Source organism: Styela clava, chromosome 1 (assembly GCF_964204865.1).
Source record: "Styela clava chromosome 1, kaStyClav1.hap1.2, whole genome shotgun sequence".
In the NCBI taxonomy this organism is placed as follows: domain Eukaryota; kingdom Metazoa; phylum Chordata; class Ascidiacea; order Stolidobranchia; family Styelidae; genus Styela; species Styela clava.
The window spans coordinates 30501321-30622275 of NC_135250.1; the positions used below are offsets into that span (position 1 = coordinate 30501321).

Below are 120955 nucleotides of genomic sequence, written 5' to 3' on the forward strand. Positions count from 1 at the left end.
GCTAAGAATAGGAACAAGTATCATCTAAAATTCACAGTAAATCCTCCATTAGTGCTATCTAATAACTTAAGGTCGTCGTTTTTCATCTGCTTGTTTTCTTGTCAATACGGTTAGTAAATCAAGCTTTTGTATCCAGCTTGCTGAGGGGCTTATCTGGCTTTGTTCAGTGCAAAATGTACGAACGATCATCGTTTTACGTCTTTATACCAAAAAAAAAATTGCACTCATTTTGGGGATGGCTACGCTTTTGTGGCCGTTATCAAAGTTTCGCCAGCTCAATAACTTTTCTCCTTACATTTCCCACATGTATTATTCCAGTAATTATTACCACAGCGTTTAGCGCATGAAAATCGATAGCATTTCATTATTTATTCATTGATATTGACCAAGACTTAAATGTATCAATCTCCTGTCGTGTTCATTATCCGTAGTCGCTGTTCTGTTGAATTTTTGGGGATTTCCTATTTACTTCATTACTCAAAGGTGTATTTTCTGTATGCCCGCAAGAGGGCGCTCCATGAGTATAAGCACCAAGATGGTGCACAACCTGATCACCCTAACCTGGTACACATACTATATTCAGGTTGTGCGCCATCTTGGTGCACATACTTCGGGAGCACCCGCAAAGAATATATAAAATGCAAAGCTTCGGTTGTTCCTACGATTTATTACAAGGCGTACAATTGGCAAGTAGGGGAATATATTACATCACCGGTCTTAACCTGTGGGCCATGGCCCACTACTGGGCCATATAAACATTTTCAGGCGGCCCACAAACCACAAAATTGCCAAATTTATTGAAAAATTTAGTTTCATTTGTGTCACTATGATTAAATTTTAATTGTGAATGATGATTTTGCCGTTTTTTGCCAATGAGTTAAAATTTTCATTTTATTTATTAAAGTGAAAATGTTTATTTTTGCGAAACGAATATTTTGTTTTTCCTGTAGTTTTGCTCTTGCATGAGAAATTAATGGGCTGCAGAATTTTTGTGCCACAAAAGAAAAAAAGCTGAGAAACATTGTTTAGATATAAGAGCAATTCTGGCTACATCTCTCTGACTTTGTTGTCGTGATATTCAAAAGCGAATATAAAGCCGAACGTAATGCATTATTTATTCATTGATATTGAATATGTCAATCGTTTGCAGTGTCTCTTAATCTGCAGTCGCTGTTCATCAATAACCGACAGAAGGTTGACCTTTAGAATATCATAGGTGTAGCTATCAGACACGGTGTACGATTAAAGGACCATTAGCTTGAAAGTAAGGCATGCAGATATTTGAAAGTGTCTGAAGTATGGCATGTAATGGTGCTGTACTGGTGTTATAAGGACGATTCTTGTTGTAGGAACAATTGTTTGTCACTTTGTGTATTCAAACGCTATGTGCAGGAACTCGACTGGAAATTTTAAAAAGATGTTCTGAAATTTCTAATTGCCAAGTTAGACAGTAACATATAACAGGTCCGGTCGGGGGAGAAAAAACATAGAGTTTTAAGTCTTGAGGCTCTAAAAAGCATTTTGGGCTACCAAAAATTGTTATGTCTGATACAGAAAGTTCAAGGCATGCATGCGTAGATATCATCGCAATTTAGATTTATGGTTCAGTATAATTTTGACTTAAAGACTCGTTTGGATTGAAATTGGAATACGCCACATTCTTCTTTTGGGCTGAGCAGGGTTTGGGAAATGCAGCCCACGCCCAAAAATTGGTGCTTCCGAAGTATTCGTATCAAGATGACACACAACCTGAACATAGTACGTGTCCCCGGTTGAGTGGTTCAGGTTGTGCGTCATCGTGGGACGAATACTTCCGGAGCGTTCAAAAATCTCTCTTGAACAGGCCAGTGTTTAAAGTATGACATGTAATAGATTTGCAGTAGGAATATTTTATGTATTTGATTCTTATTGCAGGACTAGCTGTTTGTGACTGTGTATTCAAACAGGCGCCGAGTTATCACGACGCCATAGGTTGGTATACGTAGCTTTCGTTGTAAGTACTTGTTCGGAATGAAGGCGAGAAGACGTCCAATTGCGATTTTTTTATTGAACGATGATTGGCCGCACAGGGGCCCCGAAAATACTGTAAGCGACTAAAAATCTTCCAAAAGAAGCCACTGTTTGGAGCAGTGACGTAGCCATAACTTTTCGAAAGGGGGATTCTGAAATTGCCAAGCAGTGCGTATCTGGGGTGTGGCAGCCATGACTCGTGCCATGGGCGCCGTTTGAACAGGGTTGCAAAAACGGCGAAATATTTCAATTGTACAATGTTTCAATAAAATAATTTAAAATTGGAATTAATTGAAACTTGTGTTTTTACGTAAATAGTAACGTACAAGTATCTCAATTCAATAACAATCGTTAAAAATTGTTAGTCAATGATCAAAGGGGCGCATTTTTAAACTTTGCCATGGGCGCCATTTTTCCTAGATACGCCACTGTTGCCAAGTTAGACCGCAACAGCTCGCGGATCCGACCGGAAACCGGAAGACGTGGGGTTATAGGAGTCCTGAGGGCTTCCTTGTGTAGAACAGATCAAAATTTGCTTGACCTGCATTTTCTTTGTTACTGAAATAACAACTATGAAAACTCTCGCTTGTCAGCAGTGTTATGTTTATTGGTGTCTTAAATTACATAAATTTTCTAGTTGACGAAAATTTGGATTTTTCTACGTGTTCACATGATACTGCTTTGCTTAGCGTTATGTAGACGGCGTATGTAGAAAATTCCACTGTAAATGAGTCTTTGAGTAAAACTTTATGTGCATATTGTTAGTGTTTGTGTTGAATAGTCGGAAGCTTGTGTCTGACGTCATATCTTCGATGACGTAATATGACTCAAAATAACATGTTGGTGAAACACGCGCTCGCATAGCCCTCGCATTCAGCAAGTATCACATTTTAGTGGCAACCGATAACTTTGCTCAGTGATGAGTCTTTCTAATTCCTGAGTGGGTGTAGCGTAGCTTCGATAAAATTATCTTAGAAATGAAAAAAAAAACTTTTTTGCGTATCAGCAATATTTTACAGTAATAGAGCTCACTATAGACCAGACAAGAGCGAACTGAAATCAAGTTTCGATGTTTTAGCTAAATTAGCTCAAGGAATCTGTTGAGATGGCTATTATGTTTAGTTTTGGCACGAAGCACATTGTTTTCCACCTTTGCTTTTGTAACACTGTAAATACTGTTCATAAAATGTAACGTTTTACGTCACACTTACATGGCCCGCCAGTATGGGTGGGCAAAATTTTTGGCCCTTTGTCCAAAATTCTTGCCCACTCCTGCTATAGACGGAAAGAGCAAAATATGAAATAGTGAAACGCAATGCTTTTTGTAACACAGCCAGGGTGTAACAATTTGGTTATAGGCGATGCCGAACTGTAAAGATTTCGATCTCTAAAAAATTTGGTAGCCCATTGCATAGGAGGTACTGGTTACATACAGCCTTGTTTTAAACGAAAGACGTGTATGAACAGGGTATCCAGAACAAACCGAATATACAAATTCATTTTAAATTTGGTTATATTTAATATAATACCTTTTTGAGTTTAGTAATAATTTACAATATATTCTTTTTAAAAATTATCATTTCGAAATTTAAATCTTACAGCCAGACAAAAAATACTCAATGGCGTCATCGTCGACGAAAAAAATGGGCCAATACGGTAAAGGAAAGCCCCAGTTCGATTTACATTCAAAATAAAACAGATTAAGATATTTTGTTTCGACGTTTTAACCGGTACTTATAAAATATAACGAATTTTGAATTTGAAAATAATGAAAAAAATTTCAATTCGAAAGAATGTCATTCCGCACAATTTTAATTTTCACAGGCAAACGAAAAATGTTCAAATGGCGTCATCGTCGGCGAAAAATAGGCCAGAACGATAAAGGAAAGTCCCCAGTTCGATTTATGTTCAAAAGAAATTAGATTAAAATGTATTTTGCGTTTTAAACGCTCATTGACTTTTTAGATCACGCCATATAAGGAACATGACGGTACGCTGTGAATTAAATGTGTAGAATAATATAAGGTGTTCATAAAGTCCAAAAATTTTTATAATTGCAAAGGGAATTTATTTATACTATATATTGTTTTGGCCCTCACACATTAAATGAAGTAAAAATACTCAAATATTTCCTGATTAAAAAACAACAAACCTAGTTAAGATATATTGAGAACTGACTTCATAACAAAATTGACCTTGTGAAGGGACTTTATAGACACCCTGTATTGTTGACTAATATGGCTTGTACCTAGTCACTTTGCCTTTCTCTCTTTGTGTTTGTGAAAGTGTTATGCAAGACCTCCCAATAAATGTAGTTTTGTTTGCGTTTGGATCATACGTACTTCAATATTTTGAGTCGCGCCATGTTCTTAACATAAAAAGGTAAAGTTACAATGTTTAAAATGTATCATGCGCTTCAGAAGAATGTGTACCAATATGGAGGTAACTAATTTTGTTCGCCTACTTTACATCAAGTTGTGTTAATGGACTGAAACCTATGGGCAGGGAATAGATTCACTAGAATAAGGAAAATCGGAACAAATTTATGGCCTTACCCTAACCTGGTACACACACTACGGGAGTACCAGTTGCAATTCAGAAACCTCTTTCATGCTGATAATACGTCAATTGGAGATTAAGTATGGAAAAAGTAGCACCATACGTCATTTGCCTTATACGGTGTGACCCAAATATTGAAGTGCCCCAAACAAAACAGCAAAATACGAAACAATAACAAAATGTATATATGTTCCAACGATGTTACCGAGTTTTCGATGTATTGTGTTTTTTTTTCATACTGATGACGTAATCTGAGCGCGAAACAAATTTAAAAAATCTGCTATAAAAGCTAAAAAGGTTCTAAAATAATAAACTATTTTCGTTTGATTTAAGCCGAAGCAGAATCGTCTAGAAGTGGGCGTTTAACTGTGTTTAATGTTATGTTTCAAATCCCGTTCACGCAGGTTGTAATAACGAGTAGTATCTGTTCTTGGTGAGCTATATAACCAACGTCAGAAATCTAGCCAGACCACAAAAAAAATTTAGCGGGAATAGCAAGAGAATCAAGGGGGCTATCGCTTAACCTTACAGTAATAAAGACACCGAGCAAAACGGTGAAAACTTTAATGCAGCAAGAGCAAAAATCAAATCAAGTATTTTTATTCATGTGAGCGACTTTTCAAACATAAAATGTCGGATTAGGATTTTACGATTGATGGGGAAAAATCTGAGTGTTAACAAGGGGCACACGAAATGGCTTGACGCGCTGGGTTGTGGCCCGCGGTCCGCCGATTGCGCACCCCTGTTTTAGTTACTGTCGGACCAAAGTGAATCCCGTCCCTCCAAGAACAGTAGCTATATTATTAGATATTAGATATAACTGGAAGCTTGTACAGGCCCTTGTTTAGAGCGAAAGATGTGGATGAATGGGGTATAAAAAGAGGCGCTCTAGAAATGTATGTACCAATATGGAAGTAACTAATTTTGTTCGCCTACTTTACATCAAGTTGTGTGAAGGGACTGAAGCCGATGGTCGGGGGTATTTGATTGGCTAACACAGACAGTCCCAGAACTCGCAATAGAACTAAAATATAGAAAATCGGAATAAAATTGTGGCCTAACCCTACCCTGGTACATACACTACGGGAGTACCTAAAATTTCTATATGTTCGTACTATGCCACCGACTTTTTGAAAAAATTAATCTTCACATTCCATCGCTGTTTCTTTTTTTCGAATCCATTCCCTAGAGATGGATAAATCTGTCGACCGCAGTATTTCGTGTCAGGATTAAATGTCGTCGCTTCGAGATCTGTTTAGATTTGGACATTCCTAGTATGTTGCAATATTTTGTATAGTGGAAGATTTACAGGCGATGTAGGGGACGTTTCCCCGACCCTTGACCCCAGAAAAATTCAACTTTTTACTTTACTTTAAGATTTACCAATAAGATAATTTTTGTAAATATAAGCCAGTTTAGCAGAGAACACGAAGAAATCGTCGGACGGCTATTACTTTTATTTTTCTAAGGGTGTTCTGCGGTCCACGGTCATAAAAAGTTGTTATTTTCTTTTCATTCGTGGAAACACTTTTTTGGCATTTGGCTGACGTGTGTATATTTGTGATCATTGCACTTTTGTGTTTTAGGATTCATTGTAATTGGTTTTCAAATTTTTACGAGGCTCTGAACTCTGAACAATGCTCACTGACACAAAAAGTCATAGATGCTCAAAAATGTTGGGATCTATGCCAATTTATCACACAATGAATAAAATGAAAGGGGTGGGTCCAGGGGCGTATCCAAGAATTTTCAAAGGGGGGGGGGGGGGGGGGAGGGGGGTCTGAGATTTCTAATTGCAAGTTAGACGGTAACATCTCACGGTTCCGGGTTTGTAAGATTCTAAGAAGCGTTTCAGGCTAAGAAAAATTGCTATGTATGGTACAGATGAATGTTTTTTCTACAATTTAAACGACTCGCATTCCACCTCTGTTGGCTATGACACTGTTGGGGTCCTATTCAATTGCATCTTTCAAGTATTTACCAAAACCCATAGTTGGGTGATATTTGTCGTTGTCGTCTGCAGTCGGTGGGAACTCATATGCCTTATGGACACCTTGTACATAGTCCACAAAAATGTATTTAGGGCGCTTAAGAAGTATGTGTACAAATATAGAGGTAACTAATTTTGTTCACCTATTTTACATCAAGTTGTGTAAAGGGACGGAAGTTTATGGGCATATAGTCTATGGGCACTTGTCTAACACAGACAGTTCCCGAACTTGTAATAAAACGAAAATAAAGAAAATCGGAATAATATTATGCCCTAACCCTAACCTGGTACACACACTACGGGAGTACCGTATTTTGGCGGAATGTTAGTTGTTTTGCTAAAGATCCAAATTTAACATGTTGCCCAAATGTATTTTCAGGTTTGAGTAAGCATACTATACTAATTAGAAAGAAAATGATTCGTTTGCTAAAGAGATTTATTCTACTGACAGCTTTGATCTGTTTATTGATTTCACAAGGATGTGAAGCCAAAGGACATCGAATCTGTAAGTAAATGTCATATATATGAATTTTAAATGGGAAAATTTTTCTTGTTAATTCCTTTGGGAAAGGAAAGCCTCTACGGCAAACTATTTATATATGACGGATCCTGTCGTTTAAATGTCAATCAGGGGCTGGTAAATTATAACACAGTAGTGCCAATCTTTGATTACCCCCCCCCCCCCCTTTTTTTTTTGCCTATTTTGGAACCCCTTTTTTCCTCGCCTAATATGCAAGGAAACTGTGCTTCGTTGTTTAATTAAAGTTTGATGCGGCCTGATCTGCGGGATTTATGTGTTATAAAACGTTATTTAATGTTAAATATTCAAATATGACAGCCAAGACTTTTAATCTTTAAAAAAGGATTGAAACACGTATTTTTACTTTAAATAGTAACGCACAAGTGTCTCAATTCAACAGCAGCCGCTAATAATTTTCAACCAACGATCAAGAGATCCATTGCCGCCGTTTTACGTAGATACACCGATGGTGTTCATATTATTCTACTGACGGCTTTCTCATAACAGGACTACATTTCTAACTATATTAGGACGAGTTTTTCGCTTAGCAATCTATAACCAATATTGTAAAGTCATCTGAACATGTGAAGCCTAGTTATTATATAAGAATGGTTTGCGGCCTTTATGTTATAGTGGTTCGCGTCTTAAATTAATACGGTCTACTCTGCGGGATTTATATATTATAAAACGTTCTTTAATATTAAATATTGGCATATGGCAGCCATTGCTTGTACAATGGTCGCCGTTTAGATCTGGGCGAGACAAGCGCGCAAATTTCTCATTTAAAAATGTTTCAATAACATAATTTTAAACTGAAAACGTTTAGAACTCGCCTCTTTACTTAAATAATAACGTACAAGTATTTCAATTCAACAACTGTCAATCATTTCGCAACAACGATCACATTTTTAATTTATTACGGGTGCTGTTTTACGTACGTACGCATTGGTGTTCAAATTCTTTATGCGTCTCAGCTGATCAATTTCAGTTATGAAGATTGTTATTGTTAATTAGTTTTATATTCATTCATAAAATGCCATAGTTCTGTCAAGTTGCCAAGAGATAGCGAGTTCGTCTCTGGGTGACGTCAATGTAAACAATAAAATGATAATAATATTAAACTGAGGTCTCGAACTCAATAAATCCAAATCACAAATTCGAGAAAAAGTTATTAATTAGGAATGTTTGTACAACGTTTTCCAATCGAAACCTGGCCCGAAAGAAACGCCAAAAACCGTCAGAAAAACACCAAAAACCGTATGAAAAAACACCAAAAACCCATCAAAAACCTTGCAAAAACATGAAAAATCTTGCAAATCCGCAAAAAACTATCAAAAACTTAAAGAGTATTTACTCTCCAGTGGGGAGTTCTTCTGTTCTGAAGGACGAAATATTATTTTAATACTCAAGTATGTAGTATTGCTGATATTGACTCATTTATAAGTATTGCAATACGTATTTTACCAAATATTATAAACTGCTCTAAAACTTAGTTGAAAGTTGCAAATATCACTAGCTAATTATCCACTAATGATTGAACAACATGCGAAAACGGAGTTATTACGCGTATTTCAAAATAACGGAGACAAAGTTAGGAACCCACTGTGGTAGTAGCTGTTTACTTTGGCTGCTTGTGTAGATCCGTATTCAGAGAAGTAATAGAAAATAAAAGGTGCTCCCGAAGTAAGCGAACCAAGATGGCGGACATCGGAACGTAACATGGGAACAGGTTAGGGTTAGGCGATAATTTTTTTTCCAATTTTCCCTATTTTAGTCCTATTATCAGTTCGAAGACTAGCCAAGAGCCTCCCGTAGTATTTATACCTAAAATTATGGCCTAACCCTAACCTAGTACACATATTACATTCCGGTGTCCGCCATCTTGGTTCGCATACTTCGGGAGCCCCAAATAAAAACTTGCAAATTGGAAAGATTACGGGCACTTAAAACCTTAGGAGCTTTCTACTAAAAATAATAAAAGATAAAGCGCAACAACAAACAGACAGAGCTCATTTTATCACCAATGACAGAATAATACGGCTGAATGATCAGTATTTACAGTTGTGACAAGTCGAGCATATAATGGCAGAAATGATTAAAATAAACAAATCCGAACTATCTCGTCCATTTCTAGAGAAGATATTGAGAACAATTATCAGTGTGATTATGGGTATTTCATGATTATGCAATAAAATGTGAATACATTGATATCACATAAACTGTCCAAGGCTATACGGTGAAAGAAATATACAATATGTGGCGTGTCCATATAGTCCCTTCACAATTTCAATTTTGTTATGAAGTCAGTTCTCAATATATCGTAACCAGGTTTGTTGTTTTTTAATCAGTAACTGTTCAAGTATTTTTACTTCATTTAATACATCTCTGAGAACCAAAACAGTATGTGGCATCGATTAATTTCCTTTGCAATTTGAAAAAATTTTGACTTTACGGACACCCCTGTACAGTACGGTTGTTGATAAATGAACCGGAAGAATTACGAGTATTTAGCAACCGACCTTCCGCAGAGCCTTTCTCAGAAATCATCTCGTCGCCAGTTGTTTCTACTTAGTCACGCCAATGTCTCACATCCTTCTATTATTCATGTGTGTTCTGTTGGCGCCGTTCTATCATGACATCAGCCCCCTGGGGCCTGTTATTGTTCTGGAAATATGTATCGGAATTTCTGATGTTAATAACCCTGTAGTGATAATCGCATTACTGAAGCATGGGTGCGCGCAACAACGAACGATTTGGTGATAGATGTACATACATGAATCCAATTTATATTAAAAACGAACTAATCCCATACCCGACATGAAATGGTAACCGGACGAGAGGCCGTGGTTTACCATATGGTTAAGCCGTTTTATCGGCATTCCTCTCCCCCGGGATAAATATGTAAATCATAATCCTAAAAAAATTAATTCAGGGAAATGAGCCTCTTTGACTCATGAATGAGTGCTCATAGCTATTGGCTTTCTAGTGGTTGCAAGTAACTTTACTCAGTGATGAGTCTCTTTTACTTCTGGCTGAGTGTCGTAACTTTTCTCAGAGATGAGTGATTTTCACGTCTGAGTGAGTGCTTTAATTTTACTTAGAGATGATATTTTTATTGAGTGTCCGTGGTTTTATTTGGGAAATGATAAAAAAAGCCCGAACCAAAATTAACCACTCATCTGAGTAAGTCCCAAGTATCGAAAACTAGAAATATGTATCCGAATTTCTGATGTTATTAAAATTATTTTTATTCATAAGTTGCAACAACTGATGCAATTTGCCCCAGAAATGCCTAAATGTAAATTCATCTTTTTTGACATCCGCATCAAACTATGTGGCATGGATAATTTTTGACCGAAATATTGTTTGTTGATGTCCGCGGAAAATTTCGTATTTTTTAATTTGCGTTTTTTGGAAATTCGGTCAACGTTTCATTACGTGTATTAGATGAAAATTAACCATTCATAAAGTTAAAATACCAATATTTCAAACTATGATTTATCTTTGCTGGCATCCGTGTCAAACTTTGTAGCATTCCACACGGCCTCAAATCCATGGTCGCAGGCGCCATTAAGTCTCAAAGGACAATGATATCATTGTATTTTATTCTCAAGGGTAAAACTATTGTTATCTGGTCGGCGCTGAAGCTTTTAAAAATATCTGCGAACGCCAAATGAACAATTAGACGAAACAGTATATTACACGTACTGTGTTATAATTGGCCACCCTTCTCAGAAATTCGTTAACTATCTCCTTCTAAATGGACAATTAGACCAATCATATTGTTACACGTATTGTGTCATGATTGGCCACCCTTCCCAAGGATTCGTTTTTGCTGTCTTCCAAATGGACAATTAGACGAATCATATTGTTACGCGTACTGTGTCATGACTGGAAACTCTTCTCAAAGATTCGTTTAATGTCGTCTTCCAAATGGACAATTAGACGAATCACATTAATACACGTGATGTATCATGATTGGTCATCCATTCTGGAAAGTCATTGGCTATCTGAACGATTAGATAGACGTATCACGTTGTGACACGTAATGCATCGTGATTGGCCGTCTCAAAAAGTCATTGACTATTGTCTTCCAAATGAGAATTAAACGAATCACGATGTGACACGTCATGATTCATGATTGATCAGCTATCACATGGCTATTACACGTAGCGCATTATGATTGGACAGTTAGCCACTATTGACCAGAGAGCTATTTGGCATTGAGGTACAAAGGAATAAACATAATCCAATTTGCTACTGACAGCTGCGTAAAAAATGGCGTAATGGCCAAGTCACCGGATATTGGGTTCTGATGCCTTATCCGGTGATTGTTGACTCGTATCAACACCTCTCCGCGCCTATCAGTGGTGTATCTTCATTGTGAAGATAGGAGCGAATCATCCCTAAATATTTCGGCTATGTGTACAATTTTTTTTGTCATAATATGTATTCTTTAAATTGATGAATAGCCACATTCTTGAAATATAAATCGTTTAAGACAATCAGCAACGTCATGATTAGGTATGTGTTTAAAAATAAGCTCATCCAATCGTATAGATTGATGCAGTTTGAAAACCCTGGATCAAATGTCCTTGTATTATGAAAGGTTTTATTGTAATTTGTTGATAAGTTTGAATTTTTTCAATACTTCGTGAGTTTGAAAGTACAAAATGTTCATGAAGACCTAAGAAATTTTTAAAATTGCAAAGAGAATTTATCGATACCATATATTGTTTTACTTCTCACAAATGTATTAAATGATGTAAAAATACTTGAACAATTACTGATTAAAAAACAACAAACCTGGAAACTGACTTCATAACAAAATTGAAATTGTAAAGGGACTTTATCGACTCTCTGCAGCTCTGTAGCAAAGGCCCATGCTCTCCCGAATATGTCACTAAATTACTAAATTCTCCCTTTTTAGTTTTATTCACTGAAGTAATTTGAAGATAATTTCAATCATATAATCAATAAGGTCGGAACACAATTGCACCATATCGTATAACCTGTTGAAAATTTAATGAGGTCTGCCCGTTCACGACCCGGAATATGCGTTTTTCGTTTCCTCTGTGTTTTTTTATGAACATGAATTTGTCCTATTGATCGTTTTTTTAAATCGTTGTTGCTGGTAACCGTGCTGTTTTTGTGGGGTTTTCCTTTTTGCCGTGTTGAAAAATCGCGTTTCTTCTCTACTGATGACTAATAAATGGAAGAAGTTGCTTGAACATCTACCTCTTTCATTTTTTTCATCCCAACGGGACAAAATATTTCCAGCCGAAGTTTTTTTTATACACTGTTATACCTTCATGTGACATTCAGTACATACATTCAAAACAATTCTTTTGACATTTGACGGCAATTTGTCTTTGTATCGATATATTTGTGCATTCCTCTCTAGAATTTAATAGTTTGCTTCAAGCATTGTCGTTTTACTGTCAGATAGAGCGCAAACAGCGCTGCCTATCCGATCTAAATAGAATAGTACAATTGATGATATAACGTAGGTTCTCCTGTATTAGATGTACCGAGTTCGGATTATGCCACAATTTTATTCCGATTTTCCCTATTTTAGTTCTATTACGAGTTTGGGGACTGTCTGTGTTAGCCAAGGGAATATGCCCCCTGCCCATAGGTTTCAGTCCTTTCACACAACTTGATGTAAAGTAGGCGAACAAAATTAGTTACCTCCACATTGGTGCACATACTTTTGGGACGCCATAACGTATATTTATTCAATTCTGATTTCCTAATTTAGCTGTAAGCGATTAAAAGTTTCGAATCTTAATATTTAAAAAATTCTTCATTGTTCAATAAGAAAATAACAAATTTGACGACATTCATTTTGATGGTGCCGTCGACATTTATTTTTCAGTACGTCAGTATGACGCAAGAATCATGGACCGACCAGATGACGTAGCAGGAGTGAAATGTGGTGAAGATATCAAATTAACATGCGTTGCCGAGGTAACGATGACGTCAATGGGTCATATGGGACCCGATATTTTATCATCAATTTTTCCTAGTTTTATAATCCTGGGCACACCTCGATATGATATTCGGTATCTCCATGATATGACATTCGTTACACATCATTTAACATGTGGCTGAAAATTCGCTGACTTTCTATTTTATTCTATCCCGTGCTATCACTTCTTGATTGTCTCAAATATTGTGGGCTGGTTTAAATCGATGCTTAAGTGGCAGAGCTTGGCATTTCCGAATATCTGGTTCCAGGATAGAATGGAATATTTTTTTCGAATCGAATCTCGAAAGATGTCTGAGTGAATATGTGATTTTTTGGACCTCCTGAAGTATACGCACCAATATGGCGCACAACCTGAAGTCAGGTTGTGTACCAGGTTAGGGTTCAGGTTATGCGACATCTTGGTGCGCATACTTCAGGAGTACCGATTTTTTTTTATTGTAACGGGTCCTCCAGATACATAATTTACATGAAAACATTGATCTTATCACTCAGACAGTTCTATGGGTTGTCACACACAATAAAAGACAAGTTTCATCAATAACTAACTAGGATGATAAAAGTCATATGTCATAATTGACATATGACCTCACAAAAAGATTGAGGGATTTACCTCGATGCAAGATGGTGACGATTCAAAATTATCATCTGAACCGATTCGAATAATTTACTACTCGATTTGAAATACCTATCCCTACTCAGTGTTCATGTCAGTGAAATTAATTAGGAAGGCGTGAAACGCGGCTTGAAAAGCTTAGATATAGATAAATAATATACACAATGCTGAAATACATTTATTTTCCAGCATGCAAATAAAATGGTGCTCCAGAAGTATGCAACCAAGATGTCGCACAGCCTGAATCCTAACCGGTACACACATATTATGTTCAGGTTGTGCGCCATCTTGGTGCGCATACTTTTGGAGGTCCGATAAAATTATTCATAGTTTATATGTTTTCATCCCAGGGGTCACCGTCACCGGAAATCCAGTGGCGTTACTACAATCAAGAAACAAACGTGGACGAAGAAGCCAGCAGAGTGGTTGTAAGACATTCTGGCAGGGATGGGAGAATAAAGATTAAAACTGAGGTAATTTTAGACTTTTAAATGAAGAGAATTGATCTCAAAATATTCGATTCAATTGGAAAATGCATGCAAATACCAAAGTTTTTGCCAAAAAAGATTCATCGACAATGAGTTGGATTCAGTGAACGATTCAAGTTAGGACTGTGCAACATTTTTGTCGGTGGGCCATATAACCAACTTCAGCCATCCAGCCGGCCCACAAACAAATTTAGTTTATCCATGCCTGAGAGTCAAGAGAATGAGGCTATTGTTTAGCCTTGTAGGAATAAAGACACATAGCAAAAGGACGAAAGATTTAACGCAGCGACAAAGGCAATAAACATTATGTATTTGATTATATGCTAGACCAGGAGTGTGCAAAGTGCGGCCCGCGGGCCGAATGCGGCCGGCGAGGGAAAATTGTGCGGCCCGCGGAGGCAACTGGAGAGCAGTTAAAAAAATTAGTATTAAAAGATTTAAAAGCTAAATTTTGGTTTCAGCTTATTAGTTGATTTTGTATAAATCTAACCTAGAATAAGATTTGACAGCAAATTATTTAAACGAATCTTGGCGTATTTTACTGAAAACATCTTAACCAAAATAACTATCCACATTTGAAAAAAGTCATGGCTCCAAATATGGCATATTCCGGTAACATATTTTTTTCTAAAATGAGCGTCATATCGATTTGCTAGCACTTCCATTTAAGCAAATTTGGATAAAAGTAGTCGGTGACAATATATTCGAATTACAGACCCCTAATGATGACATGAGATCAATAACAAAAAGAGACCATTTTGTGCCTGCAACTAATAGAAAGCCTGCGTTAAATGTAGGTGCGGCCCGCGGTTTCACCCGGGTAATGATATTTGGCCCGCCTGCGAAAAAGGTTGCACACCCCTATGCTAGACGAAGAAAAATCTGAGTGTTGACAAGGATCACACTAAATGGCTTGGCTTCCGGGTTGTCTTCCGCAGACCGCCTGTTACACACCCTGGTCTGAGTTAATTTTATTCGACTCTAGAGCTGTTTCTCTTGACATTTACTCTAACATTTGCCCCACGTAAACTATTTTCTATTTCAGGAGCTCTACGTGGTCCGTAGCACTCTTATAATTCGCAACGCAGACTCAGGTGACGAAGGGATGTATCAATGCAGAGCAAGTAATTACGTGAACCGGAACAACCATGGAATCAATGTCAACCAACATTGGAGAATCGAGGAAGTTCCGGTGGGAAAGGTCATGTGTAAAGGGAAGACAGGTAAGGAATTTTCAAAAGGGGGATTTGAAATTTCTAATCGCCAAGTTAGTTAGTTTCTCAAATTGTGTGCCGCAAGAGATTCTCATGTGTGTCGCGGAGCTTTTTGGAATTTTAGAAAATAAGCCATTCGTGTTACACATAGGCATATATGTAACGGGCAAACTTGTAGGACTTGAGTATCTAATATTAGACTAGTAATTTTATTGCATTTGCCTTATCATTGTAATAAGGGTGATTGTCACGTCATAATTCCACTATTATGTCACAATGTATTTGTAAACAAGCCGTGCACCTTCCACCATGTTGACTTGCGCGCTTAGTTAGGCTAATAGAAAACGAGGCGAGTTTGGCTATCTGCTTCTCCTTATGTCTCTGGTTACTCAGATATTCTTCTATAACTGTAATTAAAAGCAAAAAATCGCATTGACATTTGCAGAATGATTTGCTTAAAGCTAACTTTATTTTTTCCAAGTGTGCCGCAAATTGTTTTTTATTGCTTAGTGTGCCGCGAGCAAAAAGTTCGAGCGCCCCGGCGGGTACCAGCTAGCGGGTTCCAGAAGTATTGAGTGTTTATAAAGCGTTTAAAGCCACGAAAGATTGCCATGAATGAGACAGAAAAGTGATTTTTTTTTACATTTGGAAAGGCGGTTCCGACCCGAAAACCGCAAGATTGAAGCTCAGCCTCGAATCTATTTCTAGTTACCCGTGTCACAAAATCCTATTGTAGAATGTAAAAGCATGTTTGCGACGACGGCCAATTCGGGGACTTTAAAATTTAAAAAACCGCTCAGATTGTGGAATATTAACCTAGACAATTTACTTTCTAGAAACTGTCATAACACACACCGAGGTGTACCCTGCTTCTACGTACAACCGTAGCGTGTTCGATAAGGCAGTAGAGCGTGTTGTTACGTCAACAAGTTCTACGTCATCAACAACAGATTTGAAAAAGTTGACGTCACTAATGACATCATCGAGCACTGGTAAACCTCCCTCGTCACATAAACCCAAGAAAAATCACCACAAAATGAAGAGCGAAAATTCGAAGAAAAGCATCAGAAATATGGTCGAAAAAGGAACACAGAGTAAGGAGAAATACTTACTAATACTAATACTTTATTGTCTTGCACAGGGCTGATTTCAGACTGAAAAAAAAATTGTCACCGCCTTCCAACTCCGGGTTCAGTAAAATTTTAACAACGATTCTGGATCGTGAAAATTTTGACCCCGTTCCGTTTGTGAAAATTTTGTACTCTGACTCCTGACCCTCCATTGTAAAAAAATTTGAATTCAAAATCTGGATCGTGAAAAATTTCGACTCGGCCTCCCAACTCCGGTTGTGAAAAGTTTTGAATCAGACTCCCAACTCCGTCCGGATAATAAAAAATTTCGACTCCGACTCCCAGCTCCGAATTGTGAAAATTTCGACTCGATTTCTCAAATTCGGATCGTGAAAAATTTCGACTCTGACTACCAACTCCGGAATGAGAAAAATTCGACCCCTGGTCGTAAAAAATTTCGACTCCGACTCCCAACGCCGGATAGTGATTCCGAGTTAAGAAAAATCCGATTCCGAGTGGTAAAAAATTTCGTCTCCGATTCCCAACTCCGGGTCGTAAACAAATTCGACTCCGTTTTTCAAAGCCGGATAGTTAAATACCCCGACTCTTATTCCCGGTTAAAAAAAAATACAATGAAAAGTCTAAAACCCAACTTTGGTTCCTCAAAATCAAAATTTCGGATCCGACTCTCGTCCCCTGGCAGTTCGACTCAGCAGCCTCGCCTTAACTCCTTGTCCCCTGCTATACATGGCAGCTTCATACTTAGGAGATCATTTAATAGATGATGAGTTCTCAAAGTGCTCCATACAGAGCCCCAGGGCTCCATGACAGAAACCTAGGGGCTCATCGAGCTATTCGTTTACTTTTTAAAATACTGACTTTAGTGACTTGGCTAATTTGTAACTGTGCAAAGGAGCAATACCGGCATTAATGAAACTTGACGTCAGTAGCGTCGAAATGTAGTAGCAATTGAGGCGGTGAATAAAATATGACATTATCTTAAGTTGCAATAGATAATTTTTATAAAGTTATTGTGGGAATCCGTAAATAATAGTCAATCCCTATACGGGCTCCATTTCACCTAAAGTTTGAGAACTCCTGCAATAGATGATGGGGACCAAATCTATCTTTTTTATTTGTTGCAGAAACTGTGACAGCGATACTGATAGGAAAAGACAAATCATTCAACGAGAGAATAGAGTCACCAATACAAGGATCTGCATTGGATCAAAATGATGGAGATGGAAACTCAGGTATCAATTTTGAAATAATTTAAATTAAATGATCCAAAATCAAATCTTTGTGAACTGTATTGTGTTACGTTTCGTCTGCCAATATTTTTTGAGCTTCAAGTATAGCCGTTTTGATTATTGCCATTGCTCTGGTAGTCAGTGTATATAAAATGGACAGTTATTCATGTATGCTCGGTTACCTATTTTACAGTATTCTGACCTATTCAATTTTAACCGATAGCCGCTAAGAAAACTTTACGACTGAAAATGAGTGTGTCGAGTCCAATGTTTTCACTCAAATCTATGCAAATTAAGCGATCCGCACTCTGAGACAGGGGTGTAGCCATGGACCTCGGAGGTCGGACACCCCGTTTTGAAATGAAAAAAACAACAACATTTTTCTGTATCATTATGTTATGCTGTTTATCTTGGTTACTTTAATTTTTTTTATACGATCTTGCTCTTCTGACCTTTTTCTGCATTTCTGTTCGCCACTGAGAGGTTTTGCTTTCGACATCATTCTGACATCTTCGCAATTTTGTCGGTGCGATCAAACCACAAGACGCCGAAAATCGACGACTCCCTGGCATTGTTACGTAACAAAACGATTTGAGCAGAACTAACATCAACGTTTTAAGATGTGCATTATTTAGTTCGCACTGTAGCTTTTGGTTTGCGACTTAAATTTCTAAATCCTAACCGCTTGGGCCCCTTTGCGCTGTGGGCCCTCCCGCGACCGCGGGGGTTTGCGGGGGTGGATGCTACGCCCCTGGTATCATACAAAGCAATTTTTGTAGCTTGAAACCCTTTTTAGACCCTCAAGACTCTTGAAAATCTATGTTTTCCGGCTTGCTGTTTCGATCTAACTTGGCAAATAGAAATTTCCGAAATCCATTCCTCTCGAAAATTCCTGACAAAGCATATCACATAAAATTTTGCTACTTTGTTATATTTCTCGTGAACACATGATAATGCAATCTTTCCAACTTTTTCAGGACTTGGCATATACAAGCGGCCATGGATTCTTGCAATTCTTCACTTTCTCCTTTCCATATACTTGTTCATGCTATCGTCGTGGTAAGGTGACGTAATCTATTGCGTCATAATATCCGTCAAATCTACTGTACAATACTGTGTACATGAGTATGATATTTTATTTTTTCCCATTGTTCGTAATATGTTTTATGGTGACGTCATAACATAACGTCATAAGGCAGGTCTAAATATCTTTTATTACATCATAGTTATTTCGTCAAATCTTTCTGTAACTATGGCAGTTGTTTTTCGGATATACATTAAGTTTTATCTTTATGAATATCAGAGTCCTCTTTTACGAAGGTAATAGCGAAACTAAAAAGTTGGTTTCCAATAACTGATCTGAAAATGATTGTTCCACAAGCAGTAATACGAAACAAGGCTTCCAAGCTGAGGTTCGCCGTTACTGTTCTCACTACAGTTTTATTTTACTTATAACTATGGTAGCTCAGTGCGCCAAGACCACTAAGATCACTCTTATAAGTCAAGGGATTCGCATGCCACAAGGGAATGACTATGTAATGCCTATCCTTAAAATGCTTCACACTCCGACTTCGTAGTTGATGAGTTTTATTTTCTATTTATTTTGAAATCCAAGGAACGCCTTGTTGCTTTGAATCACGTGACAAGACTATTGTTTTCATATTTTTTTTTTCAATTTTTACTTTCCTAAATGCGCAATTCCAAAATAAGTTTCTTGCCCGCCAAAGTACAGCTACAGTTTCATAAAGTCTCGACCAGTTGGCTAAGGTGTTTGCATTTGTGAACAAGGTAAGCTCAATTTAACATTGATTCGAATTGGTTTTCGAATGGAATATGGAATACTAATGAACCTATGCTAAAATACACCTTGTAGTACGTTTTTTTAGCTATGTTTAAATATTTGAGCTCAAAAAATGTTTTTTGTCGAAGCCCATTTCCTTTTTATGGTACATTCAACATTGCATTACTAAGTTGAATTACATTTGTTGAATCAAATATAAAATACTAATTGACACATCATAAAATTCCATCAAAGCTTTTAATTTGCAGTGTTACCAACAGTAAACTAGTTTCCTCGATCCAAATCCATCTTACTTAATCTTTACACTCTGAACATTTAAAGAGTCAAAGGTTCAATTTTTCAAAGTAGTGTTCCTCAGCGAATCTCTGTTATTCAAACCTCCCAACGCACCAGCCGTATTTCTGATTTTCCTAAAACTTTATATGCTGTTTAATCAAATTTTCAAACACAATTCATTCTAAATATCTCGTAATAAAAACTCAAATCAAGGCAGCAACTTTTCGCAACGAAATAGTTCCGAAACCGAATTGATGTTTCAAATTATTTACTTCTCTAATTGTCGTTCATTTTCAATGTTGTATAAATTTGTATAAGTGTGTTAGCTTAGTTTGAAGTGAACATAAAACTAAAATAGAAAAAAAGACTGATGCTCAAATATATGATCACGTAGCGCCACCTGATGGCAATAATTTTGATGACGTAATAGCAAAAAAAAAAAAGTAATAGCCTTCTGGAGAAAATTTTTATCTTTAATAACCACTGAAAATTTTAAAGCAATTGGTCCAGTAATCTAAAAGAAAAGCGATTTCTTAAAAACGTGTTAAAGACAACAAGAACAAGAATAAGAACGACAAAACGATCGCTATGTCCGCTACGTGACCAATAAGCGCTAGTATCGCGTAACTCAGAGGTGTGCAACATTTTTTTTGTCAGTGGGCCCTATCACCAACGTCAAACACCCAGGTGGGGCACCCTAATGCGGCTATCGCTAAGCCTTGTAGAATTAAATGCATCAGGCAAAACGCGAAATATTTAACGCAGCGACAAGAGTAAACAACAAAACATTATGTATTTTTATCCATGTTATCCTTTCCAAATATAAACTGTCAGATTAGGATTTTATGCTTGATAGCGAAAAATGGCCACACTGAATAGTTCGGCGGGACGGGTTGTGGCCCGCGGGACGCCTGTTGCATACCCCTGGCGTAAATAGTGCAAACAACAGGAAAAGGATTTTCCTATGAATTGCTAACCGGACGGGAAACCGTGGTTTGCTATGTCATTAAAGTGTTTCATCTTTCCCTCCCCGAGATATGAAATTCCAATCCTGAATAATAAATATTGCCTCGTTGTCGACCTTTTACCATATGAAACCAAAGTAACCAATGTGATCATTGTATTTTTGCGCGTGTATTTTCGTCCACTGATATTTTTCTTTTTCAAATGAGATGATGATTGTATTTTTGTATTTTCTTTACAAGGTATTGTTTACTTTCTTGGTTTTAAGTACATGTGCATTATACCAGTCACAAATAAAAAGAAATGTAAAGCAAAAAGAGTCATAATTGAAACAAGAGAGGAACGCTCAAATATATGGACACGTGAACTAGAGCGAAGCAGGGTTTACCTTTGACGTTACCGGTACCGTACCCTCAAAAAGTTCCGGGTTTTCAGTCGCAAGAATTTTCACAGTCAGCCGTCACGCTTGGCGGATTAAAAACCGTGTTCCCATAATTAAAAATTAATACAGCGCAATTTTGGATGAAATATTAGATCTCATAAGATTCATAGAAAATTCAGGAATAAATGAAAATAAAAGCCTTCTGGCAAAAAAATCAATCTTGGACCACTGAAAATTCCAAAGCAATTGGTCCAGTATTCGAAGAGAAAAGCGATTTTTTAATGATAATGACGAAAGAAAATAACAATAACAACATAATTTTGAAACGATCGTTATGGCCACTAAACGTGTCCAAAAAGGAATTTAGGGCGGACAGTTATTATTGTTACGTCACCGTCAAGTTGTTGCTGATTGATCATTGTTCTAGATCAGCGATCGGCAACCTCCGGCTCCGGAGCCGCGTGCGGCCTTTTGTTCTCGAAGCTCTGGTTCCCGTGAATCAAAGTGGTTACAGCAGTTGTTAAAAAAAGCAGTGGGGATTCAATGATAGCGGAGGCTTGAAGCCGAATACTCCCCACTAATTACACATCACCGTGGGCACCTAAGTGTAAGTCACGAGCGGTACTTTGGTACTCCCGAAGCCTGTGAACCAAGTTGGCGAACACCGGAACGTAGCATGTGTACCAGATTAGGGTTAGGCCATAATTTCGGGTATAAATACTACGGGAGTCAAGTGGCTAATTCCCGAACTCGTGATAGAACTTAAACAGGGAAAAATGGAATAAAATTATGGCCTAACCTGATATACTCACTACGTTCCGGTGTCCGTCATGTTGGTTCACATACTTCAGGAATTTCAAAACTTCTTCATTTACACGTTTTTCTCATTTCGTCATAGAGAAATAGACTGAATTATTGCATCATTCGTATTTCATTTAGCCTCTTCTTAGTAAGAACTAACTTATTGCATCATGAGTGGTTTACGTTACGCTTGCCATCGCCTCTTTGGTTACTCCGCGCTCGCAGGTTTGAATCTTGCTTATTACTGTACTGTATTAGTACTCGTCTCCATTTCTGGTTTAATTTGTGCTGAACGATCAGAGTATATCATTAATCAAGAAGCATTTGATTTGAATTTAGTGTGGGTAAACAAATAGCTAACTAATTTTAACAACACTGGACGTCGATCAGGCAGGCTACCGGTACTTTGTAGTCTGTGTTCTCGAACTTCTGGCAGGTGATTTCTTTGAAGTGACGGCGCATTTGGACCTATCGATGTCAATTTAAAGTTTCCGTGAGTACTATATTTTAAAGTGTTGAATGGATTATTAGGCTAGTAAGGTAATGGCTTATGCCGGAACTAAATTAGGACTATGTGCTGTGTGGTTCATCATCCATCAGTCCAGTGTTTCCCTTTTCTGAATTTGTCGTTCTGAAATGTTCTGAGCGCCTAATTTTTTGTCTATTCATGAGGCTTGTAAAATAGTACTACACCCGAATTTATTTGAATCATAAACTAGCAAGTCTTTAACAATATCTTCATATTTGGGTTGGTGCATTTAGAATTCGTCTAAATACAAATGTGAAATTCTCTTCGCCTTCGCCTCAAAACCCTTTTGTAAACAAAATAACACAAAAACGCATTCCCCATACTTTTTATTTTCAAAATAAGTGCAGATCAACCGATACTCTATTTAAAAACAACAATTACGACAAGGTTGCATTGTAATGCAAAACAATAGTTTATTTCCAAAATTTTTAATCACAAAATGAACAATGACTCCAAACCAAAAATTTTGATGGGTTTCTTGGTTAAAGTGGGATGAACATGGCTCGTAATATGTAGATTGGAAATCGCAGATGCATTTTATGGCGGTAGCAAACACTTACTGTATATTGGAATGTTGTTTTTATGAATCGTATAATTGTGATAAAAATAATTTCGTAATATGTGGTATTATAGAACATGGGCGTAGTCAAGAATTTTCAAAGGGGGGAGGGGATTCTGAAATTTCTAATTGTCAAGTTACACCGCGATAGCTAGCAGGTCCGACTGGAGGTCGGAAAACCTGGATTTTCAAGAGTAATGGGGGGCTAAAAAGCGTTCTAAGCTTTGAAAATTACAATGTATGATACAGAAAAATGCTTTACATTTCAAAAGGGGGGTCTGACGCTCACCCATGTCTACGCCTCTGTTAGGAAACAAATTGGTGTACATTTTTAAGCCTGTTTTCACCCTATACAATTTTGGGTAAACTCGACATTTTGTTGTTTGGATATTACGGTTGAAATAAAACCTAAAAAATGAAAAATTGCTAGGTAAAATATAACATAAAAACATTCCGGACGATCATGAAGTCTTCGATATGTAAACATTGCTAAGAAATGTTATTTATGATAACATTGCAACTATTTCAAATTTGGGTTGGTTAGGAAGGTTGAAAAAGATGTAACAGAATTAGTGAATTAGCCACACAAAATATTAATTCAACAGCTTTTTTTTTGTAATTTCAGAATTCGATATCATATTCACATTTTAATGATGGGTAGATCAGGGATTCTTAATCTGGGGGTCGCAACCCCACATGGGGACGGACAACGAACTTTAGGGGCCGTGAAGAATACACCAATCCCACACAAAGTATTATATCTATTGTACTTTTTTAGACTTTCGATTCGAATTACAATATTAGATTAGTGCAGATCGTAAATCTTACAATTTTGAGATCAGAGCAGAGACGCGGCGCTCTTGCGTCACCTATGCCGACTTAACAAGGGTTGCGGAAAATTTTAATATATTGAAAGTGTCGGAAGTGTGGGAAGCACTGGTGGAGATAACCAATTCAGAACGCATCAAATAGCATTTCATTGTTTATTACAGATGACATGAACTTGGCAACGCCATGGCAACAGAAAAATATGCTGTACCGTTATTACTCGACCACTAACTCTCGATTAGTTTATTTAAATCTAGTTATCTTGGCAATATCCCAAGTCTAACTTAGCCGTGCCTAAAATAAACGGAATAAACAAAATAGATGAAAAAATCAATGATGAGTCAATAACGCTATAATATCCCAAAAAGACGAGAGATAGCAGATGGAAAATATGTTGTTTTTTGGAATGAAAGAAAGAACAATGAAAATTATGCAGGCGATTTTGACATTCTCACATAACAATATCAAATTAATGACGACGCCATTGTCACAAAACGAAACTGTGACGTCGGAATACTATTGTTGTATCATAAAGCATAGAAATAAACAGACATTATTTTAGGAATTACAAACTCTAAACTTTGGAAAGGATGAAAAACAGTATGAAAATAAATAATAAAATATTACAACACAAAAACTAAAGCACTGGTCATTTTTCGAATGCAACTATAACCATTCTATTGACGTACATGATTTTTATTTGAGAAAAAACTAGACAAGCATTCAAATTCTTGTAGAAGAATATCATCTATGTATTTTATCTATTAATATTTCAACAACTACTCGTGTTTGTTTGAAAACTATCTATGATATATCTCCGAGAACCGTGTTTAGGTGAAGTTTGTAGCCGTATTTGTTTGCTGGGCAAAATATTCAAACAACGTATTCGAATGGCGTTTTACTATTCGAATATAAGGTAACACGCTTTACTTTAACACGAAACTGAATGTCGCTAAACCAAACGACTGATGAATCCCGGGAGTTTATTGACTGTGGCTCTCGCAAACAAGACACGAGAGTGGGAAATATAAATTTGCTACACCAAATTTTACTTAACAAGCAAGCAAGTTTTGAAAGCATTTTTTAGTTCCACCAACAATGTTTATTTTGTATCAAGGCAGGGTGAAGACTTTTTTAAATGTTCTAAACTTATATAGTTTATATATTGATTTTTATGACTTTTTACATTTTGATGTGATCCACCGGAAATTTTTTTTTGGTCCTACACAATTATGTTCCTTTCCGTATAACAATTTCCAAGCCACATGTTCTGTTACTTTTCAATGTTGAATTACAGACTAATTCTTGCGTCATAATACACCCGCGTGTTTTAAATATTGGCGGGAGAGAGCGGGACGCCGTTGCATCTGCTTATACAGCCGTTTTTCGTCTAATGGCTGTATAGTTTATCTTTATTTTCAGTTTTTAGGGCACGGGCCTGATGCCCCTTTCCGAACCCTTCCATTGCAACACTTTGCTTTCGTTGGATCATAAATAAGTAGATTGTTACAGCATGCCTGTATAATGTAAAAATTTTATATCAGAGTACATAAGATAGGCATTGTTATCTATACGGCTGGGCATTTTCGAATACCTGATGATTTAAGAATCGAATCAAAATATTTTTTTTCGAATCGAATCTCGAGTACTTATAATAAGTTATATAATATATAATTCTATGCATCTATAATTTGTTTATCCCCCAAATTATTTTTGAAGTTGAAGGGGCACGGTTATTTGAATAGTTCAGAACCAGTCCATAAAACTAAACTAGTCGGTTATTAAACGACGGCGACACGTTTTTAATAAAGTTTTCTTTTTTTAATTCGAAAAATGAATTATGTGAGTTTGTATTACAATTTTGAAATTATAAATAGACTTTATCGACACTCTTTGTTCTATGCGAACAAAATTAGTTACCCCCATATTGGTACACATAATGTCGATTTTAGGGCTGTATATAATCAGATTTACAACTAGAACGAGTTATGTAATACTTAAAATTTTCCACACTATTTTATTGTAAATACCTTGATAGTAGATGAATATGGTTTTCCGTTGCATCCTCCACAACAACTGTCTGGTTTTATTTGGGGAATTTTACCGCGTGGACATACTTTTGGTTCTGGTTTGAATCTGCATATACATCCTTGCAAACACGGGTCTGTTTCTTCTAAAATAGAAAATAAGTACGCTTAGCGATTGTGATTAAACAATGTTGATTTAGCAATAAAATTAGACTATCATCCATCGACTGAAATTTTCTGATAAGAATTGCAAGCGCCAAATGTACAATTATATCTCTAAATCAGGGGTGGGCAGGATCTAACAATAATCTAATCTAACAATAATAAAAAATTCACATACCTGTTACTAAAACTGTTGGCACAAAAGTGATACCGCCAATTTCTCCTTTAAGTTCTATATTAGTCAAAATAATATTAGTTATTTCATCTGGTGTGATTTTCTTATGAATGTAAGGTGGGATGTGTACCCGAACATCGACCGATAATGTAACGTCTGTCTGAGTCCTGTGAAACAAAAATGTTGTTACTACTAACTAATAGGATTAGCTTAGAGCAAGGTCACGCACACTTAGAATGGAAGTAGAGACTGCCAAAGCTACTGAAACAGTTTATAAAAGCGCTAACATGGATAAAAATACGTAATTTTTTTCATTGCTTTTGTCGCTGCGTTAAATTCTTTGTCGATTGCCCGCCCGGTGCCTTTATTACTGTAAGGCCAAGCGATAGCCGCGTTGTGTTGCCCATCCCAAGCTCTGTATTTCGGTGCTGATGCCTTTCATGGCGTTTGTTTACAACATTATATTGTTATGTAATAATCCTTCATTGTGGTTGCTGGTCACTTCCCAGCCTCCAATTTGAAGTAGATAAGTGGCCTATTTTGCTACTCTGCAAAATTTAGTTTTTTTGTGTGGCCTAGCTTGATGTCTGAGAATGGTTTAGGGCCCATTCACAAAAAAATGTTGCACGCCACTTGTTCAGATCGAGTGAAAACGAATATTTATTGAGCCATTAGTCAACAGAAGTATTTTGAAATGTCGACTATTTTTACATACCTGGCTCCTGGTATTCCGGTATCACTTGTAATGTTTGTAACCGTGATTATGACGTCAGTTAAATTTAATATCCGTTTGATCTGAAAAATTAAGTTTAATTGTGTTGATGAAATAATTTCAATGTTAATAATTCAAATATTTTCAATTATTTATTTGCATATACTTCTTGAAACATTTATTTAATGACTACTTACTTTAATCATTTGATATCATCCGACGTTGTATTTGAGGCCGCGAGGATACATATTGGAATAATTTTTAAACGATGATTTTATTTGTTTTCTACTGAATGCAAACAGCACTGACAAGTCTGGTGGTACTTCCAGACATGATTTTTTCTAGTATTGAAATTGGGGTGGAATTTTATTTTCGAATTCAATTGGAGTAAATCTGGGATCAAAAATAAACTAAAACTAATAAGAAACTTTTGCAGGTATTTTTATCTATAGCTAATTTTGCTATTCCGGAGAAAATTAAAAAGAAAGCTGCATAGTCAGTTTTTTTTATCCCGTAGTCGAGGTGGAATTTATCAACGTGAAGTCGGGGTCATCATTTTAGGGTAATGAAGTCCGGTTTTAACTTTTTCCGACTCCTCACACCACCAGTCTACACACCTATAAAGTGATATACTCACAGCGTTTTCAATTGGCGTCTTCAGTTCATTGTATTCGTCGGGTGTCCAAGTTTGTGGTTCTCCGATCGTTTTTATCGAATCGTTTCCTATCTTGGATACCTTGACGGTGATATCAAATGTCTTCGTGGCATTTAGGTCTGTGAAAATAGTATTGATAAAAAAAGTTTAGGCGAATATTCTGTTATTCTAAAATTCTATAAGGCTCTTTTTGTTTCATTTTTTCATTATTTTTCACTGATCGCAAATTTCACCAGGGCATCACTTATGCGCAAGCAATTTCAATACATAAATTTGGAAGATTGCAAACTCGTTTTGCCTTTCAAATCCCGTGCTTCCACCACCTAAAATGTGATAAATTAGTAGTAATAAATTGAGTGGACGATGCTAAACCAGAAAGATATCGTCAAATATCAGTGACCGTTTTATAGGGCAATGTTCAAAGTCTTAAATAGGCGTTGTTCAAATAAAACTTACCAAGGCATTTTTCAGGCGCTTTATCCCAATCACTGGTATAATAATCAGATTGATAAACGCAATCAATGCGTTCTGAGTTTACTCCGGGTCTGATATGAAATCCTTGGTTGCATGTATGTAATCCATAAACGTCCCACGAAGTTCCGGCTATTGAAAAGTAAGGCTCTGTCGATCCCCAATCGCTTGCTTGTAAATTATTAGGACATGCTGATTCTGAATATATAAAAAGTTCAGTAGAAAGGCGTAAGGTCGAGATTAACTTTCATGTATGTTCCAGAGAAAGGTTGTATGTGGCTCAATCCTCACTATATTTAATAGTCAACGTGATCGTTCCAAATATGTGTATGTGACTGTATAGTTGTCTAAATCTAGCATGTTTAATTGGTGAAATTGCATTCAAATTTGATGTTTTCACATTTTTCCATACCAAAGTAAAATACTGTTGAATTTTGTGTCTCATTCTCATGTGTGAGGATTCATAGTTTTGCTGTCAACTTTTAACTTCACTAATGTTATATTTTATTTTATGTGAATATTGCTTACAAAATACAGGTATTCCCATGTATGAGAGGGAAAGATAAATTCAGCCGTTTGAATTACATAATAAATACTTACGAAATGTAGATGCATCGCAACGCAAAGGTTCGGAAATTAAAAATACATATTTTCCCAGTCCTGCAGAGTAATCCAAAACCTGAAATCAATCGAATAAAACATTTTAATACGAAGGACAAAATTTTATGGCAAATTTCAAAATTCTGGTCCACCAGACTTGATACATAGCTTGCTGATGAGAAACGACATTTGTATGTAGACGGCCGGAACAATCGCGAAACATACTTACGTCTATATGATATACTGAAAATTACAAGGTCTGGGTTAAAAAACTCATTTAGATGGCGGGCCACAGTGAATAAAGATGTAAATAAAGGCCCGACATTTGTGGATTACCATTTTGAATTATAAGTTATTCATTGTCTTCTTATATGCTTGTATGAATGGTAATTTAACTATCATGAGCAGCATTTAGAACAGTGGTTCCCAAAGTGGATTGACCAGGGGCCAAAATTAGAAGCGGAAGGATATTCGCGGGCCGGGAGAGAGGAGCGCCCGCAAGGGACCGGCACGTATAATTAAGATACCGATATAATTGAATTGTTACGAATATACACGTGCTTAAACTGTGATAATGACATAACAATTGGCGGTATCTAGAACGCAACAAAGTGTAAAGTTCGCCATATTCAATCATTGCGCGGGTCCTAATTGGCCCGCAGTTTGGAAACCACTAATTTAGAATGAACGATGCTTTCCAGTGTGTCTACAATGTGGTCAAACGACTTTGTATTCAACAAAAATATGTTGACAGAGCTTTGGGCGGTTTCAACTGTTTTCCCAATATTCCACCAATATTTGTCTACGGAAGAGGCCATTTGAAGAACCCTCCACAAACTTACTGACTTGCGTTAAATTCTTTGGAAAACTTTTTCAAGTATCGTGATAATTATACAAAATTCCATTCATATTTTCTTTACTACATATGGAGTTCTCATTAAAACTTTAGTCGTAAACTATCCACATTGTATTATAAGATTCGAATATCAATTTATCGACGCTAATGATTTGGTTTCTGCGAGACTAACTACTTATCCTTCTTCTATTCATTTTTGATGATGGATCCTTATGCATATAATGCAAGGATGCTGTAGCAAGAGTAAAAATAACTATCCTAAGTGATTCAAGAGTCTTGCTGCACACTAACACAAATATAAGTAATGTGTCGTCTGACGAAAGTCAGCCTTCTTTAGACATACATAGTTCAACTATAACAAGAAAAGCAGTTGCATGTATATATAAACAATCAGTGTAAAATTATGGGAGTTACGAATGTTAAAAAATCAATAAAATCGGTGAATGTGTTAGTGTGTAGCAAGACCTTTGCATCAATCTATTGATAGCCTCAGTATTCTATTCGTACCTCTTCAGTCTGAGAGCTGGGAAGTTCATAAGAACAAAAACTTTCTGCATCTTTGGCAACGTATATTCCTGCGCCAGCAAATTTGCCTCCTGCAGAACTCCAAGTCAAAGGGTCTTCATAGTTAAATATAGCGTAAGATTGGATTCCGTCGGTTGTGAGAATAATTTGAAACGAATTGAGCTGAAATTAAGAACAAGAATGAGTTAGTTTTGATATTGTTCGGTGGACCGGAACGGGCAGAATAATTTGAGAAATGACTCTTTGACGTCATGGAGCTTAATAGGCAGAATAACTTGAGGAATAGCACTTTTGGGGGTCGAGGGGTAAACCCCACATTCCCAATACCTCAAGAAATAAGCTAAGTACTCATTCCGACACACAGTACTACGGCATATGAAAATTTCATATTGGCCTTTATTCTGTAAGAAATATTGCAAAAAAGACGAATGAAAGAAAAACTGTCTTCAGATTTAATTTCCATACTAAACTGAATACTTGAGCCGATCAGAAAAGATTTCACACAGTAGCTCAATTAAATTGCGAATTAAATGGTTACTTGATGCTAGATGTGTTCTGGGAGAAATATAGTACAACAAAAAACAATTCTATATTATTGAATGTACAAAATCCTATGACCGTAATCATAACCACAAACAGAAGCATGTTGGGGAAATGGAGTAAAATTGAGGTTGCATTTATTCACTGCCGAGTAAAATTGTCCCATTGGGGCTACATTTATTCACTGCCGAGTAAAAATGTCGCATTGAGGCAACATTTATTCACTGCCAAGTAAAATTGTCGCATTGAGGTTACATTTATTTGCTGCCAAGTAAAGTTGTCGCATTGAGGTTACATTTATTTACTGCCAGGTAAAATTGTCGCATTGAGGTTACATTTATTTACTGCCAGGTAAAATTGCCGCATTGAGGTTACATTTATTTACTGCCGAATAAAAAGTCATCAGACTCTACTTCAATCGAGGCTCTAAGTAATTGCTTAGAATTACCTACAAAAATTCTGTTCTATTGTTGCGAAATATCAGACAAGCAAATATTTTAGCTTATCAATGAATTAATAACGTAGTTTTGGTATATAGATGGAATTTTAGTTTCAATCATTCAATCAAATCGTTTTTTATTAGCCATCGCTGGAAAGCACAAAATAAAGCAAGAGTGATCACAAAATATTTGTATAAATTCATGTCTTTGAACGGAATTAACAGTATAACCACGAAATACTTGTCAGTTTTTGTGGAATCTGTATTCAAATATTTATCCTTGTTCTTTGACAAATAGAAACATTGTTTTATTCTTCAGAAAATCTGGTCTAACTATTGACGTGGCTAATTTTTTCGATTAACCCGTTAACTGCATTTTTTTTAAGATATTTCGCGCAGGTATTTCGTTGAGAAGTAGAAATAAAACAGGGCTAACATTCGAATATTCTATTCAAATATTCGTTATGTCCTTAGGCAAATAGAAACATTGTTTTAATTTTTGGAAAATCTGGTTGAACTGTTAACGTGGCTATATTGTTTACGATTAACCCTTTTCGCACGATTAACTGCATTCATTCTTTTATTTTAGCGCAGGTATTTCTTTAAATGGCACAGTATGGTTAACACAAGGTTAACAGTCGAATACTCAATTCTTATGAATGGAATTTATATTCTGTTATTCATTTATTCTATATTTATTATATTATGGCCTTTGGCGCTCAGAAGTATGTGTTAATCTTTAGACAATCTGGTTAACTTAATTAAAGCGGCTTTTCTCACGAGATAAACGTTTACTGCATGGCTTCTTTATTATTTTAAAATAGCGCACGTATTCCGTCAATGAAAACGAAGGGTTAACATTAAAACATGTGAGGTCGCCATTGGTATTTTTCATAAATAAGCTCATGACGTCGAGTGGCAAGTGACGTCCATATTGTTAAAAATAGATTTGAATAATTACATAATTGTTGAGTCCTTCAAGTGCATGTCCACTTCAAAATAGCCTATTCGTAGAAACAGTCAAAATGTTTCTTCGAATTAAAATGGGAAAGGTAGGTAGCTGCACCTGTTTTTATTTATCCCAACATTTGAGCCTAGTAGGATTTGCCAACTTTTCCCATTTTTTCCCCATAAAATTGAAACCATATTTTGTTACAACGTTGTCATATGATTTCTCGTTTCATGTAAGAAACACACACCAACGTAAAAAGTTTCCGATCCAGGTGGCAAGCTTTTCAAATAGGTAGAGCATACGAAATGTCTTACATCTTGAAATAAACTTGGCGAGCAATACATTGAAATTATCAAGCTTCGAGCCCGCGATTGCGACATAATTAGACAGGAGCGCAAAGTTGATCTTATCCATCGCCCGAACCTGGGCAAGAGTGCAATTATCGTCTAGCTATCCGGACAATGATCAAATAATGTGAAACTTAAAATTGAGATAATAAACCTGCGATCAAGTTAGTGCTGGTCCATTATCAACCGTGCTAAGTTGGGGAAAAGTACTCGTTATATTCCGCTATTCGGGATACACCAATTTAGTTGACGCTGACTCCACATGCGCCGCCATGTGTTTGACATAGTTTCAGTAGCATCTTTGCGGCCGCTTTTAACTTTGCTCGGACGCGAGTTTTTCCTTTGAGAGTCATTGCGCGTAACTTGCTTCTAATATATTCGCTTGGGGAAAACAATTTTTTTGTTCTATAGATGGCATCTTATAAAAAGTGACGGCTTGTACAGTGTCTTGTTCATTTATGCAAATAGAATTCGCCACAATAAATCAAGATAATACAATCCCTAAATGTTTTTTTGTTCATAACTTTGCTCAGAAGTCTTTGCTACTTCTCAATGAGGGCGTGTTACCTTGCTTACGCAAATTCTCTCGATGAAAAATTTCTCTGTTTCGTACATATTAGTTGCTTACATAACAGTGACAGAGCGATGTTCGGAGCGAAAACGTTACAATTTTGTGGACGAAAAAAAATTAGAATTCCTTTATGCAAACAGAATTCACCAAATTAAATCAAGTCAAGGTATTAAAATCCATAAATTATTTTGCGATCACTAATTTGAATCTAGGATTTAATCGCTTTATCTCAAAAACAGGCGAAATTGCGAAATATTTAATTTAAACACTACAGACTTGTTAAACGACTTCGAAATCATCGTGTCGCATTTTTGCGGTACCGGCAAACGACGTTGTCGCATATACATCTCGCCGCAGACGAGATTTTATCGGAATGTCGACGATTAACTTGACGTTATGAAACAAACAAGACTTGTGTTGAAGTAATTATAGAATCTTTCTGTATAAGTGAAATTAAAATGGCGCACCACTGCAAACGAAGGTTTAACGAAGTGCATTTGTGTTGGTGTATTTGTATTATTGGAAAGATATTTGTATTAGTGCGCAGCAAGGCTTTTGAATCGCTTAGTCATTACTTATCGATTTTAATCGGTAAGTATGTTGTCTGTCTGTCTGGCTGTCTGTTTGTCTGTTAGATGCACGCGATATCTCACGAAAGCGAGGTTGAATCTGCTCCAGATTTTGCATGTGCATTCATCATATGTCGTACCAGAAGCCTATTGATTTTGAATGAATTATGTAGTATAATTAGCGAGTTATTAATTAATTTGTGATGGAACACAAAGTGTCACTATGGAGTAAGAGCGCTGTTTTGGGGGATCCCCTAACTTTCGATCGATAAGTCTTCGGTCTCTGACCGATATTCTCGTCTTTACTTTTGCTACAACAAGGGTGGGCAAATTACAGCCTCTGCTCGGATCCGGCCCATCGAAGTGTTATCACCCGACCCACTTTTGCCTGCTGAAATTAAGACTATAGTTTTCATGGATATAAATTTACGTTATCGATGAAAATAACGTCAAAATGACCTCGATTATTACATTGTGCATCTTATTATTATATAAACGTTAGCCTAACTGTTGTGAATAAACTGTCTTTTATTTATAGTTTTTTATATTGAGTTTTAAGTCTCCGACCCAGTAACCAAGTCTATTAACAGGTTCACTCAGAAAAGTAATTGCGTCCCCTTGTGCTACCACATCCTTGCATTATATACATACGTATCCACCACGGAAGCATAAAAGGTTAAGTAGTTGGTGCCGCGTAAATACAATCGATAGAACTTATACCAGTGGTTCCCAACCTTTTATGGCTCGTTGCCCCTTCAGGAGGCTTTTAGCTCTCATGGCTTACCCCTGTTTATCACTCCAGTTGTATTTATAGTGTTATTTTGATCGTTCGAATCCAAATCCCATTAGGTTCAAATAATTCATGCTCAACATAGTGAAAACATTCTGTGAAAAACCCTGTTAGGCAATGAAACTAGGAAGAAAAAGAAGTTTGCTTGTGAAGGCTGAAGTGAAATCAGTTTTGCGCCCAGCATTGCGGCCCCCTTCCAACCGATCTGTGCCTTCCTTGGTGGGCCATGGCCCCCGATTGACTTATACAGTAGTTTTAAATTTTTGTTTGTTCCAGCATTTAGTCAAAAAGGTGGAAGATCCTTGAATGTGGTGGAACAAATTTAAACATTTTTAATTACGAATTTTTTGTGTTTATATAGCGTGCTCGGACGCGATATGCTCCTACATGCAGTCTGAGGTCTACCACGTTATTTTTTCTTTATTTTGCATGTAATATTTGACACAAAACATACAAAAACATGGTGAAAAATATAGACGATTGAATCGAAAATTTGATAAAAATCCGACATAAAAAGAAGTCTGCCGCGTTAGCTATTAAGCGGGAGGTCATATTTCGTCTACCCAAGTGCAGTCTGAAGACTATCGTTTTAGGTTTAGGGCAGGAATGTGCAACCTGTGGCCCGCAGACCAAATGCGGCCCACAAGGAAAATGTGTGTGGCCCGCTGAGAAGTTTCAATTTGAAATGGAGTGCAGCCCGCGAAACGAGTTTTTAATTTAGTTTAATCTGGTACGTGCTGGAAATTCCAATCTTTTTGCGTTGTATATGACGTTACAATGCCCTGACAGCTAGCTTGTGCGAAGCGAACAACTCATGTCATAACATCAATAACCAAAATTTGTGTGCGTGCAACTACTAGAAATCCTATGGTAAATAAATGTGCGGCCCGCGGTTTCACCGAGCTATTTCTATCTGGCTCTCTTGTAATAAAGGTTACATACCTCTGGTTTAGGATCAGATCCAGGTTAAATTGATAAATTAAAAATAAAAAATAGGAGAATCCATTAGAGATAAAATGCAGCGATATCACTCACGCTATGGTACTAACTTGAGGTGAATCTCGCCCTAAATCACTACCTTGAGGTAGATCTGACGTTATAGTGTGGTAAACCTCACCAAACAGCACTATCTTAATGCATATTTCATGCTATAGTAAAACTGTTCTTGGTACAAGATATACATACCGTGTTTCCCCGAAAAAAAGACCTAGTTTGAATTTTAAAAATGATTTTAATATGAGCCCTCCTGTTAGAATAAGAACTAGTCGATAGCGCAAAATCTCTCATACACGTTTTAAATGATTGGTCATTTTTGAATAATCTTTGTTTAGACGTTCCATTAAATGAAACGTGTAATTTATAGATAAATGAATATCGGTTTTCCTATTTTTTATGTTTTGGAATCTCGTAATTCTCTACTTTGTAATTTAGTTTTTGATAAATGAAAATAAAATATATCCCCCCTAAAAAAGCCCTATTTTTTGAAAGAAAATTGAAATACATAAATCGGTAAAAATTATGGGATAACGATTATAATCTAATAAATTATGACAAATTAGATTTGCTACTAATTTCTTCAAAATTGATTTCTTACAAAGGTAAGCAACCATTCATGAAACTGACTTGGTTGATCTATGAATTGAGATTGTGCGGGGGGACGAATTACTTTTTCTTCTTTTATGCTTTTGTGCTGGAGGATGCTGTAGCAAGAGAGGAAATAACTATCCTAAGTGATTCAAGAGTCTTACTGCACGCTAACAAAAATATATTTCTGTAATATTTCGTTTGATTAGGTCAGACTTTCTCAGACATAGGTGATGCATCCCTAACTTTGGCCAAACAAACGTTACAGAAATATACTTCTGTTAGTGTGCTCAGTTTCACTCGGAAAAGTTGTGAATTAATCATCTAATATGAGTCACTAAATTGGCATTATCAAATTGAAATTTGCCGGAAATATTTATCGCTGTTACGCAGAAAATAAATGATTGAAAAAATATTGAACAATTTTGTATCAGTTTTGATAGCGATCTTTCGTTACCACCCAAAAATAAACAATATAATTTATCGGAGTAAACTATCCATTATGAAAAATTTCAACATCTCTCATCATTTAAGTTTTATAGTTCAAAAATTTTAAGTCAGAAATCATCTCGATAATAATTGAGAAATTAAGTCAGTTGTATTTATCATCTTGGGCAAGCATTTCCCAAAAGCTACAGACTTCAAAAAAATATGATAGTGGGCAGCGAACTCTGGCGTTTTAGTAAGCCTTACTACATTTTACTAAGTGATATGAGCAGATATCTAAAGCAGACAAAAATTACATATTTTAAGATTCATTGTAACATATGCCACTTACTTGAAACTTAATATGTTATTGGTTTTATCGACTTTTATACCATAGGCGTAGCTTTGCAATTCTTTTATGTGGTATATAAAGATACGTATATAAATAGCATAATTTTGAGACATTTTCTGAAATTTGCATCCTTAGATGAATGTAATATTTTCTAATCATCAGTTTATTACGGCATCGTGTTGAGTATTCAATTTTTTTTTAAATTTCTGTGACGATCCGAGATGATGCCGAATCTAGCGTTTACAATATAGCATATTCGCCTTATTGTATGCCGGCTTAATTACAATCATTATGCGATATTGAACTTGTCATATTTCGGGCTGGGCATTTTGAATCGAATAGTAAATTATTCGAATCGGTTTAGACGAAAATTTCGAATCGCCGCCATCTTGTTATTTTAGTCCGCCAGAGGTCGAATAGGATAGCTCATTTTTCATTTTTTCCATTGAAGCCATGCTTTTGACATGCAATTCTGAAATGCGACTATTTCTCCCTATTGAAAAAACATGTTTCCCATTGCATGTGACAACCCCGCGAACTGACTTGAGTGATGGATTCTATTGTTTCATTATTTTATGTGTTTGGAGAACCCATTACAATAAATAAAGTTACATATAATCACGTCGTTGAATTGAATATGAATATCTTTCAAGTATTCGAGATTCGATTCGAAAAAATATTTGATTCGATTCTGAAATCATCAGGTATTCGAAAATGCCAAGCTATAGTGATATTTGGCATATGGTGATTACATATTTTTATTTACATATATTAAACACATTACACTTTCATGGTTTTTACTTGTATGGGAATTGATCCACATTTTTGAATGGGGATTTAATTATATTAATTTCAAAATTCTTTGAAAAATTAAGTGGCGCCGGTTTTCTGGTTGATTGGGTAAAGATAAGGTTTTATGCTGACGTTTTTGTGCTAAAAAAACAAACATAAAGCAAGAACGGTGAGCAATTAAAAGCCATCTATCAAACCGCGTTAGCATGAATGTTAAAGCAATGCAATATTGAACAGAAAATAGAATTATGGATAATTTTTTCTCAATCTATCCCATTTCCGGTAATTAAATATGCAGGTATCTCCTAGAAAATTAATTTTTTCTGTTTTGAAACGTTTTCAGGACTGATTTAACAAACCTTTGGATCAGCTTTCGCAGCGTACGTTATCAGAACTACAAAATTGTATGCTTGAGGCTCGGAAAGTGATGAAACGGGCGGATAGGCTTGATAAGTTTTATTACATTCGGTAAAGTGCGTGCTCTCCTCTACAGAATTGGTGAATTAGATCTTGAGATCATTCTATGAACAACTTTTCTTTTTTTATTCCAAATTTAGGTTCCAATTCGAAGTGGATAACTTTAAAATGCTTTAAGATTTTTTTCTTGCCATCGTCTTGATTATATCGCAGGTCAAGAAAAATTGAACAGTCTGCCGTTATCGTTTTTTGCTTAATTTCGTCAAAAATGCAAAGTTTGATAATCGAAATAAAATGAACTCAACGTGAATTCAACTAATATACATATATATGTCTCTTCACGGTTAATATTTTGTTTATTTGTTTTGACCTTATGAACATTCTTTATCAGTTCTTTGTCTAGGTGGTTTCGATAAAAAGGACTTAATCCATGTAATTTATAAATTTATTTAGGTTTTACTTACTAAAGTCTGGTCTTCAACGGAGGCAACATTACTCCACGTCACAATAAGTGCGAAAGTGGGTATAAATTCTGACGTCACAAAATCGTTTTGTTGTGAGGAAGGTAAAATAATAGAAGATGAAATGTCGTCTGCGATTTGTTGAAATAAAATAGAGTCTTTAGTTGTTTGGCGGTAATATACAGCACCGATGGCGCCCTCTCGAGATCGGATAAAATACGGTGCAAGTGCGATATTGTCCAACAGTTTTTCAATCCGTGGATCGATGAGTTGGCGAAATGTGAGAGACCCAAATGAATTGACCTGAAATGGAAAATTTTAAAAAGTTAGAAGATTGAATTATTGAAATGTGGAATAAAATAAATGTTATTTAAACCCTTAGTACTATCAGCATGTTAAATTCAATGAAATATAAGCCATTTTAGCGATCTCCCTGCTGGTGATTTATCGTAGCAAAGGCTTTACTTTTTTTGCATAGCTTTTTATATCGAGCAAATTGTCATGTGTTTCCGGTTTTCATTCGGGAGTTGAGAATATAGGGTTTTTCATGTTTTGTGTTGGTTACTGTTTTGGATTGTAACCGTTCAACTTGTATTAAGGCTTAAGTGTATACTTCAATATATCTGTTTGGAATGCATTCAATCTTGCAACTTTACAATATACAAACATTTGGCATTATGATACATTGTGTGTTTATTGACCTCTTCAATAATGCAGATCGGAGTTTCACCCTGTTAACGTGTGTTTAATAACACGGGGGTGCGAACGCCCAGAGTGGGGTCAATTACCCCTATAGAAGTATTTACGATAGGGTCGTTACAGTTCTCTAAGACATGAGTGATTCATGAGAATTGCTGCACATTAGCACAGCTGATTTCCTGTAACGTTTCGACTGATCATAATATATTTCTTCGGACAAACATAAGTCAATTAATATTAGGTTTTGTACTACTTCCATGCTTTTGCACTGTTGTATCCATGTGCATATAATGCAATTGGACGCTGTAGCAAAAATAAAGATGACTGTTCTGGGCGATTGAAGATTCGTGCTCAAAGCTCGAAGATAAAGAGAAAGTGTAGATTCAGATATTTACTCCGATCGCGCAAGAATCAATGTAAAGCAACAAACACACATAAAAATAAACTAACAAAAATGGAAAATATTGACTCAAAACAAGTGTTGAGGAGTTGAAAAGACTTAGTGAGTCATCTAGTCAGCGACACCTGGATGCTGAATTTAAACAGCAAGTATAGCAGAGAAACTATTATTTAAAAAATTAACGTAAAAAAAGCAATCATGAAGAAAACAACAGATTAATGAAGGAATGGGGAGAACTATTGTTATGAGGTAATTGGTCTCACCTAGCCCCATCAAATGGCTAGCTGTAACAATAGTGAGCATTGTGTGTCAGATGTCTAACAATATGCCAGAAGTTTCTATGTTTTTGCATTCGGATCCGCCAGCATCGAGAAAAGAAGTGTTAGTGGTCAACAAGACGTTTAAATACCATAGTCATCTTTATTATTGCTACAGCGTCATTGTCTCAAACGCATACCGATCCGCCAGTTCGAAGAAATAGAGAAGGAAATTAGTCTTCTATAACCATATCAAATGGCCAGTTATTAGTATTACAATAATTGCATTGTAGGTGAGATCTGGATATCTAACGATGTGCAAGAAGGCTACTATTTTTAGAGGGATCGCAATCCTTCCTGTTCTTCATTGCATACCCAATTTATTACACCCTGAGTGTGGTAGTGGGAATGGCATTTGAATCTGAGATGTTTAAGCTACGATGCCATTGCACTTAAGTCCAACGCTTTTGCCGCGATTCATCGTAAACAGTATCTAAAATATTGGGCGCTCGAGAAGTATATGTATCAAAATGGCGGTAACTAATTTTGTTCGCCTACTCTACATCAAGTTGTGTAAAGGGACTGAAACCTATTGGCAGGAGGTATATTCAAACACAATTTGGCTTCAATTGGCTAACACAGACAGTCCCCGAACTCGTAAGAGAATTAAAATAGGGAAAATCGCAATAAAATCATGGTCTAACCCTAACGTGGTACACACACTACGGGAGTACAAAATATTGTATATGTGTTTATATCTATCTACGTATCGCAAAATGTTTCTCACATAACGAGAACAAATATCGGAATCCAGATCAGCGAGTTTAAATTATGTCTATTCTATAAATACATTCGTTTTATGTCACATTTTAGGCGTTTTTTTTGTTTATTTATCATACGTGGTTCCCAAACAATGAGCACCAATATCTTGATCGAAATCAGCCAGCACAAATACACAACATACGTATGTGTATTTACATTTTCAGTCGAATTTTCCGTGTAATGATAAATTGTTTCCGTCAAAACTATTTTTGATAACTCCATTGATAGTCTACACACGTAAGTCATTCTTTATGAACTTGTATTTTGAATGCCTAGTCGACATGTTGAAGGCTTTTTTGACACGGGAAAACATCGATAAAATCTGAAACCACGAACTAAAGGTTTATCTTACAGTTCATCTTTTAATCATTAAACCATGAATTTGCATTTCATAACCAAGACAACCACGTGGACATTGCTTTATCTATCTGCGGATAATCAGACTGACGTCTTTGTTTAATTACTGAACACCGAAACTATACATCGCTAAAGGAAATACAATTGGAATTTATTAGTGATTGAACGAGCGATGCCACCGTGGCGGATACTTTCTCTTGAATCGGACAATTTGGTATTCTGTAACGCCCTTGAATGAATGTATTTCCACATATTCCAACTTTAATCCAATATGGGATCGAGGTTATTACCGAGATGATATTACTATTGGAATTCGTTAGGCAGTGGTACTCGAACGGTGGGACGCGCACCACAAAAAGGGGGGGGGGTTGTTCGCAGACAATTTTTTGAGGGGGCGTGAAGTTAATTAAAATGAGAAGGTGTTTCATTTAATCTTGCCTGCCATATTTTGGATATTTACTTTTCTTCATTCTGTATATGTACACGCATTTTCAACGTGCTTTGAATAAAACATACTTTAGCGATGTTTGTAGCTTATTGTTTACTATAGCTATTTATAAGGTGGGGCTCGAGACTTGACGAAATCTTTAAAGGGTGGGGGGAGGGGGGCTTGAAAAACTTTGAGAACCACTGCAGTAGAGAATGAAAATTAGTCCATATTAACAGCCATAGATAGAGCTTCCACTATTCCTATCTAGCAAGCTTTGAATAGTAAATAAATAATAAAGTTTGTAATTTACATAAGCTTGTTGATCATATTATGTTTTTTTCATAAAACTACCAAAACTGCCGCACTGCTATTTTTAAATTTGGTGTGTTCTAGACTTTGGGATGTATGTAGGTAGCTCATTTAAAACTAGTTCAACAAGTCTGTCAAAGTCCAAAGATAAGTTTTGTTATCGTAATTCATTCATAAGTATAATTGGTGTTTGTTAGAGAATGAGGAGGTTGTTAGACGGTACACCCGAAGTATGTGAACCAAGATGGCGGACAGCGGAACGTAGTATGTGTACCAGGTTAGGCCATAATTTCATCCTAATTTTCCTTATTTTAGTTCTATTACGAGTTTAGGGACTAGCCAAGTGAGTCCCGTAGTATTTGTACCTGAAATTATAGCCTAACCCTAACCTGGTTTACATACTACGTTCCGGTGTCCGCCATCCTGTTTCACATACTTCGGGAGTACCCTTTAGACAACGCAACCAATTGGTGTGCTTTGACCACACTTATTGCGCCGGCAGATATGAACTTCATTTGTATCATTTTTTAACCAACTCAATATTATATAATCAAAGCTGCGAACTCAGCGTGATCATATCGTGTTAGAGGCATTCGCTTCCACACTACTTTGTTTTGGCATTCGTGGTGATATATCTGAGCATCGTTTTTTTTTCATTCATAAGAGTATTTCGTTATGGCTGGGAGAACATCTGCATACTTTTTAGCAAACCAGTTCGCGTGGTCCGAACACCTACATATTTCACAAAACTATATGCATTACGCTGTTATTTTTATCATTTTTGTAATCAACGAAACTCAGTATTATATAAATATCCAAAGTTACGAAGTCAGTTTCTGAAATACCATGACGTCCGCGTGTTCGCATCGTGTTAGAGTGGATTGTGAAACCTCAACCGTTTCGAAGCTAATTTAGACGGTTTTGTCAACAAATATGACTTTTGCGAAATATGTCTCAAGACCACGACAAAACCTATTGTATATGCGAAATATAATCAGTAAAGATTATTACGACCAATGCTTACACCCTCCAGTTTTTGTACGTTGTACTTGTGAACTATTCTTGCAACTGCTGTCTTTTTGTCGGACATCAGGTAGATTTGGTTGAAACAAAAGGAGTTTAACGTGTTTCACTACCTTATGGATGTTTCCACGAGCATTGATTCCCTTTATTTCCGTAACAATTGCCAATCAGCAAAAGTCAACGATGACGTAACAATTCTAAATTTTTCATCCACTCAGACACTTTGGTCGCTCAGACACTCGCCAAATAAGCATCCAAAGTATGGGATGCTATTGAAAAGTATAGGAAGAATTTCTTTGGGGTCCAGGGTCGGAAAAACATCCATTGAAAATAGGGGGAGTGATTACTCTTACTTCAAAAACAGATTAGCTCCCTGCGTGTAAAGCCAGAGTGACTATGGCCCAAACCCTTACCCAGAGCGAACTTCGAAACAAATCAGAATTGATTCCAAATCGATCCGATTATTTATAATGAGATGATGAAAAATGTCTTCGTTTCATTGAATTTTTACTTATTGCAATTTTACTCGGTGAGCTATGGAAGGTGCTTTGGCAAAAATAACTTTGAAATTGAGTAGAAAGGTTTGGAATTATATTTTGGGTTAATATATCCTGTAGAAATATTTTATTGAGTTTTATTAAAACTGTTCTGTAGTTTAAAATTAATCGCGTTTTCTGTTTCATTTTGTTCAATTAAATTATGGCGAGTTGCAGAAAATATCTTTTGGAGCAAAACAATTGGACATCCAGAAGTATGCGCACCAAGCTGGCGCACAACCTGAACATAATAAGTGTGTACCGGTTAGGATTCAGGCTGTGCGACATCTTGGTGCGCATACTTCTGGAGCACCAAACAATTTTGAATCAAAACACAAATTTTCTATTGTGTATAAAATATATTGTAGTGTATATTGTGCTTCTGGACTCTAGAGAACTTCAACAGCCGTTACATCATTTGCGCTGTAAAAAAAACGAGTGGAACGTTTTTTATTCTATTCTTTAAGTATGTTGTGACCGTATTAACGTGGATTCGTATTTAATTCTACTAAGTGTGACTAGATTTTTCCTTTCGTTGAGAAACGAACGAGATTTTAATTATTGTTGTTTAGTTGAGTGGGTTGCAGTAAATATCTCTTGGAGCGAAACATTCTTGGAATCCTTTTAAAGCTAAAATGTAAATTCCTCATTTTAAATAAGATATATTGTATTGTATATTGTGATCCGAGAAAAATTTAACGGCCGTTACATCACTTGAGTTGTTAGAAAAAAAAAACGAGTTGAACTTTTGCTCTTCTCTTGATTAATTATTTTGTGACCGTATCAACGTGGATTCGTATTCAATTTAATTGATTTTGTATTTAAAACGATAAAAGATTTTATTTCACGCGGTTTGCATTGCTGAAGTAAACAGTGGTGAACATTAAAAATTATGGCGTGCCCTCAAGCCTATATGTGTGGCAATATCATTAAGATTCTATAAATTGTGGCTTTCGATCGTGCTTAGAGCTAAAACAGGATTAACTTGTTTTAATTTCCTCATTAGAAGTGACTTTGCATTTATTCAGTATCGATTTGCTTGCAATTTTTGCTTATTGAGGTAATAACGTGAAAAATGACGTTAAAATACTACGCAACACGTGAAAGCGCGGGAATGAGGCATGGTGCGATTGCAAAACACGCCCCACCATTCGAATACGATGGTAAAACATCTTGTTCTACTGGGTATTTGGCGTTCAATCTGATATACTCACAAAACATCAAAAAATCATTTCAAATGGTTAAACGTTTTCACAAACACCGAGTACAGCCATTGAGAAGTTCAAATAACCCCACTGATCTCACACAAGTTTGTCCTGAGCCGGAAATGTCTTGCACAGGGCCATAATACTGATATAAACATAGTACTTATAAACAAATGCCTAATAACTAGATTTTTTTTCATGAAATGACAGGGGTGACAAAGTGTTGGAGGACTTTGGAAGGGGTCATGTATCATGAAAGCCTGAGAACCACTGCTCTAGTGACCGTCATATAATGTTCATTTATCATGCAAATGCTGTTACATTCTGAAGTAAAAAGCGTACAGGGAAGTTACAGTCTGATCCCAGATTGCGTCAGAATTCGAGTTCACGGGCACTAAGCACATATATTGCACGTTTACAGACCTTTATCACGTTTAGTATCTAATTGTTATAAAGTTTAACGTAAATAGTTTTCTAAATGTACATGCTAATTTCAAACACTGAAAGTAATCTTGGGTTAATTTCAGTTCAACAATTGTTGGTTTGGTTAAAAAGCTTTCTCGTTTTGTGCGTTTGAAACAATGATGAAATCAACTTAAAGATAAAAATTTCGTCGAAAACTGACTGAACATGTCTCATAGCGACAATTGTTTAATTTTATCCTGGTTTCGTTGGTAGCAAAATATTTGCATTGTGCGAAATAGAGTCACAACTTTATTACATTTCAAACTCTGTAACTTCTACGCATTTTAGTGGTAAACGATTTTGAAATGCCAACTTCAAGAGATTCTAACTCGTAAAATATTTCAAAACATAGTTTCATTTTTAAGCGAGTACTCGGGATCTTGTTTCGAAAATAAAATTTACTTAAAAAAAAGTTTGTGTAGGTGGCCAACATAATAGGTTGTTATTTCAAAATTTAAATATTTGCAAATGTCAAGCCTAAAGGTCATCACGGCATTAGAAATCTTTATTTATATGTGTTTGTCACTTCAATCATAATTACGTGAGAGAATTGGAACATACCAAGATATTTTTTAACAAACTGACATTTAGCTTTTTAGCTACTGTATACTGCGTCAAATCACTGTTAATCGGAAGCTAATCTGCCGTATGAGATTAATAGTGGGGTGGGATTTTTTAAAAATTGGAACGATGTCCTAAAAATGTCGCTTGGGATGTCTCTCAAAATGGCCTCTTTCTTCCAATAAGTTGGGTAAGAAGTGAGTTTTCCATTCAGGATTTTGCCGTTTTTCATAGCTAACACCTTCATAGGATATTTGGTACAATCCTTTTAACATTTGGCTTATATTTTTGCTGACATCACAGTAGCCGTATTAGTAGTCATTTGGCTTTCGTAAATATTTGAGAATTGCTTTTTTTACAGATGATATTCGTGCGTCATACAATATAAGGTGTCCACAAATTCTTAAAATTGAAATGGCAATTTGTAGATTCTATATATTGTTTTGGCCCTCATAGATGTACTAAATCATGAAAGAACACTTGAACAATTACGGATTAAAAAAAAAAACTGGTTAAGATATATTGAGAACTCACTTCCTAAAGAAATTGAAATTAAAAAGTAACTTTATGGACACTCTGTATATCCAATCAGTTTTCATCGTTGTTACGGATGACATGATATGTTTGAGATTGTGCATCTGTACAATTTCTGAGGCGTAGTTTTTTATGAGAAAATTTGCATGCCTCGTACGATTCGTACGATTTTACGTTCCATAAAAGTGTCAGGAAATAAGATAATAATATTGGTAAAATGATATTGCTGAGAGTTGACTCGTCAAGTTGTGAATCACTTCTGTGAGTGAACTCGATGAAAAAATTTTGCTTGATTTGCTTTGAAATACGATTTCGTTTATTTTTATCAGTCGCAAACAACAGTATAGTTAAATACTTATCTGGAATGTTCTTGATACTAAATTCGTCCTACGCGCAAATATCATGCGTAAGATATCAACTTGACATTTTAATTAAATGATTTGATATGAAATACGATTTCGTTTATCATTATCAGTCGCAATCAACAACAGTTGATACATTTCTGGAATGTTCTAGATACGTCCCACGCGCAAATATCATGCTTAAGATTTAAACTTGACATTTTAATCCCTGAATCAGATTATTATCGTCATCATTACGCATCGTCTTGGAATTGTGTCAACGTAAACGTATGTAATTGCGGTTTGGAAAGTAGGATTTATAGATGTGTGTTTTGTGAAGTTGTGGCAACCTCGTAACGGACGAACCGAATTTGTTTTTAATCTGGCTGTTCTAAATGTGGCGACGCAGAATCGTCATCTTAGAATTGCGTCAAGTAAACGTGTGTAATTGCGGTTTGGAAGGTATGATTATAGATGTGTTTTTTGTAAAGTTGTGGCAACCGTGGCTCGTAACAGGTAAACTAATTTTCTAACATTACAAAATTGTTTTTATCATTTTCCCCACGTCAGATTTAATACGACATGATAATGCTTCGCCCGAAAAGTTCAAAAATCTCGCATCACATTTTTGCAAATTTTATTCTGTAGCGTCTGGTCAGACCAACTCAAACTTTTATTAACAATTTACTTCTGTTATTAGGATTCGTAAGGTATGATTTGAATGTTGTACCGATGTCTTTGCTCATTTTAATCAAGAAAGCATTGGCGTGCGCCAAATAACTCAACTTTCATGTTGTTTACAAATTCGATGGTTTCGGATCTTGTTTATTATTATTTTTGGGATTCCCCCTGAGTTTTTGATGAAGAGTCAAGAACAGGAAAGCTCGGGATTCGGTCAAGAATAATACTCACACAAGAGTATAAGCGCATAATATCTGGCGGTAAAAAAGTCAAAAAAAGTCTCGAGCCTTCGTTTCGAAAAGATAAAAATACTGGTAAAACACTCAACCTTTGGCACGCTCAAAGTTACATAGAAAATTGGGTACTTACGTAGTGTGTGCACCAAGTTAGGGTTAGACCATAATTTTATTCCGATTTTCCTTATACTAGTTCTATTACGAGTTCGGGAACTATTCGTGTTAGCCAAGTAAATATACCCCCTGTCCATAGGGTTCCGTTCCAATACACAACTTGATGTAAAGTAGGCGAACAAAATTAGTTACCTCCGTATTAGTACACACACTTCTGGAGCGCCCTTGAAATAGTTCGAATTTACACGATCACAGAACAAATTAAATAAATACACTTACCCAGACAGATGATAGTTTCCCATCACCGAGTAGAGGAATTGAGGTGTCAAGTTCTATTTGCTCCGATCCAAGATCCCACTTCGGCCAATTAATTTTGTTGTCTGCAAATCCGAAACCATGGGAGTAGAGGGCGCCTTCGGTAACCCGAGTGACAAATAATATAAAAAGTAGGGGAATCAGTCTCTGAATGTGATTGGTGGAATATCGGAAGTCATTGTTAATCATCGTAGCTCATACGTAGACTGCGTCTGAAATATAAGAAGAAGGATGTAAGAAAATAATGGTTGATGGTTTAGTCTAAGTTGTTAAAACGTTGGACTTAACTATGTTAACGCCGCAGTTTGAAGGTTTTAGTATCAAACTTCGTCCAGTGTTTAATAATCTAGATATGAGCAATGACGGAACGGATGAACTTCAGTCTTTCCGAAAAATAGTATCTTTTCACTATTTAATGGTTGCCTTCCTAGAGCTTTGTTTGGAGTGGAATGTGGGTGAATATTTCTGCAGAATATTTTGATATTAAAATAGATGAATGGAATAAAAATTTGGCGCTCTTCGCTGGTCTGTGATATGAAATGCGATGAAATACAAAATATGCTTCATAAACCAAGGATATAGGAAGCCAGTGAGTGAAACGTGATAATATACTATTTTTGGCAGCTCGAAATCTCGGCCGAAAACGCCGAAAAGTCGAAAATAAAAATAGAATGTGCACGAACGCCAATATTACGGTGTCAAATTTTTGTTTTCCGATTCGGTAGTCAATATTTTAGTCGCCCTGGAGTTGCATTTTTAAATTGGGTTCAGGTCGGACAGAAGTTTCTCCGACCTAGATATTATCCTTTGCAGTATACAAAAGAATAAGATCCGTTCACTAATGCAATAATGAACCACCGTTTGTTTGAGTTTAGTTCATCTTATTCTAGATCGAATTAGCATTCAACTCTATAACATACCACATCCGTCCCCCAATTTAACTTGAAGCAGCGCATTGACGATACATGATACCTGATATTTGTTAAATATCGGGGCGATAAGTTTGCTTGATTGAACATTGTTCGCGCAAAATGGCATGTTCTCAAGAACGCCGAAAATGTCCCGGAGGCAGAGTTGTCGCCCACAAACAGGTTTGTGATGTTAAAACAACATTAGTCACGGTAAGAAAAAATTTGGCGAATGAAGTTACAAATTACTGTTAATTATATTATAAACTGTTGTACGGGATTAAATTGTGAACTTATGCACAACCCATTAAGATCCTTGCCCAGTAGTTGGTTGAGATAGACCATGTTACGTTAGAATACAACAGTGGTTCCCAACTATTTTTCAAGCGACCCAATTTTCAAACAATACATTTTGTAAAAACACGCGACCAAAGAATATTCTCAAATACTGAACAACATCTAATGGTTTTTAGAATCAAATTAAATTACCATACACAAAATGATGATTTTTTCATGTGTACTATTTTATTCTACGAGAAATTGTGAGAACACATATAACTTACAATTACTATTGCGCAACACAAAAATAAACAATAATATTTACTGGGAAATAAAATCAATAACTTCCAAGTTTTTCGTTGACAAAACAAGCGATCCCAAGACTATTTTCAGGCTCTTACTGCTGTAAGTAACAAATAGTCAATGGGTACAAGTTGTACGCAATGAATCGTGGCTCACTAGCTCCGTCAAACTAGACTCTATTACGTAAGATTACATACAAGTCACGATTAGAAATAAATTGGTGGTTAAACCTCGTATCGTTGTTAAGTATAACCTTCCAGCCAAATAATTGTGAATTTATAAAAAATGAACCCCGTTGATTACTGGCTCCTTCAAGATGGACCCCATTAGGCAAGGATAGCCCTCATGGCTCGAAAACCTCTGTTAATTAGACGTCAATCTGTTGTATGCGATTAATAGTGAATTCGTACAAATTGGAACGATGTCTAAAAAATATCCCTTACTAGCCCTTTTAAAATGGTGTCTCTCTTCCATTAGGTTGAAAGTCGGAAGCGGAAAAAGATTGATGGTTAAATATTACATCACTTATAATTATATCCAATACGTTGTACGGGGAGTATAGTGTATTTATACACGACTAATCTTAATAAAACGTTAGAAGTCATGGCACAGAAAAGTTTGATGAATTTGTACAAAATGGAAAAGTGTCTCAAAAATGTCATGTCCCATATTTATATTTTTCTATCCAAGGAGATACAACATTATTAGATACCCCAAAACGGACGCAAATCGCTTCCTCGCTGAAAATTGTCTTATACCTATTTAACATTTGTTCTACTTGTTTTTCTTTCGTCTCATTAATGGGATAGAACATTTATTAGATACCCCAAAACGGACGCCAATCGCTCCCTCGCTGAAAATGTCCCACTTGTTCTACTTTTCCCAATTGTGGAAGATGACAATTTTGAGATACCCAAAATGGACGCCATTATGGTTGTGATTCACTAGCTCCCTCTATCAACAAATCAGCATGAAATTTGACGTGTTGCATTATCAACGTGTTGCAACCACTATGGGATGCCTTTTAGTGTATATTTTGTATATGAAGTTTGTCAAGACAAATAAACAAATTGCTACGGAATTTGATTGTTATCACTGATTGGCGCATGATTTATTTTAGGCTAATGCGAACAAAGTACAACATTTTTGAGTTCATTTACATGGATTTGAGTTTACGTCAATTCACGATTTATTCGACGATCAAAAACACGTTTGGGCTTGTCAATGTTGAGAGATCCAAGAAATTATATATAAGGTGTTCCAAATTAAATGAAACTTATTAATTCGATTACCAATTTTGTGTGTTTCATTTATTTTGGGGCACCCTATATAAGGTATATCAAGTTTGCAAATTAAAAAAAAAAACATCTCCAAACAAACTTAGTTTAGAGTTTGTAATTAATATTTTATCTTGGGGGAAAAGGAAAGCCGATAAGCCACTGTCTCTCGTCCGGTCACGAAAGAAAAGCTAGAATAATCGTCGAAATACATGGACCTTTTATCAGACATGTAGGAATAGGGCTAATATGTATTTTTTTCATATACAAAACAAATATTGTTGCCTCTTTGTATCATCGAGAATTAAAACAATATCAAAAAAACATTACAGATGTTTTGCCAACATTTTACAATTGATTTTGGGGAAGATGAAAGTTAGTAAGCTCTACAAATTTAATTATTTTTGAACAAAAGTAATTAGTCGAAAGTTACCAATACGAAAAAAATATTTTCAATCTCAACACAGAGAAACTGATTTGAATAATAGGTTTCAATTGTCCCATCACGTCATAATTAAGTTAAGCGCACGAATATATCACGTGATGCCGGCGTGACTCATTAGATAAACATTTTCGTTTCTGGGAAATTTTCCTCTATTGTCGTGTTTTGCCCACATAGCCTATATGAATGAGAGGATTAGACTGGAAATTTGCGCAATTGTCTCGTGAACCAAAAACAAGATTCTGGTTTATTTTCAAATTTACGCCATATGCTTTTTTGACACAAAAAGCGGAAATGAAATATAACATTGTCAAATTTAAATTTTCGTACAATTTTATATTCGTTTCTGTCAAATTGTGTCATATTTCATGACGTCTCTATTTGTGTGAGCTTTTCTTATAAAAGTCGGGTAAAAATCCGAGATTTGAAATCAAATTTTTTGAAACTGGAAGCAAAATTTCAAAAAAGTGGCGTACCACAAAGTTGTAACTTCCAAAATCCCGTAATAACTGTAGATCTATCCTCATATTTTAAGATGAAATGTTTCCTCCCAGTCAGTATCCCGATAACATCATAATTTATGCTTTTTGACAGCCTGAGGGTGTGTTTTGAAAATGTTTGGGTGGTACGGGATATGAGCTGTACTTTCTATGAGGCGGTTCCACACTTGCATTCTGAACTAGACCTGACGTGGGCAAACTGCGGTCCGCGGGCCAAATCCGGCCCGTTGGGTATTTCAATCTGGCCCTTCTGATGCGACCAAACTAAAACCAAATTTTGATGTTTGAGCTAAAAAACAGCTGAAGGAATTTGTTGGGATTGCCATTAAATTTAGTTTTGGCTCGCTGCTTTCCACCTTTGCTTTATGACACTGTAAATATTATTCATAAAATGTCACTTTTTACGTAACACTTACATGACCCGCCAGTCTAGGTCGGCAAAATTTTTGGCCCTTGGTTCCAAAACCTTGCCTATCCCTGTTCTAGATGGACATGAAGTTGCTTAATATTTGAATTACAGTTTCCAAACGTATCATGCTAATCCACTGCGCAATGGGATTAAAAATTGAGGGTTTAAACGGGAGTTGGCGTTTTTGAAAATTTTGGAGTCAGATTCTCAACGCAACTGAGTCTTTATCAAAATTTCCACGTTAAAAAACATGCGATCATCAAATTTTAGTAGTCAAAACTTTGTTACCCACAACAACCCGGACTCCGGAGTCGAAATTTTTGTTAACGTGAACCCGGATTCATTTTTTTCACACTTTACACTTCGAAGTCATAATTCTTACGTGGAACTCAATCAAACGCTAGAGGGATCGGTAGTATTTTTCTTTTGAGTCCGGAAACCGCGGGATTTGGTTTCAAATATTTGTTATCACGTGGGTTGATGTTTTTTTGAACTAATAAATTTACTCGACCACACATACGGCTTCTTAGAATTATCGCCGCTTCAGAAGTATATGTACCAATATGGAGGTGACTAATTTTGTTCGCCAACTTTACATCAAGTTGTTTAAAGGGACTGAAACATATGGCCAGGGTGATATTTACTTGGCTAACACAGACAGTCCCGAACTCGTAATCGAAAAATCGGAATAAAATTATGGCCTAATTCTACCCTGTTACACATACTACGGGAGTACCGAATTATCTATCTTCGACTTAAGAAAACTTCACCGGGGAGAGATTTAATATAAAGCATAATGCAGACAAGATTACTGAACGTTTAATCGAATTAAAATTGCCGTTTTCGATTCTAGAATTTCACGTTTGATGGACGAGGTTTGACTTGTTTTTCTTTGAAGGTCACCTGCACTCTTTTATTATCTGGTATTTTGATATAAAAAAGTAACCGAAATCATCCCTTTTATATATTCCAAACATATATGTAATACGGCTAACACCGTTTATTTTTTAAGCATTTTGCCTATAGTTTTTGCTATTGGACACGAGGTGTGCATATGGATCGTTTGTTATTATGTTGTTTTTCTTATAAAAAATCTCCTCATTAACTACTGGACCAATTTTTATGAAATTTCCAGTGGTTAAAGATTGTACTACTTTTATTTATTTCAAAACTTTCTGTGGGCTGAATTTTTATTGATGACCTCATGGAAATTAATGACAATTATTTGTAGCGGTTCTGCGACCTCTCTCGTTCTACGCGAAAGTCGGAAGTTTTTTAATTTTACAGTACACTAGGTAGGACTGGATAAGGTAAGCTTTGTTTTGGTCTTCATGGCCATATATTTGAGCATCGCTCACTTGTTTAAATTGGTATTAATTCGAGATTCGAATATGTTGTCTTTTATGGATCGATAGTCTTGCTTACAGGTATGATTTCCAGGTTTTTGACTCAAAAATGATTGGAATTTGGAATGATTGTATTGCAATAGTTCGGTAGTCTAGGATTTCATAAAGCAACTAATCAATATTATTCTGAATTCATTTTGCATCACCATTTTCCCAAATTTGTTATTATTCACAAATTACGAATTCAATAAAATTCTTTTTTCAGTTTATAACATAACAGTAATTTTACTTAATCTATTTAAATATATCCTCGGTACTTAGTATCGATCTTTCTCGCAATAACAACGGCTTTGGTTTTATGTAAATTAAATTTGCTACACATCTTCCATATCTTCGAATTTAAAACTGAAAATTGGGTTATAGCCAAAATTTTACACAATAAAAACTATTTTTTATTCCAAAAATCAAAATTTGAAGATGACACAAATTCTTCTAGTAATTTTGAAATATGATAGTCTTGATAGCAACAGATAATATCGGTATGAAAATGACGTGAAAATGACAGTTGTTTGTGAACACGTAGGTTCATTGTGAGATACACAATCCTGCGCTATGAGTCAGTTTTAAGCCCGCAATTCAAGTCAAATGTTATTGTGAGATTATACAAAATCTTGCCTCGTGTCTCAACCTTAAGCACACTATTTCCTAAAAGAATATTTTTCATAATTGTATGCTTTTGTAAGATAGAGTTCTGGGTATATATTTGATATATGTTCTGCTTTAATTCTTACTTTATGTAACAAAGTGAGCACGGAGATTTGAAATTTAGGCCAATTGTTATTGTCTGTCAAGATTTTATTGTAAGCTCGTACAAAATAGAAAATCTTGCGCTGTAACTCAGCTTGAACCACGTGAACGTAAATTACTCGATATATTTCGTTCGTAATATCGCTCATTTTTTATAACAAAAAAAATGTGATTTAGGTCGTCATTTAAATCCGGATGAAGTCTTCTTGTAAGCTTATACGAGTCAGTTTTGAGCATGCATGCAATGTATTTAAGTATACACATATGATGTACTGTAACGATTACTTTAACCGTAAGTTATAAGTGGAGCAATGACTAAACATCAGACAGTGGTGAGCTAATCACAGGAACCGAAATTAAATATACAGACAAATTCTTATTGATAACATAACGAATATTAATCCGCGGTTCCATTTTCAAATGTAAAGATAAAACTTTTTTGACATTTGAAAACAGTATATATAAAAAGTAAGAATAAAAATGATACATTACCAAATTTATTTGTAAAACTTGAAAAGAAAAGTTGTAACATACCGGTAACAACTGTTTGATATTGTCTCTAGTTCCTCTTGCATTATGCTTTGACTTGGTAGGAGTGATAATATCCACAAGGAGGCGGTAGCGGTCTCAGTAGGCCATAAAGAATAGTCTACACCGCCTATACTTTATTTTCAATAATTATTAAATTATATTAGAAAAATAAATAAAAATAAATTGTTAGATTAAGTCTTTACGTTTTATATTAACACGAGGCCTTCATATAACAGTCACATCTAATTTAAGAGAGTTGGAAACTTTCTTTTTAAAATTATCTAAGTTGATACAGTCTATGTAAGTTTGCTCATAGCAAGATCCCTAGCCCTCAACTAAAAGTGGAAAGAGTACCGATAGAGAAGTTATAAGTTCACTCGAAGAAATGTCCCGAACCCTCAAAACTATATTAGCACTAATAGAAGATCTGACACACAATATATAGGCATATACAACAATAATATTGCTTTGCCTTCAATACTATTTACTGCCTTTAAGCAATCTCTTCACCTCATTTCCCCTGTCGTACACATTTAAATAACCAGTCTTTCCGAAAAGAGAAAGCATGATTCATTTTAAAATGATTGAGTTCGGGTCCCCGACTAAGAGTGAAAATCATAATGAGAGACACACTGAGTCAGTGTGAGCGTGCGTGCTTCAATTTGTATTTATACTTTTGGGTGAGCGAACACGTACTACTTCTTTTATCAATACCTTTCCATCTAAAACCTGTACGCTGTAAACCTTACTTGAGGTTTTGTTTGCTATCCCGATTCTATAATCAGTTATTTTCTTCTGTTTTATCTTTATCTATTATTTTATCGTCTACTGCTGATTATGGAGTCGAAATAAACTTATACTTATACAATATATAGTTTTGCATATCAATATCGTTAGCCTGCTAACAATGCTATTTACTGCTTTAAGGAATCTCGTTGCCTCTCTTTTGGTGTCGTATTACGTCATTACAAAACAGAAACTAATAATATCTAATTCAATGGATAATAACTATTGTTTTACAGAATGACGCGTATGCAAAATCACCCCAAGCACTTATTAAGCCCGACTGCCCGTGAATCACTATAATCAATGGTTTTACCGTCTTTTTGTATGGTGACGTTTTTCAGATACATTGTTCCATTTTAAAATCATGCTATATTGATCGCTACAAAGAATTGAATTGTACAAAGCGTCATTTAACCGAGAGATACAATCAACCGAATATATTAATATTTCGAATTTTCTGTTCTAAAATTATCAGCCGACTTACTCTTTCAAGAACTAACTCGGGTGAAATAAAATATACAGACGCAAATAATAACAAAAAATTTTTCTTCTGATTTCTAGAACGAACCCTGCCCAAAACAACAGGTTAACTTTCTTTTGCCTGCGACATTTTACCTCAACTATGTAACAAACAAATATTCGCGTTAGCACTCAAAACTCATGCTCAAGTTTGTGCTTCGAAAACAAAGTTTTCCAAAATTTCAACTGAAAACAACAGTACTTGAACAATGGAATGATATCATTCTATAAACAGAATTACGCGCCAGAGAACAAAAGCTTAATTTATATTTTGCCAAAGTGGTTACAGTGCAGTGGGAGTTTGCTTGAAGTACCAATTTAATTATTTCAACTCATTGGTCATGAAAACTACAAGTATATATTTTCGAAACAAAAATTTTCTAAATCTGAACTGAAATTTAAGTTTCATGAACAGTTCTAGAACAATTGAATGATTTCAACCTACCAACAGTATTACTCGATTAATTTTTATTTTGCTCAAAGTGGTTGTAGTGTGGTAGAAATTTGCTCATAGTTATAATATAATTATTTTATTGAGAATCCATTGGGTATGAATAGTACAATCAGATCACATTTCTAATTTTAAGACAAAAAAATTCTAAATCCAAGCTTAACATTAAGTTTCATAAACATTAATCAAACAATTAAATGATATCATTCTATCAATAGCATTACGCACCAGAAAACAAAAGCTCATATTACGTTTCGCCTAAAGTGGTTACAGTGTGGTAGAAATTTGCTGGAAGTTATAATATAATTATTTTAACGAGCTCTCGTTGGGCATGAAAAGTACAAATGAATCACAAGTTTATCATTTTTTTTCTAAAAATTTTTAATATCAAGCTCACCAATAAATTTCATAAATAATAATCAAACAATTGAATGGTATCAATCTATCAATAGCATGACGTGCCTTTAAAAAAGCTTAATTTACGTTACACAATGGTGGAAACTATCCCAAGGTAATACTGTAGTTATCGTGTAAATTAATCTTCTCATTTCTAAACTATAAAACAATCGTATGATTTTGTGTAGCCAGAAACATTTATGGGGTTTAAACAGTCCTTTAAAGTTATCACTCGGAATTTTGCCTGAAGTACTACTTCCTAATCAATACAAAGATGGTGACAAGAAATCATTGGGCACAAAAAGTACCTGCGTATCCTAGCACTGAATTGTTGCTGTAGTTTCAAAAACAAAATCACCTTTGCTTTATAACCGACGAACTAATTATAGGTATCATTTTGATGACGTTTTTCATTCCAAATACGCTACTAAGCTTCCAATTTAAACGAAGCGCAATATCCCATCTCGGATTTGCTTACCCAATTTAAACCTCGGCCGAGGTCGTAAAAATAGATTTCGAATTTGCGATTTTCCCTCTTCGATGAGGAAATAGTTAGATTCAATACGCTAAGTATCGAGCAATCGAATTAACTAAAGATGTGAGCGGATATGAACCTGTTTCTGCCCTTATAAGCCCTATTTAAGTTCACCCTAGTTCAAGTTCACGCACAGATGTCGTCCGTGTGATATTTAAGCAACTTGGAAATACGATACTTCTGATTTTTATCGGAAGTTTATTCGTTTTTAAACGAAGTATACAATTACACACAAAATAGTACACGAGATAACCACAATTTCCTGTTAGACATTGGATTAAACTGCTTTATTTGATGTATATCAATTTGCAAGGGCAACGTTATTTTTTGAGACATTGGCCACGTTTTAAACTTTTTAATAGCAGGATGTCGACAAAGTCCTTTTACAATTTCAATTTTGTTGTGAAGTCAGTTCTCAATATATCTTAACTAGGTTTGTTGTTTTTTAATCAGTAATTGTTCAAGTACTGTCCCGATAGAAAAGTTACAAACGCTCAGAAATACGCTAACAATTTAATACATATTTATAGACATGCCAGGAGATATTGTTTGTAACAAGACTTAATATCATTAACACAATATTGTCAGGAAAGAGATAAATGGAAAAAGTTTCGCAAAGCGGAAGTTAATAAAAGCATTTGCGAATAAATCAGATTACTGTAATAAAATACCTCTTAGTTCTAAATTACTCATTGTAATACCAACTGTAAATGAAATGATCCAATTTTAAAATGATCTCATTTTTTGTCATGAAAGTCAACATCATTACACCCAAAACAGACATTAGATATGCTTTTTAAACTCCTGCTCAGAGAGTTCAAGAATTTGATATCATACGTTCTATGATACGATGCGATCATGTTATAAAATGATCACATTATCCTTCGGACAACGTTGGAAGGTAGTAGGTTCGAAACATAAGATGTTCATGCGGATGTTCTGGAACAAAAGCATTGAAGGAATAATACCAATTAGATTTATAATATAATAAATCAGCATTTGTTGTAAATTATTTCTTTCAATAACAATTGTGATGCGAAATGATCCAATTTTTAAATAGGTGTGTGTAGTGTGAAAATATATGGAACTTTTAACGATTAGTCTTCTGCGACAGCCTATTTTCAATAGTATTATCTTAGTGGGATTTGCAAAATCTGAGGTTTCAAACATGTCCTTAATTTTTGTCGCAAAAGGAAACATTATGACTCTACCCAGTTGGGAATGTGATACCATAAGGTCTATGATACGATGCGATCACGTTATAAAATAATATTGTTACCCTCCAGACAACGTTGGGAAGTAGCGCGTACGTAACATGAGAACTAGGTCCTAGGACCATACGGAAGTTCCTCATATGTTAATAATATAACACGATATTGCTGTAGATATCTGTTTTTAATTTGTGTGCCTAGTAAAAACAATTTGTGCGCCAAACAATTTTAAACAAACATTTAGTATATCATAAGTGATTCAACAATCTTGCTTCACACTAACACTAATATATTTTTGTATAACGTTTCGTCTGACCAAGGTCTTTCTCATACATACATATATTTATGTTAGTGTGCAGCGAGACTCTTGAATCACTTAGGATAAGAATCTTCGCTCTTGCCACTGCATCCTTGCATTATAAGCATACGAATCCACTGCCGCAAAGTCTTGTAGAAACCCAATATGTAGCATTTAGTTAGCATTTATGGTATTTTCACAGCGGACTTCAAGTAGCAAGGGACGAATGGAAGTTTTTTTTGTCGCGGAAGCCAACATTATTACATCCAATACAGACATTAGATGATCTTTCTGAACTCCTGCACAGAGAATTAAAGAATTCGATACCATACGATCCATGATGACATGTGATCGCGTAATGGAACAATCTTATTACCCTTCAGACAACGTTGGAAAGAAGTAGGTTCGTAACACAAGAACTATGATCTTGTAGACTTGTGAAATTTGGCGTATCATTAGGTTTAACCTCTTAAATTATTGTGTACAATTACACCAGCTTTAGCTTACAAAGTAAAAGGCGAGAAATCAGCTCTAGGAAATTTACGGTTCCGTTTACCCTGTATCATGTGAATTATAGCTAGGAAGTATACCATTACATAATACCATCAAAATATTTTCAATTAATAATTTAATCATTATCCCAATCACCCAAAGGAAATGAAGCAATTTAAACTCATTACCAGATTTGCCACCAAACGAGCGGTGTTGCTTCAATAATGGATTTAAATGTTGTAATCTATTTAATTACTGTTACAGTAAATGATTTTAATTGGAATTGAACGAATTTGGCAGACAAAGTGTGAATGACCTAATCTGCTACTATACTTAGAAATTGTTAAACTTTAAAATTGATCTGTTTTAATTTAAAATTCAATGTTGTACCGGGAAGTGGTTGCCAGAAAACCCGAAAATTTTTCACACAGCTATTTATCTTTACAAAGAATAACTTATATTATATTACACTCGTAGATACTAAAAATGTCGTCCGTGCACTCCAGAGCAGTGTCTTAACCTAGAAGTCCAAGCTTGTGTAGCATTTTGAAGGTTAACTCGATACCGTCCCAATTCAACCTACACACATTTATTCGTGATCTCATCTGATCTTCAAATTTTCTGCTTTTTAGCGACCACCCTGTATTTACTGATCTAGACCTATGTTCGGGGTGATGGTGTACAAACGTTTCACACAAGATCTGAATACAAATACTATGTAAATTACCTTCAGCTAAGAATTAAATTTTGTATATATATATGACATACCAGGTCAGTAAGGCAATATTTCATCTGTATCTCGTTTCCAGATAATGCAAAAACAACAATTGTACATGCGCACGACAAAATGAAATACTTGACAGTGCGATTCGTGGGGTGAACAAAGCTTCACTTGGTATTTCTGTAGCCGTTTTCAATTGTAATTCTTGTGAATTTATTACAAAAATGCTATGGGAATATCGCGTGAACTATAATGTGAACTTATACGATTTTTAAACTATGTTGAAATTTACATGACGCATGACTTACGCACGTTACTAATTTTATGACTAGCATTGAGAGTTGTCGCATTATATTACAAGCAACTAAGGAATTACGAATGTGGGAATGAAATTGTCTAGACATTTCAACATATCATATATCGTTCTTAAATTATGACCAATGTAGTAATAGATGTAAAGTCATACAAACGGTAACGTTTAGTCAGAAATATCACTCAGGTGCGAATATCATAATCATAAAATTGAAAACTTAAATAAATTTTGACCTAAAACATATATCGTTTTATGCTTACGTGTTTGTCAGTACAATGACTCAAACAAGATTAATTAAGTTGACGATAACTCTTATGTTCACAATGGTTGAGTTATTCCCTTTTCGTAGTCACGGTGCAGAGAAGTTGATTCTAAAATGAACTGTCTCTAACATGAATTTGTTAGGGCTAAGAATACAAGTCATCAATATAAACCAAGTTACGCAAACGAAAGAAACCCAAAATAGCTAAGAAACATAAAAAAAATATTTTAACGCTTTAGATTTGGTAATCAAATTCAGTGGTGCGTGTACGTTCAAAAATGAGCCTTTGAACAAGCTGATTGTAACAAGTTTGGGCTGGCTGTCTAGGCATTAACGCTTATTAAGATTTAGGCTTTCAACCTCAAGATATAAAATTTTCTGCAACTTCGTATCCAATAACTTCCATCCACTATCTATAATCTAGTAACACAGTCAACGTTAGTTCAATCTATCTCTTCAACTTATACAACTGAAAGTTATACAAACATATATTAAAGCCGACAGGTTTCGATAATAAACCAACCACTTCATAACTTAACTAATCCGTACTGGTCCATCAGGAAATCATCATCTTGTATTACCACGTTAAAAGCTTATGCTTTGAGCCTATTGCTCAATCCTCTTTAACATAACACAAGTAAAGTAACACTCCTTGAGGCAAAGAGCAAAGTAAACTACGTGATTAAAATAACTCTTTTTCCTTTATAACGAACTACTTCGCCAACGCGTTTAAAAAGAAGGCAGTATAATTATATAAATAACACAGCATATTGACTGACGACAATTTCATTACGTTTCTCCTAAATTATTGGTTTCGAGGGTGACGTCACACTCGTTATTTCACAATTCGGCGGGAATTTTTGTATTAAAATTTTTTTATTCGTTTATGATGTCATAGATACGTTTTGTAATCAAATGTGAAATAAAGTATTTTCTCATTTAAATATAAAATCGCTACTCTGATGTATTATCCAGTATTTCTAAATTTTCACCGGATTAAGGAATTGAATTTGTAACTGAAAATTACACAACTGAGACTTCACAAAAAACTATTCGTCAAAAAAGTTTGAAACAGCAATTCAGTTATACAGCTTTATTTAGTTCACTTTCTTTCCATTTTGCATTGATCGCTACTGTTATATAATCGAATAGTTTTGCGAATATTTAAGATATGCGAAATTTTTACGTGTTTACCAATTATTCGAATCATGATTTTAATTCAACAAAGTCAAACTATAATTATGCGATTAATAGATAGAAGCTGTTAAGACTCACTATTCTAAAAATAATTCCAAACGTTCCTTTTTCTGTAGTTGAGATAAATTACTGCAGCGTGCAAAATTATATCAAAAACAGCTTTTTCTTTTTTCTGTTTTTATCCAAGTTATAATAGTAGTTACTCATACATATCTAATTAGTGAGATATTATAAAATTCTATTTCACCGATATTATTGTAATTTAAATTAATATTTTTTGCTAAAAATATCATTTGATGTGCCAGGTTTTACCTAATAAAATATAACATTATTCTTGACTTTGCTACAAAATTAGCAATTCTTACAGTAAAAGACTAATTACTACTATCTTAGCATACAAACAATGTACAGTTTCATATTTCAGTATGAACAAAAATTATTCAAGAGATTCAGATACTCTGTATTTTTTAAAACGTTCCATTTTCTATTTTACATAAATCACTGCTGTGAGCAAAATTATATCAAAAATAGAAAATAAAGTAATAACGAACATTACTCATTTGAAATGACGTAGTCGGCCAAACCGGTTTTTATAAATAACACATTAATTACAGATTTTATCATCGCGACTCTTTAAAATTTGAAACCATTATTTCTAAGAAATCTCTCGTGACTATTTCAAAATATTTATAATCCCTAACGGCTTCCGAAATGATCGATTTATAACTGACCTGGGTTATATCTAATTGAGTCGAGTATTACTTTGAACGGAAGAAAACAATCAACTAACTATCAATCTGAGCCAAATTTTGTTTCGTCAAATTCATCACTTTTGCTGGAATTATCGTTTAAAAGTGGAGATAGCACTGGTAAAAACGTCTTAAAGTGTATATATTTATATCTAATCGGGCAAGCTGGGCGTAGCTGGGAATGACTATTTTGAATTTAAAAAAAATTCAAACTTTCTATGCACGTTTCTTCAAAGGACCCTTATATATATAGATTTGCTGCTTTCGTATAGATGTGTTTTAAGATGCCAGTCACCAGGTAACATTAATACAGGACTTGAAACGATTCAAAGAATACTGTCCGGGGAATCAGAAAAGCGTATAAAACTACTATAAAATCTTCTGCTTCTAGAAATTTCATTTGAAATTACAAATGACCATATAAAGTAGTAAGATTCAAAATTTGAGCGATATATATTTAGAACGCGACTAAAATGCGGATAAAATAATAATTGCCTATGGCGGTAGGAGTGGTTACTCATTAGCTAATGCTATAGATATATATGTGTCATTCCTGCCATCATGAAATTAAATACCAAATGATGAATTGATTAAAAAATTTGAACATATTTACTGGTTTTCGCTGAGTTGAGGGAAATTTTTTTTTGCTAAAACCACATGGCAAGAAAATTTAAAATGAATGTTCTAGTACGGGGATTTTTGTCGGTGGGCCATATAACAAACTTCAGACATCTGGCTGATTGGTCCATTAGTTGCAAATAGAAACGATTTACACAAAAATGAGTGTTTATCAAAACTATCCATATATAAGCAATTTGTGTTTAATTATTCGCAATCAATTATTACACCACAAAGCCCCGTACAAATATACTAACATCGCTCCATTGCATAAAGCAATTTGATTTTCAAATATTCTTACTTACGTTCACGTTTTCGCAATACAATTATCCATATTTATGAATATAGCTGCATATAATTGTCAGTTATTTGTGTTGGGAAAACACGATACGAAAGTTCGCACAGACACGTTTTGTTTTGTCAATAGTGGATTAGTGGATTCGATTATTAACTTCAATTTGAGACAACAAAGAGCATTTGTTAGTCCGGATAGGCTGTGTATAGTTTGCGTTTGGTACGGTCGACCAGAGCTGTGGAAACAGGAGCATTAATGATTGTCTCCGATACCTGACTTCGGATTAAGCGAATTTCTGATTTTTACTCCGGTTTGTAAAAATTTTGATTCCCGACTCCATCTCTGAACGAGGAAATCAAATTTTTCAAGAAGAACTTAGAGATTTGCATTCCTATCTTAACTTAGGCTGTTAATTAGGAACGGTTATTAATACTAATGTTTTTCAGGAGGAAGGTCCCAAATCCTAAACCAAAAGCGAACAGTTATACCGTATATTTATTTCAATACCGAGATTTTTAGTATGAGACACTAATACATTGCGTTTGCGATATGAATTCAGAAAATAAGTGCGTTTGGCGCTCCAGAAGTGTGTGTACCAATATGGAGGTAACTGATTTTGTTTGCCTATTTTACGTCCAGTTGTGTAAAGGGATTGAAACCTACGGGCAGGGGGTATATTCACTTGGCTAACACAAACAGTCCCCAAACTTGTAATAGAACTAAAATAAGGAAAATAGGAATAAAATTATGACCTAACCTAACCTGTTACACACACTATGGCAGTACAGAGCGTTTAAGAGGCAAAGTAAGGAATACCCTAACACACAACTAATTTTCGTGTTTTAGGCAATTTTCGGCTTCCTTTACATACGAGTATAGTGAATATAAACAAAATATATTGACAGAATAATTAGCAGTGGTTCCCAAACCGCGGCCTGTGGGCCAATTACAACACGAGTAACGATTTAATATGGCCCGCCGAACTTGAGTGAAATAGCTGACCACTTTATTGTATTTCTTTTTGCGCTCTGTCAATTGTAAAGTCATTATCACAGTTTAAAGCACTTGTATATTAGTAATAAGCCACTGATACCAGTATCTTAATTACACGTATCGGTATCAACTCTTTGCGAGCGCTCCCCTTTCACGGCCCGCGAATATCCTTCGCTTTTAATTTTGACCCCCGGCCAATCAACTTTGGGAGTCACTGATTTATAGGCTCGTGTCAAAAGAAGCTTGTCTGACATATTCGCCCGAGGTTAGGATAAAAATACACGTAGTACCTGTTGTTGAATTTTTTGCTGAATTTGCAAATTTAGCTAAGAAATCCTGCTTAGCTACTATAGTTTGGTTTTTCCAATTCGCCTATGGATATTTCTCAGGTATTTTAGGAAAAACAAAGTTGGATAAACATCATTGTCCACATTTGAATATAATGTGTCATTCTTATAATAAAGCTGTGCTGAATTTGAAAATTAATCTGGTAAATCCTGTTTAGCTACTAGTAATTAGTTTTTCCAATTTGCCTATGGATATTCCTCATCATTGTCTACTCTACGTTATGCTCAATATATTTTGATGACAAAAGGGGCAGACCATTGATCAGTACCCTATTCATATCACAATATGGAAGTCTCGCCAAACAATATCTTATCTAAGTGTGACGTAACACAACAAGATAAAAATACCGATAGTGCCGTCACAGATGGAATGAAGCATTCAAAATACGATTAAACCAAATTAAAAATTCGTTTCGCGGGTCGCACACGTGAGCTGCAGGTTACACACCCCGGCTCTAGTCTATCGTAATATCTGCGAATTGAGTCATATGTCGCCATTTACGAGACGTAATTTACCCACCTAACAAGCAAACTCAAACGCCCGATACTGCGCTAATTTTTGCATAACTGTGGCGAGATAATTCTCATTTATACCCCGTTATTTTGCGAATTACGTTGGTTTAATGTCACATTTTAAAGTTATAATGTATATATTTAAAACAATTTTGGAGTTATTAAATTCAAAATTATAGAAAATACGATTTCACACCCAATATGAATTTAGTTTTAATGAACCTTAAATGTTATCATTAGACAAAACATTATCTTAGGCTCCCGAAGGTTATTTTTACAAGATGATACGAATGAACTACTCCTACTGATTCAGATATCACCAACTTGTAAGGGGGTAAGTCTGTGTTTCTTAACCAGCGCGATGATAAGTTATAAGCAGATAACTTATCTGCTTATAACAAAGTTTCATAAAAACGTGATTTTGCCAACCTTTCGTTACAAAAGTCAACTCAACTAAAATATTCTGATTTTTGTTATTAAAAAATTCAAACGTGAATATTTGAAATTTTCAAAGTTGTTTTAAACAAAAACAGCTTCCAGACTTTTCAAATTCATAATACCAAATCACAAAAACATCAGCGTATTTTTAATAAGCATCAGACCATTTCCACACAACGCAAACCATTTAGGTATCACCAATCCACTTGGTCTTAAACCACAAACAACATCTTTTCTTCAATTTGTCAAAAACACCGACAATAATTGACATGTTTATCGATTTTTGGCCCAAATTCCAAAGTACTTGATACTTTTATGTCAATTCGGTCACAAAAATGCTCCGATTTCAAAAGCACTTAAAGAAGTTTGGTAGTTAATCTATGATTGCATTATAGATCGTGTTACGATAAATTACATGTTTAAACTATTTATCATGTAGGTTTCAGTCCCTTTACCTATTGAAATAGACGAACAAAACTAGTTACATCCATATTAAATTACATGTTTAAACTATTTATCATGTATTAGAATATATAAATATATATTGTTGGAAATTGCGACGTGAATATTTATATCAGTTGAGCGACATTTTCTAATCGATTTCCAACTCTTATCAGGCCCCGGTTTGAGAATTGGCTGCTTTTTCGTCCGATTTCGGTGTCCGAATACGAGGACCACTATGTCTAGATCCATATTACACATCACGCAGAATTAGTAAATTAAAAGCAGGTTATGGACTAAAACATTAAATTGGGGTGAAAAAGAGTCATTAATTGAAATTCAGCTGAAAAATACACCGGTTTCTCTATCCCTTCTCTCATAAGTAAGCTATTCATAAACAAGTCAGCTCTCAAGATCATTTCTGGGTTTAATTAAGATCCCACAACGATTAGAAAGTGAATTACGACATGTTAGTTTTACCGCAATTTACAAATAATACACAAAAATTACATTTTGAAAGTTGAACGGGTCAACTTAGACGAATAATCTATATATTCAATCTGTGTATATTTTGCATGGCGTTACGTGTTTTCTACAATATACATCACATGTAAAAAACCTGCCTATCTAGTTTATTGCCCGGGGATGTTATTTAGAATGATAATCTGTAGCTACAGGATTACATGAATTAGCAATGTTTTACCTCTTGAGACGATCTGGAAGTGGGTAGTCTGGTGGTTTGTGCGGTGTCTGAAAATGTCTCGTACTCTAATTGTTCTAGATCACGGCTTCCCAAATTTTTAGGCTCGCGACCCCCTTCAAATATATAAAAAAAATTTGCGACTCCTGTTAAGTCGACATTGTTATGCAAGCGCGCCGCTTCTCTGATCCTATGCATTCTCTGGGATTTGTTAAATTTACCTCTTGGTCATTCCTGATGAAGGCAACAATAGTTGTTCGATGGCGTCACCGAATATGACGTCATCAAATCATCCTCCCCAAAAATAAAACTGAAAACTGAATGCCCCACTGAGTAGAGAATTTAAATTCAAAAATAAGTTACTTTATTTGACACCATCTCGTTAAGGGTGTAATCTAAGAAATTTGGTGTAATATTATACAGTAGAATACCCGGAGGGTAATGAGAACCTGGGAGGCCCCACCACAAACGTTGTGAATCCCAAAGTATTAGTGGGTGGGCGCTTATGCCTGTTACAAGCTAACGTGCGAAATATCTAATACAAAATATTGTTTAGGTAAACGATGTCCATTAATCTCGTCAGAGAGTAATAAACAGGATAAGTGCGAAGAACAGAAGGGTGGATTTAATTGTGCGGGGTAGGCAATGCCATGCCAGAGGCGTAGCTAGAAACTTTCAAAAGGGAGGGGAGATTATGAAATTGAAGTTAGACCATATGAGTCAGTGGGAGGCTTGAGAGTCTAAAAAAGCGTTTTGAGGTACGACAAATTGGAGAGCGGGTCACCCCCAATAAGCTAATATTATCAGACAATTCAGTATAAACCATAATTTATATAAAACACGAAACGATACACCCTCTCAAGCCAGCGAGTGGCCTCGTACATTAATATCACAGAAAATTCGTGACCTTTCGTTTAACCAATTTCCGGGAACTAGAGTTTAATTTAGATGTTATCTGTAAAACCCACATTGTTCAATACGTGTTATTTGTAATCTAATATACGTTGCTTTTTTGCTTGCTAATTAGAACCTTGTCTATCATGTTCATCATTAAAAGAATTTGTAGTTGTCAGATTACACAGGTCGTACATTATTTGACGGTTTCTAATGACGAAATCCAAAAAAAATGGGCCCAAACGGGAAATGTTTCGTTTCGCCATTGTCTTCCTTATTTCTTATATTTAAGGCGAATTGTGGTTGAACTTAGTTAATCGTTCGACAAACAAAATGTCGGTCTACACCAGACATGAGCAAAGTACGACCCGCGGGCCAAACCCGGCCCGGGGGATAATTCAATCTGGCTCGCCTGATGCTGCCACAACCAAACTAAAGCTAACCAAACCAAGCTAAAATAGCTCAAGGAATTTGTTGAGATTGCGGTTAAATTTACCTAGTTTTGGCACGAGGCTTATTGTTTTCTACCTTTGCTTTGTAACACTGTAAATACTGTTCATAAATGTAACTTTTTACGTCACCCTTACATGGCCCGCCAGTCTGAGTGGGCAAACTTTTTGGCCCCTGGTTCAAAAACCGTGCTCACCCCTGGTATACACGCATTTATTCTAATATCTAGCTGAACTTGGTGAATGTCCGAATAACAATGTCGGTCTACACGCATTTATTCTAATATCTATAGATCTGTGACCGCTATTAGGGTCGCGGAGATCGTATCGTAGACAATTTGTCACAAACTGAAACCAAATAAAACATTTAGGAAGAATCCAAACAAATGAAACCTTTGTGTAAAAACTCAGTTGACCAGAAGACAACCTTTTTTTTTCATTTTGAACTTATAAAATTGAAATCTGTGTCCAGTTATAAACACTTTCATGTACTTTGCGAAAACACTTTTTACAACCCTATTTACTTTAAATCCCATTTTCTGTGTTTACTGCGACTACTCGAATCGCACTAACCCAAACTGGATAAAAAATAATTTTCCTATTTGGAGTGATGATGTTTTTTTGACGGGGGCTTTGTACAATTGATTTTTCTTTTATATCGAACTCACTAAATTCCCTCATTTATGAAACCATGCCGATCTTCGGACTCTGAAAAACACGACATCCCAAGAACCCCTCCGTAGTGTGTGTACTCAGTTAGGGTTAGGCCATAATTTTATTCCAATATCCCCTGCACGTATGCTTCAGTCCCTTTACACAACTTGATGTAAAACAGGCGAACAAAATTAGTTACCTTCATATTGGTACACACTCTCCTGGAGCTCCAAATATTCAATAGGATTAGGTATCGTCTATAAACCAACTTAATAAGCTCTGTTAGAACTTCTAATTGTTACTGATAGCAAATAAAACGACGGCTCCATGAAATCGGAAATCACTAAATTGGTTAATATGTCTGCTTTTGACCTAATTTTAATTCTTAATAAATGACTTATTAATTTGCTAAATTAACATAATTACGGTTCACATCATAAATTATCATCTCATAAATAAATATTATGAGATGCTTTGGCGTTTTAAATTAATCACTTAATTTTAAAATTCGTATTGTCATAAGGTTTTTAACTAACGCAAGCTCCGATTGAATTTTAGTTAGGAAGGACAAGACAAGCTATATAGACAAACTATCACCCGCATAAGGAAACATATTTATATATTACCAATATCGTCAATATTTTGAAGAATCAATACGCCAATAGTTTATAACACTCCCATGCTGTATAGGAGGACCAAACTGAAATGAAACTATTTTGTTTTATGCATTGAAATTTGTTTGCGGGAGGCAATCTGCCAACCACAGTTCTAAAGCAACAGTCTGTAACACCTGCCAAACTTTGTATAATTTTCATAGATGTTGAAAAACTCTAATATAATGTACGGTGACACGATAATTAACTAATTGACAAATTTTTTATGGAAGGTACTAAAAAATATAATTTGAAATACACAAGTGATTAAATGGTTAACGATTTTTTTTATTGATATTCAAAAAAGAGAAAATAGAGTTCTGCGAAATCCATTGTTTGCAGTTTAAAATAAAATACTTGATCCGCTTGGAATTTCCAGACACTTGTTTTTAAATGTCAAAATTCCACGACCTCACAACAAATGATGTTATCTAACACCAGAAAAAAAAAATATGGCGGGCGAAACGTGACTTGTTTCATTACGGAAATAAAAGATATTTTTGAGGATTTTTATGTAATTTCTTCTCAAATTCTAACAATCATGTCGTTACTAGTAATCTACAGAAACTTGAAATTGAAGTATTCATAGATATACAAGCTTTCAAAAAATTTTATATTAATAGCAATTAAAATTTCTTTCTCTTCATTTAATAATAGTTCTCACTGTGCTTGTAGTTCTCATTTATCATGCAATCTCATTTTTTCATTCATTATACAATAAATTTATTTGTACCTACAATGGTTGTTACTATAAAATCGGGCAAAACTTTTAATTGTTATTACTATAAAATAGGATGATATTTTCTGAATGCACAAAAAAGTATTCATAGGTATATATAATCTGCCTAATTAGCCACACCTCGTCTCGCTGACAATATCATTAGCGAACAGCTATAGTGATCGATACTAGATATGTTTATAGTAAAACACGCTCTAGTGGTAATCAGCATATGATATAGTTTAGCCAAGTTTCAAATGATACAGACAAAATCCCACCACTATCTTTTTAACCAAACTAACAATTGTTGAACTGAAATTGACCCAAGAGTACTTTCAGTGTTTGAAATAGCATGTATAATTAGGGAACTATTTGCGTTCAAAATTTAGAACGATCAAGTCCTAAACGTGATAAAGCACTCGCGGCCTGTAAACATGCAATAAACGTACTAAGTGCACGTGAACTATAATTTTGACGCAAGCTAGGATCAGAATGAAACATGCATATGTGTTTATTTGGCTCAGAATGTAACATTTCAACAGATACATGACCAGTCGTTAAACCTTCATGATCTTTGGCCCCTTCCAAAGTCTATGAACACAGACAAAATTCCCACTACTATATTTATTCATTGCCCCGATTGAGTTTCTATATAAATTAGCTATTTTCATTTACCGCCGCATTTATAGTAACTGGTAAGCAGTAAGCAGAAAATAATAGTTTAGCCGAGTTTCAAATAATACAAACAAAATTCCCACCACAATCTTTATTTATTGACCTGATTGAGTTTCTGTATAAATTATCGAATTGCTGTTACGAGGCTTATTCATAATAAAACATGCTTGTATAACTGGTGAGTCTGTGTAATACAGAAAATTCCAAACGGCGGCTAAACTACCAGGGTGGTCGCTAGAAAAACAGAGGATTTTGCAAACAAATACGAAAGAATGAATTTTACGAAGTCATGTGTAATATTACACTCATAGATGCTCAAAATGTCATATGTGCTCTTCAGGGCAGTGTCTTATCTCAGAAGTCCAAGCTTGTGTAGCGTTTTCAAAATAAATTTGTGGGATATCGTTTCAATTCACCCTGTGCCTATACGCATTTTATTCGTGATCTCATCTGATCTTTAAATTTTCTGATTATCTAACGACCAACCCTGTATTATCGAATGTTACTTACAAGTTTAACTATCATTAGTACACACATCTATTTTTTTACAATTAGAATTTAAGCATCTTGTCATTTACATTTCAATACAGAAAATCCCTTTAACCTTGGATTATTTTCAAAATTTTTGATAGGTGTGACGTATCGGGTGACAATCGGTACCACGCACCGATGGTGAAGATAACAAATATTTTACCAATGTTATACAAGTTTTCAAATCCGGAGTATCACATTCTTAAAATACGGTATTAATAAATCTTTCACTGTTTTTAGCGATTTGTAAGTTTTTCATTCCACAGTTTTAGCTAAAGTGGAAAAAATACTAAGATAACTTTTGACGGTGTCTTTCACGAGAATAAATTTGCCGTGGATCCCGCTTTATATACTGTTGTGATCGTTGCTTTTAATTTCATATCCATCCTATAATCTACAAAACCTGCGGCCCGCGGGCCAAATGCGGCTCACAAGGAAAATTTGTGCGGCCCGCGAGAAGTGCCAAGTTTGAATGACGTGCGTTCCCCAAAACGAGTTTTTTTTTAAGTTTGATCTGGTACGTACAAGTAATTCCTATGCCTATGACGTCACAGTGCCCTGACAACTAACTTGTGCAAAGCAAACAGCGCATGCCATACGATCAATAACCAAAATTTTTGTACCTGCACCAACTAGAAAGCCCATGTCAAATAAAAGTGCCGCCCGCTTTTACCCAGTAAATCGTATATGGCCCGCCTGTATTAAAGGTTGCACACCCCTGACCTACAACACGCTCACATGGGTAGCATTCTAAATATAACTATCACCAAAGAATGAACTTTATTTCACTATCTTGCGCTTCCTGGCACGCTGAAGACAATTTTGATAATTTGGAAGATTTTATCTAAATTGTCGCAATTTTCAACTGTTTCGTAATAAAGCATTTTGACCCACAGTAGTCGAAAGGTTAAAACGCTAATCTTAATAGCATGTATGTTTCCCCAAGCATTGATCTCCTTATTTATTTCCGTAACAATGCTCAAACAGCTAAAAGTCAGCGATTACGTAACAATTATAATTTTTCTATCCGCCCAGACACTTCGTTCGCTCATGCAGATATTCAAGAATGGTTCGAAACATTGCCTCGTTTTTGCGATTTTGCATACTACTTGGCTATAATTGCAAATAGTACCTGTAGCGGTACGTAGTTGTATACATGTATTTTTATAAAAGTAATGGTTTTGAGCATGTAAATCAGTTTGTAACAACAAAGAATAGGAAGAATTTTTCTGGGGTCAAGGGTCGGGTAATCATTCATAGTCATTCGATTGGTAAATGCATGCTTGGCAATATTGAGTTTTTAAAAAATATGTAAACTTAGGAGTTAAAAATTGATCAATGTTTTCAGATAGATCCAATAAGGCAAAAAATGAAAACGCCAAATTTCAAAAATGCGGTATAGACTTCAGTGTCAACCATATAGGGTATAAAATTACATGTCCGAGTTGTTTGTAATAGCAGTAATACGGGTTAGTATGACCCTGAAACGATATTTAGTGAATATAATATTGCTTTATAATTCGCAATACAATGTTTCAGACGCATTAGACTCAGATTAGAGAACATTTCATTTGGATAATTTTTGAATGATTTCATTTTATTACTAACAAATTGTGGAATGAATAAGAATGTTCTAGAGCAGTTGATATAATTGGAACTGCCAGTAACACAACTAGACGCCTTGTTTTAGTTTCTAGTCAAATTTTTTGAAAAGTGAGCTATTAAACCAATGTGAACGACGCTCCAGAAGTGTGTGGGTACCAATATGGAGGTAACCAATTGCGTTCGTCTACTTTACAAGTTGTGTAATGGCACGGTAGCCTACGGACAGGGGGTATATTTACTTGGCTAATACAGACAGTCCCCGAACACGTAATAGAACTAAAATAAGGAAAATCGGAATAAAATAATGGCCTAATAACCCTAACCCGGTACACACACTACGGGAGTACCACGTGGGCTTGCTATAAAATTTATTGTGGAACGAAAGAAGACAACTTTTTTCTTTACATCCATGGATTGGGTATCTCGCTATATCTAGTGATGTCAGGTACTTAATCTTACGAAGATTATTATAACTCCCGATTTTGAGAAATGCAAATATGATTTTTTTATTTCACGTTATGATAGTCGGCGCTACAGAACTGCCTGAAAATTTATTTACTCTATTCCTGAACTATTATCTTATTAAACATCAGAATAGAAGAGAACGGAGTTTCGAAAACTTCAATTTCATCCATCAGTAACATAAATGTAATTTTGTTTTCATTTCAAAAAATGATGACGAAGGTAGCATTTCCCAAAAATGATTCACTCATAATTTAAATCGCTACCACAATTGCATAAAACGGTGCAATTTCTCTACAATTTTTACGTATTATTTTAAGTCTCAAGAACGGCATACCAAGCTAAAATGACCGGCGCTTTTCGTATTTTTTGCATTTTCGCGTCACAGAGATACAAGAGATAAAACTATTTTAAAACGAGATTTCGCGGTGCCATAAAAACACCCCCAATTCTCTCAGAGTTTAGGACTTTGGCTCTAAATAAATATGGTTGGCGTGCCACATGAACCAGTTTATATCTAAACCACCAGAAAAGTAGTTCTCCGAGTAAATTATTACAATGTATCCATACGTTTACCAGAGCGTTCATTAGAATTTTCAACTTGGAGTAAATCTCTGTAGAGGTAAATCATGAGAAATTTTAACATCAGCATCACATCCAACTGATAACTTCACTAACTTCAAGCCATGTTGATTGAAATATACTACACTATATTAGAATTCACATCTCGATTCTGCGAGTATGGAAAATAAATAAACGAGATGATTACACTGTCACAATAGTTAAAATGTGCAGAATAGCGTTAAACACGATTTTAGGATACTCCGGTAGTGTGTGTACCAGGTTAGAGTTAAGCCATAATTTTATTCCGATTTTCTTTATTTTAGTTCTATCACGAGTTCAGGGACTGTCTATGTTAGCCAAGTGAATATACCCCATAGGTTTCAGTCCCTTTACACAACTTGATGTAAAGTAAGCGAACACAATTAGTTAACTCCATCTTGATACACACACTTCTGGAGCGCCTAGTTTAGTTCAGAAAGAACGATTTGTTGTATCCATTTACGTCAGTAAACATTAAAACAATTATCATAATTCCCTTCTGAAATAACTAGCTACTCTGGAGAAAAAGAATGAAAAATCAATCAACAACTAACGCGAACGTGGAGACACATTGTAATATTTTGTTGACAAATATTTGGATTCGTAAAACCGACTACAAATACAATTCGCTAGATATCAAAATTTTAAAAACCTCATTTTGAATTTTGAGTAAAAATCTCAACCCAAATTCCCCAACTTTTATAACTTTGAATTTTTGACTGCCACAAGTTCAAAATTTTTAGTCGTACATTGGACAATCAAATAAACAATCAATCCATTATACGAAGAAAAGGCCACTGATCCAATCCGACTATAATGACCGTTGAATATTCTATAAGCTTCTTAATAGTTTCAAATAATAAATTCGTTGAAATGATAGTAATCCGTATCTCAGAAAAGCTAACTCGATTCTGAGTAATTAGATCATTCCGATGTTCTAGAGAGCATAATTATGGTTCTTCGTTAATATGCGGTTGATAAGTTATAATTTCACGAATGTAAGTTTGGCGACCGTATCGATTAGATCACAGACTTGCCTAATGGTTCTCACGCATATGAGATAACGTTTTAAAGTAGTAGTTCTCAAACTTTTTATGCCGCGCCTCCTTTTCAGATTTTGTCAAGTCCCACCTCAAAAATAACTAGCTAACAATAAGCTACAAATAACAGATAGTAAGTCGAAATTATGTTTTATTAAAAAAACACGTTGAAAATACGTGAATAGAACGTAAATATCTAAAATAAAGAAATGTGAATATTTAAAATAATGTGGTCAAGATAAAATCTGACAAATATTTTGATTTTGAATTAGCTTCCCGCGCCCTCAAAAAAATGTCTACGTCCCACGTGTGGGGTGCGTCCCATCGTTTCAGAACCACTGTTTTAAAGGGTATCCTACGACCCGCATGCATGGGCTTTAAACGAATTGTTAAATTTCATTTAGTTGAATCTAAATGTGAAAGTATGTATGTCTATTCTATGATTTTGATTAGATTATAAATGGAAACGTGATGAATTATAGATTACGTGATGAACAATATTAGTTCCCTCCATATTGGTACACACACATCTGGAGCGCCAAAATTTAACGTCATGACACATGATCTCACACTAAAACGAGCCGCCACAATACAAAATGGTGTGGCTTTAAAAAGTTTGAAGAGAGGGAGAGAGGGATATGTCCTCTGACCTTTCCCCTGCGCATGTTATTCCGACAAGAGGGACATGTTTGAGAACAATTAGATTTTGGTTACAAGTTATTCCCGGAATCTAATCGATCGCTATGTTCTTAGCAAAGTAGAAACACCACGACAGCTTGAAAAACAACTTATAGGCGTGTCAATTATGCGGGATTAGTTGTTAAGTATACTCTTAGCAAATTGATTCAAAGTGCATGAAGAATGCTTGGATTCCGCTTTAATTCTAACGACCACACATGCTGATATAATTATTCGACAAACTACAATTTTAAATGTACAAAAATGGGTGAAAACGAATGAACAAACAGGTTCACTCCTCAGTGGTTTATGTTGTAATGATTACAACTCGATGCGTCAGCGATAGCTCTCTTGCCGATCTTTACATTGCAAGCCATTTATTTATTTTGAGTCGATTAGTCCATTATTTTAGTCCCACTCCGGTCCACCCCTCCAAAATAAAATAAATTTGTATACAATATTATTATCAGACGAATATTATTATATTTCCTTTCTCAAACTCAATATGGAAATTATCTCCTACTCTCATGACCTTATACATTGATCGATTCTGCCTGATAAAAAAACCACTTTCCCTCGGTTCAATCGCAGGTAGCGTTGATAATTATATATACAAGTATATCTTCCGTATTAGGTAGCAATTTGGAAAATATCTCCTGGCTAAGGAACGTAGTTGATGCTTATTGGCCTACCTGATCCAACGCTAAGTCTGTAGTCGCCTACGGCGTACAACGGCATAGCTTTACAGCATATACAAAATATAGGAGCATGTACGAAAATATAACTCATAGGAGATTTTACTAGATATGATATTTACAACATATTTGTATCACTGTTTGGGTCTGCAACACGTAGAAAAGGGGAGTGCAACATTTTTTTGTCGGTGGGCCATATATCCAAATTCAGACATCTAACTAGGCCTCGCAACAAATTAGGATTGAACGAATTAAAAAATTCTCGCTTAGCCTTACAGTAATAAAGGCACCGGGCAAAACTGTGTGGGTATAACCCGTGGGCCGCCTGTTGCCAACCCCCGATCTAGAACAATCAAGTTACTCTTACACTTTGATCTGAAAGGATATGACCAGAATAATTTTTTGTTGTAAAATAGACCTAATTTTTGTCGTCTATTCAATTTTATAATGTAAAAACCCCAAGTATATAGCTAACACATATTGTCTACAATTCTGAACACCTGTTTCGACAAGAAGCCTTAACACAAAAGAATGATATCAGTCACATGAAGGTCCTACCAGGGTGAAAGGTCAAATTGTAAATACAAAGTACCAACCCCCCTTTTTTTCAAAAACCAGCTAAAGCTGAAGACTCAATCTGTGATAAACTATAAACAGGCTAAACCTATATCTGGCAGAGAACATGCAATCTAGTGGCTGTGACGTGCATACCTATCCTGAAATTTAGCTGAAAACGTGATCGCATATTGTCTGAGCTAATTACAATATTCTGGTAAATTTAACCAAACCGTTATCACCGCTTTAACATGGGTCGCCTAATTTTTTAACCACGCTTACTGCCTTGTCGATACTGCTGTACTAAATCAATGCGTACTGTATCGTTCTCAATCTGACTTGTGTTGTCATAATGAGACTTGACTTTGCCCCGGGCGAATATTTGGAGCTATTTATTGTCATCCGTTGCAACAATGGCGATAAGAGTGTGGGAGAGAAAAAGGAGATTATGGTGTTAATTTGACAAGCGAGGACCATAGAAAAACATTGACTGTTAGAGCAGATTATCTTTAGCCCAGAGATGGCGTGAGTAATATTTTGAATCTAATTTGAAACAAAAATGCAAGTGACGTACTTTTCTCTCTCGCGATCAAAAACCGGTTGTTAGGAGACATCGCCGACTTCAGGACAGAGAAACACAATGAAAAATAGATCAAGACGTTTCAACATAAAATCTCGATGCGAATTTTTTTTCAAATTTATCGCTACGTGTAAATGTAAACAAACACAAGGAAGGAATTTTTCTTCAAAAAACAGAGCTACGTTATTTTTGGAATTTGGGATATTCATTGAATATTTGAACTCTTGGCTTTATTGAAAATGCGTGTAACATTTGTGTTGTGCAAAACACTTTGAATCAATGATTCTCAAACTTTTTAAGCCGCGCCCCTTTTTTGGAATTTGGTAAGTTTCGCGTCCCACCTCAAAAATAACTAGCTAACAATCAGCTACAAATAACAGATAGTAAGGCGATAGTATGTTTTATTCAAAAAACACGCTGAAAATACATGGATGAAAAGTAAATAATGAAATAAATGAAAAGGTTTGAAATTTAATTATCTGAAATAGGGCGGGCAAGATCGAATCCAACAAATATTTTTATTTCTAATTAACTTCACGCCTCCAAAAAAAATGGCCAACGTCCACTTGTGAGACGCGCCGCACCGTTTAAGAACCCCTGCTTTAAATTAAAAAGAAAACTACTAGATCAAATAAATATGAATATTCTCTCAGCAATAATACAAGTTGAAGCTTTCATTAATTGTAAGCTTACGACATGGTGCAAGCTAATAATTCCAAGCGAGCATAGATCAATAGTTGAACAAACAAAAGTTTGGGAAACGGAATTTCAGAGTTCTAAAAGTTGGGAGCGCTCCAGAAGTGTGTGTACCAATATGGAGGAACATCAAGTTGTGTGAAAAGACTGAAACCTACGGGCAGGGGGTATATTTACTTGGTTAACACAGACAGTCTCCGAACTCGTAATAGAACTGAAATAAAGAAATTCGGAATAAAATTATGGCCTACCCTTAACGTGGTACACACACTACGAGTGTACCAAGTTGGGAGCCGTAGTCAAAATTTTAACAGAAACGTAGAAAATCTAGCATCTCTTTTTATGATTTTGGTTAATTGAAAAGCCGAGTAGTGCAGATATATCATTTTCAGATCAATGAACGCATTCACACCTTTGCAATTAATTAAACACTTCTAATTAAACGAGTGATTTGGTTGAAACATATTCACACTAACGAAAAGGAAGTAATCAAACAATTAATTACCAACCAATGTCCAGCCTATGTCTTAGGGTGTGAAAAATATACTTCGATTGAGTATAGCGCAGGTCTACAGTAAAACCAAGTTTCACAAACCGAAATCCTACCAGTTATATAGTATGCATACCACGGTGCATGTCGGGTATGGGATTAGTTAGCCAGGTATTTTGTTTTTGGATGCATGGTCTTGAAAGTTTTTCATATTGTTCTGACATTACAGAATTAAAGAAAACAAACCACAAGAGTAATTGTGTAGCAATAACGGAATTGGACCCGGAGTTCTATAACACCGGACTATTGGGCTAAGAAAATCACTCCACAAGTATCAAATACCGATCCAATGACCAACGGTTTAAAATATAAAGTGTCAATAAAGACTTGAACAATTAATTATTAAAAAACAACAAACCTGGTTAGGATTTATTTAGAACTGACTTCATAACAAAATTGAAATTGTAAAGGGACTTTATGGAAACCCGTATGTATAACAAAAGTGATAATTTTCCACATTCCTTTGGTATAAAACATGTTCAACACGGTGTTCCGCATCCTCATGTTTTTTCAATTAGTTTGGCATTAACGTTTTGACAACATTCATTTGCTTTAATTACAGACAATCGTCCTCATAATTGCTGGCTTTGATTCTGAATACATCTGCTGTGTGGTGACGCAAAGGAAAAACGCACCACAGACATAGATTAAACACCGTACTTATAGCTGCGTGAGAAGTTTTGGGTATTTTAATCGATAACAATTTAAAATATTGGCGCTCCAGTAGTATGGGTACCAATATGGAGGTAACTGATTTTGTTCGCCCAATTTACATCAAGCTGTGTAAAGGGACTGAAAACTGTGGTCAGGAGGTATATTCACTTGGCTAACACAGACAGTGACCGAACTCGTAATAGAACTAAAATAAGGAAAATCGGAATAAAATTATGGTCTAACCTCAACCTGGTACACACAGTGCGAGAGTACCAAAAAACGCACCACACAATTAGATTATACACATGAACCGCGCTTATACGTGCGTGAGAAGTTTTGTGTGTTTTAATTCTTCCATAGGTCTTGTTTCAGAATACATGTGCTTTGTTAAACGTACCACATACTTAGATTAAAGACGAGAACCGCAGTCGTGCGTGCGAAGTTTTGTGTCTTTTAATCGGTAACAATTTAAAATAATCCACTTTAACAAATCTCATAGCGCTCAGGGTGAGACGAACCTGCTCAATTATTCAGATCACCACTTTCTTTCTGATTAAGGGTGACGGACAGTTCCTGATATGTAAGCACTACTACATTTTTGGAGGGTAGAAATATCACTCAACGTTGCATTGCCTAGGTAATTCATTGCACCATTCATATGCAATGACCTAGTTAGTCAAGTGGTTGAAGCATTGGACCTAAATATGTTGGCATCGCAGTTAAAAGTTCACGGGTCCAAGGATTATGCCCAGCCATCAACCAAGGTTTACAAAATAGGTAGGAAATACGGAACGGGGAAGATTCCGGCTCTACAAAATACGTCTTCCTCATATCAGTGACTTGTACTTTGTCAATGATTAAAAGCGTGTAATATCGTCATATACCGAATACGAGGCGCCCCCATAGTATGTGCACCAAAATGGCGGACACCGGAACGTAGTATGTGTACCAGGTTCGAACATGATTTTATTCAAATTTTCCTTATTTCAGTTCTATTACGAGTTTGGGGACTAGTCAAGTGAGTAATTGTACCTGAAATTATAGCCTAACCCTAACCTAGTACACATACTACTTTCCATTGTCCGCCATCTTGGTTCTCATACTTTATGAGAACTGAGTACGACACCAACAAAGTTAAGCTACAAGTTAACACTATACCATCGCTGCCTCGAAACTGTGTATCACATTACAACTAATATCCCTTTCCCGTTACGCACTTAATGCTATTCATAATGCAAATCTAAAGACAACGCCCGACATATGATAACCGTGATATTGCGAGGGAAATAGTTTGCAACAACATATGTAAACAAGTAAATAAATAAATAATTAACTCTTATAATATGAAGTGTTCTGCGCGATACTTCATAGAGAAGTAGGAAATGGTATGGACCTATTTTGGGTTTGAAATTGCCATATGTTTTCATGGTTACCTTGCTTGACAGTGCTCAGAGTCCTATTTTTGTATGTGATGTTTTTATTTCTGTTACTGGATTTTTTTTTCTTCTAATCACTGTTAGACTTAATCACGAGTGTCGCTGCTTGATAACCAGTATTGGGTTTTCGCCCCCAACGTGCTAACCGTCTGATAACTGTAATATATATTTGGAAAGGATATGGTTCGGGGGCGTTGACTTTCGATCTGTTTTTTTAGAAGTACCGAAATTTTTTCGCTCAGGAATTGCCTAATCTCAGGTGTTACGTATGTATGGTGAGGTGCATATGTGAGGTGCTGAGTACGGTGAATTAACGCGAGCGACGGTCATTAACATGCGACGCCGATAAAACTAGTGCCAGCGCTTTAATCACTTAGCCACTGCGCCCCATCTGACTATTGTATTTAAGCTCAGGTGTTGCTCTCTCTCATTCTCTCTAAAACCGCAGCATGACAACACATATCGGTATCGTGGTGTCACACATTTTGTTTCTCTAATAATTATTATTGATTCATGGGATCCAAAGAAACCTAAAAATCGTCACAGTCACGGTTATAAACGATAACGAGGAATTTTTGACATCGGATCGCCAGTAATCTTCTAATCTGTTATTCTTAGGGTAGATTTGGATAGGTTAAAGGTAACATAAATTCCTTTAAGCTCCATTTTTTCAAAATAATGATAACAGCCGTAAATCCAAGATAAACAAAAATCTAACATACAATCTAAAATCGCAGCATGACACCACATATCGGTATCACGATGTCACACTTTATTTCGCTAATAATTATTTTTGATTCATGGGATTCAAATAAATCTAAAATTGTTAATGGCGACGGTTATGTATAACAAAGGCAAAATATAGTTTATCTTTATGTTGGGTCTCTAGTATTATAAGGTTAGGCTATTACAGTGTAAATAAGAAGGTGGGTCAATAACCTATTTTATCCTAACCTCAGATAAACAGAATGACAGAAAAAAGACCAGAAAATTAGTTGTTGGGCGATAACGATATAATACTCAAATCCAGTGATTTTCAGCCAAAATACTGGTGTTCCGTGGGAGACCTACAGATGTTTCGCGACGCATTGCTGTTTCACTCATTTTGATTGACATATTGTATGGTATTAAACCATACAAACTAAAATATATTCGAAACGAAATACTGACGACTTTGGGCGAAATTTTGTTATATAAAACGTCTTCCACGCTTCAAAAACGTTTGAAAATCAATGTTCTAAGCAACTTATCCTAACCTAGCACAAGATAAATAAATAAAGTGATGGTGAAGCAATAACACAATATTCATAACCAAAATTTTTTAACGTATCGCAGAATCTCTACCAACCACATAGATATTTTTAGATTCATCATGTAACACGATATGATTTCTTACGCAGTTTAAAACCTTTCAGTAGTTTATATTTTTAGAGATTGAATCATCAGTCACAGAACATGAAATTCTAGACGTGATTTTAATCTGTGGACGTGATTGCGTTTTGCCACGAACTCTCAAGGCTGCGGAGTAAAGAGTTACGGCGGTTGGCGCATTGTGCTGAGCGTTACGGACACGTTTGTCATCACGAACACGAATCCAATGGTGGATAATATGTGCGAGAGGATTGCCTGACACCTTGTCGTCGTAGGGTGGCTCACGTAACCACTATTAGGTTACGGTTTCCTCCACCATCAAGTCCATGTATTTAAAACAAATTACTGACTAACTAATCCCATTCCCGACATTGACTAGTAACCGGTTCTCCATATGATTAAGCCGTCTTACCGACTTTTCCCAACGCTGGGGTTAATATGAAAAAATGATGCCTATTTTATTTGCCAATACTTTTATAATCTTTCCAACAAGCCTGAGTATCAATGTATGTTTTTCTGAACATTAACTTCCTTTTTCATTTCCTCAACAATGTCAGAAAGTTGAAGGTGACCTCACAACTAAAGTTTAACCTACCGCGCAGACGCAATTTATTTACCTCCACGAATTCCCGAGCATTTGCGTATTCTGGGGTTTTCGGGTTTGTTTGTTACTTTTCAGTTGTATTTTTGAAATTTAGGTATAAATTTTATAAACAGTGGATATTATTTCAGTTCGAAGTTTAGATCGAATTTTAGTCAAATATAAAAATGGTCTCAAAAAGCTAGGCTAAGTTATTTGCAGTACTTTTAAATACTATACGTATGCTTAATACAAAGGTAATAGTTATTTTAATGAAGTAAAAACGTTTGAACAAGCGAATAAATCAGTTCACCGTAGAACAACGACGAGAAGTACAACAACTTCAGTTAAAAATATTCTCTCCGTTTCATTCCGTCGGTTCAAAATATTCATTCCGTATTTTTTTCCAACTGTACCAAATATATAAAGAATACATTATTCAATTATTATTCAATTATTGCTACAGAAACAAAAAATGTTCTCAGATGGTTGGGCTATACAAAACGTAAAAACTTCCATGATTACAAAAATCTGGTAGTCAGATAAATTCAGTTGCCGAAGCGATGCCTCATAAAACTATGGTAAACTGAATAAGCCATATAAATCTCGTTGACAGTCGGTGAGTTACTTAGAATACTTGACTGTAATTAGGTCGTCATAAAACCAACAACGTGAGAGAATGTGACACTCAATTACACTTTATTATTGCATAATTACTGTCAAGTATTCAGTAATCGGTCACAATACACTGTCTCACTTGCCGTAAATCTGAGCTAAGTACACAATAGCCAAGAAAATTGCTTTAAATTGACCTTTTCTATGAAATAAAGGAAGCTTTAAAGTGTTATAGTACTAAGAATGGAAAGTTCTTCAAATCGGAAAAAGTTTAATGGCAATAATACAATTTGAAATCGTAGCTTCGACACGTTAAAAAATAAGTTGAAAAATAGAGGAAGTTTATTCTACTAACATCCATTTCATGCTTAATGTATTTCATACATCTGTGTCCGGAGTCTTTTTAATTCAGAAGTGGTCACAAACAGTAACTTCTAACCCCTTGAGATCCACTTTTATTTGACTCTAGTCAAAAAAAATCCACTCTAGTAGATAAAAATCTACCCTGCTTCATGAAGACCCCTTTAAATGTTTTTGAGGGGCTGTTCTCCGCCAATGAGTACGATGTACCTCAACTTAATACAATTCAAACAAAATTTCAAATTTATTTTTATTTCAATTGCGCATTCGATCCCGCAGGTCACATCTGGTACTATTTGACAGAAAACATTATTTTAGTTACTCTCTGGTATTTTATACGAACTTTTTAAAATATACCACCATGGGTTTCCCCGATTTACTGAAAACGTTTTCCGCCCCTCCAGAATGACAGAATCTGAAAAGGAGGTCAAAAAAGAAATGGAATTGAGCTTATGTGGCCTCCATAACGACATAACGTCCCGCTATGAGTTTTCTAAATCGAGCACGGAGCCATTTATTATGTCGTGATTACGCAAGTCATTTGTATCATTGAGTTCGATCGCCACAACAAAATTTCTGAAAGCATTTAAATAGGGACAGGTGAGTATGAGAGTATTTCTTGGTGTTTTGCGCCCTATTCGAAGTTTGTCTGGCATTTTTTTATATTCCGAATCATACGATATAATTCTCATTTCTTTCTCATGTTTTTTATTCATACTAGTTCCACGTTGATAAGCTCGCAGTTTCACAACATAGTAGAAAATGTGTTTTTGCGTTACTAATCACGGACTTGGAAGATTCGAATCAAGAGTTATTCTATTACTCCGATATGCCAAACCTGATGAGTATCAGGCTTGTTAAAACCCAGGGTTTTGTCATATTGGGCCGCCGATCCTGTTTCTTCCTTGAAGAGCAGGCGGCCACGAAGTGTTCATATGTTTTGGAAATAAACAGCATACTTCCCTAGAAGCGACCTTCGGCTACAAAAAACAGCGAGCGACGTCTGTTGCCGAAGATAACCACATGGCTCTCGACGCCACCTTGCGTGAAGTTCGTTATTCAATATTGCAAATTTTGTATGCAAGGTACCGGTATTTAGAATCCAGTACTAGCATACAACAGATCTGTCAGTTGCTACCTATCCGTTGCAGACATTCATGTATTTTAGGCCCGGACTCGAACTCGAGGTAAAAGTCACATAAAGGAATTACAAACTGTACTGTGAAGTTCACGAAGATCCTATTCAAGCATGTAAACTACGATTTGAATTTCTGACCCTAGACTGGACCGAATCTAGCCAAAAAATGGATAATTCTAACGAAACCGTCCAGTAGAAAAACTGCCACATTCAACGTAACTTTACAAGCTATGAATTTATATGGTATGGTATATTATATCCAGTGATTTCAATAAGGCGACTATTTAGTATTCTCCCACCTAGACATTGGATTTTATGTCCTAATTTAAATTTCATCAGACTAAACATTCCAATTGAACAAATATTTTTGTATATTCTGCTGCTTACTCACTAAAAACTGTTGCTCCAGCGATCAAAATTGTCAATAATAAGCAATATAGCATGCAAACATATACAAACAAACATACCCCTTGTAATGAAAGCTGGCTTCTCAGATGTTATCCCTCCTTTTGAGGACAGATGTTGAAGATGAGCGACTTTTGTTGTTGAGTCAGCAAAACAGGAGACAGTTATCTCTCAGGTTTGGAGATATTAGTTGGAGATAGTGTCCCTGTTTCTGGAGGCTTCAGTTGTTTTTCAGCGAAAGAGGAGACAGTTATTCCTATTGTTGTTCAATTGGTATCCAAACGAATCCCGTTTTAAGGTGATTCGCAATCCAATCTTTAGTTAGCGTTGAAGATTCAAAAGATTCTGTTACACAGATACACTGAAAAGAAATTGATATTGTTAATAAAAGGAATATACTGTAAAGTAGTTTAAATTGAGGATTTTGTAGGAGAAATAACCAAAGTGGGAAATGCGGAATTACAATTTGGTAATGTAAGACTAATATTCAGGAAACCACGGCAGTCTTGTAATTCCCAGTTTGATGCAAAAAATAAAAGGTTTTATAGAAGTTTATAAAAATCCATTTAATGGATGCACGGAAAATGGACAGATATATTTGTTTAAAAATTAAATTAAAAAAGGTAATGAATATGAGCATAATGGTATATATATATATAGAATATTACCATCGAAAACTAAAATTGAATACACATTATGTTGGAAAGATAAGCAAAATGAAATTGAAATTAGGAAGATGATATATGGGCAGATAAACAGCTTGAAAGAGCATGGCTGAACAAAATAGCAGGTTAAAAACAGAGAAAAGTCGTAACTGACTGATATTCTAAAGCAGCCGTCTTTAAACGTTGACTAGATGTGGGAAAGACCCAGTAGAACACAATCTTTTGCCATTGTTTCCCACAAACAAACGCGAAAAGCGATTAACGCCCATTCAAGTCAATCCAAAATTATTTTTTAATCGAGAAGAATTTTCGGTTTAGGCTTAATAATTTCATTCGATTATGAGAACAAAATTATTTTGACAATGATTCATTTCTACTAAAGAAAATTGGTGAAAGAATTGCTGTTCTTTTTGCTAGTTTACAACGCCATCTCGCGCACAACACGGCGAAATAGTCCACACCAATAAAAGCAACATTAAATAGAGTATATATAGGACGCTGAAGCACTTTCTAAGTATTCGATCGCTAGGATTAACAGGCAATAAAAGAAGTTTAACCGTCTGATTTTTGAGCAATAAAAGAGCTTTATTTTTGATTTTCATAGCACTTTATATACAGGTCAAATCGCTTTACTCTCAATGACTATCAAAATATCATAACATGATTTATCGTTGAAAAACTGTTGGTTCTAAAATAAGTATTCGCGAGTACAAATTTTAACATTTAATCACTTCGGCAACTCCTTCAGAACGAAAGATTGCCTTTAATTACGGAAAATTCTACAAAGCTAGCATATCATATGGGCCATTCCAAGCAATAGTTGAATTCCATCAATTTTTTAAAAAGTGTAGTGAAAGTAATTTTTTTTTATTTTTGATATCAAAAGACATTGGAATTTTATTGGACTGCATTCATTTCATTGAACAATTTAAAATTTTACCCAGGTTTTTGATGGTTTATGAAAAATGGCCTGAAATGTAGAAATTTTGGTATAATTGACATATTTTGTGATGATTTCTGGCAAAAAGTGTTTGAATGTGTGGTACAGTTATTTCATATGGAATTGACGCACTGGATTGGAGTTAATAAAGTTTAAATGTTTGCAGTGCTGTAGGACATTTCTTCACCCATTTAACGATTTATTACCAGAATTTTATGAGATGACAGAGGCCGCTATTCCGAAGTGGAAAAATGTCCTGTAGTGTCACGTCCTGTAGTGTCACATACAATATGCACATTCTTGGCATGGATTTACAGTGTTACATTAAGTAACTTGAGCAACACATAAAGGGGTAGTTCAGCTACTGCACCAGAAAATATCATGGGCTCCTACTGTACCATCGCAAAAATTTACAGCACAACACAACGTACTGTTAGTGCATGGTGGATTTGCCGTCCTGTAGTGTCACGCTATATTTTACTATATTTTTTTTATCTACTAAGTAAGTCTTGGGTGTAACTTTTGTGCAATTTTTTACATATTCAATGAAGCAACTGATTGGACAATGAAACAAAACATGTAGCTGAAAATGTGAAAATATATTGCATCCAACAACATGCAAAATTTCTGGAATTGTACTGTAATGTCACTTGGAATAGCCCATATGAGCTTATCACCCATTCAAAAACCATTACACGTTACGTTTCTATCAGACTTCTAGTCGCATTGCTTTAAATTTAGTTTGTCGATAATGATTTAGTATTAGAAGTGGCATTCTAGCATTACAAGCAAAATCACAGCTGAAACAACTGGTGGTAAGTAAAGGCAAACCTTTCAACTGACGTTTTAAATCATGAGAGTTACCATTTGCTATACAACCCCCACTTGATACGTTAAAAATAATAAACTAGACAAATAAAGACATTGTAAACAATATATATATATATATATATATATACCCGAACCAAAAGGAGAAATGCAAACGACATGAGTGTTGCCTACGTTTCGAATATCTATGTACATATATAATATGATAAACTCGGAAGCCATCACTCATGTAATGTTACCTATCGATTACATCACACTATAACTCAAAAATTGTGGCAGATTTTGTTTCGTGTTGACTAGTCTTTAAAATTATTCATCTCATTCAAGCTATAATCAGTATTTTTATTTTTAGTCACAGAGAAATCTACGAGAAGTTAAAATATACGAAACTATCTATAACATTAATGAAAACACTCTGAACTTCTGGTCAAAATCAGAACTCTCGACTAACCTATCATGTAACCTAACATATCAGAGACTATGTCACATTCAACAAACGATACGCGTTGTGTTTCCTGTCAGACTGCCAATCACATTGCTTCAAATCAAGTTTGCCAACATTAATAACACAAAGATAAAATATCTAATCCCGTACCTAGTCATCGATTCTTTGAAGATATAGAATTAATTCAGATTTCCCCACAAATCCTCTCATTTCTAAAACGTACACATTAGTGACGTTCCCACGCATACTTCCCGTTTCAGCGTAAGAGAACGTAATAATTTGACCTGCAAGACAGATTTGCGAACTATAATTAATAGGTATAACGCATATAGACTGTTATATCACATTATCTAATTCAAATTGGATTTTCCGGCTTTCTTTTTGTTTGTTCATTTTTGTCGCAATACCCGTTTACCTATGTTTGTGTATTTTGCACAATTTTTTGTACGAATTGGTGAGCGAGCGCATGGTATTTATCATGTTTTGAACTTTTTAAACGCATTTTTTTTTGCTCTCTAAAAATATCCATTTTTAGTTTGTGTGTATTATTGTAAGTTTTCGAAATTCCACTTACTATCTATCTAAAAGACAATACTTGCTTAGATTTTTTACCTAGAATGATGTCACTCAAAAAGTGCTATGACAACACAATTTTGTGGCTTGTCGTCATTGTTGTATTTATTGAGTTACATTATCGCAAATTTTTATTTTAAATACGCTAACAGTCCTTGTAATAAAACTAATTTCGTGGTAGCTGAAGAATCAATACAATGGATAGGTACTTGTTCGTGTCAGTCTAGTTTTTATAACAACGTTGAACAAAACCCATAACAGTGCCGGCCGAATTTCTGAGAAATTGGGTAACGAAATGAAGATACTTAGCTAAATTAAAACGGCGCCCCCGAAGTATGTGCACCAAGATGGCGCGCAACCTGAATCCTAACTTGATACACATACCATGTTGTGCGCCATTTTGGTGCACATACTTCAGGAGCTCCATTAAAATAGGTTCCTAATCATCAATATCAAACTGGGGGCATGTATTGATCTGCCGGTGAGATTGAGCGAACAAATAAATAGTGGTAGTTCACGTGACAACTCCGCTATAAAATCTCTATGACGAAGTAACGGATTTAATGGACATTTATCAACGAACAACGAGATAATGGTCTGCCATGTCAACTATTTTGCATTTTACTTTTAAACTGAACTAAGTTACTCCAGTAGTCTCAGGAAATGTGGCCTTTACTTGCTAAAAACTTGCCCAATCTTTGCACAAAACATTCTGTTGCCAATCTCCAGACTCTCCTTTACATCGTATACTATGTACCTTTTCTACGTTATATGCTTGATTATCAGGTTTTTGAGGTAGTTGATGTAAGGTTATGATAAGTAGAAAATTGGTCAATAACCTAACATATTTTAGGTTAAGATGAACACAATCAAGGGAAACTGATCAGACAATTGGTCTCGAGGTAAATGCAGGAATCAAAGCCATTAATCCTCTTAGTATCAACCTTTCCTGCAACGGGACGAGTTCGATTAATCCTACTTCTCTTCTTCTAAATGGTTATGTATTCAATGAAATAACGTGTAATCAAATACTTGAATCTTTTTATACCAGCGTTTCCAAAAGAGGGAGTTTTATCTTTTGGGAAAGAAATTTTAAACTGCACTTGTTTGTAGTTTTACGAACATATTTGAATTATTCTGTGTTTAGTGATGTATTTATGCACACAATATCAACTATTAAAATTTTACAAAAGTCAGAATGTGGAATGCAAACAATCACTAGCTAATATTGCATTATAGATTGGACAGCAAATGGAACTTTAGTGATTATATGCATAGTGCGAAAGAATAAACAGTGGGGAAAAAGTTATATCGAAACAGTTTTGAAATAACAGATCTTTACTATCTTTTTGTGTGTTTCCTTTAACATTAACGTCTGTCGTAATCGTAGCAAAAATGCTGTTGAAAATTTCGACTCGGAACATTGTGATTCTGAAATACTAGCTTGTAGCTGGTGGAGCCGGAAATATTTATTTTTCTCTATTTAACAATACGTAAACAATATCAATACCCACCGCAGCACCTCTAAGCTGAAACCCTGTCCCTTATACACACACATTGAAACGCTGAGAAACTAAGTGAATTGAGAAAATTGGTATGAAAAATGCAACTGTCGCCCTAACTCTATACTCTATAGCGGGGCTTCTCTGCTACTTATAATACCAGCGATACGTTTACAAAACTTCAAAATTAACTGGAATTCGATATTTCCAGTAAACATATTTTACAGTGTGTCTGAATATATTTCAGTCGCTCAACGGTGAAGTGAAAAGTTCACAGAAAAACGTTTCGTAGGAATCAAAGTGTAACCGCGAACGGGTGGGTGGTGCATTGTTGTTTCCGGTGGTGCATTGTAATTATTCGGTATTCAAGACAGCACTATTCGCATTGTTTTTAACGTTTAGAGCTAAGTGCTAAGCGTTAGGAATACGCTCGACACCGCACCTCTGATTTCCCTGCGTGGGTTCGCAGGTTCGAACACCATGCGGAGATAGTTATGTACACGCGGATTGCTGGACTCCACGCCGCCGTAGGGTGGTTCACGTAACCGCTGGTCGGTTGCAACTTTCTCCACCATCAAGTCCATGCTTTTGACTGAACGAGGGGCGTTGTTCGCCATATGATTAAGCCGTCTTATCGGCTTCCTTCTTCCCCTGGATAAAATATGTAAATTCTATCCTATCCTTAAGTGAAATATGAGCAAAAGCTAAAAAAAAAAATTCTCTAAAACTATAAATAAAGGTTATTTATTAATAAGAGAGTTTCACATATCAAACGGTAATAGTTTAATTCTCAAAAATGAAGAAGCAGATGAATCCGAATCGACTGTTCCAAAAGGCCGAATTTGGACCGGGATTCACCAGTTGAGTAGCTCTGCTCTATAGTCAGGGCTGCCAAAACGTCCTTATTTCTAAGATTTGTCCCTATTTTGATATGTGTCCTTATTTTTGTTTTATTTCAGGGGTACCGGCCAATTAGATTGGTCAATTCGAACGATTATTTGCTATAGAAATGATATTAGAAGCTTCTTGATTGCTGTAGCAAATCCTTTCTAGTGCTAAGTATGATTAGACATGGGTCGCACTGGCAGGAATACATTTTGTTTATTACATTTTGTTATCGTATCATTATGTTTCTTTATTCTTGGGTTCATATCGATGGCAGCCCCGTATAGTACTAGACTTTAGCACCCTCACGCTATTGTGTGGCATAGTCGCATATGTCAAGCTATAGTAACACCACATTGGGTATGTTAAAGAAAAATCAAAATAAATTAAACACTCACCCCTGAATAATTGAGCAGCGAAGCACGGTGGTATATCCCAAGTTTTGTCACGTTACGAAATAGTCTGTTTCACGTAAGATATTTTCACAGTGTAATTATGATTAAACAAACAAACAACTAAAACCACTGTGAGCAAACAATACACATTGTTAAGGGTTTATGGATAAACAATAATGTGTTTTCGCCCGCAGGCGATACTGTATCTCTTCTTATTTAACTTGGTTCGACTTTAAATAAGCTAAATACGCCGTAAGCAGGGGTCGTAAATGTCTCCGATATCTCTGACTTCTGCCTACTTGGTTCCGTAGAACTATGCTCTTACATTTTTAGCTTGAAATGTCTCACGTTGTCTCGATATCTGATAAAATCCAGTGAAATTCATGTCGGTCTTAGCTTGTCGGAGGGCGTATGCGATTCTTCTTTATTTCTGACCCAAGCCTCGTTCAACTATGTTTGTGTTCTTTATCTTTTTAATGTGTGTGCTGATTAGCGGGCACATGAGATCTCTCACGTTTTAAACTTTTTTAAAGGTTTTGCTCGCCCTCCAGAATTCTCCTTTTCAAATTTGTGAATATTATGGAGTTTTGAAATAAACTTCTTATGTACCTGTCGGTCGAAGATCGATTGCATCTCTTCTGTCAGTATTACATTTGCTTTTAACTGGGAGCGAGCTTACTTTGTATCTCACCTTCTAGGCTTGGTTGGACTCGCAATTCATTGCTCTATTGGAATTTCGTTTTTTTTTTGTACAAAACCCCCGCCATTAATAAAAAAAATGTGGGATTCGAGAGGTTGAAAAACGCTGTTCTAGCGTAATCCGCAATGCTAACCCTAACTGATTAATTCATAATTCACTTATTTCGACCGTTGACAGGGAGTTTTTTTTTGTTGGAGGCTTTGAACAAAATATCCGAAAACCTCCGACAAAAATAACACCCTCGTCAAATCTCGAAATAGAAGAATTAGTAATTACGAAAGAAACGAAACGAAAGAAACGAAACGAAAGAAACGAAACGAAAGAAACATAACGAAAAAAACGAAACCCTGACTACATCTGCTACTTTCAATTACTTCTATTATTGTTATCATTACCTTACGATTCATTCCGTTATCTAAATTTCTACAGTCATTAACAGGCCTATTCATTTTAAAACATTCAGCGTAATTAATATCTTCTTCGTTTTACACTTCACAGTATCGTTCTCATTAATGTTATACACAAGTCGCTTTTACGCTTTTGTACAGTTTAAGCAGGTTGTTATGTGTTTAGTAATAAGTATCATGGTATTGTGATTGAAGTAAAGAATATTAGCAATACTGCTGCAAATAAAAAGCAAAACTCCTTTTGAAGAAATCCTAAATTCTTCTCTAGGGGTCTTCCCCTAACTAATTTGTCAAACATTGTGTCAAACCCATAGTCGGATTTTCACTTTCAAAAATAATTATCACTTTCCTTTCAAATTCTGAAACCTGTTTTCCTTCTTCCACAATGTGTGTGTCAAAATAGAAATCGAATAATACCTACAACAACCTAGAACTTATAGAAATAAAAACGTATCGAAGTAATATTATTATCACGCATTTTATTCGTGATCTCATCTGACCATCAAATTTTCTGCTTTTCTGGCGACCACCCTGCTTTCTAGCAGACGTGCTATCCTATTAATTCTCTATCTTTGCCTTGTGTTTTTCTTTTGTTGGCGGCTTTGTACAAAAGACCCGAAACCCTGACTTAAATGCATCTGCTACTTTCAATTACTTCTATTATCATTGACTCGCAATTGATTGCTCTATCAAAATTTCAGTGCTCCCGAAGTATGTGAACCAAGATGGCGGACACCGAAACGAAGTATTTGTACCAGGTTAGGGCATAATTTCAGGTCAAATACCACGGAAGTCACTTGGCTACTCCCCGAACTCGTAATGGAACTAAAAATAAAAACATTTGGAATAAAATTATGGCCTGACCCTAACCTGGTACACATAATACGTTCCGGTGTCCGCCATCTTGGTTCACATACTTCGGGAGTACCCATTTTTCTATCAATGATTTTATTAAAATTAAATTACCTTTCTGTTCACTAGTCATGTGTCAAAAGTGAAAGCTGTTGTTACAATAATAAAAAAGTACAAACAGGCGAATTTATTTTCATTATCTTTAAAACAAAGCACAAGATGTGTGAATTAGGAACCATTATTCACATACTTCGGGAGCCCCAAAATTTCATCAGTCACTGCCAGGCCTATTCATTGCAAAACATTCAGCGTAAGTTATATCTTTTGTGCCTCACACTTCGCACTATCCTTCTTATTAATTCTCTATATTTGCTATTAATAAATCCAATATAAGGCGCGTTCAACTCACACACGACACTTTTACGTCTTTCTACGTCGTAACGACGGTAATATAAATCGGTCAACCAAATGTATCAGTATTACGTTTAAAACACACACAATAAGCGTTAGAACACTCGTACACATTTGTACATCGTTTAGAGATTGTTCCGGCAACGTATACCTCGCACTCTAAAAGCTTATGAACATGAACGTTGCATCTCTAAACCATACTATCGAGAGAAAACGGGAAATTAACTGGCATGTTACTGTAAATGAAAATTAACGTGATGATCACATTTAATCCACGCCGTGAATAGAATACGAAAAAGCAACTGGAATGTTCTTGTAATTTAAAATATCCTTTTGAAAGAGTCAAATGATATTCTTCTATCTATGAACCACTGGAGTAGGGCTGAAGACTCAGCCTTGATCAAAGTTACGAGCGACCATTAATATCAGTATACTCCCCAGCTTTTGATTTTAGAGGGGGGGGGGTAAATTTGAGGAGGTGGGTGCAGGGGTGTGTTGCTAAATTCAGGGGTGGTAAATATACTACTATTCAAGATAAAACTCTTTCAGACTCAGACAAATGTGTTACGTATTTGCCTGATCATTAGCATATAAGCCACGTTATCGATATCCAAAAGCGATTGTATTCAAGTTGTGAAAGTGTTATGTCACATCTCAAAATTAGGGGTTTTGCAATGTTTCTTGTGTTCAATCTGGGGGGGGGGGGGGCAATGATGGAAATAAAAAAAATAGGAAACTGCAACTTGAAAATGTTCAAGTCAGTGCAGTCAGAAAATCAGAGAACAATCTCCTTAATTTCCCAATTTTGATCACAGTGTATGGATAATCACCGGCGCCTCTGGATAAGGTTTATTACAACACGCGGAAACGAGAGACGTTCAAATTAGTGTTGTTTACGATGTTGTTTGAGTTACTGTCCATCATAACTTAGATAATTAGGTTGAACTAGCGTTCGGTGAACTATAAACAAGACCGGTAAAATGTGTGTTTATTTTGGTGTCGCTTTCTAAATTTAGAGTGAACATTGAAGACGTTAGATTCGCGGGTTGGAATCGCTTTTCCGATTATGTGTTAATTCTAGAGTCGCAATCCAACGCTTTTGTTGGTATCGCAGTATCGTGTTTCCATTTTTCTGTGGTCACAATTTGTGACTTGTGAAGATTGGAGTCAAGATTTCAGACTTTGCATTCGTAATTATTCGGAATAGCTTTTTTAATTTCAAAATTTGCGACTTACCGAAGTCGGAGTCAAAGATATTTTAAACGGAGCTGGAGCTTAGCACCGGCAATAAAGCATATTCATTTAAAAATCCGAAATTTCGGTTGTGTCGAAGTCGTTTTTATATTGAACTGCTGTATACAAAATACAAAACTGAACTATACAAAAAATCTTTTAAATGCGTGTTTATTTTAACTCCGCGATTTTGTTAGTATTAGAGTTGAAGTCGTTTTATAATTAATTTAGCACATGAGCATTTAATTATAATAAATAACTCTCTTTAACACTAAAACTTAAAATGCCATGCAAATTTCGATTTTTCATATAGCTATTCAACGCCGTAATAATTATTTATCGGTGAGAAAATCAAAGACCACGACAGTGATGATAATTAAATGATTTGTTAATTCGATTCTTTAATTGGGATCGGAAATTATATCTTTGTTTATGACATCGTTATGAGGTGTTAGATATTATAGCAAATCAAATAGTGGAACGATGCTCAAATATATGGACACGAAGTCCAAAACAAAGTACTTTTCGTGGTACTCCCGAAGTATGTGAATCCACGATGACGGACACCGGAACTTAGTCTGTGTACCAGGTTAGGGTTAGGCCATAATTTTATTCCAATTTTCCCTGTTTTAGTTCTGTTACGAGTTCGGAGACTAGCCAAGGGACTCCCGTAGTACTTTTACATGTAATCATGGCCCAATCTTAACCTGGTACACATACTACGCCCCCAAGTCCGTCATCTTGGTTCACATATTTTGGGAGTACTAAAAACGTACCTGCCGGTATCAATTAATCTCCGGGTTTCGGGTAGCGTCGCGTCAAATCGGAAACAGCCGTCACGCTTAGCGGGTTTAAACCCGTATCACACCGGTATACCGTATCGCAACTGAGCGGCAGATTTGAACTTACGCGAAAGCGGAACCGCCACAAGAAGCGCAATTTTGATGACGTCATCGCGCGCCAAAAACGAATTTTATATAGGCCAGAGAAATGTTTTAAATAAATAATAGTAATAGCCTTTTAGTGAAAAATACAATCTTCAAGCACTGAAAATTTCAATTGGTCCAGTAGTAAATGAGAAAAGCGATTTTTTCACTTCAAGAAGAATAAAAGGAGTATTAACAAAGAAATCAACAACAACGAAAAATAACAAAACGATCCACATGTCTACTTAGTGTCCAATAAAAACAAAACGTTATTATGGAAACTTAGTTTTCTACGGGATTAACTACCAAAAACAGTGAAAAACTACCAAAAATCTCGCAAAACAGCAAAAAACGTAAAACCTCGTCAAAAACCACTGTTTTTGCGCTGATGGACCCATTGATGTAGCAAGAGTGAAATTGACTCTTCTAAGTAATTCAAAAGTTTCTGTTCAAGTGGTCTCTTGAATAACTTGGAAGCAATATAAGATATCACATTTTTAAAACTATTTTACGCCCGAAACGGCTCTGCATAGGCGACCAATATCGAATCGAACATAATGAACAGATATGTGGCCGCCACCTTTCTCAAGGTGTGATAAGTTGGGTAGACAATGCCGAAGACTCCAGTCTCTCCAAAAATAGTTTAGCTGAGACGCACAAATTTTGGTTATTGATCTCATGACATGCGTTGTTGGCTTTGCACGAGCTCAAGTATGAGCTTTTCAACGCAAAGGAATTGAATTGAATTAAAAACTCGTTTCGCGGGTCGCACATCACCTAAAATTAGGACTTGTCTGCGGGCCGCCTAATTTTTCTTTGTGGGCCGCATTTGGCCCGCGGGCCACAGGTAACACTCCCCTGACACCCCCCGCTCATTACACATGCTGCTTGCGTAGGGCCTGATTCGGAGCGAACCCCGTGAATAAGTGTCTTATATACAAATTCTAAAATAAAAAAAAACTAATCGATTATGCATGTACTATTGATCTGTGATATGTTGTCGTCCGAGGTCAAAACTATACATTGTTACGAAACAATAAGTATCAATTTATTTGACGAGGCTTCGTGAATTATTCAACGAAATTATTTTACAATCGGCCGGACTTTTACTAAACCCAAATATTGCATTTTAATCCATATTTATCCCTATATCATAGATGATACAGGGTATAATATTTTTTGCAAGCGAGTGGGTTAAATTTATAGTTATTATGCGTGTTATCTGTCAGGGTACAATGTGAACGAAAAAAAGACACACTGTTACAAAACACGTTAAATTATCTTATATACAGGGTGGTCGCTTGAAAAGAAGAGAATTTGGAAGTCCAATGAGATCACGAATAAAATGCGAGCTTACTCATTTCTTTTTTGATACCTGTTTTTTCTTTCAGATTTTAGGTTGTTTTAGGTTCTACTAGGTTAAGACACTGCTCTGAAGTGCACGGACGACATTTTGAGTGTAATATAACATATGCATTTAAAAAACGTTGTGAAAGGTATTATTCGTAAAAATAAATACCTGTTTGTCAAATTTTCTGTTTTTCTAGTGACCATCCTGTATATCTATATATGAAAAAGAATAGCATAATATATTTCTTCTGCTAGCAAGTATATTTTTAAGCGTCCGTTAGATCAGTCAAACTTTTTCAGAAAAAAACAAGGTACACCCTAACGAAAATCCAATGTAAGAAGTAGTAAAGGTATTTCGATTTATGTTGAATAGGTGCTAAGAAGATTAGAAGTCAGGTGAAAGTCCAGCGTCCCAGAAGAGGTGACTAATTTTGTTTGGCTACTTTACATCAAATTGTGTAAAGGGACTGAAACCTATGGGCAGGAGGTATATTCACTTGGCTAACACAGGCAGTATCCGAACTCGTAATGGAAATCGGAATAAAATTATGGCCCAGCACCAACCTGGTACATACACTACGGGAGTACCGATGAAAGTTCATTTTTATAGAATTACTACTAAATTACAGTTTATTTTACATATCTTTGTTTTATGTGTAATAGGATGTTACCCATTTCAATGGCGTTGTGAATAACAACGATTGATATTAATTATTTTGCGATTGAAAGTGGCGGTGAAAAGTGGAAATTCAGTCAATGTGATGATGATTTAGTAAAGCATGACCAAAAAAAAAACGAACCCAGTTCATTTGGAACATATTCTAGAAAGAACGTAATTTTTGTGCAATGCGTCCTAGATCACAGAATCTTTTTGTGAACAATCATAAACGAATAGTTGTTTAAAATAGAACCCAGATGGACAGTATTTTGAACTAGAGAGAAAAAACTTATGTGCTAAGCGTCCTAGATTACTAAGACTTTTGGTGCAATCATACACAAAAACAAGATCAAGTGCAAAACGAGTTTTATTCGTTTTTGTAGGAGTAATTAGGAAATATATGGGTTGTTGGGTCACAATGTATAAAAAATGTTGAAAGGATGAGGGAGTTGTATTGAGCTTGTATTTTTGAATTAGGAATGGTTACTTTCCTGTATTGCCACGAGTTTGGACGCTCCCGTAGTATGTGCACCAAGATGGCGGACACCGGAACATAGTATGTGTACCAGGTTAGGGTTAGGTCGTAATTTCAGGTACAAATACTACTGGAGTCACTTGGCTAGTCCCCGAACTCGTAATAAAACTAAAATAAGGAAATTGGAATAAAATTATGTCCTAACCCTAACCTGGTACACATACTACGTTCCGGTGTCCGCCATCTTGGTTCACATACTACGGGAGTACCCGAGTTTGTATTAGTGCATTGGGAATAAATGTATATTAGGTATTGCTTTTTCACATTTAAAATTGAGAGAGAAATGGGTTAAGTACATATGATAAGGTAGGAAATACTAAAAATTAAATAATAAGAAAATTGACAAAATGTCCAATCAGGCCGATGTGCTCGCATATTCTCGCGCTGAAGATCTAGTCTTGAATCTATTTCGGTGATGGTTGGTCTCAGTACTGGTTCCAAGTCTTTTAAATCTGATCGATATTTTGTTTTTAACATGAGTTAGTGTCGAAAAAGATTTTATCGCGACATCCTTTGAGCCTTGTCGAAGATGAGTGAAGCACAACCGGTGTATATCAAAACGATTTAATTTGCCGACGTTTCGAAAAAAATTAACACAGCGTGAAAAATTGAAAAAGGGGACAATATAATAATAGATCCGAGTGAAATATTTGTTTGAACTTGCGGTAATTCACTCGAATCTATTATCATATTGTCCCCTTTTTCAAATTTTCACGCTGTGTTAATTTTTTTTTTCACCTTCGCTTTTTTGCTCTTTATATACGATAGTGTACTCTTCATATCAAGCCCTGATGAAGATTTTCTGATTAGAAATTTGAAACTGGTGGCAATCATGCGCTATCCTTTGCGTCTTTTCACGACCCATCGGGGAGACGGGACCCCCAGTTTGAAGAGCCTGTCATCACGAACCCATGTAATTTGAGACTCGATATTTTCTTTTGAGAAAACATGTATAAAAATGAAACTTGACTGAATTATGTACTTGTAACGCCAAATTGCGGTTATATAACTAAGACATGTTACGCTCCTAAATCGATTACAGAGTTCTATTGATTATATGACAAACTAAGCATTGTGGAACGTTGGGATCAGAATATTTAATGTTTTCAGAGTGTTTGAGGCTCGTTGCGTAGAAATTTTCCAGTCAGTCTGTTCAAAACAAGATCCCAAGTACACGAACGAAAGTAGAAAGGTACAGATAAGCAGTTGTCTGTTTACTCAATCCAAGATCCCGAGCCCTCAACTAAGAAGTATAAAGAGTATTGATAGAAGAGTTGCAGGTTTGCTCAAAGCAAGTTCCTATCGCTCAAAAGCTCATTGTGTATATATTTTGTATGCAAGTCTGTTCAAAACAAGATCCCGCGGACGAAAGTAGGAAGGTACATTTTTGGCAGTTGTATGTTTACTCAAACCTAGTCCAGAGCTACATATTGAAGACAGTTTTAGTTTAGTTCAAAGGGTAATGAAGTTTGATAACATCATAGAAGATGTAAACGGCTAATCCTGTTCTTCGTAGTAATTATATTATGTTTTTTCGACGGTACTCCCGTAGTATGTGAACTAAGATGGCGGACATCGAAACGTATGTGTACCAGGGTATGGTTGGACCCTAAGTTTATTCCAATTTTCCTTTTTTATTTCTATTTCGAGTTCGGGGACTAGCCAAGTGACTCCCGTGGTATTTGTACCTGAAATTATGGCCTAACCCTAACCTGGTACACATACCACGTTTTGGTGTCCGCCATCTTGGTTTACATACAACGGCACCGCCTTTCCGACAATAGTTTGCTTGAACTATCAAGCACTCTTTGGTACGCAAGAAACTACTTTTTTAAAGGACCGGGTTCTCTCAGGTTCATCATACCAAATTTATTATACTCAGGCTGAGGTCGTGGGCATAGGATTTGAACAACTTGTCAATCGGGATTCGGTACGATTGTCATATCGACGGTAATTAGGTCTGTGGAGTCGAAGTTGGCGTGCTTTCATTGGACTTCGAGGCCAGAGTCGGAGACAAAATCTTTCACAAACCGGAGTCGAAGTCGAAATCTTTTACAATCCGGAGTCGAGTCAAATTTTTTAATAGACCGGAGTCAAGTCAAATCATTTTTTTAAACCGGAGTCGGAGTCAAATTTTCTAATAAACCGGAATCGAGTCAAATCTATTCATAAACCGGAGTCGGAGTCAAATTTTCAAATAAACCGGAGTCGAGGTAAATGTTTTTATAAACCAGAGTCGAGTCAAATCTTCTTATAAACCGAAATTGAAATTAAAATTCGTTCTAACCCGGAAGCGAGTCGAAAAATTTTTACAAGTTGGGCTTGGAGTCAAAATTTTTGCAAACCGGAGTCGGAGTCAACAAATTTTACAAGTTGTGGTTGGAGTCAACTTTTTTTTTTTACAAATCACAGTTGGGGTTTGAATTTTCCACAACCCGGAGTCGATCGTAGATTTTCCCGACCTCACATCCGGCCGGTTACGCCATCTCATACTGACTTTATCCAACACTTTATCTCCCGACACGTCGTTAATTTTTAATGTTGGCTTCAAAGAGATAAGAACTTGCGGTTTTTGTCAGCTAGAACATCCTTCCATTGACGCGCGGTGGCATTGTGGTTAAAGCGTTGGTTTTAAATATGTTGGCATGAAGGTCGGATTAAAACCATAGACATAGACCAACGATAGCTTTTTGTTCAAATAGGTAATTATGTGCCGGTACACATATAATATATAAGGGCTAAATACCTGGAATAGAATAAATACAAAACAATACTTATTCCCCAAAATCAACAAAACTTCTCCCTGACTGGGAAACCTTGGATTAAATGATATTGCATTTTAAAACGTTCCCTTATTAATACCGTGGTTCTCAATGTAGGCGTCGCGATGCTCAATTGCGTCGTTTCAATTTTTCTAGAGCGTCGCAAAACTTTTCTTCTTTTGCGGAATTGTACCTACGGTGTGTAGAAAAGTCAAAATTCTTGTTATTCTCGTTTGAATCCCACTTGAGAACTAGAGATGACAATATATTCATTATTCTAACGATCAACCTTAAATATATGTGACCTCACTAACGTCATTCAATATTGTCCAAATATAACATCACACACACTGAATAGACTTGAGTCATTCATTTCTAATCCTTTCATGAACATGGGCACATCGGGCGTTGTTGAGCAACGTTAAGCACTTCGTCTGCGCGGGGACTGAGAGGCATATTCAATATCGACACCACGGCAGTTTTCCTCAGGCTTAATTTAAAATCATTGCAAAAGAAGTCTTTTATTGAAAGGTATCAAGACGTTTTTTATGGGGAGTTGCAACTTGATCATATTTTTCGGAGGGCGTCACAATATCAAAAAGTTTGAGAAGCACTGCCTTAATATATTAATTAAGTCGAATTTTTATTCCAGGACTTGTCTTATTAAAGTACAATGTCAACTGTGGGGTTATAATCTCTGGATTCAAAATCTCATGCCCGCCACCTTACCTAGGGGGTAATACATCTGGCAGGCGATGCCGAAACCAGAAAGATTCCGCACTCCTAAACTATAGTTGTTCTTTGTCTGGAAGTGAAACTTGTACCCCCCTTGTGTGGAATGAAACGCAGGGTTGTAGCCAGGTGGTGGTTTGTGGGTAGGAATCCCCCCCCCCCCCCCCCACGCACCCAGTTATAATAAAATAAAAGCTGACTCGATAGCGACACCGTGTATCCCATCATTTATTAATTAAATATTAACTCGCTAATTATACGACATGATTTATCAAAAATCAATAGGCTTCTGGTCCGAGATGAATGCACATGCAAAATTTGAAGCAGATTCAACCTCGCTTTCGTGAGATATCGCGTAGCATACGAAAGTGTCTAACAGACAAACAAACAGACAAGTACCTATCTATTAACATACATACCGATCGAGATCAATAAGTAATAAAGTCAATTTTTATTCCACTACTTGACGTTTAATATCAACTGTGAGGTAATAATCCCTGAATTCAAAATCTCATGCCCGCCACCTTACCTAGGGGGTAATACATCAGGCAGGCGATGCCGAAACAAAACGATTGCGCACTCCTAAACTGCAGCAGTACTTTGTCTAAAAGTGGACGATTGTAAAGATACTTGTTTGGGGGGGAACGCCTGTCAAACGTCATATTTCATCGGAACGTTCCAATAAATTAGGTGGCAATTATGAAAAGATTGTGATCCTTTCAAAATATAGTGGGTTGTTGAAATTCAGTGGAAGCTTGCACATAGCCTTGTTTAGAGAGAAATGTTATAAAAAGTATTGCAGGGCATTGTCGGTCTGTCCGTTGGTACGCTTGTTCGTGCTCAAATTTAAATAAATAAATGAACAGAGGGGAAATCGCATGAATAATTGAAAAGAATCGCTGAAATGACAGGATAACAAGGGAACGGTTACTTTGATTAAATCAGGATTTGACAGAAAATGCTTAGAAAAGACTAAAAATTATAAAAACAGTGTTAGAATTAGGTTTTCTGCTCTGTAAATGGGGGGGGGGGGGGGTTATTACGTCAAGAACATTGATCCTCGTCTTTTGGTGGTTAGAAAGTTTATGTGTCGGGATGAGGGTCTTTGATTAAAACTTTCACACAGAGCCTTTTTCGTAGTGGCCAGCGGCCATTGAGTGTCTGTATGTCCTCCTGTTCGTACACAAATTTAATAAATAAATGAACAGGGAGAATTACTCTCAAGTACCAAATGAATTTAAAAACTCGTTTCCCGGGCCGCACATCCATCAAAATTGGCACTTCTCTGCGGGCCGTACAATTTTTCCTTGATGGTTGCAGGTTGCAAACTCCTGTCATAAAGTACTATTTATGATACATCAAACCTGTCGCACAGAAGGCTTTTTCTCGTCTGAAATAGTATTTTCCAACCTTTTATGGCTCGTGGTCCCCTTTCGGAGGCTTTTAACACTCATGGCCCCCTGTTTATCATTCCAGTGGTATTTATAGTGTTAATTTGATTTATCGATTTCAAATTCCATTATTTTCAATCAATCCATGCTCAATAAAGTGAAAACTCTTTGTGATTAACTTCAACCACCTCACCTTGTATAATAACCTTATCAAGCAATGAAATTAGGGACGTTTTCTTGTCAAGGGAAAATCATTTTTGCGCTAAGCATATTTATGGCCCCCCATCAACTGCTCTCTGACCCCTCCAGTGGGGGGGGGTTACGGGCTCTCGGTTGAAAATCACTGCAATAGGCAATCACGTGCATAACTGCCTATTGATCGTCACCGCATAATTCTCCAAAACATATTCTTACATAATCGTTAAGCGTCAGAAAGGGCGATTTGACACTGCTGCCCTTTACATTACGAGTTAAAAAATCGATAAATACAATACCCTATCAAAACGCAGGATAATAATTCTTTATTCCAGGCCTGTTTGGCATACGTTCACATAACATCAACAATACAAGTATTGATCTTTACTCTCTAGACCAGAACTACTCAACTATTTTTACCGAAGATCCGCATACAGAACTTCAAAATTATTTGGGTCCGGTCTTGCCATAAATTATCTTTCGGCATCCTTAAACGCGCACTTCCTCGGCCGGCTAATAATTATTAGATAATCAAGATTGTTAATTATGGTGTTATAGTTTTTTTCATATATATCCAAAACTATAAAAGTCCTTTTTTAAAAGGAAACTTCAGAAGTGGGTCTAATGATTAAAAATGAAGAATTAGGTGCGGTCCGAATCAAATACTCGAAAGGTCCGGATTCGGACCGCCAGTTGAGTAGCCCTGCTCTAGACTTATGAAATATTTTGAAAATTATTGAATTTAAGGTATTCCGTAGTGTGTGTATACCAGGTTAGTGTTAGGCCATAATTTTATTACGATTTTCCTTATTTTAGTTTTATTACGAGTTCGGGACTGTCTATGTTAGCCAAGTGAATACCCTCTGCCCATTGGTTTCAGTCCCTTTACACAACTTGATGTAAAATAGGCGAACAAAATTAGTTACCTTCATATTGGTACACATACTTCCAGAGCACCAAATTTAATGATTGCATCCAGTTACGAAGGGCTTTTTACCGTCAAAAGATGTAAAATTTGTCATACAATGTTAGGCCAATTTGTTTATGTGTTAGAATGCTTTTACGTTATGATTCGTTATTCCGAATGATGAAAAATCATTTTTGTTTGTTGCGACATTGTTTAGTTTTGCTTCTTAGTGTACTTATATTATATTTGGCTACTTCTAATAACAGTGGCAGATTGATTTACGATTCAGTATGTTGTATTGCAGAAACTTGTATGTGTTAATCAAAACATTACACACAGATTATAGTGAATACAGAAGCACACACTACGCTAGATGAAACTCTAGCCAACTCTAGGATGACCTTCGACCCTAACTGATAGTTGCCACATATTACAGTATTTTCGTTCTTTTGAGTTGTGCACGCCTGATTGAACTGAATTAGGTGCAAGTGAGTCAACATTCAAATGTTCTATCGGTCAATCTCTTTAAGGGCGATTTGACACGGCTGCCCTTTAGCCGAGCTAAAAAAATCAATAAATATGATACACTATCAAAACACAAGATAGTTCACAAGAAATTCATTCGAATAAGTCGAGTGTGAGTCAACACTCAAATATCAGTTCTTGCAATCTCTTTTCAATCCTTGAAATGTTGCTTGAGTCATGTTTTGCTGTTTTAATGCTATCAATATAATGAAAAAAATACGTCTAGGTTGGTAAAATAAAAAATTAAATAAATGAGAAAAAGATTAATAACTTATAACTGAGTTCTTGTTTTGAGTCTTGTTTGTTGCGAACATGTGTAAATCAACAATAAATTTTGAATAATATTTTTCGCGGCCTGAAAGTACAATATTTCTCCCCGTCCCAGAAAAAAGTAATGGTTTTGCAAGAGTTTGGTGGGATTTTACAAAGTTTTTGCAAGGTTTTCGTTGGTATTTCAGAATTTTGCGCGTTTTTGTGAGTTTTTTAATGGTTTTCACGGTTTCATATATACAACAAGAGAGCTATGCTCAAATATATGGACACGTAGCCAGTGGCAATAATTTTGATGACGTCATAGCGGGAAAAAATGTAATAGCCTTCTGGAGAAAAATTTTATCTTTAACCACTGAAAATATCAAAGCAATTGGTTCAGTATTCGAAGAGAAAAGCGATTTTTTAAAAATGGAGACGGAGACAAATAACAATAATAACAACAAAATTTTGAAACGATCGTTATGGCCACTAAACGTGTCCAATAAAGTTATCTAGTTGTAATTGCCTTTATTTTTATAGCACCTTGTTTAAAACTGCGCCTATATTACGAATAATCATTCCCGTGGTCTGAAAATCCATTATCTCTAATCCATGACATGTCACTGAAGTCACGTTTTGTTGTTTTAATGCCATCGGTATAGGTAACGACTTAAAGAAGCGAAAATGTTTGTAGTTTAACAAATGGTGCGTTGGAGATGTTGGGAGCGGATGAAATTGATTCATAATTGGTGGTGTCGCTAATAACATTAAGATAACGATCCCGTAGTACAAGTAATGCAGAACAGAGGATAGTCAGTTTGAGTCTCATCACTGCCCATAATCAGTGAAACCATAAATTTTTACAGGTCAATAGTTGTTTAAGACAGGGGTGTGCAACCTACGGCAACTGTGCGATCCAATTTTGAACGGTGTGCGGCCCGCAAAACGAGTTTTTAATTTAGTCTAATCTGCGCACGCCTGATTTATCCGATCCGATCCGATCATCGCCCAAATATCGCAAACGCAATCTCTTTCGTGGCTTGGACTGAAAATCCATTATCTCTAATTCCTGGCATGTCATTGAAGTCACGTTTTGTTGTTTCAACGTCACCGAGAAAGGCAACGACTTCAAAATGCGAAAACAGTTGTAGTTTAGGCGAGCGCGTTAAGGGGTGCAATTCTGGAGCGCGAGATTGTTGAATCAATATTGTCGTAATGTTTGATATTTCTCAAACTTTTGCTGCTATGGAACCCGTGAAGAAGTTGGCTATTATTTACGGAGTCTCACAATTAAATTTATAAGAATAGACCCAAGTTCAAAAGTACTCTGGAGTGAAATATATGTTATTCATAAATGCAACAGTGACATCAGAATGTCCATTTTAAATCGTCGATTTTTATTAATTCTGGGAGATAAGAATGTTTGGAAAAGGATTTTTTAGTTATCATTTATTTTTGTGTGTGGCTTTATTATCGATCAGTCGATCGTATAATGTTTCACGAAGATTCTAGTCGATCCGAGTCGGCGATAGCCTGGCCACCCATGATATATGTTATCAGTCAGCGGATATCAATCTATGACAGGTGATAACGCTTATCGCAGCACAGTGTGTGTCATGCACAAGTATAAATTTCGTAAAATCCTAATTTATTATTTATAAACCTCACGAAAGACTGATACAACGATGATCGATTACTTTTTATTTATTTTCAAAATTTTCCGCGGGATCTATGTGATTCGTTTTTCGCTTTAAAATTTTATGTAATGACCTTGAAAATCTTGTGTAATGAACCTTAATATTAGTTCAAATTATTTGTAGCGGTTCTTTGACCTCTCTAGTGCTACGCGAAAGTCGAAAGTTTTTTGACGGTACCGGTTCTGCAACATTTTTGGGTGCTCACGAAGTATGTGCACCAAGATGGCGCACAACCTGAACATAGTATGTATACCAGGTAAGGGTTATCAGGTTGTGCGCCATCTTGGTGCACATACTTCTGGAGCGCCCATTTTTGGCGGTGGGTCATAAAACAACTTCAGACATCCAGCTATGTCATACAGAAATGCGGAATGCGTCTATTTCTTGGATTACAGCAACAAAGACAGAACGGCGAAGGATTTGAAGCAGAGAAAAGTGCAAAAATCAATATGTATTTTTATCCATGTGAGCGCCCTTTTAAACTTAAACTGTCGGATTGAGATTTTATGCTTAATGGGGAAAATTCGAGTGTTGAAAAGGGCCACACTAGATGGCTTGGCGGGCCGGGTTGTAGCCCGCGGGCCCCCTGTTGCACACCCCTGGTATAACTCGTCAGCAGCTGGGCCAGCCATACGTGTCTTTACATTACATTGCTGAATATATTATTCATAAATCTATAAGAGACAGATAAAACGATATTCGCGAAATGGTGGTCCAAGGATCCCTGGAATAACTAGATGGCTTTTTCACCGCAGATCAAGATTCGAAAAGTCTGGCGATATGAGGTTTTTCTTACGACATCGTTTGCAATCAGAATATCTAAATCAGAATCATAAATCTTAGAAATGTCCGATGAAACGATAATCGCGACGTATTTTTGCCAAAATGATTCATTGACATGCATTTTGAGTATAATTTAGATTTGTGGCCGCTATGGACTGATGGAAATTATCCGTTGCTTCCATCCTACCTACCTCCTTGCGTATCAGTGACAGATTGCACCGAGCCTTGTCAGGAATAAAGATTTAATATCACCACTTAAAAAGTAGAAGAAGAGTGGAACTAAAGCTAGGCAGTTTATCATATTTTTCAATATATCAGCCAACGGATAGCGCTCTGTGACAGCCGAAAACTTCGATATATATATTATTTATAAATATCGGAGACACTGATAAAGCGATAATCAAAGTGTTTCCGTTTAAAAATGTGTCATTGGTATTATGAAGTGATTATGTCTTGTCTGTCTCACCGCGGGATAATCTAGGTTATATACCACCGACCAGTTTTAGGTTGGTTTGTGTGTGCTGTAGATGTCGGAGTCGTTTTTCAAAGAGCTTTAGATCCGGAATCGGAGTCGAAAATCTGAAGAGATGTAATAATACTACAGCGAATACAAGCAAAATTTCTCCCCGGTTAGGAAACGCTGCTTTATATATACCGGTAATTGTCTAACAGCACAGTAACAAATCAAACGTCAAGACAGAACCATTATTCTATATAAATCTAGAGTCATAATCTATACGGAAAAGCGAATTTTAAGGCAGAACGCGCAGTTTATGGTATGTAACTTTTATATACCCACATCCCTAAATAAATACGGGAAAGCTGTATCTTGTGAAAAAGTTCGTCAGGGTTTTAACCCAATCCGCCATGTTAGCTAGAGTTAGCTATATCATAAGATTTAATAATTAGCCTAGGAGAGAAAGCCGATAAGCGTGTCCAGTGGCGTAGCCAGGGGGTGGTTTTGCGAATGAACCCCCCCCCCCCCTTTTGAAATGTAAAAATTTCAGAAGCCCCCCCCCCCCCCCCCCCCTTTGAAAATTTCTGGCTTCGCCCCTGAGCGTGTCCTGTGTCAAAATCAATTCCTAAGATTCATAGACAAGACGTTATCTAGCTGTTTGGTGTTTTGCCGTTACCGGGTCGTATTTTTTAATTACCCGGAGTTGAAATCCGGATAATGAGTCGGAGTTTTGGACTCCATTCATTAGTACGTTGTGTAGAGCGGTGAAATATTCTGCGAATGTTTATATTCGACCACGACTACAAATTTGGTGGTTTTTTTGTAGGTGCCGGAGTCGTATTTTTAAATTCCTCGGAGATGAAGTCCGGAGTCATAGTTGAAATTTTGAACTCCTCCAATTCACAAAAAGTCAATATTCCCCGCATACTTCGTAGATTTCTAAATGATTCGCCGACACCTAATGTAGGTAGGATTAGCTATATCATCGTGTGTGTCACAGTCGCACGTAGGTTATTTTCTGGTATTTAGGTTTTATTCGCTCTGGAAGTTGTTGCAATGCGACGATTGAGTCAATTTGGGCAAGGCCGTTTGCGCGCAAGCAGACAATTATTGCAGTGGTTTGGGCATCATTCTGTATGACGTCAGGGTTAGATGGGAAGATAAGTATAATATTCTTAAGATTTATAATTATCAAATACAGCGTCCAGACGACGCGTTAAAACGTACCCTACCTGAGGTTTCTTCTTTATCGGAGCCGTAGTCGCAAATTTGAAATTATCCGGAGTTGAAATCCGGAATCGAAGTTAAAATTTTAGACTCCACTACTTTAACCGCTAAATATTCTATAAATGTTTATAGTTCACTGAACATTATATCGAATTACTTTCCGCCACTTTCGCTAACTGTGAACAAAGAAAAACATCATGGAAATCAAACGTAACTACTTATTTTTTCTCTATGCTTTTGTGCAAGTGGATTCGTATGTATATACAGGGTGTCCATAAAGTCCTTTTACGATTTCAATTTTGTTATGAAGTCTCAATATATATCTCAACCAGGTTTGTTGTTTTTCAGTCAGTCATTGTTCAAGTATTTTCACTTCATTTAATACATCTGTGAGGGCCAAAACAATATAAGATTATCGATAAATTCCCTTTGCAATTTAAAAAAAAATTAATACTTTATGGACACCTTGTATAATATGAGGTTACTGTAGCATGGGTAATAAAGACTATTTTAAGTGATCCAAAAGGTTGATGCATCATAACGCAATTGTGTCTCTCTCGCATTAATTTAGCTAGTAATTAGGTTGATGGGCGTAGCCATGACTTTTTAAAGTGGAGGGGGGGATGTATGTATGTATGGGGCTATGTATGGGATTTCTAATTGCCAAGTGAGACCGTAACAGATAGCAGGTCCGGCCTGCTAGGCCTGCAGGTCTGGAGGGTGGAAAACATATTTTTTTTCGTATAAAAAGCGTTTTAAGTTACGAACATTTTCTATGTGATGCGGAAGAATTTTTTTTATATTTTTATTTCAAAAAGGGAGGGGGGGGGGGGTGAGAGACGGAACGGGTTTATGTGAGACAAACTACCTAATTTTCCTTCTTATTACTCTGCGCTCTTGTGGATCCGTTTGAGAATAATGCAAGACAGCTGTAGCAGGAATAACGAGTATTTTTGGATACAAAATTGATCGTTATCGTTCTTGTTAGTATTTTTCTTCTTGTTGTTACCGTATGTAAAAAAATCTCTTTTCTCATTAACTATAGGATCAATTGCTTTGGAATTTTCCGTAGTTGAAGATTGTATTTTTGTGAGCTATGACTTGATCAAAATTTGCCATCATGTGGCGATTCCGCGAACGCATATCAGCGCTACGTGTCCATATATTTGAGCATAGCTCCCTTGTTTTATTATTGTTCTTGTTAGTATATTTCTTCTTGTTGTTACCGTATGAACAAAATAATCGCTTTCGGCTCTGTAGGATTCGTTTTTGTGTAATGACGTCCACAAAATCAAAAAATGCGCACTTTGTGGTGATTTTGCGTTAGTTAGTTTCTATCTGGTGGTGGATGGAGTCGTGAAGACCGCCGTACCGGTCGTCTACTGTGACAGATTGCATATTCTTACTACTTCGCTTCAAGCTTTCGTGTCCATATTTTTGAGCATCGCCCTCTTGTTAATTGGACACGTTTAGTGGACATAACGATCGTTTCAATATTATATTGTTATTGTTTTTGTTTTTATTATTATTATTTGTCTCTATCATTTTTAAAAAATCGCTTTTCTCTTCGAATACTGGACCAATTGCTTTGAAATTTTCAGTGAGTAAAGATTGATTTTTTTGCCAGAAGGCTATTACTTTTATTTATTTCTAAATTTCGCATGAAATCTGATATTTCGTCTAAAATTTCGCTGTATTATTTTTCCATGGGAACACTGGCTGTCCGGTTTGATTCTGTAAATTATTTCTACGCGAAACTCGGAATTCTTTGTGGGTACCGGTGGCGTCAAAGGTAAATACTGCTTCGCTCTGGTTAACGTGTCCATATATTTGAGCACAGCTCTCTTGTTTATTAATAGGATAGTAATAATTCAAGACAACTAATCCATGGTTAGTGAAGTTGTTTTATGGCCACAGGGCATTAAAATGTTCTAATTACTTGATTTATCAATTCGAATTTTTACTTCAATAACGCGTTGGAAGGAGTATTCAGTGATATATAGATAAAAGAATTATTAATAGAATAGTAATGTTGGACGAATAGTTCAAAATTAGAAAAGTTATGACGTACATTTATTATGTTGTAGTAATGCTATAGCGAATACAGAGCAAAATCCGTCCCTCGGGAGATATTTCTCGACAGTTGGGAAACATGCTTTCCATATAATCGTCTAAAATCAGATTATCAAATCTATCGATTAGATCCCTGGGTCCAAAACATTTGCTCACCCAGACTGGCGGGCCATGTAAGTGTGACGTAAAAAGTTAGATTTGACGTTCTGCTGTTAATTGACAATTATACCTAAAACAACGTTTCCGGTTGAGGCATTTTGTTTTGTATTCGCTGTAGTATTACTAATATGCTTTGCTTTTTGATTATTAATAATAATTATAATGCTTACTAATGAGAGTGGAGAGAGGAATAAAGAGTGTAGAACTACACTGTGTGACGATTTCCGAATCAGTTTACGTCATCATCCAAAATACATTTGTGTTAGTTAACAGCGAGGCCTCAAACTAAGCATTTCTCAAACTGTGTTCTGCGGAGGCTGCTGTTCCGAGAGCTTCTTCGGAGCGTTACGCAGAACAGGGACTCAAATTGCGACCAAATTGGTCGTCATGGCGGTCTCGGTCGTACTTCGGCGACTCTGGGTCGTTAATTTGTCTTCTAATAGGCGGACAGGCCTTGTTATATAAACAGGCGGACAGGTCTCAAGTCAGTCTGAAAAGCATGGACCATTAAATATCATAAATCGTCTACCTAAAATTTTAATTGTCAAGTTTACAGCAAACTATTAAATTTTACTATATGGGATAAATTTTTTGGAAACCACCAATCAATTTTACCTTCTAATTTCTTGGTGTTCCGCGAAGCGAGATAAAAAGTGTAGGTGTTCCGCGACACGCTTAGAGTCTACTCTAACCCACTTAAAATAATCAAATATATTTCAGTAATCATATAACACGGATTCGTCTGATAAGTCAAGCATCTAGCGTTGAAATTATGCATCACTGGAGGCTAAAGCCTGCTTCCGAGAGAACAGCATAAATAAATCCCAGTAGTAAAAACAATACAAACACCATCTGTCTATGTTATGCATGGGTGTTGTATATATCGATCGATGACCCGTAGTATTTGTTTAAATCCTATTCCGGTAAAAACAACACCTATTTATGCGCGTAGGAAATGGAGAAATGATATTTTTTTAACATTATAAATATTGATAGTTCCAGGCGTAAGGACGGGAATAGATAATCAAGTACATGAGACTAAATAGGTTTTAACCTTTGCGCCAAATGACCGGGCTATCACCGACCTATTATGCGCGAATTATAGACAGATTTGAATTAGGTTAGCAGTATGGTGTTATTTTTATGGTAAATTGTGTTTTGACTATAACAGGAATGGCGATTTTTACACGTTTTAGCAGGATTTTCGGTGGTTTTTCACGGTTTTGCACGTTTTTGCGGGGTTTTTCACAGTTTTAGCAAGTGGTTTTGCACGTTTTTGCAAGGCTTGTGATGGTTTTTCACTGTTTTTTTTGCCAAGTTTTTGGTGGTTTCGACGGTTTTCCACTGTTTTTGCAAGGTGTGAAAATTCCAGCCTAATCATAGCCGTCGAGTTAAATCCTGTTCTTTGCAAATCAATTCTGATACATCACCGACTCTAATGTTCCATCGGTTATTGATGGTTTTGTGTTTGTATATTTTTAATCGTGTCGATTTGAAAATTTAAAACAGAAGGGAGGCGCGTAGTTAAACATTATATGATTGGTTGCAGTAGTGCAGGGGTGGCCAACCTGCTTTCAACGGCGATCGACTAAAATCTTCAAAATAGCCCGCGATCGTCTGATCGGTGATATGGTCATACATAAAAACCAATGAGTACTGGATATGCTGATAACTGTACACACGCATACAAAAAAAAACACCACGGCCCAATAAACTCGGCCGTGTGTGGGCATTCTTAATGAAATCGCCACAAATATATTTGTACGTCAAATACTGTACGTGTATATCGTATTTTGCGCATGTACGGTACCGTACTCTTTCTGTTTTAAAACACAGAACAGGCGCTGTATGAAACTGGTCCAAGTCAATTTTTTGAGTATGTTAATAAATTCACTCAACATCAGACGCGATTAACTAACTGTTCGAGACGTGGCGATCGACCGGTCGATCGCGATCGACGTGTTGGCCACCTCTGTAGTAGTGTATACTGTGGACTATACCAACCATAATTACTGCTCATTTACGTATTAAATGTAGTCTGTATGAATAGTAAATAAAAACACCAGTTTCAGTAAAACCACTAGTTGTAGATCAGAGCAAGGGTTCTCAAACTTTCAGCGTTATGAAGCCTGTTGAGATTTTTGATGTTATTTACGGATCCCCACAAATTTGATAAATCTATTATCAAAGTAGTGTCAAAATGTGGCAACAATGCAGCAATAAATAAGAAACAAGTCGGTAGGCGCCCAGGATCTCCGCTGTTAGTTCAGGCCCGCACTCAAGCAACTGATTACCATTCATAGAAATTTGATTATCTTTTTTAACGGCGGTGCGATTAAGTGAGTTAGCGGGTCACCAAAAAGGCTAGTTCATTTTGAGCGCTGCGCGTTTTGTAGACATACTCGCGTGACTGATATGCAATGACTAAAATTTAAGAAAATCATGTTTACTAAAATCTCTAAAGCTACTCCAGTTTATAGAGTATCGAAACCCACGACGTATTGTTGGAAAGAGTTTTCTCCCGTGCGGAAGGTAGCGTTTTTTTTTTATTTTTATTTTCAACTTGGTTGGCGAGAAAACAGCGATAAGCTGTGGAAAAAATGGAAATTTTTTAACGATCGGCGCGTTATTCGTCATTGCCATGGAAACGGAACCGCCATCCGGACTTTATTTAAAACGCATAATACCAGGGTGATAGGATAATCCACGTGATAAATTTCATCCAGATTGGTCAAGCCGTTTAGACGCTACGACTAAACAGACAGACAGACAGACAGACAGACAGACAGAGACAGACAGACAGAATGACTGATAATAAGGGTCTCCTAGAGCGGAGATCCAATATGTATCTAGTACATTGGTTATTAACCTTATCTTTTCCGTGGTCCATTTTCGTTGCACAAAAAACTCGTGGCCAATTAAATTTGTATTGCGAGGGGAAAACTACAAGAAAAATCAAAATCTTTCTGTGAAAATGAACACTTTTCCTTTAATAATTAGAATGAAAAATATCATTTGATAGCAGAAAACAGCACCATCAATCATTGGTATTACAATCAAAATGAAGAATAGTGATACAAATAAAACTAACAATTTTTGATAGTTCTGTGGCCCATCTCGAAATCTTTCCATGGCCCAGCAGTGGGCCATGGCCCACTGGTTGAGAACTAGTGATCTAATAGAACTTATAGAAAATGTCATATTCGAATTGACGCTACCGTTGTAAAATTGTATTAACACCGTTGTTGCTTCTTTGGACAGTTACAAAATCAGCCAAGTCAGTATTTTAATAAGTAAACGAATAGCTTGCGAAGCCCTTAGGTCAGGGCTACTCAACTGGCGGACCGCGGTGCAAATCCGGACCGTTTAAGTATTGGATTTGGACCGCACCTAATGATTTATTTTGGATCATTAGCCCCACCTATTGAATTTCCTATTATAAAATGACTTTCATAGCTTTGAATATATACGAAAAGAACTATAACACCATAATAAACAATTTTAATTTGCTACTAATCATTAGTCGGTCGAGGAAGTGCTCGTTTAAGGATGCCGAAATATCATTTCTGGAAAGACCGGACCCAAATAATTTTGAAGTTTTGTTTGCGGACCTTCGATAAAAATAGTTGAGTAGCCCTGCCCTAGGTTACTCTCACCGAGCCTTGGGCTCCGTATGAAGCATTTTGAGAACCTATGGGTTTGAATTGAAAGAGTGGAGAATGATTCCTTGCAAGTCATGTTGACACATCAGTGGCGTAGCAAAAATCTCGTGGCCACCCCCCGCAAAAATATTTCGTGGAAATGACCTTAAAAACTCTCGGACATAAGCTAAAACAACGCTTTTTTTATTTCGTCAAAAAGCACAACATGTCGCTATTAAAAGGCAATGGTAACCTAAATTTGCCGTTTATCTTGATTACTTGGTTATTTTTTTCATACGTGCTTCCTCTTCTGCCCTTTTTCTGCGTTTCTGTGCACCCCTGAGAGGTTTTACTTTCGACATCATTCTGACAGCCTTCGTAATTTTGCCGGTGCGATCAAACCACAAGACGCCGAAAACCGACGACCCCCTGGCATTGTTACGTAACAAAACGATTTGAGCAGAACTAACATCAACGTTATAAAATGTGCATTAATGGTTTTGCAATGCAACTTCTGGTTTGCGGCTCAGATTTCTAAATTCTAACCGTTTGGGCCCCTTTTTGCTGTGGGCCCTCCCGCGACCGCTGTGACACATGTTATAATTGGTTCTAGGAAAATTCGCCACAGGAAACTTTGCTGTACAAAATCTCGCGATAGGGAATTTCGTCGTATGAAAAATTGCCTTATTTAAAAAAGATTCGTTATTTAGACAAAGCATACCCTAACCTTATAAAACTAACTGTTTTAATCACAAATACTTTTTTTTACAGCTGCTTTTGCGATTTTTCCTATGAGGCGAAATTTCCTACGGCGAATTTTTCGGACACGGTTATAATCAGTGTTAAGTAAAAGCTGTCAATTCGTCAATTTGAGTCACGGGCTACTTTTCGCTCAGCTTCAACCAATAACTAACATTAGAAATACTACAAAGAATACAAAGCAAAATTCGGCAAATTCATACCACGGGGTGGAATTCTTAGCCAACTAGAAAACGAGGAGTTGAGTACAAGGGGGCGCGCAAAAATTAACTGAATTGTGTTAAGCATGACTAATATATGATGGAATGGTACTCCCGTAGTATGTGTACCAGGTTAGGATTAGTTCCATTACACAACTGGATTTAAAATAAGCGAACAAAATTAGTTACTTCCATATTGGCACACATACTTCCGGAGCGCCGACTGAATGTTTTACATATTGTATTTATTATAGATATTTTATTCTAAATGATGTATATACGAATCAATAAATTTATTTTATTTTTCTATGTCGTTTACTTGTTACGTAACTCGCTGCAATTTTGCGAGCTGCAGTTTATTTATCTGCTGAACCGAGTTCAGCAAACATGAGTAATTTTTTAACATTTCACAGGAAAATCAGACAGAAATGAGGTAAAAGAATTGACCTTTTGCTATTACTCTCTAATGTTCACAAATTTTTAAAAGGCATAAAGCACACATTAGTGATCATAAAATTGAGTTTTATTTGAAATCGGCATTTTTTCGTGTAAGTACGCCGTGATAATTTGACGCCACACGAACAGAAAGTTTGGAAACCGCTTATCTGCTGCACCGCTACATCGCGATCACGATTCTGCTAATTCACTTTCGTTTTGCAAGGAGCATCGATCGCTGCAATGAAGTTTTAAAATGGAAATGAGAAATCTAATTAAGATAGAGCCGAGGTGAAAAGTTGCCAGACGAGGTTACGCAAATCACATTTTTCATACTGTTAGAAAAATTGAGTAACTTAAATTGAGTTTTCAGGAATGTTAAGAGCTCGTGGCATTTCAGAGGTTATCCGTAACTTTGCTCAGAGATGAGTCTCCTTCACTTCTAAGCGAGTGTCCGTAACCTTACCTGTAACTTTGGTCAGAGATGAGTCTTCTTCACTTCTCAGTGAGACCCGTAACTTTGTACTCAAAGATGAGTCTTCTTTACTTTTGAGTGAGTGCATGTAACTTTGCTCAGAGATGAATCTTCTTTACTTTTGAGTGAGTGCATGTAACTTTGTTCAGAGATGAGTCTCTTTCACTTCTAAGCGAGTGTCCGTAACTTTACCTGTAACTTGGGTCAGAGATGAGTCTTATTTGCTTCTGATTGAGTGTCCGTAACTTTGCTCAGAGATGAGTCTTCTTTACTTCTGAGTGAGTGCCTGTAACTTTGCTCAGAGATGAGTCTTCTTTACTTCTGAGTGAGTGCCTGTAACTTTGCTCAGAGATGAGTCTTCTTTACTTCTGAGTGAGTGCCCGTAACTTTGCTCAGAGATGAGTCTTCTTTACTTCTGAGTGAGTGTCCGTAACTTTGCTCAGAGATGAGTCGCCTTTACTTCTAAGTGAGTGCATGTAAACGAAGTGATAGTCGCATAAATACGTGTACGCTGACGACTTACAACTAGGGCTGAGCATTTCGAATCGAATATTCGAATCGAATAGCAAATTATTCGAATCGGTTTAAAGCTAAATTTTGAATCGCCGCCATTTTTTTTTTATTTCCGCCAATGGTCAAGGTTCCCTAATTTTTTAAGACTATTTTCTGTAGTGAGTTATTGATAAAACGTGTTTGTTATTGTGTGTGAACGCTCAGTAATCTATCTGAGTGATGTATTCTATGTCTTCAGTAATTCATTTGTTAAGAAGACCAATTACTATAAAAATGTCGCTTACAATTATATATTTCCAAGTATTCGAGATTCGATTCGGTTCGAAAAAATTATTCGGTTCGATTCTGAAATCACACGGTATTCACACGAATCACACGAATAAAAAATTGCAAAGGTAGGGAATGTTGCCCGGACAACTAAAATAATTGTATAGTGTTCAGACGGTTAAAAGAAATTGACCCAGGTGTCATAAAACAGTGTTCCCGTAGATTAGAATAATATTTTTGGTGAAATCGGGACCCGTATGACTTAGAATAAAACCAAAGTATTAACCTTCTGACGGCTTTATCCATTTTCGAGTTCTGATGATTTTTGAGCGATTTTTTTACAATCCAAACAACAACAACGATTGTTGTAGCTTCTCTCCTAACAGTGGCCGCTTGTATTTATACACACTCGTGCAGAGTTTCAAGGCGTATATGCAGGGCTGCCATCGATATGAACCCAAAAGTAAGGACATCAGAAAAATATAATAATAGTATGATAAAGAATGAAATGTAATAAATAAAATGTATTCATGCCAGCGCGACCAGTGCCTAATACTTTATTACATACACCAGGAAGGATTTGCTTCAGCAGTTATTTATTCTTAGAAACAATCTGTTTCATCTCACTTTTGAGTTGTAGTTTGATTCAAGTTACAAAAATGGATCTTTGACTGTAGGCTATTGTTTTGTCATTGTGTCAATTATTAGGTATTATTATGTCATGAATGCGCAATCAATCAATGAGGTTGTAAAATATCATTTCTAGCAAATCAATCATTCGAATTGACCAATCTAACTGCCTGGTATTTGAACCTGTACCCATAAAATAAGGACACATGTCAAAATAAGGACGTTTCTTAGGAATAAGGACGTTATGGCAGCCCTGCGTATAGGCATGAAGCCGTCTTTACCATCCAAAGAAGTAAAGGCAATTCAGACATCGATCGTCATTGAGCGGTGCGTTGTATAATTGTTCCAGTAGTCATTAGTTGCAGATCAGGCAAATGGAGGTTAAAGTAATCGGTTAATGGAATCCATGCGTGGTATTTGATATTGTTTTCTGAAATATATGTACTAGAATCGTGTAAGTCGATGGTTTCCAACATTTTAAGGCTCGTGAACCTTTTCCCGGGCTTTTAGAACTCATTTCTCCTATTTATCTTTCAGTGATATTTATTCAGTAATGGTATTTTGATTTGTTGATTCCAAATCCCATTATGTTCAAACAATTCATGCTCAACAAAATAAAAACACTTTGTGTTACCTTATCATGCAATGAAACTAGAAGAACGTGGAGTTTCCTCGCAAGGAAAAACGTGAAATCAGTTTTGCACATAGCATGGTGGCTCTTTCCCAGTGGCGTATCTAGGGTGTGGCAGCCATGGCTCGTGCCATGGGCGCCGTTTGAAGAAGGGCGCAAAAACGGCGAAAAGTATTAATATTAAAACGTTTCAATGAAATAATTTCAAATTGGAAATAACTAAAACTCGTATTTTTACTCAAATAATAACATTGAAGTATCCTAATTCATTAATAATCAATATAAACTGTCAAACAACTATAAAGGGGGCGCATTTTTAGACTTTGCCATGGGCGCCATTTTAAATAGATACGCCACTGCTCCTTCCTACTGTTCTCGTGGCCCATTTGGTTGGGAACAGCTGGTGTACGTATATAATAATTGTTCCAGTAGTCGAGTATAATTAGCCTTCGTCATGCTAATGGTGAAGTCTAGGATAAGAGGGAGATCAGACAAGTGGAGGTAAAAGTAATCGGTTAATGAAAGTAAATGTCTTGGGTGCGTTATGGCTATAATATCGCAAATACGTGGGATACGTACTAGAAAGGGTTAACAACTTTACCACGAAGAACGTCGAAAACCATATCTGATTTAAGTGTTGAGTTACCATCGTTAGCCCGAAATTTGTATCTGAAAATAGGATAGGGTAGGATTTACATATTTATCCCGGGGGAGAGGAAAGCCGATGGGACGACTTAATCATATGGAAAACCACGGCCTCTCGTCCGGTTATCAGTCCAGGTCGGGTATGGGATTATTTAGCCAGTTATTTGTTTTCGGAAGCATGGACTTGACTTAACTTGAAATGGACTTATAAGAAACGGTCTAAAAGAAATGGATTAAGTGCTCGGAAGCTGCTAGGAATAAAGTCGCTTTTTTCTTTGTAAATGGACGCATCTCAATTTGTGAAGTCGAAATCAAGAAATTTAATTCATTAAAATTGCATTAAGACGTCCCATAAACATTGTTGAAGTAATCGAGTGTAATAAGCATGCTCACGCTAATGGCAAAATCTAGGATTAAAGTGAGATCAGGCAAATGGGGAAGTAATTGTTAGTGAAAGCACAAGTCGTGTGCTGTGACTGAATTTGCTTGCAGATATTCAGAAAATTTAAAAAGGCGATAGAAAGGGGTCGCTTGAGTAAGTACAAGTCTAATCGTGAGAATAGAGATTAGAGTGAAATCAGGCAAATGATGGTAAAACAAAATCGATTTAATGCAAATGTGTGGGCTGTATTGCCATTACGTACTAGTAAGAGTGCAAGAGCTCGTCGAAAGCGGTAAGTACTTCTTTAGTAGGTTTAGTATAAGCCTGGAGTAGATTCGCAGAGCTGTATATTGTTGCGTATAACTTTGGCTATGGGTGAGTTAGACTTAAAGTTGACATTGCATACTACATGAATTTTCTGTGCAAATCCCACCATCTCACCAAGGGCGTAATGGACGCTCCGGAAGTATGTGCACCAAGATGACGCACAACCTGAACCCTAGCCTTGTACAGTACTATGTTAAGGTTGTGAGCCATCTTGATACACATACTTCGGGAGCACCGCGTAATAAATTTGGAAGGAAATGTCGAACCGTCATTCTGAAACATATACAAACCAGTGGCTACTAGTCTCGAGCTTTTAGGTTGACATCTATAGCACTGGTCCAGATCCCACTTAGGGTGT

General features: G+C 36.0%; 2 protein-coding genes across 3 annotated transcripts; one reads left to right on the plus strand and one right to left on the minus strand.

The window, feature by feature from the left end:
• The first annotated feature begins 6938 nt into the window (after positions 1-6938).
• LOC120334892 (uncharacterized) lies at positions 6939-20554 on the plus strand. The gene is made up of 7 exons (XM_039402409.2): positions 6939-7064; positions 12958-13049; positions 14035-14157; positions 15218-15395; positions 16223-16480; positions 17602-17709; positions 18684-20554. Exons 1-7 carry the CDS (start codon positions 6974-6976, stop codon positions 18767-18769), a joined length of 936 nt encoding a protein of 311 aa, XP_039258343.2. The 5' UTR covers positions 6939-6973; the 3' UTR covers positions 18770-20554.
• A 2213-nt stretch (positions 20555-22767) lies between these two features.
• Positions 22768-91591, minus strand: LOC120334723 (uncharacterized). Of its 2 annotated transcripts, XM_039402220.2 has the most exons (12): positions 91464-91591; positions 85290-85588; positions 47518-47765; positions 38272-38571; positions 30011-30190; positions 28648-28726; positions 28033-28245; positions 27559-27695; positions 26925-27004; positions 26213-26376; positions 25876-26018; positions 22768-25362 (listed from the first exon to the last, which is right to left on the minus strand). In XM_039402220.2, exons 3-12 carry the CDS (start codon positions 47740-47742, stop codon positions 25264-25266), a joined length of 1620 nt encoding a protein of 539 aa, XP_039258154.2. In that variant the 5' UTR covers positions 47743-47765; positions 85290-85588; positions 91464-91591; the 3' UTR covers positions 22768-25263. The 2 variants fall into 2 exon arrangements, with proteins under 2 accessions (XP_039258154.2, XP_039258153.2); XM_039402219.2 differs by lacking the exons at positions 85290-85588; positions 91464-91591 and adding an exon at positions 54359-54499.
• Between the last annotated feature and the right edge of the window lie 29364 nt (positions 91592-120955).

What these genes read in the sequence shown, in the direction of transcription:
- LOC120334723 (XM_039402220.2), bottom strand. Translation starts at nt 47,742, where the DNA reads ATGATTAACAATGACTTCCGATATTCCACCAATCACATTCAGAGACTG. An exon ending in ACCGGAATACCAGGAGCCAG is followed by an intron (nt 26,377 to 26,924) that starts GTATGTAAAAAT and finishes TTTGTTTCACAG; the next exon opens with GACTCAGACAGACGTTACAT. An exon ending in CATATTCATCTACTATCAAG is followed by an intron (nt 25,363 to 25,875) that starts GTATTTACAATA and finishes TACATTATACAG; the next exon opens with GCATGCTGTAACAATCTACT.
- LOC120334892 (XM_039402409.2), top strand. Translation starts at nt 6,974, where the DNA reads ATGATTCGTTTGCTAAAGAGATTTATTCTACTGACAGCTTTGATCTGT. An exon ending in AGCCAAAGGACATCGAATCT is followed by an intron (nt 7,065 to 12,957) that starts GTAAGTAAATGT and finishes TTTATTTTTCAG; the next exon opens with TACGTCAGTATGACGCAAGA. An exon ending in GGTCGAAAAAGGAACACAGA is followed by an intron (nt 16,481 to 17,601) that starts GTAAGGAGAAAT and finishes TATTTGTTGCAG; the next exon opens with AAACTGTGACAGCGATACTG.